Source organism: Ostrea edulis, chromosome 5 (genome assembly GCF_947568905.1).
Source record: "Ostrea edulis chromosome 5, xbOstEdul1.1, whole genome shotgun sequence".
NCBI lineage: Eukaryota > Metazoa > Mollusca > Bivalvia > Ostreida > Ostreidae > Ostrea > Ostrea edulis.
In genome coordinates, this window is record NC_079168.1 from 83,721,526 (window position 1) to 83,843,748 (window position 122,223).

Below are 122,223 nucleotides of genomic sequence, written 5' to 3' on the forward strand. Positions count from 1 at the left end.
CACAAAGGACAAAGTAATTGGGTCCCGTGGGGATCCGGGTAGAATAGGTCCTCAGTATCCCTTGCTTGTCGTAGAAGGCGACTAAATGGGGCGGTCCTTCGGATGAGACGGCAAAAACCGAGGTCCCGTGTCACAGCAGGTGTGGCACGATAAAGATCCCTCCCTGCTCAAAGACCATAAGCGCCGAGCATGGGCCTAAATTTTACAGCCCTTCACCAGCAATGGTGACGTCTCCATATGAGTGAAAAATTCTAGAGAGGGACGTAAAACAACATTCAATCAATCTAATTTAAAGTTTTACTTCTATTTACTTTTAGTATGTTGTACAGCGCTTTAGAGTATTTTTAGATAAGGTGCTATATAAGTGTACTTTTTTATTATTATTATTATTATTATTTAACGGAATTGGTGGATATTTTTACCATGTGCTATTAGCTCTGTTTACATACATACCGAATATTTTGTTAAGATACAGAACATTAACAAGGACCGGTTCTGAAGTCATCTAGGCGTCCGGCAGAGAATTCATCTTATACCAACCCCTTTCGCACTATTTAGTAATGATCTCGCTAACCAAGTTAAGGTTTTAAATAAATGCATGTCTCTTTGGGAATGGAATTTTTATGGGTGATTTGTTATATGTAAAAGATGTCGCACTGAAAGCAATTTCTAACGAAGATATGGAGGCTATTCTAAAGACCGTGTCCAAACACTGTGACATCAAACAATCAACCTCAACAACTCGCCAGCTGTTCATTTGTTTCTAAACCCACGGATATAAATATGAAGTTTAGATCTGAATACAAGTAAATGTATGGGAGTAGTTTTTAATGAAAAGCTTACATTCCAAAAAAAGAAACACTTTTCAATGCAAGATAGGGAGGAAGGCGTTGGGAGCACTGTTTTTAAGATTAGTCCTATAAAGATACTGTGATTTTAACGTAGATAAAGCTTTTTGTGAGTTATGTTGTTCCTGTTTTAGATCACTGTAGCGAGGTGTGGGGATTTAGAAATTTCTGTTGATTGAAGTAGTGCAAAACCGCGCTCTTTTCCATCATTTTGGTCTTCATGAATTTACTCAACTACATACGTCACGTGGTGAAATCGAATGGAAGCGTCAACACCACAGACATAATATTTTTTTAATCAATTGATGTCCATGGGTGATGAACAAAACACTAAATGTGGTTTTTATGGGATAGGTCTCTAGAACAGACGAATAGCTGGTTAGCACAGATCAAACTATCATCTGACCCTGTTTTGTGATGTAAACTGCAGTTGCGTGATATAATGACAACACGGGTTGATAGTTCACTCAACAGTAGAGATTTTATGTGGAAATACAATGGAATGCAATTCACGGGAAAGCAATACAAAACATTAAACGACCTTTGAAATATACACGATACAACAAATGTTTAAATTGCAGTAAACATAATGATATACTTATAATCTTCATAACATGTATCTATACATGCTATACGTATTTTCTCAATATAAAATATCTGAAACACTCATAAATTTAATTCACAAAGTGATCTCTGCTGAACCTTTCGAACTATTAGAATTAAGCTATAAAGTTAAAATTATTTACACTCTATATTTTAGACTAATTATAATAAAAGTATTTAACTTACCAAAATCATGAACTTTAGGCCATTTTGATGTTTTATATCTTTTATATGTGTGTACTGTACTAATCTAAATTGAACATGCAAATTGTTAGCTGTAACCAACTTAGATAAAGATACAAAATGAATCTCCAAGTAAATACCGCCCAATAGAAATGAAAGTCAAACATACCCAAATGCTGAATATGTATAAAAGTTCACCAAACTCCTAGTGGAATAGATTACTCCTACCTTTCTATCAAGTGGCATGGGACAAAGTGTCTACTCCCCAAGAAAACTAGTAAAACCTTTCCACGGTCCAAGTCATGTGTCATGTATTAATCAATCGCTCACCATGATTTTGGCGGGGAAATAGTTAATTAAGAAACATATAGAATAATTCAACACAGACACTTTTAATAGCGTTCTAATTAAAGGTATTTGTAAAACTTTTATTAATTCACTCACTTTGCATAATTACATATGAATGAAATTAAAATCAAAATTGTAAAACTATGTAAACTGTACATGAAATTTCTGCTTTGCTACAGTGACATAAGTGAATTTTTTAAATATATATTTTCTGACTTTCAAAATGAATGATTAAAATGTGTAAAACACTTTGCTAAACTTCGTTTATATTCAGAAATTAAAATAAACTTTCAGATGGAGTAGTACATTTTTATTATTATGGTGAAAGAGAAAGGCCAAACCTGTTGTGGCACAACACATGCCAGGAGTGGTATAAATCAAATGTGGGTTCTAAAAAAATCTAAAGAACTTTTAAGTAAATTTGAAATCCCAGAACTGCTTTCAAATCAACAACATCAAAACGTATGACTTTTCAACGCTTTACACGACAATTCCTCACGATGAATTAAAAACTAGACTTTTTGACATAATAGACAATTGAAAGCTTTTTCAACAAAAATGGAAAAAGGAAATATCCATATCTAGTGATCAGCCTTTCAAAAATTACTTTGTTAAACACCACTCTGATTTTACGCACAAGTACTCTGAAGCTGATATTAAAGGGACTGATTCACGATTTCCTCCAAAATTTTGTTTCTCACTTTTAAGGATCAAAGTCTACTGTCTAATGTGCTTAAAAGATTTCACAAAAAATGAGGTCATACATCATGACAGAAGCTCATTATAGATAGTTTATTGTTTGTTGTGTAAACAAAGATTGAGGTATGATATTGTTTACAAAAATTTGAAAGTATTTTATTATCGATCTAAGTTTATATTATATATCACATTTCAAGTATTCCAGAGATAAAATGTATCATTTAAAAATTAGAATTTATGTCTGTATAAAATTTGAATGCTTTCAATAACAAAATTAACATTTCATTAGTTTGTATACATAAAACAGACTAGATTTGTTTGCATAGCACATAGTTAGGGCTTATCCTTGCACTAAAAAAGTCAAAAATTTGGTTGCCAACTTTATATGAGTTATATTTTCAACATAAAAAAAAATCTTATTTCAAGAAAGTGAACCAGTCCTTTTAAAAATATGCTGGAGTTCCTCATTGACAATATCTTAGTAGTATTTTGGAGATCAGGTCGTCCAACAGCCTGTTGGAATTACCATGGGCACGAATTGTACTCCTTTATTAGCTGACCTGCTTTTATATTTTTACGAGGCAGAATTTATTCAAAAGCTTCTACATGAGGAGAAAAAGTATCTTGCTGTGGTCTTCAACTCGACGTTTAAATATATCCACGACGATTTATATATGAACAATAATCATTTTCATTCATACGTTGATTCGATATATTTCAGTGAACTCGAAATAAAAGACACCATATAGTCTTCCACATCTGCTTCCTACTTAGATATTTTATTAAACACAAATGTTAACGGCAAACTAAGAACTCGACTTTATGACAAATAGGATAACTTCGGCTTTTCCATCGTCAACTTCCCATGTCTATGTAGCAATATTCCATTATCAACTGCATATGGTTTTTATGTCTCTCAACTGATTCGATACGCAGAAGCTTGTTTTACGTATGATCAGTTTTTAAATCGAGACAGGCTACTGACAAACAACCTGATGTTACAGGGGTTTCAACAATCTCGTTTGAAGTCATTATTTTGTAAATTCTATGGTCGTTTGTTAATACAACATGTTATTGGGACAAATGCTGTCTGACGTATGTCATACCAATTGTTAGGCAGTTCTTTATCCACTGATTTTGACTGCGTATTACTCCTTTTACCCGATAGAGATAAGGGGCTCATGGCGGGTGTGATCGGTCGACAGGGGATGCTTACTTCTCCTAGGCACTAATCTCGGCTGATATTCGGCTTGGCTGAATATTTGAACTGACGCCTTCACCGAATCTCGGAGCAGGCCTTCATAATTCATATCTGGAAATTTACTTTCAGCTTCGGCCGGTTCTAGCAATTAATGTGCACTTAGGTGACACTGCTTTTCTGATATGTGCAAAATATATAATAAATAGAAAATATCACATGCATGTAGAATGACAACAGGATGTTTTTCACCCGGAGAGGTAACTTTCATCTATAATATCTTTGGAAAGTCTTGTTTGTTACATTGAAATGTGTTTCAAATCTCAGAACATTATGATTTGGTGTATAGTATTTTGGTATCTGCATATTCTATCATTTAATTTTACATGTTTACACGCCTTTTCATTGCTTGAAAAAGCATTGGAATATCGTATTCCATCGAAAATATAAATAGCCGGAACTACTTTCTATTAGAATGTTGGGGATTCCTCTGGATGCTTCGTATTTATATATCGATTAGGGAATCATGGCAAAGACTATCATGACGTCACAATAGACGTCTCCAAGATAAACAACTCTGTATTCAATATTTGTATTCACCTGAGGCAAGCTCCGGTCAGCTCAGTATATTCCGTTACGCTACAGCTCCAATATATCATTATTTATAGGGGAAGGTAGTCCCGGAGAATTTGACGCTGTACGGAGTTTGCACCTGAGGATGGATGTTAAAATCTAGAAAGCGCTAGTGATTTGAATATATTTTGGAACTGCATATTTTTCCGCTTTTTTATTTAATCATATATACATATACAAAGCACTAAAATGACCAACGACACGAACAACCAGATTGTCAAATTTTTTGGGACGACCCGTCCCTTCTTCAGGACAAACGAAAAGAATTACATAATGTGGCCAATATCAACATAGAATAATAACAAAAACTACATATAAATACATCTAGCACTACAACTACACTAATCTACAAACGTATTTACAACGCAGACTACATGTTTTTTTTGGTCTTTAGGCTTGCCAATCAATGTTAAAAGTGGAGCGAATTAGGACATGCCTTATTCGTCCAAAGAGCTGATCCAAAATGGACGAAGTGATAATTTATCTAAAGTGGAACGAGTTAAACCCATTACGTTGACAAATAGTAAAGCTAACTCGTACCCAGAGAGATTCTATTTTAACTATGCATTAAGAATAAATAATTTATAAAAGATAATAATAAATAAAAAATATCAACACCCCCCCCCAAAGATAAATAAAAATAAACTATGTAAATGAAGTAAGAAACGAACAAAATTTGAGAGAAAGATAATGTAAATAACAAGTTTGAATAAATAAACAAAGTGGACCAACTCCAAACAAAAACAAAGAATAAGCAGCCTAGGAAATTGAATCAACATCAGACATTCCCGTACTGATCATGTCTAGGGTAGACGTGCAAAAAACATAGAACCACGGAAACTGATAAATGAGTTTTACATGCAAGCAATCGGTTATGAAGGTCAAAGTAATTAAAAGGGATGGGCTGATTGTAAACAGAATTGAAAAGAAAAAAATGTGTTCAAAAATGGGCATAGTACCACTGTTAGGGACATGATCAGATGCAAGGTGAAGATAACGAACAGTGATCAATCTCATAACTCCTACAAGCAATACAAAATAGATAGTTGGGCAAACAGATGAACAGATGAAGCTTAAAATCTAGTAAGGGTTTAGCCCGTATTCATCCTGGTGAAATCAGTAGGTTTATTGATACCATGCAGTTCAAATGACTTCAACCTGTGCATCCAGAATTTTTACTTCTGCTTTCTTTCGGTATCTGACCAACTAGGGTCATGGTCAATAACCACTACTGTCATGTCCTCCCATCGGTGGTTATTGCCATTGAAATGTGTTGCTACTGGCAAATCGTTTTTGGTTCTGATGGAGGACCGGTGGTTGTTGACCCGTCTGCGAAGGTCTGTTGTTTCTCCTATGTACTGCTTCTGGCAGACATCGCAACTGATTAGATATATGCAGTTATTGGTTTTGCAGGAAAAGTTTCCCAATATTTTATAACTGCGACCCGTGACAGGATTGCTAAAACCCTCAGTGTCTGAGCTATATTTGCATAATTGACATCTGAGGTCTGAGCATGTTTTGAAACCTTCATTGGGTAAAGGGTTATCCAGTTTGGTCCTTACTACCATGTCCTTCAGGTTTCTGGGACGTCTGAAGGATACCATTGGTGGTTCCTTAAAAACACCAGCCATTCGTTTGTTGGTATGCAGAATGGGCAGGTGTTTCTTCAGAATACTGTTGATGTTCTTGAGGGCGGGATGATACGTAGTGACCAATGGAACCCTGTCATTCTGAGGTTTTTCTTTATACTGGAGGAGGGACTGTCGGTCCTGTCGTGACATCTCGGATTGTACCTTGCAAGGATCATATCCTCTGTTAGTGAGATGATTTTTGAGGATTGTTCCTTGTTCTTGAAAAATAGTAGGAGTAGAACAGATGCAGCGGATTCGCGTAGCTAAACCCTTAGGCAAACCTTTGAAAGTGTGGGGTGGATGACAACTAGATGGCATAAGGTATATATGAGAGTCAGTGGGTTTGGTGTGAAGATTAAACTAAATTTCCCCCTTTCTAAATGTGGCTGTGGTATCCAAAAAAGTGTTATTTGAGGTGGAAATTTCCACAGTAAACTTGATGGAATTATGGAAAGAGTTTGCCATCTCGATAAAATCGTCCAGGCTTTCACGACCGTTAACCCACTTCATCTCAATGTCATCTATAAAACGTAGCCAACTAAGGGGTTTAACTGGTGAATAATGTAGAAGTCTACGTTCCAGTCTCCCCATAAAGATGTTGGCATACGATGGTGCCATTTTTGTTCCCATAGCTGTGTCACCTATTTGCAGGTAGTGTTCACCATTGAACATGAGGACATGTTCAAGAAGCTGAATGAGTGATTCGGTTGAAGGACATTTAACTACCCTATTGTTCCAAACCTCTCTACATGCCTCGATACCCTCGTCACGTGAAATGTTAGTGTAAAGTAACATCCATGGTCACAAGAAGGGTATGGTCTGGCGGGCCCGATGAGGGTGTTTTATTAAGGTAATCAGTGGTGTCCTTCAAGTATGATGGTAAATATTCTACGTGCTGACGGAGATGTAAACCAATGAATTCAGAGATTTTCTCCGTGGGATGTCCGATGGCTACATAAGTCTACATAAATCTGTTTCCTCGGAGTTCCCAATTAACGGACTCCTCGAGAGGATGTCGGGAACCACAATATTTTTCCCTGGCACATGTTCAGCAGTCGGATTAAATCTGCGCAGTCACATCAAAAGTCTCTGACATCTCAGTGGTGTCCTGTCTAGAGCTTGAGTGTTAATGAGCCGGACGAGAGGTTTGTGACCCGTGATTAGTTTGAATGATTCGAGTCCAATGTTGTAGCGCTAGAACTTCTCACAGGCCCATACTGATGCTAAACACTCCTCGATTTGTGAATATTTGGTTTTAGTCGGCGTAAGTGTTCTCGAAGCAAAAGCAATAGGCTTAAGTTGACCATCGAACTGCTGAAATATGGCAGCTCCTAGGTCATAGCTGTTGGCCTCTGCACTGATCACGACTGGCTTTAAAGAATTATAGAATGCCAAGGCAGGTGTTTCTGTTAGCATATTCTTCACTTTTTTGAAGGCTCCTTCCTGGGGGCTGTCCCATATCCAAGCTGAATCACTCTTCAAAAGATCAATAAGAGGGTGCATGACTGTGGAGAGATTTGGTAAAAATCATAAAGATAATTCACCATTCCCAATATTCTCTTCAGTTACATTTGTCGGTGAAGTCAATTCACGAATTGCACGCACACGCTCCGGACATGGACTGATCCCATCTGAACAAATCAAGTGTCCAAAATATTCAATGCTCTGTTTCCGGAACTCACATTTACTTTTGTTTAGTTTGAGACCAACTTCTTTGATACGGTCCACTACAAAGTCCAAACGCTCGTCGTGCTCCTCCACTGTACTTCCGTATACAATGCTATCGTCCATGGTGGAATCTGCTCCATCAATATCTGCTAATATATCTGACATACGACGCTGAAATATTTCAGGTGCTGACGTTATCCCGAAAGGTACCCGCTGAAAACAATATCGTCCAAAGGGAGTTATAAAGGTTGTAAGGTGACAACTCTCTGGTGCTAGGGGTATCTGGTGAAAACCACTACTAGCATCAAGCATTGAGAAGACTGTAGCCTTGCTCAATTTCGGTGCAATGTCATCCAAGTTTGGTAACATGAAATGTTCACGCTTAATTGCGTGATTCAGTTTCTTGAGATTAACACACAAGCGAACATCCGCATTTTTCTTGAATGCAGTCACTATTGGTGCACACCAATCTGTCGGTTCTGTGACTTTCATTCCTGCATTCTCCATTCGCTTCAGTTCTCCCTCTACTTAAGGCATCAATGGAAAAGGGATCCTGCGTGTTGTTGTGACGCAATATGGAAAAGCTCCAGGTTTAAGAGTTATTTTGACAGGTGGGTCCTTAACGCATCCATGTGTACCAAACACATCCCGAATTTCCTCTACCTTCATCACAAGTCCCATGCGGTGTGCCACACTTAGACTGAGTAAATTAGAACCATTATTAGAGTTCTTAAGCACATATACTTTAAAACAAAACTCTCTGTTCTTGTGAGAGGTCTTAGCAACGAACATCCCGTTACACTCTACTGACCCTCCTGAACTGTACAACTGGTTTGTATTTAACAGAACTTTTAACGAAACAGGTACCAATTAAAAAGTTGCGCTCCTCTCAATCTTCTGAGATTTGTTACATTGTTCCTTTTAACAGGCGTAAAACTTTCAGTGATAGAAGTTTCGGAACCATTGGTCCGAGACTGTGGAACAGTTTACCGGCTGAAATAAGACAGTCCAAATCTTTACATACTTTCGAAGCCAAATTGAAAACACATTTGTTTAGACAGTTTTAATGTACATGTTTTTAGTTTAGTATGTATATGTAGAGTGCGTTTGCATGTATATGATGTATTGTTTATTCTTTTAAAGCTTTTTATATTATACATGTACAACACCATTGAATACTTTGTGTAAAATTAGGCGTTAAATCAGATAAAAACAGTTTCCGATTCAGTTTTTGTTGATGTCTGCAGTTTCGGCTTTATTGGTAAAGAATTGTATGTGGCCTCGGTAATCACAGAAGTATCGGCACCAGTGTCGATCTTAAAAGTAATGTACTTACAACACACTTTCATTTCACTGTCCATGCATCCGTATTGTCGGAGTCACTCAGGTCTATTGAGCCCATGTAGAATAAATCAGCTGGTGAGCGCACGTCTTGGATTTTCTCCAGATGTTTCGGCTTGCTACGACAAACAACCTTAAAGTGCCCCTTTTCCTCCACACTTCAAACATTTCCCCCTGATGCAGGACAGTTCCCGGGACTGTGCTTCTGATTACACTTGTCACAGTTACTATGAAAATTTTCCTTAGGATTAGACTGTCTGCTATGACTGTGTCTGGTGTATTGGCCATCGTGCTGTCTAACTCTTACTGCATCTAAGTCCTTAGATTGTAAGTCTTTTATCTGTTGTTTTACTAACTCAGAATTGCGTGCAATCTCGACAGCTTTTGTGAGTGTAAGTTCAGATTCTAACTGTAATTTCTCACTTAGTTCCTTGTCAACTAACCTGTCACGAATTTAGTCGCCCTTGTCCCTGAAATCACAACTCCTCTACCGACTCGCCCTGCCGCTGACTCCGGATGTGGAATTTGGCGCGCTCGTGGATCACGTTTTTCTTTGGAACAAAGTATTTGTCAAAATTTTCAAGAACCATGCCTTCTTGAACTTTTTCTCATCACCATCAGAGAATGTGAAGGACTTGAATATTCCCTCTGCTTCTGGTCCCATGGCGTAAATAAGAGAACTTATCTGAATTTGGTCATTTCGTCGGTCAGCTTTGTTGCGATCTGAAAACGTGTTAATCTCTCCTTCCATTCCAGCCATTCATTCGGCCTGGTGAAGGTAAAATTCTCTGGGGGATTGAACTTCGGCATGTTGACGACTTTTACACTTCTGACACCATGTTTGGATGAGCTTGTAAACTCCTAGGCAATCTTGACCTGTTTAATACCTGGCCCAAACCACTATGAACGTATTATCTACCATACGCAGAGTTCCGTTATATTTCACAATGTATGCCGAGACGGGCGTTTCGAAAAAGTGCAAGAAAGGACAAGGAATGTGGAAGAAAGGGATTGGGAGTACTGTAAGACACAAAGGATAAATTGTGAGAACTGTCCCCTCTCAACAAGCAGGCCGGATATCCCAAATTCAAATTTTCGAAAAGATGCTGCACCCTCTAAGCTTTAACCAGACAATGCTCTTTCTGATAATTGGAATTATTTATTCAGAACTCTTTCTTTTTTGTGTGTTTGGACATATTCTAAAAAGAAAATGAGAGTTCGAATTGTGTTTGAACTTGTTTCAAACCTGAAACGTTACGCGAATGAAAGCACCTTTGTGACCTTGTCTACAAACGAAAGTTTTTTTTTTAAAACAATATTTAATTATGTATGAAACATAAATGGATTAGGCAGCAGGCTTGCAGCCTATATAAGCCTTCTCCAAACGAAAGTTCACTTCATGTTCCCGATCAGAATTTATAGCTTCATTATGAATAGTTGAAGATAACGATATAAAGAATACAAAATTAAGAGTAGGGCAAAACACGGGCCCCGTGGCATACCAGAGGTGGGATCAAGTGTCTAGGAGGAGTAAGCATCCCCTGTTGACCGGTCACATCCGTCGTGAGCCCTATATCTCGATTGAGTTAACGGAGTAATCCGTAGTCAAAACCATACAAACAATCCAATACGATCATTACAGTGTTGTAGCCTCTAACGTTTTGCAGATACCAGTCATGTAATGTCCCCGAGGTACAAAATCCTGCTGTAAACAGACAAGATCATATCGTTGCTCTTGACCGTGTTGATGCTGAATTGCTGACCAAAATCAAGATGATAGTCACAACATGTGGACTCGCACAAGTGTAACAAAATTAGATGGTTGGACACCAAATCATTTTGTCGCTGGTATCTAACACGAGCATAAGGAACCTCTTTCAGAGCGATCGAGATTATTTTGGGAGGGATTCTGACTCTCACTGACATTGTTTAATAAACCAGATGTGATAAAAGAATTAGATAGGTTACATGAGGAATATGTTTTGGTTCCAGCTGACAAAGCTAGTAACAACATTGTCTTTGTGTGTAAGGCTCATTATTACAACTGTATTTTAAACGAACTTGGCATTAATTCCACTTTTGGTAATCATACTTTTACTCCAACTGCCCTTTCAGAAGATGAAATTCAAACAAAGATACGTTGGATTCCTAAACTACATAAAAACCCTTACAAACAAAGATACATTGCTGGATCCAGTAAAGGTTCTACCAAGCCCCTATCTTTGCTCCTCACGAAAATATTAACAGCTGTGAAGAAGAAACTTCAAATTTACTGTGCGACCACATGTGCCAGAAGTGTTGTTAAATCAAATGTGGATTCTAAAAAATTCTAAAGAACTTTTAGTAAACTTGAAATCGCAAAACTTTTCCCAAATCAATAACATCAAAATTGACTTTTCAACACTATACACGACCATTCCTCACGATGAATTAAAGACTAGACTTTCACATCATAGACAGTTGCTTCTCCAACAAAAATGGATGATGAGGTTCTCTTGAATCTCGCGAAATTTTATCACACGCAAATAAAAGTTGGTTTACAGTATTTAGCTTTCTCCAATTTAAAAAAAATATATATAATCAACTTTGTTCTGCTGTATGGAGCGCCAAATTAACATAAACTCAAATAATTGAAGATATCTTTAATTATTTGAAGATATCACCAATTTCTTTTGATGCGCGCAACAAATCCATCAAATATCTCTGCAAATAGTTAATGATCTTCAATTCTGTATTATTGCGCACAATAATTAAATTGTTGATAGCATTAATCACTCCGCTGAATTGATGATCGCTATAATTAATAATAATAATACCATATTTATATAGCACCCTTTTCATACACTATGTACGCTCAAAGGTGCTTTACAATGCATATATACCTTACAAAAGAATGTTATACACATAATACATAGAAAATAAATAAAACATTAAAAGCTGTACCTATACTCATTGTACATATAAAACATGAAAACACAAGATACCATAATTATGCTAGATAAGAATAAACATCAGTTTCAGGGCGTATTAAAATAATAATGAAATACACACACGCACACACACCATATAATGTCTCAGGTATAATACATTAAAACACACAATTCCCCCCCTTTTTTTTTTATTGAATTGTTGCTCTCTTCAAATGATTTCATCCCTGTGGGATCCGGGCTAGAATAGGTGCTCAGTACCCCTTGCTTGTCGTAAGAGGTGACTAAATGGGAGCGGTCCTTCGGATGAGACCGCAAAAACCCAGGTCCCGTCTCACAGCAGGTGTTGTACGATAAAGATCCCTGAGTGAAGTATTCTCGAGGGACGTTAAACAATATACAATGAATCAAATGATATCATTTGAAGAGAGCAACAGTTCAATTATTGAGCGCATTAAATGAATTGATGCGCGCATTAATTGAATTATTGCTCTCTTCAATTGAATTGAAGGGGTTTCCGTGGCCGAGTGGTTAGAGCATCGCGCTCTAAATCACACGGCCTCTCACCTCTGGTCGGCGCGGGTTCCAAACCCGCTCGCGTCGGTAAGTGAGAAGGTTTACGTTCGGAAGGTCGGTGGTCTCTTCCCAGGTACATTGTATCTGGGTTCTCTCTTCCACCAATAAAAACTGGGTGCCACCAGATAACTGAGAAATTGTTGTGTGTGGCGGTAAACAGCAAAACAACCAATCAATTGAATTGTTGCGCACATTTAATTCAGTTATTGATATCATATTAATGCTTGACGTCTCCATATGAGTGAAATATTCTCGAGATGGACGTCAAACGATATACTATCAATCAATCATATTAAGGCGCGCAATAATATTGAATTGATGCTCTCTTCAATCGAATTAATGATATCATTGATTCAGTTGATGCACGCAATAATTCTTTTAGAGTGAGAGAGAGAGCAACTACATGAATATAATTAAAGATATCTTCAATTCAACAAATCCACAATAATATTGAATTGTTGCTCGCATTAGTTCCTTATATAAAAGCGTTATAATTAGTTAATGATATATTCAATTAGAGAGATCATCAAATCATTTATACCGATCTCCAAATGTAAAGTTGCGAGCAATTATTCCACCATGTTGATGCGCGAATCACTTGAATCGATGAGAGCAATAAACTGAATTGATGCACGAATCAAATCAATCAATTTTCTCATCAATTGAAGTAATACATGCATCAATATGGCGGATTTATTGCTTCAACCTACACTATTTGATGCTTGCATATTGATACATGTATGACTAAGCATGGCACTGTCTGTCCTGAGAAAAAAGTTTTTGAAGTTTTCCTTGTATATTCCATTTGTTCCATCCGGAAGGTCGTGAGTTATATATAGCCTCGCTTCTACCATGGCCGCGTCAAACCTAAGACCTAAACATTAGTAGTCATTGCTCCGTCGCCAAACACTCGGCTTTTAGAAGTGGGATCTTTCTGAAATGACCTTTAAACGAAAATGTCGCAACAGGCATTGGTAAATGATACAACTCTCACTGCTGTGGCTCTGGGTGCCAAGCAATTATCTAAATTTGTGGTACGTTGATGTCTCAATATGAGGAAAAAATTCTCGACGGGACGTAAAACAAACCAGTTGTTCGTTAAAGGATTTTTTAAAAAAAAATGTCCAATATATCGACCCTTATTGTGATTCCACCATACCCTCGGGACTATTATTTTTGTATCTACATTTATTAAAGAATCTTTCACATAAGTTTTGTATTTTCTGGTTCAGTTGTTCTTCAGATTGGAGATTATGTCTTCCAACTGTCGGTTGGAATTCCCATGAGCATGAATAGTGCTCCTTTATTAGCTGACCTGTTTTTATATTCCTATGAAGCAGGGTTTATTCAAAAGCTTCTACATGAGAAGAAAAAATCTCTTGCCGCAGCCTTCAATTGGACATTTAGATAAATCGACGACGTTTTATATATTAACAATAATCCTTTGCTTTCATATTTCAATTCGATATATCCTTATGACAAATGGGATGAGCTTTTCCATTGTCAACTTCCCATTTTATGTAGCAACATTCCATTATCACATGCATATGGTGTTTATATCTCTCAACTGATTCGATACGCAAGAACTTGTTCTGCGTATGATCAGTTTTTAAATCGAAGCACGCTACTGGCAAACAAATTGATGTTACAGGGGTTTAAACAGTCTCGTGTAAAGTCAGCATTTCGAAAATTTTATGGTTGTTATGATGATCTAGTTTGCCAATACAACCTATCATTAGGTCAAATGCTGTCTGACGTGTTTCATACTAATTGTTAAGCAGTTCTTGGCACACTGATTTGACTACGGATTACACCGTTTACCTGATCAAGAGATAGAGCTCACTGAGGGTGTGACCGGTCAACAGGGGATGTTCCCTCCTCTTAGGCGATTTGACTACGGATTACACCGTTTACCTGATCAAGAGATAGAGCTCACTGAGGGTGTGACCGGTCAACAGGGGATGTTCCCTCCTCTTAGGCACCTGATTCCACCTCTGGTATATCCAAGGGTCCGTGTTTGCCCAACTCCCAAGCAAAAATATGTGGTCCGTAGAATGTCTACAAGCATTTCTCAACAAGTTTCGAAATTACATTGGGCTTCAACCTTTTGACCCCCAAAGCAATAAACTTGATAACAAAGCTATATATTTAAATCAATTAGTGACAACTGCCAATTGAATTAAGTAGAGGCCACCAGATATTAAGTAGCGGTCGCAAGTTAAGTAGTGACCACCTCATAAATCAATATTAATTATCTAACCTTTCACTTGCCGCCTTTCGTACAAAATAATAGTGTAGTTAGAACTACGCGAAATTTCATAACGGAATCTGTTGCATACCTATCCTATTAAACCATTATCCTTTCTATGAGACACAAAAAAATGTCATAGTTCAGGCGAGGTAAGCAACACTTCCAGATATAACGGACCCTTCGTCTGTCTGGAATGGAGTAATGAATAGGATCCCCTACGGCATTCCAACCAATGGACACATTCGCCCTTAGTAGAGTACAAAAAGGGAATACAATCTATCCCGACCCCGGGGAGCCACCGGGTGGTACCACTACAGCTCCAAACTGAAAGCGGTAAATGATAGCCCTAGGGGTACTCTACCCTGCCTTGGTGTTCCTTCCGCCGTGTCTTCAAAGATTAATGCTCTAAAAACAGTCATAAAACCCTATTATTATCTACGAGACACGGAAAATGTTAAAGCTGTATGACCCGATGTTCGTGTATTATTTTTGGACATTATTACTTTAAAGCAGATTAATTACTTTATAAAGTTATTAACTTTCCCTTAATTACATGCTTGAAAACATCTGCATGTAAAAGAAAACACTGAGAATATTATTTAGAAAGTAAATATAGTGTGGTACATATATAAATCATCCCATAATAGACGTCTATAAATAGACCCACGCGCGTCAGGGGAATCCCAACATGATGTATTAACTCATACGCAACTGTCTAGTTTTAAGGCTGAAAGAGCGTAAAACAACGGAGTACTAAGAGGTATTTGATATTTTTATTTCTATTAAACTTATGGTACGGTACTGTTGTAACAAAATACACAGCTTTACACAAATAAGACCACCGATGATCTGAAAGTTTGAACAGGTCACGTGACTGCCACTTGGAATGGCAGATTGACGCGGTTATTTGTAAACATTGCTTTAAAATCAAATCAAATAATTTTGGCTAAAACAAGTCAAATAATGTATGATATGTCATACAGCCTCATAACTACATACCTGCGATGATTTAATAGCGTTTTTACGAGATGGAAAAAAAATATTGTAATTCGGACCATACAGCTTTAAAGTTCAGGTGAGCCTTAGTATTCTCTACCTCAATCAATGGATACATTGTCCCTGTCTCCTCTCATAGAGTAGAAATAGGGACTTCAAGTCCGTCCTGATCCCCGGGAGCCACTGGGTGGTACCACTACAGCGCCAGATTGAAAGTCGTGAATGATAGCTCTAGGGGTCCTTTACCTTGCCTTGATATTCTTTCTGCATTGTATTCCAAGATTACAGCTCTAAAAGCAGTCATAAAACTCCTTTTATACTGTTTTAGTAGGTCATGCGCAATGTCAAAGTCAGGTGAGCTAATCCACATTTTTGATAACGCTGGTCGGATGGAGGTATTATTCACCAGATAGTACAGAGGAAGTGTTTGTTTCATTATTCCAATCTAGTTAAAATCAGATCCTAGAATACGCTTACAATCGCTACAATATGCAGAGTATACGGCGCGGATCTAAGAAGTCTGATTTTAATTAGATTGTTCATTATTCAATCCTTTTTCCTTACAGCACTTTCTCAACAGGTTTCTTTTGTTTGTTTCTTTTGTTAGAAAGCAATGGTTATCACTCTTCAGGTGAGCTAATTTACAGAAAAGATTTTGAATGCAATATGATTTTAAATGGATTGGCATGTGCACATGAAAATAGGATCAGGCTTGAGATAATAAAGCACCCCACTTCATATAGTTTTCCCTATCATATCAATCTATTCATTGGTACTTAATGACTAAGATCGTAATATTCTGTTGAGCTAAATCATCAATGTGCATTTACTTTCATGCATGTAAGGTGACAAAACTAGTTGTTCAAAATGATCAGAAAATGAAAAGTGTGGTCAATTTTATTTCTTTCCTTCCGTTCATCACAAATTACTGATATGAATTCAATTCACCATAGATGTACAACCTCTCATGTGAGCAAAGTTGCCCATGAGTGTTGCGATTGACATTTATTAATTCAAAACATGAATCAAATTTAAAAAATCCTTTAAAATAGGTTTCAAATTAAATATTTTTCTATGAGTACTCTCAGTCCTTTGATGATTGTCCTTAGTGCCTGCTAGCTTGGAACTACGTGCTTATTGTCTGCTGGTTAGTGACTGATAGATTCAGCCTGGTTTTATGTTATAGCGATAATTTTGGCAGGGTCTTTTCAGTCTCCAAGATGCCTCGGCGAGTGATGATCATATAAATGGCATTAACAACAATTTAGTGCTTGGCAAAATCTTCGATATGAGACAATTTTCACTCAGATTTACGAGGAAGGCGTTGAAAAAGCAAAGGAAATGAACATTGATGGTCCTGTTCCTCCTAGAAAACACAGAACTCGTAAACTCAATGATGGGACAACAATACACACCTTTTCATCGTCTGCAGATCTATATGTCTAAGAAAGATTTCTACAATGCAACAGATCTGCGTTTATCTGGTATGAAATCTTGATTTGACATACCAGGTTACAAAGCATATTATGTTAATCTTGAAAATCTCATACTCAAGGTTTGCACGATGTAATTTAATAACAGTAAACAAAAACGTCAAAATACAGCATGGTGATGTTGGAAATGTCCAAAAATTTAAGCTACACTAATCAAATTGAAATATGATAAAGTGAAGTCGAGATTCGAAAACATAAAGGATTTTAAAAAAAGAAGCCAAACAAGGGGTCCAGTCCGAACCCAAAACGAGGTCCAATCCGGCACGTTTATCGTGGAAACGACCATATTCCAATCATGTACATAAGCAAATGTTCAAGTCAAGATATTTATTCAACCAAGGCGATTTAAGGGACAAATCGCATACACTGGATCAAGTTTCCATCAAAATAAATGTGCAGAGTCTATTTTACAGAAAACATCTTTCTTAAAATGCATTAAAACATGATTAGAAACATTTTCGCCCGCTTCGACTTCTATTGAGACAACATCGTCAACCTCGATCAATGAAATTACAGTTGTACGTGTACATGAGTAAGAATTAAGGTTGAGTTTCTCAGACATGCAAAAGAAAAAAGTATGTTCGGTAAGATCACCAAAACTCTCAAACTAACACTAGGCCTACTTTTCTTGCAACTAACGCCACCAATGAGCGCTCATTCAACGCCTTTAAATTCATGGCCTTGAAAAGATTGAAATTAGATCAACAATGAGCCAAATACGAACAGTTTGCCTTTATTGCATGTTCATAAAAATGAGACAGATGAAATTGCTTCCTACGGACAGTTCTTATATTTATAAATTCTATATAACACATGTTTACACACAGGTAAGTTAGGTGCAATATGAACCATGTACATGTAATACATTCCACCCCCAACCCCTTCTCCCTCGTTTGTAGTAATATGTGTAGAAGACATGCGTGTGTATTAATATATTAAATTGTTTATAAAAGCGAATGAATCAAACGTAGATTTTAAATGCAAAGCAAAAAGGTACACTATTAATATTATATAGGCCAAGCTCGAAGCACTATATGGCCCATCTTGTACATATCATTTTTAAAATAAATATCATCAATGAAGATCTCAGATTTCATCCCATTTAATTCTGGACTAAAACTCCTTTGAAACATGAAAATAATGAAGCATGTTATTTTTCTTTCAACAAGTTGTGCTATATAAAATTTCCAACGATCTGTTATAGCTTAATTCGGATCGAAGAAAGCTGTCGTCGACTCTTTCTGTTAGGACAATGGTCACGTGGTAGACGCCATTTTTCAGCAAAGCGGATCCTAAATAATTATAATATAATTGTTTGCCATTTGTCTAGCATCATTTTAACAATGTCTGATCAGGAGCAGAATAGCATGGGGTAATAATCACCACAGTGTTTTCCTTGCTTTATTTTTGTTTATTGTTCAAAAGCCCAGTATCGTTATACGGCCATGGTGCCTCCACAAAACAAACCAAGCGCAAAGCCTTTTAGTTTTCAATAAGTTTACTGACTTTAACCTGGTACAGTTTATACTATGTGATAGTCGGACGAGGTGTGAGCATATGTAGGTACAACAGTTTTGGTTGACAATGCTTAGCTCGAGATACTTTTGATGGTTATTGGATTCTGAATTTGGCTTGGTCTTAAGGAAGCAACAACCAACATGCAAAAGAACTATCACGTTTACGGTTAACATCACCCTGTTATTTTCATCAGAGACAAATATAACAGAGATAAGCAACCCCTGAGGTGGCATGTTTATCGCTTAAAATAGGTGACGATCCCACCTATAAATTGTTAATTTCTATGTATTGTTTGATAAATATAAGCAGAGTTAAGTTTATTTCACTATCATAAATTGGAATCAAACATAAGCATGATAAGAAGTTTTGATGATCAAGAAATATACTATTTTAAAAAAAGTAGGCAAATTATGGCTATTTGCTAAAATCTTGCCAAGTTAGAGTGGTGTGTCACCTTTTGAAACTGTACTTTCATTTTACTTTGAACAGAAGCGAAACATCTTCCTAAAATATTGTATCTTGAGTGTGATAGGATTTAGACGGTTTGAACTTGATATCTTTCATTATTAAGATGTAATACACAATTTAAATCAGGATATGCATTTTTACCGAAAAACAGGGGACCGCAAGATAATGCAAGACTTGGGTAAAATTGCTAATCTCTGTTATGTATGTCTCTGTTTTCATATCAATCAGTTTATGGGAATTTATAATGTCACAGTCAATCCTTGTTGTTTCACTTTGTAAATACATGCATTAGTAGTAGATGATGGATGACGTAGGCTGTGCACAGGTTTTGCATCAAAACATAAGGAACAGCAAATGTGTTGGAGGTTGTTTAGAATCATAAAATAAATCATTTTTTAACATTAAATACAAGTTGAAAGTCACACCTTGTGTAACTATTTTCTTAGAATTACTTATTGTCTTATTTCATGATAAAAATAATTTGCTAGCATTTGGACTCTTAACTGCCTTATCTTAATAATCAAGTTTACAGAACCTGTGTTTGTGTTTTTCTGATTTGAGTGAAACCCTAAATGTAGATCAGTGTATGCGAAAGTTTTTGGACCACACAGGACACTCGATTTTGTGTAATCAATGAACACACCGCACCGAACCAAATTTTGTCAGACCGAAAAACGTGATGTAAAAAAGTAAAACACGTGAAAATGTAAAACCAAGGAAATCTTATTTATTATACTAGTAATGCTATACCAGGGATCCCTCCCGCATAATACTTTAGACGGTCCATGCAGTTTAATCACATTTGTTTGCGTATTTGAATTTGTGTGATATTTTTAACTTATAACAAACATTTAAATAACTCCGTGTCAAAATAATAAAGCTCAAAACCGGACACTGAGACATCGGACATTCCGGTCCGGTGTAAAAAATGACGCATCGGACCTGAGACGCTGCACATCGGTCAGGTCCGACAGTCTGATGTCTTTCGCATAGACTGGTAGATCATTTCCTGTTAATAGCCTTACTCTATATTTAATAATGGCAGTCAAACTGAAAATGTCAACAAGTCTTGTATCTGGGAACTATAAAATACACAACGTATTTGCTTAAATGGATACCTCCATTGTTTTACATTTTCATCACAAAACCTTTTGCATGTGCAGAGGTTTGGAGAATAAAATTGAAAGTAAAAAAACCAATGTGTTTACTCTTTGTCAGCAACATTATATTCGGTGACTTTTGTTTAAGATATCAACATATCATTTCCTTACATTTGAAATTAGGGGAAAAGAGTTAATTTTTGTGGGGGGAAACAGCTGCATAACAGTGATATTTTGGCCCTCAAAAATTACTGGGTCTTAAAATAATGTCTATATTTGAATATTTTTCTCTTGGAATAAATCTGTCTTTAGAGACACTGAGATATGACTTTATCATGATGCTAAATGATGAGTTGTTATTAATTTCTTTACACATTTTGAAAGTAGTTTATGTATATTAGGGTTGTGGATAATCACTTGCCAATGCAAGTAATATTTGCTGTGGGCATTCATATTGAAAACCTCGTTACATATTTTTTCGGAATATTGTCATGTTTTATTTGTATTTTATAATGCTACATCCCATATTAATAAAACTCTACTGACTGAGGTTTGTATCATTTACATAGAGTAAAACATTGAAGTGATCTACAGACTTCATGAAGGGGTTTCAATGCCCCAGACCCAGAAGAGGTGTGCTTATATCGGGGGTTACAAGAACAAGTGATCAAGGTTCACACAGATATGGTGTTACAATCTGCCTTGTTTTTCAGACACTTCAACTGGAATAATTTGTTAATTTTGACACAAAAGCAGTAAAATATTTTGTTACCTTTAATTTTAATTGATATGAAGTATGAGTCACTAGATCACAATGTGAACCCATAAACTTGAAAAATTGAGGGGCCTTGTAAGATTTCAGTTGTTAACAACAACCCTGTAAATAGATCTATTTCTCATGAGTGCTCTTTGCGAAATGTACACTTGTAACATTTATTAATTCTAGATGGGACAACAATGATATGCAGCAATATGATGATGACTTGGATGGTTTGGAAAAATCAAGGTACTGTACATTTATACACAATCAAATTTCTACATGTTAATTTTTTAACTTTGAAAAGAATGGAAGCAACATGCTCTGAACTTGGGAGCTTTTGTAAATAATGAAGTTTCAACTTTTTGAAGGCATCGTGAATCAACATCTCGATCACGATCCCGGTCCCCAGTTCGACGCTCAAGGTCAAGATCTCGATCACATGAAAGACACAGAGACCGAGCTCGACGAATAAACCTCATCTCAAAGAGAGTTATTATCAGCAATGTTCCATACGAAATGAAGTGGCAGGACATTAAAGACATTTTCAGGAAAGAAGGTACATACACATGCAACAAAGTCAGTCTAAGAATTTTTTTATTATTATTTTCTGATGCGCGAACAAGACATACTCTGTCTTTACCATTTATTATATTGATGGGTTATTATCAGTTGTTTGCAACTTTGTACAATTTTGTTCAATATTACATTTAAGGTAAAAAAAAAATTATGTTTTGAACTTTTTAGTTGGGGAGGTGCAGTATGTAGAAATGTTTGAAACCCCAGATGGAAAATCACGTGGATCAGGGTAAGTTTTACGTAACTTTTAAAAAAATATTTCCTGCTTGCAAGTTACCATAGACCATAGAAAAGTTTCTGGTAACATCAAAAATTATTTGCTGTTCAAGCTGTCAATACAAAATGTATAGTATAGTATTCCTAGGTATGATATACGAGTTTGTTCAAAGATCAGAATACCTTGAAATTGAAAATTTTTGAGAAGAAGTAGATCTATATATATAATTGTTTTATTAGCTTACCCGATTCATTAACCTTTCATATTTTCTATTGCACCAGAACCACTGGGCCAACTTCAACTAATCCTTTTTAAGGGGAGATAAATAAGATATAGTGAAACCAAGTGTTGTGCTTAAAAATCTTCTGTACTGGAGCAGTACTTAAATGCATGGAGGTCAGTTAAGTTTAACTGATAGTTGACTTGCCATTAACTCTTACATAGATATAGCATTAATAGATGTGGACAGTATATTAAAACTTATTTAACTTTTCAGTGACTGGCTCAAAAAATTGCAAAACGTAAATGAAGATTCAATTTTGTCCAAATTATGGCCCCCATGGAATAAAATAAAAGTTTTACATGGGAATATATATAGGAAAAATCTTCTTGTCAAGAAAGCAGGGTCATGATTAGTCATATTAAATATGCAAGCATTACCAAGTAGTACAGATTCAAGTTTGTTTTGTCAAGTCATGGGGGGGGGGGGGGGGGGGGGGGGTAAGGTAGAGTCATAACAGGGGAACATTTAATCGGGGAATATTTAAGGAAAAATGTTTAAAATCTTTTTCTCAAGAACAACAGGGACAAGATTAGACAATATTAATATGCAAATGTATAGTAAAAAGCAAATATTGCATGACCATGACCTTCATTGTCGATATTGGATAACCTGTTAGAAGTATTGAAATGAAGGATAATCTGTTTGCCAATATCAGGGATTTTCTACAGCAGTCTTGAGAACAATACATGATATCGTGATACAGTTGTCATTAATCTGGATAATCATAAGATAAAGTTTCAGACCTTCTCCTTCTAGTAATTTTCATTTATACATTTTAATGAACTACTCTTTACTACAGGTCTTGTGATTAATAAATGTACTACCACTACAAAATAAACAACAGGAATCAAAGAAATCTTAAGTTATTAAAATCATTAAAAGTGTTTCATGATGCATATCATATCATATGTTCGTATCATGATATGTATCATATCATGAGGTAGACTGCAATACTCAGGCCTAGTTCTAGGCCCTTCAAATGGGAAATATTTTATGACATTTGACCAAAACTTTGGTAATTCATAATATCAGTTGAATTACATTTTTTGAGGAATGAAACCCTGATCATAATTAAATGATACCTTTTATTTCACTGATGTCAAAATTCAGCCATTGTGTTCTTTAGTCGTCAGAGTTATGAAATTTAACTGTATATTGTCAGATTTGTCCTTTGCTATTAGATAAAAAGAGAAGTGTATATATTAAGTATAAAGCTATTGATTTTTCACATTGGGCATTCCACACTGCTATTTTCTGATTAACCCTAAGGTAACGTGGCTACACTATCACATGTATTATTGTTTTAATAACTGTCTACAGTGTATGTCACTGTATGAATAGACACAATTCATCTTATTACTTTATACCTTTAAAAAGATTTTTTCAACATCTTTTAGCTTCTCTATGTAATTGTCAAACTTTTGTAATAATATAATAGTGATTTGTTGCCACGACAGATTCCACTCTCTTTTGTGTCATAATTATACTGATTCTGATCTTAACAACAAGTCCAGGGGGATGGGGCCAATTTCAGTCCCACATGGGGCAATGGAAAATCCCTGAATATCAAATTTACTTTTAAGTATATGTGCAGAAAATTTCTTTTCAGTGTTGGAACTTCTGAAAAAAGAAATTCAGATTAATTCAATAATGTCAAAGTGTCCCATATTATTTGTAAACGTAAACTTTTAACATTTTTGACTTCTCCTCAAGAACTGCAGGGCTAATTTTAGCCAAACTTGCCTTAAGGTATGTTTAGGTAAATAGGATATCAAGTTTGTTCAAATGAAGTGCCACATCCTTTTTGAAGCGGAGATAATTAAGAATATGTAAAAAAAAAAAAAAATGTGTAAAGTGCTATGCCTTTGTCTTCTCAAGAACCACTGGGCCAATTTCAAACAAACTTGGCACAAATCATACTTTGGCAAAGAGGATTTATATTTGTCCAAATGAAGGGCCATGCTCTTTCAAAAGGGGAGATAATCAAGAAAATGCAAAAATTGGGTAGGGTCTACTCTAGAACCACGAGGCTAGGAAAAGTGAAATTTATATGAATGCTTCCTGATATAGTGCAGGTTCAATTTTGTTCAAATCATGACCCCGGGGGTAGGGTGGAACCACAATAGTTTTACATGGAAATGATTAGGAAAATCTTAAAAATCTTCTCAAGAACGACAGGGCTTTGAATACTCATATTAATATGCAAGCATTCCTAGGTAGTGCAGATTCAAATTTGTTCAAATTGTTGTCCCCAGGGTTTAGGGCAAGGTAACAATAGGGAATCCCAAGTTTTACATGGGAATACGAGGCTGTTCGATATGTAATATGTATTGTACCACAACGCGATAAAGCTTTGCATGATTTTGTGGATGATGATACTCTTGAATAGCTCTATTTAAAACATTTCCAATGGTATAAACACGAGACTTCAACTCCACATAGTTTTAAACTTATAGTCACTTCAATAGAGCCAGTCGTTGACCACTGTTGTAAAAATGTTTGGGAAACAGGTTGAGAATATTGAAGAAATTAGAGCTTATATAAAAGTTTGCACAAAACTTGGTCATTCGGTAATGCAGATGTTTACTGAATTTGGGGAAGATTATGGGCCTGATAACGTATTTTATGAGACAGTTCGTAGATGAAGAAAGAAATTTCTAACTGGCACAGAGTCCGTCAAAGATGCAGCAAAATCTGGCCGACCTGTGACGGTAACAGGCAAGGCAAAATGAATCAAAAGTCGGGGAAATAATTGAAAGTGATGGCAGATTACACGATTCGTGATATTGCCAAAGCTGTTGGCATATCACTATCGTGGGTTCATTTTGAAGCGTATTTTGAAAGTTCGAAAGATTTCTGCCAGATGGATACCGCATATATTGACAGATGACCAAAAACGGGTACGAGTACAAACCGCTAAGCAATAGCTCAAAATGTTTCCCAAATTCAATCAAAGACAATTTGCAAAGATTGTTACTGGTGACGAAACGTGGGTTCACTATTTCGAATCAGTAAGAAAAATTTGAAACAAAATGTGGCTAACTATACACGGTAGAAGGCCTGTAGTTGCCAAAATAACCATAAGCACAAAGAAGGTTCTTTATTGCATATTCTTCTCATGTGACGGTATAGCCGTACAAATTCTGATGCCAAAAGGGCAAAAGTGTTACAGATCGGTATTACTGAGATGTTATACTAAAAAAAGCTCAAGAATTATTATCATAAAAGACGCCCTGTGTCAGGATTTAGGCATGTTCGTCTACTTCATGATAATGCTCCATCACATACATCTGAGGTTGTGAAGAAATTTTTGAAGTTTGAGAAGGTTACCGTCTTGTCACTCCCACTATACTCTCCAGATCTAGCCCCATGCGACTTATTCTTTTTCCAAAACTTAAAAAGTTCTTATCTGGTCGTCATTACAAGTCCTGACAAGCCCTTGGCTCAGTCACCAGTCAGTGCCTCAGAGGTCTACCTAAATCAGCGTACCGTGACGCATTTCAAAGATGGATTCAGAGATTGAAATTATACTTTGAAGGGATGTAATGTTCATTTCACTATATGAGTCGAATGCTTTTGAGATATTGTACAATACACATTACACATGGAACAGCCCTTGTATATAAGTAAAATCTTTTCAATAACAGCAGGGCCATGATTAGTCATATTGATATGCAAGCATTTCCAGGTAGTGATGATTGAAGTTTGTTCAAATCATGATCCCTGGGGGTAGGATGGGGCCACAATAGGGGATCATAGTTTTACATGGGAATATATAGGGAAACAGCTTTAAAAATCTTCTCGAGAGCAGCAGGGTCATGATTAGTCATATTGATATGCAAGCATCTTCAGGTAGTGCAAAGTTAAGTTTGTTCAATTTAGAGAACCCAGAGGTAAGTAGGGTGGGGCCATAATAGGGGATCAAAGTCTGATATGGGAATATCCAAGAATTGAAAACAAATTCTTTTTCAAGATTTAATAAAATAGAGGGAGCACACTAAATCATGTGTAAGAAAATGCAAATGTTTCCAAGTTGTGTTGATTGTATTTTTTTTTATGCCCCCTTGACTAAAGCCATGTTATAGATTCCTTATAGAATGACCTTACATGTCATTCATACCATGATTTTTTTAGGTCACCTGAATCATTCAGGTGACCTATTGCTATCTGTTTTTGTCCGTCGTCGTGCGTTAACATTTGAACATTTTCAGCTTCTTCTCTGAAACCCCTGAACCAATTTTGGCATATAGCATCTGTGGGTGGAGGGGAACAAAAATTGTGAAATTCGCGGTCCCTGCCCCCCTGGGGCCTGAGGGGTGGGGCAAAAACCATCAAAATGAGTGTAATTTTAAAAAATCTTCTTCTTTACTCCTGGACATCAAGAAGCCAAACTGTGGGCATAATTATAATGAACGTTGAGCCCTCTACCAAAATTGTGAAATTCATGGCCCCTGGGGCAGGGGTTCTTGTGTTAGGATGGGGCTCTATTGGTCATATAGTGAACATGTAGAAATTCTTTGAAAATCTTCTTCTCTGCCTCTGGGTATTAAGTAGACAAACTAATAGCATGGTAATGATGAGCAAGGATGCCTCTTTAAAAATTGTGAAATTCATGGCCCCTGGATCAGGGGTTCTGGTGTGTTAGGGTGGGGCTCTATTGGTCATATAGTGAAAATGTAGAAATTCTTTGAAAATCTTCTTCTCTGTCTCTGGGTATTAAGTAAACAAACTAATAGCATGGTAATGATGAGCAAGGATGTCTCTTTAAAAATTGTGAAATTCATGGCCCCTGGATCAGGGGTTCTGGTGCTAGGGTGGGGCTCTATAAGTCATATAGTGAAAATGCATTATTTCTTTGAAAATCTTCTTCTCTGTCCTTGGGTATTAAGTAGACAAACCAATAGCATGGTTATGATGAGCAGGGATGCCTCTTTCAAAATTGTTAAATTCATGGCCCCTGGGTCAGGGGTTCTGGTATTAGGGTGGGGCCCTATTGATCATATAGTGAAAATGCATTTTATTTCTTTGAAAATTTTCTCTGCTGCTGGGTATTAAGTAGACAAACTAATAGTATGATAATGATGATCAAGGATGCTTCTTTCAAAACTGAAATTTATGGCCCCTGGGTCAAGGGTTCTGGTGCAAAGGCGGGGCTGATTGATTATATAGTGAAATGCAATATTTCTTTGAAAATCTTCTGTTTTTGTCCGTCGTCGTGCGTTAACATTTGAACATTTTCAGCTTCTTCTCTGAAACCCCTGAACCAATTTCAACCAATTTTGGCATATAGCATATGTGGGTGGAGGGGAACAAAAATTGTGAAATTCGCGGTCCCTGCCCCCCTGGGGCCTGAGGGGTGGGGCAAAAACCATCAAAATGAGTGTAATTTTAAAAAATATTCTTCTTTACTCCTGGACATCAAGAAGCCAAACTGTGGGCATAATTATAATGAGCGTTGAGCCCTCTACCAAAATTGTGAAATTCTTGGCCCCTGGGTGGGGCTCTATTGGTCATATAGTGAAAATGTAGAAATTCTTTGAAAATCTTCTTATATTGGTTTTATCTAAGGAGTAAATAACCCTTTTCTTTATGATGTCTCAGACCTAGGTTTTTTAAAAAGGATTATTGATTGAACATAAAAATGACACATGTACTTCATGACCACATAGCTATTCAATGTTTCTTCCATCCAAAAGTAAAATTCTTATATTTAAACACAAACCTAATTCAAACATTGGAAGGTTGTTACATGATACTCAGGTGACCTATAAGGCCCCTGGGCCTCTTGTTTAATCTTGTGACATTGTGTCATGCTTATATTGTGACTCGGAGGCTAGGTTGGGGCCACAATATGGGGTCAAAAATTTTCATGGGATTAAAGATGTCAAAGATATTTTTTAAAAATCACAATAGCTGAACAACAGCAGAGCCAAGGTGACTTGTGTGAGCGATGTGGCCCATGGGCCTCTTATGACCTCAGATGACATATAGCATTTGGAGTTTTAATCTCCCTTCAATAAATCACAGCACCTTACAACTCCTTTTTTTCTGTCTTTTTTTTTTGGTAAGCATCCCAAAACCAAGAATTCTTTAAATAAAGATTTGCAATTGAAATTTGTAAATGTTTATTATTTTCCTTTTACAAGCTTTTATATATATATATATAGATATACTATATGCTTTTCCCCCCTGTGTTATTCAGAATCATTGAATTCAAAGATAAGGACACAGCCAGAAAGGCTATAGAAACTATGCACAGATACAAGATGAAGGACAGGAACATCGTTGTCAGAGAGGTAAAAGTTTCTTTTTATTGTAACAAGAAAAATTTTGCTTACTTTTTGTGTCACCTGCAAAGCGTAGAAACAATCATGGATCACTTTGCCATCTATTTTGTCCATTTTTCACACCCCAGGAACTTGTAATGTATGAGACAGGGCTTTAATATTCAGCAAGTGTGAGGGTCATATGATGAATGTATATAACGTGATTAATGTCTCTGACTGTACAAATTGTGTCCAGGCCATAACTTTGTAACAAATAGTATTCACACTTCACAGATAGATTGCTTATGACATGAGGTTGTGTCATAAGGTCAATTTTTAAGTTCAAGGTCATGCGGAGAATAATTTAAATTTGGTATACAAGCTATATATCTATGTAACAAACAAAAAAACGTGTGTATGGTTTTACAGTAAAGAACATGGATTCATTTACCAACATTATGAAATTCTAGACCCGGGACCAGGGGTCAGGTTTTAGGGTAGGGCCCAATGGGTATATTGCAGTGAAAATGCATTAATATTTAAATATTACTTTTGTGCATTCTGTAGAAATACTGAATGCATGGTTATGATAAGGATGGGGCTTTTATCCTATTTGTGAAATCCCATACCCCTGGGTATGAAGTGGAAATTCATCTTGTGTATTTATGAGTAAATATGGTATACATGGTTATGAGAAGATTGTTGCCCTCTACTAAAATTGTAAAATTCCCTACTCCTTTGTTAGGGGGTCAGATTTTGATTTAGAACAGGGTCCAATTATTCAGTTCAGTTAAGGCTTCCCGAGAATAATTGCAGTGCTGTATATGAATGTACCTCAGTGCACTTCGCATCATATGACGTCACAATAAAAACGACGTCACGACGTACAAGTTCTTACAGTTGCATCGCGGGGAAAGTGTCATAATAGTATGTCGTTATTTACTACCGTTATCAAGTGATAAGCAGTGTATATGGAAAATTTTCTTGTCAAATGCTTATCATATAATCATATATTATATCTTTCTCATATCAAATCACTCAGCATTTATCATATCTATTTTCGAGATGTGATGTTCATTTTATATTGTTAACTTGAAATCTCCCCTATATATTCTCCTGATTACGATTAGCACTGCTTTTAATTTACATAATTATTGCGACCAGCTGCAGTAAATGTAGAAGTGCAACGATGTACAGTGTATGGTGGTGCTTAATGTTTATATATTTATATTCTTAATACATTGCTATATTAGAAAACTTCTGACACAAAAAGAAACCCCTTTCCGCATCTGATAATGTCTTGCATACTCTCGAAAATTAAGAAAGATGCATTTTAAACTTACTTCCTTCTATCGGAGAACTTGCTCCCAAGACTTTTCAGTTAATGTAAAGTAGGCTCTGTTTTTCAATATTAAAAGAGTCTGCCTGCATGTAATCGATATCGTTGCACTTTTGCAATTATCACAATAATTTTTGTTGGATCTAGATATATAATGTCACGTGATAGTCTCGTGATGATAAATGCCTTGAAGAAAATATATGGAAGCTTACTGGGTATCGGTTTAAACGTCGTTTCGTTCTCGGATATTTTTCATTAAATATTATCCATATAAAACACTAAAGATCATTTTATGCATCTATTTTACTTTATTTTTGTTTGGGACGCCTTAATTCAATTGAGTGGGTATTTAGTGAAAATGCTTTTTTATTGCTAAAAATCATCTTTCTTTTTTTATCTTTTTTTTTTTTAACTTCTTTGTATTGTAAATGAATACATGGTTATGAGGAGCATGTAATACTCTACTAATATTGTGAAATTCACTGCCCTTGCATCAGGGTTTAAGATCTAGGGCAGAGCTAAATATGTAAAGAGTGATCTGGGGTTTTCCTGGCTTATTTTTAAGTCCCAATCTCAATCCAAAATCACGGATATTTCCCAAATTTTCAATCGTTTTTCCCAATCAAGTGTCTGTAAAATTCCATATAGAGTGTCAGAAATAATTGATTTTAATTTCTTTTCCTGTAAAATTCTAGAAGTGCAGAATTGTAAAAAGCGATCGGCATTCCACGGAAAACTACGCTACGTTATACAAAGCACCTCGAGTGGCAATTGTGAACTGCCTAATGTTCCGATAATGTTTGATCGTAAAAACATTTATGAAGCTTTACTTATGATAGGAATACTATATTTGTGTTCAACTTTATTAATCCATGCTATTTCATATAAAATGCTTGTATTCTAAATTCGATTTTCATTGATTAACATGGATAGTTCACCGAGCAGTTCAGAGCATGTAACATAGATTGTTTACATGGTTAGTAAGTGTAATTGTAATCATGTGACACAATGATAACTACCATACGGGAAATTATTGAAAAAAGACAGTTCAAAACACCATAAATGGTGAGGAATTTTGTTTCAAGAAGCAGTTCTTATGCAAGGATGAAACCATTCGAATTTCCACCACGAGTGAAAAAGTGGTATCGGTAGAACAGACTGCAGATCAAGAGAAATCATCCCCAGGAATTTTAGTCTCTCGATAATCATGTTTGTTTAAATCGAAAGTAACATAGGCAAGTACATTTGAATATATTTAATAAATTTTGAAATGGGCGTGTTTTAACTAATTAAATTTTAAAAATCAAATACTAACATCAAATAAGTAAAATGTCAATATGAATAAAATACCTGATAGAAATTATCTTATAAAAGGGGTTCTGTGTTCAACATGTGTAGAATTGGAATAATAATAAATTTTAGATGGAAAGGAATGAGATCTCTGAATATATACCATATTTTGCCGAGTGATCATTAGAATGCAACAAAGCATTTTTTCCCCACTTTTATTATCAAGCACAAAGTAATACTGTTCAAATTTAACAAAAAACACTATATGTACTATGGTGGTGAAGGGCATGTAACCCTCTACAAAAATTGTGGAGTCCCCAGCTCCTGTGTAGTTAGTAGATTTGTACACGAGTGATGATACATCTACTAAATAATCCTCTTTGGTTCATTGTGACATACTAAAAACTTTAAAATGCTCTTTTACTGTTTGTACATTTGGAGAAAAAAAAACCTGAGTCTGGAAAGGTAAGGTCAGTTTATTTCTATTTTAAAATAGAATTACTGCCTTGTTTGATTGAACGGTTGAACTGTACATTAAAGAGTTGTTGCATGTTAATCAGGTGACCCTTAAGGCTCATGGACCTCTTGTTAAGTTCTATATCCGGGTCAATGAATCTGGCATTTAAATTCATGATGTTATAAATTTATCTGCCTTCAGTTTGGAAGAGCACCAAGGTGTTAGTCCATTTAGGACAGACTGAGTGAACATGTATTCCTTTGAGGGTCATTTAATGTATACAATTATCATGATTAATGATGCCACCATCGCAGATGACACCTTTTTTTTTTTTTAGAGGAAGATCTTCTATTTTTACCCAATTTTTATTAGTATTGCAAAAATATGTGAAATATTGCATTTGATTTAAGTTCCCATTGGGTAATTTTTATATATTTAAGGAATGAATATTTCATTTGATTCAAGTTCTCATTGGACAATTTTTATATATTTAAGGACTGAATATTTCATTTGATTTAAGTTCTTATTGGGCAATTTTTATATATTTAAGGAGTGAATATTTCATTTGATTTAACCTTTCATTGGGCAATTTTTATATATTTAAGGAACGTGAGAGTGATCAAAACCAGAACATGGGAGGTGGTCGCGGAGGTGGATCAGGAATGATGGGTGGTGGAGGCCTTGGAGGAGGAATGGGAATGATGGGAAATATGGGAGGAGGTGGAGGCATGCTGGGTAATATGGGAGGAGGCGGTCCTGGCGTTACTCCTCAGCTTCTGCAACAGCTTGGGGTTGATGGGCCAGTCACCAACACCGTGTTTGTATCAAATGTAAGTATTACAGTCCAGCGCAGCCCTACACCATCTCAATGTAACAAGAATTTCATGAAGTGCAGAATCGAGTTGAAAGAGAATTTCGTTTTGTCAATCAAATTTACAATGATTAATGCTTTATGTATATTTTCATTGTTCATAAGGTTATGGAAAATATCTGAATTCTTTTTGGTCTTTGAATTGAAAAGTGCTTGAATTTCAGTATTTTATGACCATTCTTTTTGAAATTGTGCTTAAGAAACAATTCTATTTTGCATTTTTGAATTTTGATCCATCTGAGGAATTTAAGTTGAGATGTCTGTATGAACCATGAATTGTTGTACAGAACTGTTTTCAAACAGAAGATTGTAATTTTTTCAAGAAACAATTTGAAGATCAAGTTTTAGAAATTGCTTTAGTTTATTTATTGCAGAGAACCATGAGAGTCAAAAACATATTTTTCAGATTGATTACAAAGTCACATGGAAGAAATTGAAAGATGTATTTAAATTGGCTGGAAATGTACAGAGAGTGGAAGTGATGCAGTCGAAAGATGGCAAAAGTCGAGGCATGGCCACTGTGAGCTTCGACACTCAACTGGAGGCCCTCCAAGCTATCTGTATCCTTTCTGGCATCTTTTGTTTAAGTGTGGCACAGGAAAATGATAGAAGATTAATGTATTTTTATTTATTTCCAGTAGATTCTGTATTATTTCATTTCATCATTAGGTGTTAGTGTGTATTCCAAATGTAGAAGGATTAATAGGATCAAAGTATGATATGAAGAATTCATTTCATGGCACTAGTGTAGAAATTTCTGTTGAAATGAACATTGCTTTTCATGTGAAAACCTTGACAGGAACAATAGCTATGTTCAACAACCAGACCTTATATGATCGTCCAATGAGGGTAAAAATGGACAGCACTGCCGCCAAAAAACCAGATATACCATTACCAGGTATCTTGTGTTAATATCTAAAAGATTCAACAACACACACCATCACTATGTTATGTATGACTGGTAAAAATGTTGACGTCATATCTTTAATTAATGACTGATGCAAGATATGTAAGATCTAATATCATTTTGTGTTAAAGAAAATATGATCAATCATTTCAATGTTTTTATTTGTAGCTGGTTTGAAATCAATTGGCATGGGGCTTGGTTTAGGAGGTATTCCATTACAGAATAATCAAGGTAATATTCAGTATTAAGGCTTGCATTTGTGACGAAATTGCAGGAGCTTTAAAAATCTGTAGAAACGATTATTTGTATTGAGGTCTAATGTTCATTGTACGAGTAAAATTAGCTTGTTTGTGTGGACTTGATTTCATGGTGGAAGACTTTATTGTAATTTTGTTTCAAAATCTGTTAATTTGTGGGTATGTCCATACCATAAATACAACAAAAAATTAACTTCCACAAAAGTTATTGACTGTACTGTAGTCGGGAATGTGAAGAAATCTGTTGATCTTGTAACATAATTTAATGTAGAATATCAGTTTTACAGAAACAAACATGCTCTAAACTCTTTATATTTTTGTAGGATCAGGAATGGGCATGGGCAACCTCGGAGGAGGAGGGGGAGGGGGAGGAGGTGGTGGAGGAGGAGGAGGAATGGGCTCGGGCATGTCCTCTATTGGCATTGGCAACATGGATGGTGGGATGGGCATGGGGTCTTCCCTAGGTGGTGGAACAGTGGGTTCAATGGGTGGAAATTTGTCAGGCCTTGGGCTGGGAGGGGGAAACATGGGAGGTGGATCCAATGTTGGTTTGGGTGGAATGGGCAATACAAGTCTGTCAGGAATGGGGCTGTCAGGAGGGCTTAATGACTACAACTCTGGAATGGGCACTACAGGGCTAGGCAACAATTTTGGGAACGCCTTGGGCGGAATGGGTGACAATCGCATGGGCCTGAGTGGCCTCAGCAGTAACAGCTTGAGTGGGAACAGCTTCAGCAGCAACATGATGGACAATCTGGGCAGTGGGCTAGGTCTGGGCAGTAGCAATTCTAACTATGGAGGGAGTGGACTATCATCCTCTTACTCTGACCGTGGAGGCAGCAGCAGAGGCAGGGACAGTCGGGATAATGACCGCTCCACCCGCCCAGACAACTGCACTGTCTGTGTCAGAAATGTAAGACAAAAATTTATAGAGCATATTCAGTATTTTGTAGATGGATATCAAAGATCGTTTTTGAGTGAGACAGGTTTTGAGTTCTATTTTCAAAAGTGCAAAGCATTCACCGAAAGATGCCTCTTTAGAATCCCCCAAATATTGTTTTGGTGTTAAAAAAAAAAAGGTACTGAAAATATTTCCATTATTATTTATCATATTTCAGTGGATCCTGTAGTTTTAGTAGGGATTACTCATCAAGAGTGCTGTGGAATCATCATTGGGGGGTGGGGGGGGGGGGGGGGGGGGGGGGGGGGGGGGGGGGTCAGTGTTCATGGGTAACCTAAATTTTGAAGGTTTTTGAGGACACGATTTTTAGGTTAACTTCACCCCCAAAACCAATCCACTCTCAGTGGTTAATTGACATGTATCACTGCTTGTATGTACATACAATGGAAAGAAAGTAAATATTGTATATAAATGTTCTTGGGAATGTAAATTCGTGGGTAAGGTGACACAGTAAATCCCCATACATTGGGTCCTTCATGAACAATGAATATTCCACAGTAAAACCCCAAACATTGGGTCCTTCATGAACAATGAATATTCCACAGTAAATCCCCAAACATTGAGTCCTTCATGAACAATGAATATTCCACAGTAAAACCCCAAACATTGAGTCCTTCATGAACAATGAATATTCCACAGTAAAACCCCAAATGTTGAGTCCTTCATGAACAATGAATATTCCACAGTAAAACCCCAAACATTGAGTCCTTCATGAACAATGAATATTCCACAGTAAAACCCCAAACATTGAGTCCTTCATGAACAATGAATATTCCACAGTAAAACTCCAAACATTGAGTCCTTCATGAGCAATGAATATTCCACAGTAAATCCCCAAACATTGAGTCCTTCATGAACAATGAATATTCCACAGTAAAACCCCAAACATTGAGTCCTTCATGAACAATGAATATTCCACAGTAAAACCCCAAATGTTGAGTCCTTCATGAACAATGAATATTCCACAGTAAAACCCCAAACATTGAGTCCTTCATGAACAATGAATATTCCACAGTAAAACCCCAAACATTGAGTCCTTCATGAACAATGAATATTCCACAGTAAATCCCCAAACATTGGGTCCTTCATGAACAATGAATATTCCACAGTAAAACCCCAAACATTGGATCCTTCATGAACAGTGAATATTCCACAGTAAATCCACTTGCCAGTTGTGTTTCTTTGTTGTTTGATTATTTTTCAGTGTTTTTTTTTTTTCATTTGTGTTTTTGTTGTTTTTGCAAATGAAATGACGTATGTATATTTCTTTTCAGCTTCCATACTCTTTGAAATGGCAGGATCTGAAAGAAAAGTTCAAGTCCGTCGGTGAGTTGTATCCTCTACACAAGTCTTTCCATGGCTGGGTTGCGAAAAAGCTGCGTGTTTTACTGTTGTAAATGGATAATTTCTAATTTTTGCACATTTCTAATGGTATGAACTGTTCTATGTTGTAGCTGATGTCAGGTTCGCAGAAATCAAAACAGAGAATGGAAGATCTGCAGGATGGGGCTTGGTCAGATTTGGAAATCCGGATGATGCCCAGAGAGCAATTTGTATCCTATAACATGTTTAACATGTGAAGAATATATTCAGCATGAAATAGTTTAAAGCTTTAAATTGAAGAGAAAACCAGCCAGCTCTTTTGAATTTTACTATGACCTTTAAGATATAATTCAGGACATCATGTTAGTATCTGCAACATTATTCTTGACTTGACATGCTGATAAATGATTACATGTTTCATGCAACATTATTCTTGACATGCTGATAAATGATTACGAATGTTGCATGCAACATTATTCTTGACATGCTGATAAATGATTACAAATGTTGCATGCAACATTCTTGACATGCTGATAAATGATTACAAATGTTGCATGCAACATTCTTGACATGCTGATAAATGATTACAAATGTTGCATGCAACATTCTTGACATGCTGATAAATGATTACATATTGCAAGCAACATTTTATTCTTGACATGCTGGTAAATGATTACATGTTGCATGCAACATTATTCTTGACTTGCTGATAAATGATTACATGTTGCATGCAAAACCTGATAAAAATCTTCACTGTACACACAGATACTGCTAAGATAAACAATAAAATAATTGTGTGATGAAAACAAATTTTCTGCAAGTTTTACACATTTGACTTACATAATCTATGTTGAAAGCATTTATTTATTTCATTTATTGGTGACATTAGGCACTGTAAAGACAAATAAAACTGCTGTTTTCCCTCTTGACTGATGGTAAAATCCAGAAACATCTGCATGTGCAATATAAACAAAAACACTAATACACCAAACATGCATGATACCACAGTATACAAGCAGAATGTTCATCAATTATTTAATGGATACTGGATCTGTAATGAAAATATCAAATATGTGTGTGGTTTATGTCCTGGAATATAGAATGTGAGTGATATTTGGGCAGAGGGAAGGAAGCATTTTGATTGAGCACAAACATCATCTTTATTTTGAAAGAATTATTGAGTATTTTGATTTTTAACATCATTTTAATTCAGGTACTGAAATTGCTTGTTTTACTTCAAAGAAATAACACAGAAGCCTGACCTCTATAGTTATGTCTCTGGTGTCATAATGTTTTGAGAGAAAAAAAAATGATCACTTCACAGTAAACTAGAATGCACACATAAATACTTTGGTTTATTGAATGACCTGTATTGGATCAGTGAAGAGGGTAGTTGCGGGATAGATACTGTGTCGTGATATTAAAGATAGACATGGTGTTTATGTTTAGAGTTATCTTTTTCTGAAATTTATAAAATTGAATGTGTGTTGTTGAAATTGATATGCTGAGCGCTTTTCTTTAATGTTTTGCTAGCTCTGATGAACAGGTCCCGTATTGATGGCCGAGAAGTGGATGTCAAAATGTACCGTTGATCACAAATGGTATTGTTCTTGACTTTTGATCCAGTTGTACTATATGGAGTTGTGGTTTGGATCAATTTGTCCTAGTTTTTGTCATTGAAGGGTGTGGCCTAGTTTTTGTGTTGACCCGTCACAAGAACTCGTGAACACTACAGATTTTAGTCTGGATCTGTGTTGTCCTTTTGTTTTATCATCAGCCATTGAAACATTTGTTCATCGTAACCTTTATGAAACATTACCAGAGGTGACAATTTTTATACTGCATCTTTTATGGGCGGACTTATCTGATTGCCATTTGAAATATATATGTTTTGTCGTCTTTTATAATTTAGAATCAGTGGACCATGTAATAAAGTCGTCACACCATGAGACTGGAGTTATTTTATTCAGAAAAGTTTCGTTTGTGTGTTTAATTCTTTGTTGACATTTTTCTGTGAAGAATTGTATGATTCCTCAGTAAATTTTCTGTGTACTTACCCGAGGTTAATTGAAGATTTGTTTACAGATTTTATTTGCAGGAGTAACTGGAATTTGAAAACATCTCGGCATCTCGGGTTGAATTTTACAGTCTGTTTAAAATGGTGGAAATTATACATAAGAATATGTATGCATGAATTTGAAAATTGGCGCAATATGATTGTTCTTGCTAATTTCTTGGCATTTTGTTGGGGGTGCATTTTCTTCCATTTATTCTTATATGGTACTTTAAATTGGATGTAATTTCCTGTGGTAAGATTAAACAGAAGCAGCAATATTGAATAAAAGATATCTTTTTTAAATTTAAATTTGGCTTATAATGTAAACCGGTTGATTTGCTGATTAGATTCAGTATTTGATAGTGTTTTGAACTGCATGATTCCTTACGAACAAAAGTTTTCACTGTTCGATGTAAAAGTTGAAAGTGTTTTCTACTTGTATGTGTAAATAACGACATACTTAGGAGGGTGAAAGTAAACTCAGTGTAGTAATAGTCTAGCATTTAAACCCATTAGTTTGTAGATAATTTTTCCGGAGAGATGAGTTAACGACTTGGGAGCTGTGTTTCTGAGAGCTTGATTTAGACTTGTAGTGCTAAAACCGCAGATGTCTTGAGTCAGAAGCCGTTGTAAGGCACCTGGTTGTCTTTCGTTGTGAGGTCCCAGGTGTACCAATGTTTCATCTTTGGAGAACTGCTGACCCAGTTTGAGGCTTGAAGATCTCTAAATGGAGTTGGTTTGAGTAATATTTTTGTACAGGTAAATGTATTGTTTTATTGGTTGGATATTACATTAACTTAATATTGGGCTGTGGGATTTTCCCTGTGTATCATTGAATATTAGATGCATTCATGTGCTGATAGTATTTCAGCGTATTTTTGTATTTCAATTATTTGTATTGCTGTCTCAAATCGTGGGCCATGTGATAAAATGATGGGATTAAAAGCTCTGGGCATGGACGGCAATTGCTTTGTGTTAAAGTACTTTGTTTTTGTTTATTCTTGATATTTTCAGTAAAGATATTATTTTGGCAGATGTCCGAGAATCCAGAGTTATTGCCCTTTTCCAGGGCAACATGAAGGGTTGTTCCATTGTTCAGCTTTGGGATTTCTGAGACATGATTTTGTTGTAATGTGTCGAGATAATGGTGGTACATTTTCTTTCTGTGTGATATCGTTGATGGAATTGGTTTCCTTTATTAAGTATGCCATAAACTTTTTTACTAAGTTGAAAAATTTTCTTTCAAAGTATTGGCATTGTCATAAAAAGTTGGAATACATTTAGTTTGTAATATTTATATGTGTTAATAAATTTTTTTACAAGGCTTTCAACATGCTGTACAAATTTTTTCAGATTCAGCCTGTGGATGTTACTTTTAAAGTAGGACTGTTGAGCAAACATACCTTCTGATGCGGAGAAGAGCAGGTAATGTTCTTATTTTCATTAAATGTGATTCCTTTAGACGGCTCGGTGGAATAAAAAAATATATCTCTGCTATCAGTAAAATTGAAAGGAAAATCCAACATCTGTTACACTCATTTATATAAATTTGTGCTTTGCTCAAGATTTTCCTTTTATAGCCCAAAGCACCCTTGAATCTTGTTTGATAAATAACAAAACATGCATGTTATCTTCATTCAGCTTTATTTGATGTGTTAGAATAATAGAATCCTTAACATGAGTGCTGGATTGGGAAATTCCACTTAGGGAGGGACAGCGAATCTTGAACAGTGTAAATGAGGCCTTACCGAGTCTTAGAGAGCAGATCTTGTCCCAGAGGTGGAATTTCCCTATCTCACATGAGTAAATAATGAAAGTTAATTTTTCTCACATTTTACCTACAGTTAGGTGCATGAATTCATAGGCTTTAGAAAATTCAAAATTATTAAAATCCTCTTATGAACTTAATGCAAAATCTAATAAAACAGGTTAAAAAAACATATCCCAAAATGGATTACACTGTAAGTGTAAACTGAATAAAAACCTCAAGAAGATCTCCTGAAAACTACATTAAATCGAAATACAGGTACAAACAAAACGATACAAAATAATTTGCTTCACCATGTATTATAATAGAAAATATATGACATCATAATCAGTTACGTCACAGCAATTTAAGATAGAGATCTTATCTTACGTCACAGCAATTTAAGACAGAGATCTTGCCTAATACGTCACAGCAATTTAAGACGGAGATCTTGCCTAATACGTCACAGCAATTTAAGATAGAGATCTTGCCTAATACGTACCACAGCAATTTAAGATAGAGATCTTGCCTAATACGTCACAGCAATTTAAGATAGAGATCTTACCTGGTTGTCTTACACCAAAAACCACGGTCTTACACTGGTAGTTATGTGAGAAAGCTCGGGATCTAATGGCCCACTAATTGAGAAATAAGTTAAGACTGATAAGGCAGATGCCATTGATGTAAAGCTACATGTAATATTTGAAAAATGGGCAAGCACAAAAATGATTGTCTTCAAATATAGCATGCAATTTATACTTTAACTAGTCTTCTGTAAGGATGTGCTGACCAGCCTTGACAGAAGTGCTGATATTTCTCTCTGGGCAGATCTGAACAGTCAGCATTTGCAAAACTACTCTAACCAAAACCTTATCTGTTTTCGGTAAACACAAATTGTTCTGTATTTTCATTTTATGTAGTATTTAAAGTAGATTTTATATTTGGCAAACTGTTCCAGTATTAAGAAGAGGATTCAAATTCATACCACTAAACTGTCAAAATAAATGTTTCAGCCTCCAAAGGATCGTAGCAAAGGGGAGCCTCCAAAGGATCGTAGCAAAGGGGAGCCTCCAAAGGATCGTAGCAAAGGGGAGCCTCCAAAGGATCCTAGCAAAGAGGGTTTTATAGGTAATCCATTAAACATGTACAGTAGGTCTGAAAAGTGCACTTTCTACAGAAAAATACTGCATGTGTACAGTGAAACCTATCTAATCTGACACAGAGATAATTTTTTGGTCAGAATACACAGTGTGTCGGAATAAACAGTGTAAAAAATGATGAAAATATCAAATTGAGAATGAAAATATAGGGTCGGCAGTTTACATTGTATTTTGTGATAAGAGTCATGAGACCCGGTATGGTAAACCTCTTTTTGAACAGAAATGGAGTATTGTATAGAATTTTATTATTTTGCAGGTCCTTTTAATGAGGAATGGTGATGCAGTGATAATACACTGGATTTTTGTGGAATGTGGACACTTGAATAAAATGATTTTAATGCAGTTTACTCTTGAATTTTATTTGAAAAATACATGTACAATCTATATGTACTTTGCTTATGTATGTACACCAACTTACACAGTGTATTCATGTACGAGAAATTTCTCAGTTTTGCAAGCACTGTTTTATTGGGAAAATTCCACACCACAAACCAAGTATTGGGCGTACATGTCGATTCAATTGTGAATGTTGCTCATCATGAATTTGGGAGTTTTTCATTAGCAGCTGGGTATAAAGGCTGGTTTACAGTAGCTACTGAGATAGACTTCTAAAGACCCCAGTGTATAAAATCAGGCCATGTAGCCAATGATCACATTGAACTACATGTATTTAAAACATCCTCTTCTGATTTTACATGCCAATGTAATGGTTCTGGCCGTGGATATCGGCCTGGGTAGCTCAGTCGGTAGAGCACCTGACTAGTGATGCAGGGGTCCCGGGTTCGATTCCCGGTCCTGCCATACATTTTCTCATTTCCTGTTACAGATTTGGTGCCGTTGACCACCCCTGGACTTGGAGGTGAAAGTCCTCCCAGGGGCAAATAAGAACTTGGGTTGCGTCTTCGAGGGCGAAGACAATTTAAGGAGGGAGGAATGTAATGGTTCTGGCCGTGGATATCGGCCTGGGTAGCTCAGTCGGTAGAGCACCTGACTAGTGATGCAGGGGTCCCGGGTTCAATTCCCGGTCCTGCCATACATTTTCTCATTTCCTGTTACACCTGTATAAACAATTTAAAGGGACTGGTTCACGATTTTTGATAAAAATATTTTTCATTTTTGATGTTAAACATTAGAAATACAACTCATTTAATGTTGACAGCCAAAATTTTGACCTTCTGAATGCAAGAATGAAAGCAATATTTTAGCCTTAAGTATGTGTATATGTAAACAGACTCGAATCTTTTTATGTAAACAAATAAGTGAAATTTTGATTTTGTAATATAATGCATCTTAATTTTGCATAGTCACAAATTTTAACTTTTAGATGACACATTTCACCTCAAAAATGCTTGAAATACGAAAGATATAATAATACTTTGATCGATATCCATTTCTTTTGAAAATTTCGTAAACAATAGCATACTGCAATCTTTGTTTACAAAACAAATAATAAAATCTCTAAATTGAGCTTCTGTGATGATGTATAACCTTAATTTTCATGTCAAATCTTTCAAACACATTAGACAGTATATTTTGATCATTAAAAGTGAAAAACAAAATTTTGGGTAAAATCGTGAATCAGTCCCTTTAAAATGGAGTTTGGAGGTCAAATGTTACAGAAATCTACATGCTGATTTGAGACAAGAACACATTGATTAAATGTAAACATATACAGGGTGTTAATGATTACATTTTGCAGAAACAGATTCACATGACCATGATTAAATATGCCCAGATCTGAAACAAGTCTGCATCCCATGGGAAATTCCTGAAATAGCTTGATTTTCAGAATTGGATTTGAGCTCTCCATTACTGGGTCCTTTCTGACCATATAGATACAAAGATAGAAATGGCAGAAATTCAGTCATAAAATCCTTACCTTGGCTGCATATTAATCAGTTTATAATCTACACAACATCGAGGAACCCCGTTTGGCCGTTTCGAGGTTGATTCAGTATCTGATGATCATCAGATGGTTTTTGTCGTCTTGCAAAGTGGCCTCTACATCTCAAATACATAGATAGACATACATGTACTTGGTAATAAATAAAGTTGACTGGGATATAAAGGAGTTTGGTAGTTGATCAAATGAACTGGGAATAAGCCCTGTGGAGGGTATATGCATGTGGATTGCGAATTTAAAACCTCTTGGTTTTTACATCTCTGGGTGCATTATTGTATTGGTATTGAAGAAGCGTAGATTTAATATCAAGGATCTTGATTATGCATCGTAAGACCGATCCACATTACTTCACAGAGGTAATTATGTCTCCCCTCTTTCAGGGGGAGACCTTGTTTTTTAACTCAAGTGAGCTTTTCTGATAGCCTGTTGTCCGTTGTCTGTAAACTTTTTACATTCAAGACTTCTTTCTCTAGAACCATTGAGCCAATTATAACCAAACTTGGCCAAAAGCATCCTTGGGTGAAGGGCTTTCAAGTTTGTTCAAATGAATGACCATGCCCCTTTCAAAGGGGAAATAATCACAAAAATAGGGTGGGGTCATTTAAAAATCTCAAGAACCACTGGGCCAGTAGAGCTGAAATTTACATGAAAGCTTCCTGACATAGTGCAGATTCAAGTTTGTTAAAATCATGACCCCCGGGAGTAAGATGATGCAACAATAGGGGATCAAAGTTTTACATACAGATATATAGGGAAAATCTTAACAACCACAGACCCAGAAAAGCTGAGATTTTACATGAAAGGTTCCTGACATATTGCAAATTCAAGTTTGTTAAACTCATGGCCCCTGGGGTTAGATTGGGGCCACAATGGGGGATCAAAGTTATACATAACTAATAAAAGAAAATCTATAAAAAATTTCTCCCTAAGAACCATTGGGCTAAAGAAGTTTACATTTGCACAAAAGCTTCCTGACATAGTGCAGATTGAAGTTTGTAAAAATCATGGTCCCTGGGGGTAAGGTGGGGCCACAGTAGGGGATCAAAATTTTACATACAAATATATAGGGAAAATCTGATGAAAAATCTCTGGCCAGGAAAGTTTCCATTTACATGAAAGCATCATAACATATTGTAAAAATCATGGCCCCTGGGAGTGGGTTGGGGCCACAATAGGGATCAAAGTTTTACACTGGTGAATATGTAGGAAAAATCTTTAAATATAAGCCAAGGTGACTTGTGAGCGATGTTGCCCATGGGCCTCGTTTACTTTCTGTCCGTCCGTCTTGTGAATGCCTCTTTTTGTGTATGGCTTATCTGATAAGTTTGAAACTTTGTACAATACTTCATTGCCATTTGTAGATGTGCATATTGTCGGGACAGGAGGATCCACTTATTGTTAGATGTGGATATTGTAGAGACAGGAGGATCCAATTGTTATCCTTAAAGTTATAGTGGATCTGAGGGGTGAATAGTGTAAAATAGTTTGTGAACACTTCTCCTATGTGGCTTGTCGGAGTTTATAAAGTCTATTTTCCTGCTCATGCTTTCTCCTCCATACCATGCAAGTACATCAAGGGGAGGAGGTTTCATTTGGAGCACTTCCAATTTGGGGAGACATTTGTTTTCCACAAAACCAATCTCTAGTTTTACTTATAGGGGGCTCAATGGAAGAAGCAGTTTAAGATGAAATTCCTGGACACAATTTAAATTACATCAGATGCTTCCACTCTGTATAACAAGCCTCGTGGCCACATTGCTCACCTGAGCTGCTGTATTTAGACAATATCCCAGATAGGCATTTAAAGTTCCAATCCCTGTTATAGACCCCAGAGCATATTCAACAAATCCTAACCATAAATTTGAATCTACACTGATGATGCTCGCACACTATTGATAATTTAAAAAAAAATAAATGACTATTTCCCATATATATTAAATTTTACGCCACTATTAAGCCCCTGTCCTGGTCCTAGGAGTATATGTTATGTCCAATCTTGTATCTTTCATTATATAAGGAAATATTCCTACAAGTTTGAACCTTTCTGGTTCACCATTCTTTGGTAAGATTATTTAGTGACCCCATGGGTTAATTGCCTCCCATTAAAATTGAAGTCCCTTTCTCCACACATGCTTTGTACCAAGTTTGTTCAAAACTGGTGCAGTCAGTTTTGGAAAGAAGTCAAAAATATAATAAATTTACAGACAGATGTTGGATACCATTACGATCGGAAAAGTCATTTGAGCTCTCATCAGCTCTACAGGGAGTGGACAGAACCTGTGAAAGCTATACTCAAAGCTCATGGATTAATTGTAATTCATGTTAAATATGACAAGATGTTTTCAGCTTCAAGACCCAGACATTTCTAGCACTATCATCAGTTTACTGGATTATCGAAGTCCGACTCTGGCAGTGTTACCAGCTCAAATTCTCACCACTGCCTGTTTCAGTTAAGTCTATTATACTAATACACAGAAAACGTGAAGTTTTGTCACAAACATGAAAAATTACTTTATTTAGAATTTAACATGGTACCATGCCTATACATGTAATAAATAAATAAATAGAAACATAAAGACTGATATTCAGACAATCCACAAAATGCAAGCAACATGTAATTAAACACTTATAAAACTTAGATTCAGGAGATTGTGTACATATTTTAACAAAAGCAATCATTGCTCAACATTGATAATATGCTTTTGGAAACGTGCAAATAGTACATCATAAAACAAAAATGTGGAAAGACAATTATGACAAGGGGTTGACTAAAAAATGATGGATTGCACAAGTGGTTTTTTTTTTTTTATTAGATAATCATGCATACTATAGGCTATATACATGTACTTCAGTCAGCAATAACAAAATTGAATGACTGTGTATGTTTAATTGAAAGAGATTGTATTTCAATGTACTAAAGAAAGTATTGATTCATTGCATCTGTAAATCTCTTCAGGCTGTCCAGTGGCCCTAAATGTTTTTTTTTCAGTTTTGCTAAAAATTTCAACCTGATTTTTCATGTCAATTCCTTTTTTCCCCAAATATATTGTTACTTTAGCTATTTTGAATCTTATTAAGACAAATGCAGTGAAAGGCAGTTGACCAATGGATCCATGTTTCAAGCTTGTTTGGTTGTGATTAACAAAGATGTTAATAATAAGGTTACAGCCAATACATGCAATAACTGTCAGCCTGGGCTGGGAAAATGGGAATCCTGGAAGATGTGCCCTTCCTCTATATACTTACAGTATTCTTGTGAGTTTCAGTATCGTCAAATTTCCAAAGATAACACCATTTTAAAAAATTTTAACTGCCAAAAGTTAGTTATAAAATTCCTAATTCTAACCTGAATATTTCTGAATTTTAGCCCAAAATTTTTAGACCTACATGTAACTGTTTGGTCAAAAAATGCTGGACAACCTGTCACTTGATGAAGAAGAGGTCCACAGGCCTTCTCAGTCACCCGAGTTCATTAAACATATCACTATATAGTCCCAAGAGCTACAAAATCTAGGAAACAAAAATTCCTGCTCTGAACATCTAAGATAATCAAATTCTAATATTCAGCAAAAGTATATATATAGCAAGATGTGCTCAAAAGTGCCTATACTGATGAAATTAGGCTTTACATAATATGCAACATTAACAGGATATGACTAATTTGGACCCGTCCTAAAGGCAATACCCTGGGGTTGCAAAATTCACAATTTTGGTACATCCTATTCTGCTCCTCCTAAATATTCATTTAGTTTTTATACTGTTTCAGCAAACTTAAATTAAAGAATTTTTTCAAATCATAGTCACAATAATCACTATAATAATTTTGGTTCCACCCTGGAAACCTTACCCCTAGGATCATGAAATTTACAATTTTAGTAAAGAACTTAAATTAACCTGCTCTTACTAAATATCCATTTAGTTTCAATTTACCTGGTAGTATCAATAGCACTAAAGAAGATGTTAATTAAATGTTTTACATATAAACATTATATATATACCAAGTTTGGCCCCCACTCTGGAGTCTGAACCTCTACCCTGGGGATTATGAAATTTACAATTTTGGTAGACGCTTTCCTACTCTACATCACTATACATATTCATTTAGTTTTTCTTACAGATGTGCGGTTGTAGAGAAAAAGATCCATATTTTAAAAGAATTGGAATGGTTAGTAATGAAGAAAAAGCTGAAAATGTTAGCATGCATGATAGACGACGACTTAAAAATTACTTTAAAGTGAAATTCTTAGTGAAACAAATTTAGCAATTTCCTCATAAAAATGTATTTAGCGAGAGCTAAAGCGACTATAATTCCAAGAAAGATAAATATAACCTCCAATGTGGAATAAATTGTTAGTGGTATTCAATTTTAGTGATATCAACACTCAAAATTAAATACTTGCTGAAAAATCTGCTTATACGGTATGTCTCGCTGGTCAATTCTGTGATTTTCATGAAGACCTGAGTCTCGTGAAATTGAAGCGAGTTACAGTGTTTCAAAATAGATTTGAAATTCTAATGTAGATACACCACATATATATATCTGTCTTGAAGATATAAACACTGTACAAAAATCTTGAATACAAGCAATGGGGGAGGGGGGAATAAATCTTGCGCACTTTTCTCGAGTTCATTGCACTGATCAACATGTATTATACATAATCTAACAACCCAACATAAAAAACAAACAACACTCATGCATTCGTTATCAAATGTTGAAAATTCATTCGTGTGTCATGGATCCACATTTCTAAGTCTGTCTCAGTCAATCTAAGGGGTTAATTATCAATTAACTTGAAGACACATCCACATTTACAAAACATCAGACAGCCTGCAATTGATCTTTAAGTTACACTGAGTGCTCTTTTATAATTACACCTGTAGAGTACACAGGATAGAATTTGTGGCAATTTTCATGATTTTTTTTTCTTCTATAAAGCCTGTTTTAACTAGTTTCATATGGTTTACAATATAAGGTGTTATTTTCGATGCAGTTTAATTTCACAATCATACCTCTGCGAAATGCAGTTTACAATGCAATTACATCACTTGAGTTCGAATTAACATTGAATTAACAAGAGGCCCAAGGGCCACATTGCTCACCTGAGTCACTGTGGCCTATATTTAAAGATCTTCCCTATACACATGTAAAACTTTAATCCCTATTGTGGCCCCAACCTACCCCTGGGGGCCATGATTTTAACAAACTCAAATCTGCACTATGTCAGGAAGCTTTCATGTAAATGTAAACTTGTCTGGCTCAGTGGTTCTTGAGAAGAGAATTTTTAAAGATTTCCCAATTATATATTTGTATGTAAAACTTTGATCCCCTATGTGGCCCCAACCTATTCCCAGGGCCATGATTTTTAAAACTTGAATCTGCACTATGTCGGAAAGCTTTCATGTAAATGTAAACTTTTCTGGTCCAGTAGTTCTTGAGAAGATTTGCCCTATATAATATTTGTATGTAAAACTTTGATCCCCCATTGTGGCCCCACCTTATCCCCACCCAGGGGCCAGGATTTGAACAAATTAATCTTGAATCTGCACTATGTCAGGAAGCTTTCATGTAAATTTCAGCTTTTCTGGCCCAGTGGTTCTTGAGAAGATTTTCTCTATATTTTTGTATGTAAAACTTTGATCCCCTATTGGGCCCCATCCTACCCCCAATGGGGTCATGATTTTAACAAACTTGATTCTCCACTATAATAGGAAGCTTTCATGTAAATTTTAGCTCTTCTGGCCCAGTGGTTCTCGAGTAGATTTTTAAATGACCCCACCCTATTTTTGTGATTATCTCCCCTTTGAAGAGGGCATGGACCTTCATTTGAACAAACTTGAAAGCCCTTCACCCAAGAATGCTTTGTACCAAGTTTGGTTGAAATTGGCCTAGTGGTTCTGGAGAAGAAGTCAAAAATGTGAAAAGTTTACAGACGACGATGGACAACAGGCGATCAGAAAAGCTCACTTAGGTGAACTAAAAATGGAATGCATGACCACACTATACATGTCTAATATGCACCAGGGCCCTTTTTTATGAACATTGTGCTGGTTCATGTACAATGTTTTGAGAATTTAAACAAATTTTCATGATTTGAGAGTTGATTAAAGCCATACATGCCTGTGATTTACTTGTAAGAAAAAGTGCATAAACATATTGAAAATTATACCTTCAAACTACTCTTCTATTACTAATGATTGACTGAAATGATTAGCAAACAGACAAGAGTGACTTTTACATCGAAGCTTAAAAGACACTCGATACAAACAAAATGGATGCATGGGTTGTTCATTATCATTTTTGAATAAAAGTTTGTAGCAAGTGTCATTAAATCTTAATTCAACTGATACCTGCAATCTGTATACTTTTCAATGGTCTTTTATGTACATGTATATTGGCTGGTACAATATAATCAATAAAATTTTATGTTGCTGGATGGCTGGATTTAAATGAACGGACACTTGGTAAAAGTGAACTACTGGCTGACAATGGACTCTGGTAAATCGCATTCAAATATAGGGACAGTCTAGGAATGCGACGAATTAGCAAAAACAATATACAACTCATCTGGTTAATTCTATAAATAAGTTACACTGTCTACGACTTTGTAATTTTGAATTATCAATGTTTGTACGATACAGGTTTGTAATAAACACTGAAATACAGTCAAACACATTCATATATAACACACGTATCATGAATTCACACTTATTGCCAAGTAATATTTATTTTTTTGGAGAGAGAAAAACAACAAAAATTTTATTGAAAGTTTGGCAACGCCAAACCGTTTTTTGCTGACCCCCAGATGTTTTCTATAACTGTTTTACTGTATAATGAAGTTTGGTTATAATGAACTGTTTTCTGCTGGCCCTGAAGTTTTGCTATAATCATGTTTTACTGTATAATGAAGTTTAGTTATAATGAACTGTTTTTTTTGCTGAACCTGAAGGTTTTCAATAACCGTGTTTTACTGTATAATGAAGTTTCGTTATAACAAACTGTTCTTTGCTGACCCTGAAGGTTTTTTATAACCATGCTTTACTGTGCTATGTAAAAATGAAAAAATACAGTATTGTACTTCTCCTTAGATTGTCTATCAAGTCAACCATAAAAATAATGCTGGCAACAAACATTTTATCTGGTGCTGTACAACTCATTGAATTCAAAGACACCGAGATTTACTGACTTAATACCAGATCAATTTCACTGAAATGTTGCAGGTAAGTTTGCCAGTGAAAAATTTGTCATCATTAGTCGAGTTATCTGTTATGAGTTGTCATAGATCCCTTTTTATCAGCGACTTGACATACATATTCAATGTGTACATGTATGATGAACAAAGAAAATGCCCATTCTCACTGTTCCTTTAATTTCACACATTCCACAGATATGTCAAGTTCCTCTGTAGCGAAACATTGTAAATCATGTTTTCATTCTTCCTAGCTTTAGAAGGCTCGAGGGATTCTTTACGAAAGAAGTGGAATAAAAATTCCCTTCTCATTATAGTGTATATAAAACACAAAATATTTGTAAAAGATGAAAAACCATCATTCGATACATATCATAGGTGATAAAAACTGCAATTTAATCAGGCAAATGAGTCTTCATCTTCACTGTCTTCTTCAGACTCGGGTGAGCTCTCGCGAGTGAACTTGCTAATGCGGCTCAGACTCTCTTGCAGCAATCTCATGTGGCTGTCGCTGGGGGTCTCCAAAATATCCTGATCTTGTGCCGATTTCTTCTCATCTTTGGCGGGTCTCAGCTTCACTCCCTGTTTGATCATGCTTAAGATATTGTCCATGGGGTTCACTGTAAAATGTTAATCCAGTAAAACATGCTTTTAATAGTGAACTGCTGGGGACAAAAACAATTCATTCATTGTAAACGTAATTCGTTATATCCAATAATTTCATAACATATTAAAGCTACAGGGAATGAAATTCACTTTTCTGTAAAACGTTAATTCAATGTAAGTGTTTTCTCAGTAACCACGATTTACTTTTAGATATTGATTCACACAAAGCACAGAGATTTGTAGTGATTCAGAATATGCTTTTCTACTTCCATAATATACATTTTTCTTTGCATACACAAATCCTTTGAATCTTCAGTATGATATGAGATGAGATCAGCAAACACTTGAAGCAAGAAATGAATACAGGGGAGGTCGACAGGGGATGCTTACTCCTCCTAGGCACCTGATCCCACCTCTGATGTGTCCAGGGGTCCGTGTTTGCCCAACTATCTATTTGTATTGCTTATAGGAGTTATGAGATTGATCACCGTTTGTTATCTTCACCTTTCATACACATGTTGGCATAAAAAAAGTATCATAGTTCTGTGAATTTCTTTTTGATTAGCAAGACATGATTTAACACAGACAGGATTGAAGCATTGAATTCGATATATAGAGTTGCTTTCTCGATTTATAATGTTGTGTGATTTTATATTTTGTTATATATTCTTTGAGTTGAAATGGTGTACATATATATATAAAGCACTATAATCCAATAACACCCAACATCCAAAGTGTCGCATCTAATAGTAGATACGAGGTCAAATAAATAAGGCTATAAAAAGCACTAAAAATGACCAATGACACGATGTTTTATATATATATACATGTATATACACAATGAGATAAATGAGAATTAGATGTAGTAAGACCTACTTACTAGGAACCAATGAGATCAATAAGAATTAGATGATGTAAGACCTATACTTACCCGGAACCAATTTTTGTTTCTGTCGGCTCTCGCTAACCGGTTTCAGCATATTTTTTCCAGCCAAAATTGAACCAAGATCTGGTGGACCTGTTCCATTTTCCTTGGGTTTATCCTCCTTTTTCTCTTTCTTCACAATCACCAGTTTTGGTGGAGGGCTATTTGCTGCTGTGGGTGGTGGAGGAGGAGGAGGAGGAGGAGGAGGTGGTGGTGGTGGTGGTGGTGGTGGGATGAGAGAAGGAGGAGGTGGTGGAACACTAGCAGAGGGTGGTGCTGAGGGTGGGGGAGATGATATCGGTGGATCCCCCGTATCCTTTGAATGGCTCGGTTTCCCTCCACCTGACATGTAAATGGTGACTGGCATAGAATCAACAGCATCCTGGGACTTTTTAGGTTTTGGTGTAGGCTTCCGTCCCCCTGTACTACTTGAATTCTTAACAAGTGACTTTTTTGCAGAGTTTGTAATTCTGATAGTTTTTTCAGAGTTTGTCAAAGGCCTGCTCGGGCGTTTGACATATGTTTTATCACAGACAGGCATAGATTGAGGGGATTCCTCTGGGAGTGTCCTCTTTTGACTAGGTGGCTGATATCGAGGAGGTTTAATTGTCTCAGGTGCAGGGTATTTCTGAAAAGAAAAACAGTAGTTCCTGTATTTCCAATTCTAACTCTTCCAGCATCAAGTTCTAATTTTGAAAATGAGAAAAGGGAGAAATGATACTTTTTAATATAATTTATTTGTGTCTCCTTGTATGAGGATTCCTATCAGATTAACGGACAGCATGTCCCAATCAGGAACCAGAATCTCAAGAGTCACAACATGGTAATCTATCACATGGTAATCTATCACATGGTAATCTATCACATGGTAATCTATCACATGGTAATCTATCACATGGTAATCTATCACATGGTAATCTATCACATGGTAATCTATCACATCAAATTGTGTCCCAATTTTGATTTAAAAGTAAAAGTTTAACCCGCATGTTATGCACCACAAACATCCATAAAATTCTGTTTGTTCTTTAAACAATATTCTGGAAACAGTAAAACTATATTGTAATTTCAGGTTATCTTACTATTTTGTAGTCTTTGATGCGATTAATCGCTCGCATTCGTTGATCTGATATAAAATCACTCTTCTTCTCCTCCTCTTCTCGTTTTAATTCTCTTTTCTTGGAAATAGAATAAGCTATTAAATACGTAACTCCATCACAATACGAAACATAAAGGTTTTACAATTATACATAACCAATTGTCTATAACATGTTCCTTTTACAGTGCAAAGTTGTCTACATCTGACTGCTAAAATGTTGTACAGCCTTTAAAATATGATGCATAAAGCCATTTTATACACACTCACAGTCACACACACACACAGAGTAAAACAGGTTTATAGTGAGAAGTGCTGGGTACGAACACATTTGATTCGTTATAAACGTAATTCGTTACAAATCTAATAAGTTCATAATAAGTTTTAAAACTACAGGGAATGAAAATGACTTCACTGTAAGTGTGAATTTATTATAAGCATGTTCGCTGTAACCATGTTTTACTGTAAGTGTGAATTCATTATAAGTGTGTTTGATATAACCGTGTTTTACTGTAAGTGTAAATTCATTATAAGCGTGTTCTCTGTAACCATGTTTTACTGTAAGTGTAAATTCATTATAAGCGTGTTCTCTGTAACCATGTTTTACTGTAAGTGTGAATTCATTATAAGTGTGTTCTCTGTGACCATGTTTTACTGTAAGTGTGAATTCATTATAAGTGTGTTTGATGTAACCGTGTTTTACTGTAAGTGTGAATTCATTATAAGTATGTTCACTGTAACCGTGTTTTACTGTAAGTGTGAATTCATTATAAGTATGTTCACTGTAACCGTGTTTTACTGTAAGTGTGAATTCATTATAAGTGTGTTCTCTGTGACCATGTTTTACTGTAAGTGTGAATTCATTATAAGTGTGTTTGATGTAACCGTGTTTTACTGTAAGTGTGAATTCATTATAAGTATGTTCACTGTAACCGTGTTTTACTGTAAGTGTGAATTCATTATAAGTGTGTTCTCTGTAACCATGTTTTACTGTAAGTGTAAATTCATTATAAGCATGTTCACTGTAACCATGTTTTACTGTACTAAATGGAAAAAAACTAAAAGAATCATTATGAACTAAATTTTTGGGGCCGAGCACATTCATTTTAAAGAAATAGCACAGTGTGAAGTCTATTCAGTGTACACAACATCCAGAATTCTGGATAGACTTAAAACAGAATTCAAAGTTTGCTGTCAATATTTCTGTACCAATGCAAAGTTTAGTTTGTACAACATCCAGTTTGGCAAGTCACACACACCCACGCAAATGACAAGCTGTTTGCTGCAACATTCCAAAATGTTAATCCTCTCCTTTATAGCGATATGATATAATCATTTAGTGATATGTGATGATTTTCAATAACATAACAATTATTTTTGTGTGTTTAGGATGATCTACCTACTATGTGAACAGCATGATGCTGTAGGATGATCTACCTACCATGTGAACAGCATGATGCTGTGTTTAGGATGATCTACCTACCATGTGAACAGCATGATGCTGTGTTTAGGATGATATACCTACCATGTGAACAGCATGATGCTGTAGGATGATCTACCTACCATGTGAACAGCATGATGCTGTGTTTAGGATGATATACCTACCATGTGAACAGCATGATGCTGTGTTTAGGATGATCTACCTACCATGTGAACAGCATGATGCTGTGTTTAGGATGATCTACCTACCATGTGAACAGCATGATGCTGTGTTTAGGATGATCTACCTACTATGTGAACAGCATGATGCTGTGTTTAGGATGATATACCTACCATGTGAACAGCATGATGCTGTGTTTAGGATGATCTACCTACCATGTGAACAGCATGATGCTGTGTTTAGGATGATCTACCTACCATGTGAACAGCATGATGCTGTGTTTAGGATGATCTACCTACCATGTGAACAGCATGATGCTGTGTTTAGGATGATCTACCTACCATGTGAACAGCATGATGCTGTGTTTAGGATGATCTACCTACCATGTGAACAGCATGATGCTGTGTTTAGGATGATCTACCTACCATGTGAACAGCATGATGCTGTTTGAATTGTATCACCTCCTCTTTCTTCTTCTGAATTTTGGATTTGAACTTTCTCTCAAAAGATACCTAATGAAACAAAACAGTTTTCAATAATAGTCACAAAACACAACAAAGCTATAATATTGCAGATGTATTGTACGTATTCATCTCTTATGAAATCTTCAAAACTGATAGGTATAAAGGCCTCTATGAAATCTAACTGAATGTTGAATTAAAATAGGTTATGATATTGGGCCTGACTTTGTACTGAACAAACAAACAACAGCAAAAATCAAAGTATCCCTCTGAAATTCTGTTGCTAGGGGATAAAAAGCTGCAGGTAATTATAATTAATTAATATACTAATTATATAAATCTTTGAAATTCGGATATTGTCCCATCATTGTGTTTTTATCCTTTACTCACCTTAACATTTCTGATCTTAGCCCTTCGTCGTGTGATGGATGTGAGTTTACTACTTAGTGCTATAATACGGGGATCTGCACGGGATTTGAGGGGGATCTCCTCATCAGAACTAAGTTCTGCAACATCTTCCACAGCATCATAGAATACTGGTATATCTTCATTAGCTGAAAAATGTATAATGTAACAGTCAAATCATAAAATACTGGTATATCTTCATCCGCTGAAAAATGTATAGTCAAATCATAAAATACTGGTATTTCTTCATCTGCTGAAAAATGTATAATGTAAGTCAAATCATAAAATACTGGTGTATCTTCATCTGCTGAAAAATGTATAATGTAACAGTCAAATCATAAAATACTGGTATATCTTCATCCGCTGAAAAATGTATAGTCAAATCATAAAATACTGGTATATCTTCATCTGCTGAAAAATGTATAGTCAAATCATAAAATACTGGTGTATCTTCATCCGCTGAAAAATGTATAGTCAAATCATAAAATACTGGTATATCTTCATCTGCTGAAAAATGTATAGTCAAATCATAAAATACTGGTATATCTTCATCTGCTGAAAAATGTATAGTCAAATCATAAAATACTGGTATATCTTCATCCGCTGAAAAATGTATAGTCAAATCATAAAACACTGGTATTTCTTCATCTGCTGAAATATGTATACAGTCAAATCATAAAATACTGGTATATTTTCATCTGCTGAAATATGTATGCGATTTTCAACTATCATTACTAAATTAAATTTTTCAACTATCATGCCTCGTTCACACGAAGAATTTAATTTGCATTAAAAGTAAGTTAATGCGAATTAAATCTGAACTGCGTTCACACGGTGATTTTAATGCGCATTAATTTACTTCGAATTAAAATTTACGTCGAGATTTAATGCGAATTAAATTTACTTCGCATTAGCTCCGTGTGAACACAAAGTGAAGCTAATGCGCATTAAATGTATACGCATGCGTAATGGCAAATTTGGGTCACATGCATCATAACCGTGGTCAGCTATACATGTTAGTGTAAGTTTTGTGTGAAAAACTAATCAAAATGATAATAATAACTAAAAACATGTACAAACGCATGTCATTGGATAATGTCAGACGTAAATCTGTGCTCTGCATAGGCATACTGAGTAATACATATGGAAGGAATTGCATTTAGATATGACAAAAATATTCTAGAATAGTGATAGATTCTAATATGATTTTCTTTTTTTTATATTTTAACAAATATGCCGCTCATTGTTAATCTTTTTTATACCATATGACATCATAGTAGACTTATAATACGTATTAGTAATTAAAAACTACGTCACAACAGTAGTCAGCAATATAGACCTTGTGTTTTGAACAATAAATTCTTTTTCTACACAATATTCATTAAAATATCTATAAAATAATTTTCAATAATAAAGTCTATCCTTTAATTTAGAGATGCATACGAATTTAATGCGCATTATTTTACTTCGCATTAAATATTACCGCCGTGTGAACGCTATTTAATTCGAATTAATTTAATGCGAATTATTTTACTTTGCATCAAATTTAATGCGAAGTAAAATTTAACCACACTTGATATTCTTAATAATGAATTAAAAATACATGTATTTATTTTCTACATTGCACAAACTATTTCTGTATCTTATTTGCTAAATGCCTTTACTGCGGAAAACAAGATGTACTGTGAGCAATGCTCACTAAGAATACCCCCCGCTTACCCCAATCTCCCAAAGGGTGTTGTTAATAGGTATAAATTACCTCTTTCCTGAGTGTAAAAATATGGTATGCATTTGTAGAAGAAAATGGAAGATATAGTCCAAACACAAATCCATGGCATAAACCTATAATTTTGACCTTGAGATCAAAGGTCAAGGTCATAAAGAGGTCATGAATGTACATGACACATAGTCTCATGGTGATACACCCATGTCTTATGGTATGACTATGTCAAAACCCTATAATCAATTTTGACCTTGAGGTCAAAGTTCAAGGTCATATACAGGTCATGAAGGTACTCGACACATCATCTCATGGTGATACACTCATGTGTCAAATATGATATGCCTATGTCAAAGAACAAAGAGGTCATGGCCCGGACATGAATCCACTGTAAAAACCTTTAATTTTGACCTTGAGGTCAAGGTCATATGGAGGTCATGAAGGTACATGACACATTGTCTCCTGGTGATACACTCATGTGTCAAATATGGTATGCCTATGTCAAAGAACAAAGAAGTTATGGCCCGGACACGAATCCATTGTAAAAAACCTTTAATTTTGACCTTGAGGTCAAGGGTCAAGGTCATATAGAGGTCATGAAGGTACATGACACATCGTCTCATGGTGATCTACCTGTGTGCCAAATATGGTATGTCTAAGTCAAAGAACAAAGAAGTTATGGCCCGGACACGAATCTGCACAGACAGACAGACGGACGGACGGACAGACAGACAGAGTGATTCCTATATACCCCCCAGAACTTCGTTCAGGGGGTATAATAAGCAACCTGTATGAGGAGACCTCCTGTCATAAATATGTGACCTTTTTTCATTCTCCGTTGGACAGCCTCGTAAGGAGGGACTCTACATCGTCATAATGGCCGACTTCCTCTTACAACATGGATGAAAATATGAATATCAGCAATATTAATTTTGTCTATTCATTTAAAAAATGCTCGCTTAGCTGAGTAGCTCAGTAGGTTAGCATGTCGACTGCTGAACTATAGATCACGTGTTCGAGTCCAGCAGGGGTTTTAAATTTTTCTCACATTGCTTTCAACTAAAACTGTATTTGTTGACTAAATAAGGTACATTTGAAAGTTTTCAATTTCAAAATATAGATGTACATATCCTCCACTTTTCATCCATATGAAATTTCTCTGGTGTAGCATACCTCCTTAATAGAGGTTTGACCGTATCATGAACTTATTGGATATAACGAATTATTTTTATAATGAATCAAAATTGTTCGTCCCCAGCACTTCGCTATAAGCATGTTTCACTGGAAAGGCTTTTTAAGCAATAAATAGTAATTACAGCAATTCATTAATATACAAACTGACAAGGACAGGAAGATAATATTTTGATTTTTTTTTATTTGATATGAAGTAAGCATACCTTTTATCTGGTAAGTAATGGCTTCCATTTGAGTGCGAATCAATTTTTCTTCCTCATCAAGGATTGCCAGCTGTTGCTGCTGTACCCTGATTTGCCAATCAAATACGATTCCTTCCAATCTCTCCAGTTCCTTAACAACCCCAGGTTTGTCTTCCACACTGGCAATCTGTCAAATACCAAGCTATCAATAATCATTGTAGTAATTATGTTCCCCAAACAAAGTTTGGGAACATATTGTTTTTACTCTGTTTCTTATTATTATTATTATTCTTTTTCTCCGGTACTTTTTTGTCCGGTAGTGTTCTCAGAAACTACAAAAGGGATCGATATGAAACTTTCCAGGATGATAGTATAGCGTTTGTAGATGTGCATAGTGATAGTCATTTTGTCTGCACGTGCATGCACGCGCGCGCACGTGCATTGCAATTTTGGTACAAAAAATGGAAAATCAGAATATTGAAGGAAGCGATATAAAACCTAAATAGGATGATAGTATATCATTTGTACATATGAAAAATAATATTTATTTTGTCAGCACGTGCACGCATGCGCGTGCACGCGCATTACAAAATTTGTACGCTAACTTTGGAATCAGTCTAACTTTTTTGTTGTTCATTGAAATGGCTTGAAATTCATATCATAGGTAGATATTGAGACTCTTAACTGATTTGCATGGTCAAAATTACCAATTTGCACGCGCATGCACGTGCGCTTCATTTTGATTGGATAATACTAAAACGTTTGTAACTATCTTGTTTATGAAGTGAATGAGATGATATTCACAGCATATGTAGACAATATGTGTATCTATATATTGGTGTAAGAAAAAAATGCCAACGCACATGCACGTTCAACGTTTTTAAATTTTCAATTTTTAAAGGACGATAACGTTTTTGTTTTTCATCAAATTCTATTGATATTAATGGTTTAGATGTGTCTTGTTACTCCTTACAAATTGTTGTGGTTAGAATTACTGCTCAGCACGTGCATGCACGTGTGCTGAATTCTGATTGGACGATTTTAAAATCGCTATAACTTCCTTGTATTTGGTGGAAACGTTATGAACTTCACACTGTGGGTATATGATACACATGCCTGTTGAACGACATCAACAAAAATTCGGAATCATACACGCGTGCGCGTGTATGCGCGTGCAACGCTTTCTTTCATTTTTTTGGTACTGAAATGACCATATTGAACGTACTACATGTAATTAAAGGCTAAAATAAAATGATTTTTTGCTATAGATTCACAAGGACATCACTTTTTAATTGGGGGAGGTTTGGGGAACATATGTAACGGTCCCCGTTACAATTAGAACTAGTTATCATTAAAATGACTGAAACAGACATTGAAAATTAACTTTACAAGATTCCAAAAAAAAAAGGTTCAATAGCAATTTCTGGCCCTTGAATTAAAGGCCGAGGTTTTCAACCGGTCGGGTTTTCCTCAGATAAGTTAAGTGTGGGGCAGAGCTAATTCTAGGCAGGTGTGATGCCCCGAGTCTGAGGGAACCCTATTCGCTTGTGTATACCATCCCAAATACACAGGATGTTATCTGTGTTACCTGCATTACCTGTACGTTTTTGTAAGATTGAAAAATTCATGGTAGTCATTTTTCTTGTGCAGGTTAATCAAAATGTTGATAATTAAATCTAATGAATCAAACATGTTAAAGCTCGATAAATTTATTTTGTATGAATGAGGACATTAGCTATTGAAAAATTAGACAGAATATTCTTTATTTTAAGTTTTCTTGTATCCATTTGACTGCCTTCGTCAGATACCTGGTATCTGATGAAGTGCGACTGCCAAGCATACAGTTTCTGACGAGAGTTCCTGCATACTGTGGCAGATTTTCTGGCTATGTACCGATCATCGTCCCACATCCCACGATGGCTAAACATATTCCAAAACTGCTTTCAAAGTTTTCTTCTGTTTCAATTAGTTTTTCAGGACGGCACGCAAGAATTTTCTGGCTACCGGAGTTGTCTGTGTGACTCGTCTATAACGCATATTGGCTTACAAAAACAGTCAGGACATTCGGATCTTCCGACAGTTCCTTCAATAACTAGTCCAAACGAAGAATTCGTTCTTCCTCTGGATCCCAGTTCCAACCATTATGCTCTTGAGAGAGGTCTTATAGCACCTAATTTCTTTTATGATAAGTTGACAGTTCCATGTCCTTTTGTCGCCATGTTTCGAGGGAAAATTACGCTTATAAATTTTCAATTGAGTGTAAACGAGATTTCAATGACGTATTTCCTCATAATTAATTTTTCTTCATAACCATTAATAATGCATAATTACTCGACGTTTCCAATGAGAGTCAGGATTTTTTGGTTAACATAAAATCAATGTCTTTGTTAATTATATTCTAACAATCCATAATCATCAATCATAACTATCCCTAAGCATATAACCTACAATATCTATCTATCATAATACGCAACTTCCGAGTTGCTCAATAGGTCTTTCCCTTTGTGGAACTCTTACCCACAGTGAGACGCAAAACATACTATCGTCCAAACGCGGTGGGTACAAATGCTTATCACTGCCTTCATATATTGCGTAAAGGCCGAATATCGGACATCATGCAACCACCCAAACTGCAGGGACACACAATATTAGTAAGTTTATTAATATTTGATAATAAAATAGCTCAAACAAAAATCGATAATCACAATTTTTCTTTGATTAAAATATCACTCGTGCAGAGGAGCAAATAAAAAATAATTTCATATTTAATTTAATGGCCTAATTCAAACAAATATTGTTCTTGATATGGTCAGTTAAATGTATACCAACGGCTGACATAAACAAAATTTACACTTTCATGACTTTTATCCGTATTTACATAGCTATAGCCTATAGTATATGTATTCATCTTGTACCCATGCAAGCATTCAACAGAACACTGAACGTACCTCCATCACAGAAGAGCTGATATCTCGGAAGTTGCGTATTGCTTTGATGTAATATTGAATGCCAAATGTAGTTCTATTATTGTGTGACTATCTCTATATGAAAAGGCCAAACTTTTCCTATCAAACCTGGGTTGGTTTTTTTTTGAGCTGGTTTACGTGGTAAGCATCAAAAGGTTGCATGGGCGCCCCGATCACCAGAAAAGGTAGATAAAGTATACACAAGGACTATAAACTAAATGTCAATCAATTTCTAACATCCAATCTGAAGTTTAATTTCACCTGCTTGACAAGGGTTCACAGTCCAGGTAAATTTGAAGGTGGTGCTGATTTTCTTGTCTTTAAAACATTCTTTAAATTCAGTTGTTTTTATATTAAAATAGCCTTGTCATGCAACATACATTCATCATTCATGATTCACTGTTCTAGAATCATAAATCAATTTTGTACATCTTATTTATATAACATATCTATTAAAATAATTTCATTATTATGTTCCCCAAACAAAGTTTGGGAACATATTGTTTTTACTCTGTTTCTTATTATTAAGGTCTTCCGTCTCCTGCGGAAGACCTTACTATTATTGTTCGCGTTCTTCTTCTTCATTATTATTATTATTTTTATTATTATTATTATTATTATTATTTTCCTTGGTAGTACACGCGTTTTTCTCAGCCATTTCTCGATCGATTTTCACGAAATTTTCAGGAAAGATGTCTTTTGGTGACGAGACTTTGCTTGCAAAATTTCGTGCTTGACGTCACTTCCGGTCAGGAGTTATCTCTCTTTTAGTGACTTTTTGAAGGGCCTTGTTGTCCACACATCTCCTCCGTTAGTTTTGAAGCTAGAGTCTTGAAATTTCTACACAAGATAGAGTAAACATTTTAGAAGATTTGTGGGGGATTCGATTTTACCGGAGGCGATTTGCCTAAACGCTCGCCTGGACCTGAAAAAATGGATGCCAAAATTGTTCGCCGATTTCGGCGATTTTTGACCTTTGATCTCCAATATCTTTTTTCTTGCAAATATTTTGTTAAGACATGTAGAACAAAAGTTGTGCACATTTACGAGATCTTTTCGAAAATATCAAGATTTAGGGGCTAGCCCCTTCAATTAGGGATCTAGAAGGGCTCAAAGTCTAGATCAAATATCTCAAAAATCGTTAATATTTTGGTATAAGTCAAAGAACAAAAAATGTTCATCTCAACAATCCAAATCTATTCATATAAAAATTTAGGTCATATGTTACGTAATAAGGGATTTTAAGGGCCAAAACCATAAATTTTTTACCCCTTGTATCTCGAAAACGACAAATATTTTGAAAAGCAATAGAGAACAAAAGTTGTTCAGAATGATGATCTGAACAATATGCATATTTCGTTTTTACCCTATGTGGCCCCGTTAGGGAGCTACAGTTTGGCCCCTAAAAATTACTTCTAGAAATAACTCGAGAACAGTAAAGAATTTCTAAATACTTGTTGAACAAAAAATGTTTGAAATGTCATGACCTTTCTTACTATATCAAGCAAAAGGGGCTGACCCTTTAAATTAGGGGCCCAGAAGGGTCCAAAGGTTTATGAGAATATCTCAGAAACTATTAATATTTTGTAATAAGTCATTGAAGCGGAAATGTTCATCTAAACGAGCTTATTCTTATCAAATCAAAAAGTAGGTCATATGTTACGTAATAAGGGATTTTAAGGGCCAAAATCATAAATAATTGACGCCTCATATCTGGAAAACGACAAATATTTTGAAAAGCATTATTGAACAAAAGTTGTTCAGAATGATAATCTAAACAATATGTACATTTCGTTTTTTCCCTATGTGGCCCCGTTAGGGAGCTACAGTTTGGCCCCTAAATATTTCTTGTAGAGATAACTCGAGAACGGTAAAGAATTTCTAAATACTTGTTGAGCAAAAAATGTTTAAAATGACAAGGCCTTTCTTACGATATCAAGCAAAACGGGCTGGCCCTTTAAATTAGGGGTTCAGAAGGGTCCAAATGTTTTTGAGAATATCTCAGAAACTATTAATATTTTATAATAAGTTGTAGAAGCGGAAATGTTCATCTCAACGAGCTTGATCTTATCAAATCAAAAAGTAGGTCATATGTTACGTAATTAGAGATTTTAAGGGCCAAAATCGTAAATATTTGACGCCTCATATCTTTAAAACGACATATTTTTTGAAAAGCATTATTGAACAAAAGTTGTTCAATGTGTCATAACCTATCGATCAATATCAAAAAATGGGTCTGTGGGCCTCATGGCTCGCCTGTAGAGTCGATTTTTTGTCGATATCAGTCGATTTCAAAAACTTGTAACTGGTAAATATTTTGTAAGGACATATTGAACAAAAGTTGTTCAGTTTATCGAGATCTATCGATTGATATCAAGAAATAGGCCTATGGTCCTAATGGCTCGCCTGTAGAGTCGATTTCTTGTCGATATCGGTCGATCTCAATAACTTTTTACAGGTAAATATTTTGTAAAGACATATAGAACTAAAGTTGTTGAGTCTATAGAGGGCTAACAAATGACATCAAGAAATAGGCCCGAGGGCCTTATGGCTCGCCTGGAGAGTCGAATTTCAAACGAATTTCACCGCAACTTTGCTTCAGAAGCTTATGATATGAAAAATTGATTATATCTAAAGTGTCTTAAAGTCGGAAACTAAATTGGGACTCATTTGTCTTCTTTTTTTTTTTTTTTTTAAACTCCGAATGCATCAACAAATCGGACGGAAGACCTACTCGTTGCTCGCAACGAGATCGTGTCTAGTTATTATTATTCTTTTTCTCCGGTACTTTTTTGTCCGGTAGTGTTCTCAGAAACTACAAAAGGGATCGATATGAAACTTTCCATGATGATAGTATAGTGTTTGTAGATGTGCATAGTGATAGTCATTTTGTCTGCACGTGCATGTATGCGCGCGCACGTGCATTGCAATTTTGGTACAAAAAATGGAAAATCAGAATATTGAAGGAAGCGATATAAAACCTAAATAGGATGATAGTATATCATTTGTACATATGAAAAATAATAGTTATTTTGTCAGCACGCGCACGCATGCGCGTGCACGCGCATTACAAAATTTGTACACTAACTTTGGAATCAGTCTAACTTTTTTGTTGTTCATTGAAATGGCTTGAAATTCATATCATAAGTAGATATTGAGACCTTTAACTGATTTGCATAGTCAAAATTACCAATTTGCACGCGCATGCACGTGCGCTTCATTTTGATTGGATAATGCTAAAACGTTTGTAACTATCTTTTTTATGAAGCGAATGAGATGATATTCGCAGCATACGTAGACAATATGTGTATCTATATATTGGTGTAACAAAAAAATGCCAACGCACACGCGCATGCGCGTGCAACGTTTTTAAATGTTCAATTTTTAAAGGACGATAACGTTTTTGTTTTTCATCAAATTCTATTGATATTAATGGTTTAGATGTGTCTTGGTACTCCTTACAAATTGCTGTGGTTAGAATTACTGCTCAGCACGTGCATGTACGTGTGCTGAATTCTGATTGGACGATTTTAAAATCGCTATAACTTCCTTATATTTGGTGGAAACGTTATGAAATTCACACTGTGGGTATATGATACAAATGCCTGTTGAACGACATCAACAAAAATTCGGAATCATACACGCGTGCGCGTGTATGCGCGTGCAACGCTTTCTTTCATTTTTTGGTACTGAAATGACCATATTGAACGTACTACATGTAATTAAAGGCTAAAATAAAATGATTTTTTGCTATAGAATCACAAGGACATGACTTTTTAATTGGGGGAGGTTTGGGGAACATATGTAACGGTCCCCGTTACAATTAGAACTAGTTTACAATTGAAATAGTTTTACCTTTGATATATTTACAAATTGTGGATAACCATTTCCTTACGAGTGTGCTGCAGTTGTAAACAATGCACAATGTATGAATCCTGATAGATAAAGTATATCTAGATATTTTAACAGCCTGGAATTCTGATAGAAGGGAAATTAAATTGGAAAGTAAATATAAAATGTTAATTTCATAAGGGTATGAACTGCAACACTTCAAGTCAGCATATATCTTTCAGGAAGTGCTCACATGCTTCCCGATGTATACCAGCATGAAGCATCGCAGTTCAGACCCTCATGTATTTTCAAAAATGAAATTTATTTCTAATTAAATCACAGACTCAAATACTCATACTCAATTAAGTGATATATAGATAAGTATATTTCTATTTTTTCCCCAGTGATATCGTGTGTATATTTTATGTTTATATTTTTTTATTATATACCCATCAATGTATCGTTCTTTGATACTGTGGATTTCACAGCATGTGATCCGGTTTTCCGGATCACCACACTGTGGTTTTCTGATTCCGTATCAGTATCCTCTGAAACTGATAACGTCACAATGCAACAACGCAACGTTATTTGTGGAAAATATTGACCGCGTCACAAACGAAACTGCGTACACAAAACATAATTTCATGGTATGTCTGTGTTTTTGATAATTTGGATTACATTTATTATCTTATAAATGTGGATTTAAAATGCATAAGGGGGTATATAATAAATTTATCATTACTACAGTAACTTGATCAGAAGAGTTGGATCACGTCTCGTTGACAGGCGCGGATCATCAGATCAAACTCAACGCTTCGCGTCTTGTGTGATCTGATGATCCGCGCCTGTCAACTCGACGTGATCTGACTCTTCGGATCAAGTTACTGTAGTAATAATATATATATATTATGTTATTCATTTTTCTAATTCTCTCATTTATCTGTCTGTAAATATGTTTTATACAGGACCACAATGTAAACTAGTAATTTGTATTAATTGAGCTATCCTGTCTAAATAAAGAATTTATTATTATTATTACAGTCATAATTTGGACCCGATTAGATTATTTGTAAATTCTTTTGAGATTTGACTCCCACCTCTTCCTTTACTTTGTCTCGCTCCTGTATATAAAGCTTCTTCTCATTATTTAACAACTGGAGGCATTCTAAACAAAGGTCCTCTTTTATTCTGAAATAAAAATAAGAGGCTCAAGGACCACAATGCTCACCTGAGTCATCTCATGCATAAATATTTATAATCTTGGATAATGATAGTTTAATTAAAACACTAAACACCTATTAAGGGACTGAGACAAATTAAAATTCATGATTCCCCTACAAGACAAGAGCTTTTTCTGTGTCAGGACTGATGGATAATTCACAAATACTTGCCTGTGGACCAAAGGATACATTTTGGTAAGTTTAGTTGAATAAAAAGTCAAAATTGTACAAACTAATGATAACAACGACAGTGACAGATGATGGAATTTTTATCAGAAAAGCTAACTTGAGTATATGGCTCTTGAAAGCAATGTAATAACTTAAAAGGTGTGGTCACATTCATATTTATTATTGTACCGTGACTTTTCTGAATCAATTAGCTATTCAAATAGTATGAAGTCTCTATAATCTTAAGTTCAAAAGTAATATGAACTAGATGATGTTACAGGCAAAAGATAAAAATAAACGAAGAGACAAACAGACACAATATGGGTCACATCACCCACCTGTTCAATTGCACTTTCCTATCCCTATCCTAATCCCGGCCCCAATAGTCAGGGTGTGTACCAACTTGAATATTTAAGCAGAATTTTTATTGAGGATTTAATTTTGGCATTATCAGCGAGGGTGTTGAGATCTCTCAAATTAAATATCGCTAATAATTAATATATTCCACATCGTAGGTAAAGTTATCTTGTTTGGAATAGAAAAGTCACTAAAATTAACTCTCGCTAAATATATATACAGTGTTCCCTCAATATATTGCCCCCCATCTCAAGAACAGATTTTTCCCCATGTTAACACCCCCGTTATAATGCCAACCCTGCATAATGCCATATGCCACTGATATTCACAAACAATTGGTCAAATTTTATAGGTCTTACCCTTGATAATAATGCCAATTACCTAACACCCATCAGAAATCACACCTGTACTTTGAAAGCAGTGTGGTGAAGTGTGACAGTCTGGAGAAGGTATTCAGGTGGTCAGGTTAATTACAGATTATTTCTGAAATAAACTCAAAATTATTTAAATGTTAATTCTACTGAATGGAGCCCAAGGAAATTTACAGTATTGAATTTCTTTTGCTTCCTCAATGAATTGTCAGTAATGGTGAATTCATTATTATATTGCCCACATTGGTCATGAACAAAAGTTGGCAATACATCGAGGGAGCACATACTGTACCCATTTTTATGGAAAAATCGCTAAATTCGTGTCTTGCTAAAAATTCCACTTATACAGTGTATTACATCAATATTAGCAAGTTTGTATATCATTTGACATATTGTACCCTTTTGGTTTTTGAGAGTTTAGAAGATTTAGGTTTTTTTTTACATTTTCCTATACAAAAATTTAATCCCCAAATCTGGCACCACCCTGGTTCCAAGAACATCAGTCTGATAGGGGGAACTTCGAAGCTTTCATGCAAATTTCAGCATTTCTGGTTAAATGTTTCTTTAGATCTGAGGAATATTTTTTAAACCCCTAAGATTACTTTCAATATTTTCTTTCATTTATCTTCCCCTGGAAAGTGCAGAGTCCAACATTTGAACAAACAGGAATCTTGCTTTACTTTGTGCCTAGCTAGAGAAGAAGTCAACAATGTGAAATATTAACCAACAGGCAAATGGGCAATGGACAAATTTTAATCAGAACAGATTACCTTAGCTAAAAACAATGTCCCTATAATTTTCAATTCCAAGGACATAAAAACAAATACCCAGATGTTAATGCATCCTAGAATTCTTAATGAAATAGTGCAATCATACTATAATTAGATATGTTGCATTCATTATCTAGAATGGGGCTAAAAGTTAATACTTGACATTGTATTGTAACCAAGATGCTAAAATGATAAAATCTAAGATTTACCGAAAAAATCTCTCAGCTCCAATCAATTCAAATGCAGTCTTCCCAAATTTTGATTGATCTTCTTTCATTCTTTTTAACATATCTAAATAAATAAAAACTATGTATTCAATATTTGTAGCAATCAAAGACTTTTTCTCTGATTGCATCTTCAAATACAATTACTTCTTTCATACCATTACATATTCTTTAGAAATACCAAAATATACATTATTGAGTTCTATCAGCTCTAAAATATTATCTTCCAATTTCTACCTTCATAGATGTCTGATGTTCTTCTGTAATACTCGATATAATATTTCTGAATGTTGTCCAAAGCTTCTTCATAATGTGACTGCCATTCTGAAAACATCTCCCCATACTCCCGCTTCACACGAGCCCCAACATTAGGATTCTCCAATTGTTCTGTGGCCTCTGTAACACGGCTATAGGCAAGCTCCCGGACATCAAGAAAAGGCTGCAGAAGATAATTATACAGAGACGCCAGGGCAATGTTCAACTTAAACACAGCGTTGTCCTCCGATTTGTACACGTCCTTCATCTCAGTCATGTGACTAGCATTGGTGCGTAAAAAAGTAACATTTTTCAACTCCTCTTCTGCTTTGTTGATTTCATCCTCGTATCCCTGACGACGAAGTTCACTGATATTTTCGAAGTATTCCTCTGCTGTGTGCTCTTCGTACTCGAACAGAGTTGACATCAGAAGTTTTTCTTTGCAGATTTCCAAGGCATAGCATAAATACTCTTCTAACTGTTTACACACTAACGAGTAATCTGCATTGCACTCTTCATAACCAAAATACGTCCATAATGACCTCGGTTCTTCAGGAAGAGAGGGTAAGTGGGGCCCCAGGGCAGGGTGCACGTGGCACAGTAACTGGTGAATGGCTTCCAATTCACAGAAGGAAAAAATCCCTGTCCTTGTGTCCACATTGTCTTTATCACTTACGACACGACTGTGGGGGCGGCAAGTGATGGCTACTTTTTTCTTCTCATCATTCCAACAGACCATAAAGTTGAACTTTGGGGGGTTCATATGGTCAGCAAATGGGCCCTCTTTGACTACCATCCATCCCTCCAAGCTGTCCACCTGGTCCTCACAGTCCATAGCTACCTCTACAATTACAAGAAACACAGCATTCTCAGAAAAACTTGTCTTGGCCATACCTTTGTTATTAAAAACATTAGTATTTAGCATATAATATACAATGACATAATGTGTTGCATACCATTTTACCCTGCCTGTGACCTTTAACCTTGACCTCAGGGTCAAATTATTGATTTTTTTTTGCCACCACATGGTTTTCCTCTGTTTAAAAAAAATGGGTTTATGATGTTTTGCATGTGGGTGGACCACCAGATTAGGATGATACTATGAAGAACCTGCCTTTAACCTTACGTTTGACCTTAGGGTCAAATTATTGATATTCTACAATATATTCCTGTCCATACCATAACTCATTTATCTTTTGACTAAAGCTTATAAAATTTATCTCATCATCAAACTATGTGTTGCAGACCTCAAGGAGAAATTTTGGTTATCACAACTTACTTAATCTTTTGACTAGGACTTACAGGTTTTGGTACTTGGACACATTCACCATATGATCATAACTTTGAGGTCACATTTTTCATTTTGATGAATAGATACAGTTATTATAACTGGCATTTGAATAAATAAAAAGACAAAATTTTGCAGATCATGACATTTCATACCTCAAAGTCAAATTATTTTGATACATTTTTGATATCATTTAGACACAGGCTTATGGTATTTGGTATGTACTGTGTAACACTGCTAGGCTGTGTCACATACCTTTTATACATACTTAGGACAAGCATTATAAAACTATAACCTGTAAGTATATCAAAAAGCATTAGTATATAAGTAAATATATGATGTTTCTAATATTGTTGGATTAGATTTGGTAAAATATGTTCATTAGTACACATTGCAAAGTTGAAAAAGATGTGTTTATTAAACACAAATGCCCTCAAAAATGGCTAATTCAAAAGATGGCCAAGGTCACAAAGTCAAACATCTTGGTACCAGTAGAAAGATCTTGTCACAAGAAATGTTCATGTGCAGTATGAAAGCTCTAATATTTACCAGTTAGAAGTTATGACCAATTTCAAATTTTTTTGAAAGTAGGTCAAATGCCAAGGTCAAAAGGTTTAGTACCCAGGGCAAGGTCTTGACACAAGGAATACTCATGTGAAATATCAAAGCTCTAGCACTTACTCTTCAAAACTTATTAACAAGGTTAGTTTACAAAAAGTAGGTCAAACTCCAAGGTCAAGGTCACAGGGTAAAAAATGTTGGTACCCACAGAAAGGTCTTGTCATAAGGAATACTCATAAACTATCAAAGCTCTAGCACTTACTGTTCAAAAGTTAATGTTAAAGACAGAATGACAGATAGGACAAAAACAATCTTCGGGCATAAAAATATTTGACACAATTGCACATGCCCTTGAAATAAAAATTGTCTCATGGATGTGTATAAAAGGAAAGGAGAAAATATAACGGACCTGAGCAATTATTTAAGAGTTGAAGCAAATTTGCAGAACAAATGAGTAAAGTTGGTAAAGTTTCTAATCGTCTAGAGCAACTTGACTGACACGACTGTCATTTCACTCAATTGACAACGCAGTTTTCATATAAAAACGCCTGTCACTTCGTAATTTAACAATTATTTTCATCATTTCTAAACATTACTCGGAACTGCTTATACGAGTACAGCACTAATGACTCAAGACATTGTGCTGAACTTGATAATAAACAATGCGTAGCTAAAAGTGTAGTGGGAGTCTTCACGACTTCTGTATAGTAATATTTTTAAGAGGTACATACAATTTACATGATGGTTTTGGGAAAAAATATCCTAACAAGATAATTCGTCGTCACTAAATTCGACTTAAATTGGAATATTTCACCCACTTGTTTGTTTCAACAAACATATATAAGTTGTTTATATACCTTTGTTTCCACTGAAGAAGACATTTTGTGCTAAAAATGGTTCATGACACGATCACCTGCCAGTATGCCTACTTTTGATTGTCGCAAATGTAAACAAAGACAAACGAGAAAAAATATTCACATTTTCAATTGTTATTCACCAAATATATCATAAAATACAGTTCACTGGGTCATCATCAACGTGATACTACTATAAATACATAGAATATAAAGAACAGATCATGTTTATATATTTTACGATATCTGTAGTTACTGATAGATTGAGTCAAAACTAGAAACATTTTTGCATAATCATTATTTAACATTTAAGATACCATTTCGATTGGAGTGTATTTGAATAAAGGACAATGTGAATATATTTTTAGTTAGTGTTTAGATGCTAAGATAGCATTCTTAAACATGTCACACGTGAAAGAAAAGAACAGAAGAAAAAGAAATCTCAATATAACCCCTTGAATCTACAAGTGTACAACTGATCCAGATTTTATTTTCCACGTTGGCCACGCATGCGTTGCATGAGATTCGTTGAAGATGGCTACCGAGAAAGATGTTGATGAACTCTTTGAGATCAAAACAGCATTATACACCGGAAATTATCAACATTGCATAAACGAATGTCAGAAATTGAGGGTAATTGTATTGTGACGTTATTGGTGTAATTTTTTAAAGAGAGGTTTTCCATGCAGAACACAACCGGCTTGTTGTCTGACAGCTCTAGCATGTTGATGTTCATCATGTTGATTATCAGGGTTTGATAACCGTTGTAACCTGACTTCTCTCTCCCTTCCCTAATTCTTTACTTAGACAGTTCATCTTGTATCCATTTTATACAGAGTTGTTACCATCTGTTACCAAGTGTGCCCTGTGTAACCCAGGCTGGGCTGCGTTCAAGATCGTAGAGGCTAGGTATACCATTTTATAATGTGTTGTCTTTTCGTTATTTTGAGGCGATAAGTAGTAACTGATATTATCATTTTGTCGTCTTTTCGTTATTTCGGGACGAAAAGTCGCTAAATATCGTTTTGTTGTCTTTTCGCCTTGAAATAACAAAAAGACGATAAATTGTAAAATGACACAATTCAGCTGCCATATCTAGCCCCTAGGCTAGCCGCTACGATCTTGAATGCGGCCCTGACCCCTCTCCCTTCCCTAATGCTATACTTAGACTTTTGGGATGTGCCGGAATGACCGATTAGAATTGATATTTATACACCAAGGTTACGTGATAAGTACCCAGTTGTAGGGCAATGTTGACATCGATACAAATGTTTTGCTAGCAGACGGTCAGTAAAGAGCTATGCGCAGTCCTACGATAACAATTGGTGCTTAGTACTTGGGTGTAAAGTAGATGGAAAGGAAGATGCACATTTGGATACGTATCCTTGGATATAATGCATTAAGTTTTACTGTTATCCTCAAGATATTCCCTAGATTTATTTCCTTCGCTAACTCACATAATTTAATTCAAATGCATTTTCCTATAATTGGTTGTAGGAATTCCTTTCTTTGAAAGACATCATTTTAATGCAGGAAATTGATCGCAGTTGAAGTGTTTACTTAGGTGTTATTGTAATCCGGAAATGACATAACCTACAAATTATGTTCAACGCGCGATAAAATTCAGAGTGGATCCGTATCACCATCTCGAAAGTCCCGTATTCAGCCTGTGTCTATTTGATATAGAGTTGTGACCATCTGCAAGTGTAACCATTTTATTCTGACCTCACTCTCCCTTCCCTTATTCTTTACTTAAGCAATTCAGCTTGTATTTATTTGATACAGAGTCTGAGTTGTGACAATCTGTACCCAGGTGTAACCATTGACACTTGACATCTCTACAGATCTTGCAATACAGGAAATAACTAGGAAAGAGTCGGTGAATGTATTTTATTGATTTTTCTTCACTAACTGAACTTTTGTCATCATAATGTGTTTTTCATACTCATATGAGAACATTATAAAACAAATATTTGACCTCGGACTATGGTTGATTTCGTCATATGTATGCTTAGAAATATTTGTCAGATAAGCAGATTTTAGGATAACCAGTCAGAAAGCCCATTAACTTGCAAACAGACGTCAATTCAACAGAATCGGCAACTTCCTGAAATCTTGTATAGCTCTTTGATATACAAGATTGTATTGAAAATGTAATCAACATTTCATGATTGAAATATTTAAAAAGTTTAAAGTAAAACATGTCAAAATCTGATAGAAATTCTATATTGATGGAAAAATTAGTATGAATTAAAAAAAACACTGTGCTTGATGTGATCTTATGATTGAAAAATTTATATGCCGATTTCCAAGGTTTTTAACTAGAAATAAGTAAGTCAGGTGAATTTAGAATTTGAAGCAGGTGAATTATAGAATTTGAGGTGGGTCAAGTTGAGGTGCAATTATGCTAGGGAGGAAATTTTTTGAAAAGAATCATTCAAAATGGTGCATTCTTGGGCAATCTGGAGGACTATATTTATATCTTCTGCAGGATTGTAAATGTACAAGATCACATTAACCTAGATTGGCAAGAAATAAGGACTCCATTTTTAGGTGACACTATTGGATCCAAGGTTGCATGCTCTATATTTCTTTAGTACAAATGTTACAGAACGGGTACAATACAAATGTTACAGAAAGGGTACAATACAAATTGTATGGAAAATGAATTTATTGATTGTATCTTGTTTAACGTCTCGAGAGAGAATTTTTCACTGATATGGAGATGTCACCAAGACCGATGAAGGGCTTCAAATTTAGCCCTTTGCTCGGCGCTTACAGCCGTTGAGCAGTGAGGGTTCTTTAGCGTGCCACACCAACTGTGACACGTGACATCAGTTTTTAAGGTAATCTCTGAGGACCCGTGACATTCACACCTGATGCCAAGCATTTGGCGATGGAACTGTCACTTCCTGTTTTAACGGCTTAGGTCTGTCACGACCAGGATTCAAACCCCGGCCTTCTGCATGCGGGGCGAACACTCTAACCTCGAAACCACCGCAGCGGTTTATGGAAAATGAAAGCAAGAAATATTTGTAACTCATAACTATAACTGCATAGATATTGTTGACTTAGAGGCCAGGTTACAGTAATTACACTTGGGTACAGATGGTCACAACTAATGTATCGAATGGATACAGACTGAATTGTCTATTAAAGTAAAGAATTAAGGGAGAGAGATTGTTTTTGTGATGAGGATAAGATTTTGAAGTGTCTGAAAAATGCTATTTGAATTATATGAAAGATAAATTCTTGCATGTGCTTGCCAGTGTTCTAACTATCACTATTATTACAGTGTCACCAGAATAGCTGCAAGGTCAAAATAAGTAATATAGACAGTACTAAGTGGTCATTTCTACCCAGTAAATTGAACTCATATGATGACAAAAATTCAGTTCACATGTCTTTTTATTTCAGATATCTAACCCAGATCTGAAAACCGCCAAAGATGTAATAATGTACAGAGCGTACCTGGCTCAGAGGAAATTTGGAGTTGTATTGGATGAAATTAACTCTTCACACCCCCCAGAGCTGCAGGCAGTGAAGATGTTTGCTGACTATTTATCCAGTGAAAGCAAAAGGTACTCGGCTATTAAAAGTTGCAAATTCATATAATCCAAAGGTCAATTCTTTCCCTCTTACTAAAAGCATAACAGTATCAAAATAATTTCAATTTTTGAACTGTGTATCTTTGATAGAGCATCTATAGTGAGGGATTTGGACCAGAAGATGAGTGCCAGTGTGGATGTTTCCAATAGCACATTCCTGGTGATGGCAGCCTCCATATACAACCATGAACAAGTGAGTGTAAACCTACCTGTGTAAACCTACCCGTGTAAACCTACCGTTATACACTGTGGAATTTAAAAGGAGCTGTACAAAACTTCCTTAAAATAGTGGCTTGTAATGCTGGACATTTACGTGAGTCATATTAGATTTGCTGAAGGTCAGTCTCCAGCTGAATCGTTATTGTGTTATTTACATTATAAAATTCCACCGAAAGTGCTGAAGCACTCTGATGAAGTACCAAATTCAAAGCCTCCTAAATTCATTGTGGTTTCAGCATGTAAGAAATGGAATCAAAAGATTAGATAACTTTAAACAAGATATTTGTTTTCCTTTATTTTTTAGAATAGCGATGCTGCATTACGGGCCCTTCACCAGTCAGATGCCTTGGAATGGTAAGTCTTCACTGTTACCTGCAGTGCATGGCTGTGTTAGTGCAGTCATTTATTATCTTGGCTGTGTTGGTGCAGTCATTTATGATCTTGGCTGTGTTGGTGCAGTCATTTATGATCTTGGCTGTGTTGGTGCAGTCATTTATGATCTTGGCTGTGTTGGTGCAGTCATTTATGATCTTGGCTGTGTTGGTGCAGTCATTTATGATCATGGCTGTGTTGGTGCAGTCATTTATGATCATGGCTGTGTTGGTGCAGTCATTTATGATCATGGCTGTGTTGGTGCAGTCATTTATGATCATGGCTGTGTTGGTGCAGTCATTTATTATCTTGGCTGTGTTAGTGCAGTCATTTATTATCTTGGCTGGAGTTAATGCAGTCATTTATGATCTTGGCAGTGTTGGTGCAGTCATTTATGATCTTGGCTGTGTTGGTGCAGTCATTTATGATCTTGGCTGTGTTGATGCAGTCATTTATGATCATGGCTGTGTTGGTGCAGTCATTTATGATCATGGCTGAGTTAGTACAGTCATTTATGATATTGGCTGTGTTGGTGCAGTCATTTTATGACCTTGGCTGTGTTAGTGCAGTCATTTATGATCTTGGCTGTGTTAGTGCAGTCATTTATGACCTTGGCTGTGTTAGTGCAGTCATTTATGACCTTGGCTGTGTTAGTGCAGTCATTTATGACCTTGGCTGTGTTAGTGCAGTCATTTATGACCTTGGCTGTGTTAGTGCAGTCATTTATGATCTTGGCTGGAGTTAATGCAGTCATTTATGATCTTGGCAGTGTTGGTGCAGTCATTTATGATCTTGGCTGTGTTAGTGCAGTCATTTATTATCTTGGCTGTGTTGGTGCAGTCATTTATGATCTTGGCTGTGTTGGTGCAGTCATTTATGATCTTGGCCGTGTTGGTTCAGTCATTTATGATCTTGGCCATGTTGGTGCAGTCATTTATGATCTTGGCTGTGTTGGTGCAGTCATTTATGATCTTGGCCGTGTTGGTTCAGTCATTTATGATCTTGGCCGTGTTGGTGCAGTCATTTATGATCTTGCAGCTGTTGTTATGTCTGGATGGAGGCAGTTGGTGATATTTTGATGCATTTATCACTTCTTCTTGAAACTTCCCATGAGATGTGACACAATTTATCAAGATGACAGCCATCATGTTTAAAGTTATCAGTGGGTGAAATAGTCTTCAAAAGTTAATATGTACAGAAAGGGTTGGTGGGGGGGGGGGGGGGGGGGTCACATTTCAAATTCATCACCTGTATCTTTAACATCTTAAACTATGCTCAGCAACTCCCTGCCTTATGTGACATTTTTGCAGGAGTCCCCTTGAAGGGTCACATATGACTTTCTTGTCATTTGTATTAAATTAAGTCATGCTTTACATAAATGTGATGATTTACTCTCTGAATGGTGAATTTTAGTAATTAAACGTTTTTTGGTGAGTTTAGATAAAATCTATCGTTACATATGTTTAAATTTTTTCAGCCTTGGTCTTACAATCCAAATTTTACTCAAGTTAGATCGAGTTGACCTAGCAAGGTAAGCATTGTTTATCTTACAATTCATTTTACCTCTTTTGTTTTATTGAATTAGTCTTTTGCATATTTCATGGTGTACATATGCTAAATATCTACCAGTTTGTGTGATAATTCAAGAGGTTTTTTTCCCCAAGAAGACTCTAATTGGCTTGATTTACAGTATAGAAATTTCATAAAGTTTAATATATGGAAAGAAAAAAACTGAAAAACCCAAAGTCTTTAATTTTTTTTTTATAAACATGTTATAAGGATCGGGAAAATTAAAAGGATCGGGCAACAAGCATAGCCTATGTAGGCCCCCTCCCAAAGTCTGAAAAAGAAACAATAAAAAACCATCAAATCATTTTTTTGTTCATATGTAGTAAAACACACTTATAGTGAAGTTTTATGAAGGAACAATTTTGATTCATTATAAACGGAAATTGTTATATCCAATAAGTTTATGATGTTTTAAAACTACCGGGAATGAAAATCACTTCACTGTAAGTGTGAATTCATTATAAGTGTGTTTGCTGTAACTGTGCTCTACTGTATTTCTTTGTGTGAATATGTTGTCAATTTGGCATAGTGCAACTTGCCAGGACCATGATTTGCAATTGTAGAAAGGAACTAAAGAGAATGCAGGAGATCGATGAAGACAGCATCCTGACACAGCTGGCTCAAGCCTGGTTTAACCTAACTGTGGTACGTTAATCACATTCTAAGTATGGTAATGAATGTTTAAATCCAGATGGATGCTAGTGATATTTTGATTTGCTATGGTGTAAGCTTAGTAAAATGTAAATATTTTAGTGATATTTTGATTTGCTATAGTATATGCATAGTAAATTGTAAATATTTTAGGGAGGGGAGAAATACCAGGATGCCTATTACATTTTTCAAGAGATGGCAGACAAACACAACTCAACGCCCCTCCTACTAAACGGTCAGGCTGCATGTTACATTGCACAGGGGAAATTTGACGATGCAGAATCTGTGTTACAGGAGGCCATGGATAAGGTAATATCAGCAACAGAGCTAATGGGATGTTTTGTAAAGTAGAGAGGGTTAAAGTGTAAAAAACTGGGTGCATAGATATATTGAAAAAAGAGGCTTTAACTAAAATTGTATTTGTTGTCCTTGTGTCAGAAGTTCAGGCTCCAGGGCAGGCTATTTGGATTATATTGTGATAATACATCACATCTATCAAGAATTTTTATTGTTCTGAATATTAAGCACAAAAACGGGTACATAAGTTATAATCTACCAAAAATTGGGGAAACTCGTGAACCCTGGGTTAGAGGATTATGTATAGAGAATTGATGCATTCAATCTTTGAAAATCTTGTTTCTTTACACCTGAACATCTAGCATATTAATTGGGTGCATAGATATTAAATAATTGAAGGCCTGGTAGTGGTCACTGATTCCTGAACAATGTGTTTTTGAAAGGTCAAGGTCACTAGATAAAAATATTGTACTATTAAAACTTTTTAACCTGTGTTCTTCAGTTTTCATCATAAACTCATGAAGTAGTCGTAAGTTCCAATCTTAAAAACTTTCTTTTAAAAGAGGTTGATTGATTGTATATTGTTTAACATCCCACTTGAGAATTTTTCACTCATATGGAGACATCACCACTGCCGGTGAAGGGCTGCAAAATTTAGGCCTATGTTCAGCGCTTATTACGTTTTAGTAGGGAGGGATCTTTATCGTGCCACATCTGCTGTGGCATGGGACATCTGTTTTTACAGTCTTGTCCAAAGGACCGCCCTATTTAGTCGCCTCTTACGACAAGCAAGGGGTACTAAGAACCTATTCTAATCCAGATTTACCAAGCGCTTAACGTTTTTACATTCATGGCAAATGTCTTGTCGTCTGTGACAATATTACAATACGTGTAACCGTTAGGGTAAGCACAGCTACATATACATGTGTGGATCCCAAAATCTTCCCTAGAAGAGTGGCTCCCACCTCATGCAATATTTTCTGGGAGCCAACCTACAAAAAGGACTGCAATTTAGTATTATTGGAAGTGCATTAAAAACAGGCAAATATATTTATTTTCTACCGAGATCAGGGGGAGGGTTTTCACTGTTCAAACCCGCGTCTCTTCCCTGTTTAGTAGAAAAAACAATCTCCTCGTTTACTGTATAAGCAGAATTTTTAATGAGGATTTAATTTTGACATTATTAGCGAGAGTGATGAGATAGCTAAAATTGAATATCGCTAACAATTTGTTCCATATCGGAGGTAATAGTTACCTTTCCTGGAATTATGAAGTTGATAAAATTAGCATTCACTTCTGCCTCTAAAAGATTTACAACAAAATGGAGGGTTTTGTGTGCTTAAAATGTCCCAGAACATAGAACAGCATGAGGGCAGTCATTTCTATTTAGATGAAAGAAAACAAGTTGAGAAAATATCATTTAGGATGGTCCCATAGGCTGTCGTACAGTTAATATGAAAATATCATAATTTAGGATGGTCCCATAGGCTGTTGTACAGTTAATACGAAAATATCATCATTTAGGATGGTCCCATAGGCTGTCGTACAGGTAATACGAAAATATAATCATTTAGGATGGTCCTATAGGCTGTCGTACAGTTAATACGAAAATATCATCATTTAGGATGGTCCCATAGGCTGTCGTACAGTTAATACGAATTTAGATCTGTAGTGTATTAAGACAGATATTTATCATAACTTAAGTTTACAATGAAAGCTTAAGTTTGAGAAGGTTAGAAAAAATGGGTATGACCAGACAAGGTGTTTTGAGTATAATCAAGTTCCTTTGGCCAAAGTAAAGATTATACCCACTCCTTAACACCCACCCACCCCCCAAAGAAAATTCATATATAATTAATATTTGCAAAACCTATACATACATGTAATTTACCATTGATATTTAAGTAATAAACCTTTTGATGTTTCATGGTATTTTGAGGGAATTAGAAAATGAAATCATGGGATAGTTTCTGTGTATTATCTCCAAGTACTCAGACATCCATTGTTTTTGTATTTTCCATAATACAAGCAAACTTGACATTTTGTGTTAGTTTATTATTCATTGTGTTGTATAAATTTTCATTTTGTTGTTGTAGGATTCCAACAATCCAGAAACGCTAATCAATATGATTGTTTTAACGCAGCATATTGGAAAACCTCCTGAGGTTAGTTATTTCATTCATGACATGGTCTGGTCACCTCCCATCTCATTATTTCATTTATTACTTGGTCTGGTCACCTCCCACCTCATTATTTCATTCATGACATGGTCTGGTCACCTCCCACCTCATTATTTCATTCATGACTTGGTCTGGTCACCTCCCACCTCATTATTTCATTCATGACATGGTCTGGTCACCTCCCACCTCATTATTTCATTCATGACTTGGTCTGGTCACCTCCCACCTCATTATTTTATTTATTACTTGGTCTGGTCACCTCCCACCTCATTATTTCATTCATGACATGGTCTGGTCACCTCCCACCTCATTTTCATGCAGTGATACATGTATATTGACATTTTCATTGAATATTAGAATTTGCCTGAGATCATATTATAAGTTTAAAAGTTTGCTTATAATGTCTTTAAGAAAATTTTTCAGTTGTTAACATTTCAAAGTATTGATGTTTTGAATATCACCAACAATCCATAGTCTGTCGTTAAAACCCCTTCATTTCCAATCATCAATTGTGATTTTGATAATTCATCATGTTGAATTCTGTGTAACATTTACAAATCATAACCTATTCACTGACTTTTTTTTTACAATGAAGAATGCTTTATCACTTTATAGAAAGGGTTATTTAAATATCAATTGTGTAATTGATTACAGTCTGATTATTTCAGATAAGTGATTATGAAAATTGTCAGATTTCCTATCATCTTTTTAAAGATATCGGATTGATTGATTTGCTTCAATAAGAAGAATCAGATTCATAAAAAACTATATATGTTGAGATATTCTTGTAATCATCGGGTACTTGTGGGCTAGCGAGCAGCTACCATAAGTAGTTGTATATATTTCAAAGCATATCTGGACATGTTTGATGAATTGATAGAGTAGGTGCCCTAGCTTTGTGTTTATCCTCGTGTACACTTGTTGACGTGCCCTAACCTCTGACATTTTGTACATTAACAGGTCAGTAACCGATATGTATCACAGTTGAAGGATTCCCATCGGAACCATCCATTTGTCAGGGACTATTTACAAAAGGTGGGGTTTTAAGAATGTCTTTGATCTACGAAATAATAGAATATTAAAAAATTTAACTTCATATTGAAATAATCCAACTGAGAACAAGTTTTTAGCTCACCTGAGCTGAAGGCCCATGCCCCCCCCCCCTTTTTTTTTTACACTTAAACCTATTCAAATCAAATATCTTCTGTCTACTTTTCATTCTCACTTATCCTGACCTTCATTTTGATTGTCTCTATTTTACAGGAGAGTGATTTTGACAGGATATCTCGCAACTACTCGCCGTCTGTGACAGCCTAACAAACAGTTCACATTTTATCATTGTCTCTGTTACATACAATTTGCTGTTGTGGTCATTGTGGGGAAAAGATGAACAGCTGTTTTCGTTTATGGAAGGTGTATCATTGCATAGATATTTATAAATAAATAAATTTATATCACATTTTACTTCAGTCTTGAATGGAAAGCATTGGTGTTGATATTCATGTGCATGTTGAACTGAATATGAGATTTCCCAAAATAAAGAAAGGCTAATGCCGTATATCGGATAATTTTGGCATGCTACAAATGTTGGCTTTTTTGACAATGAGGAAAATTCGCCAAAAAAAGGCGCCAAACTTTCTTTTGACATAAGTGATACAGCTGTTAAATGAAAATCCACCAAAAAAATAAAATAAAGCTCAAAAATTTCAAATTACCTGTACGTTTTAAAGAAAAATCTGCTAAATATCCCTGATGCTGAAATTACTCAATAAAGGGTATTTGAATACCTTGATTAAGGTCCATCCAACTTAGACTTTCACAAAGAAGTGATGTGCGCACCCTACAGTCGCACAACAATGCAGAGAACCTGGAAGTCGCCAAAACAGATATGATTAAATTCACATGATGTTGCTCTAAATGCTATATACATATATTTACATTCACTGAATTTTTTCTCTTATATTGAAATTGACATTGCTTTCATCTGGGACATTGAATGCTTGTTTGTTGCAAACTAGTTCGATCCGGTTTTTAGTACCACCTGTGGGTGTAATCATTACCAAATATGGATGGGTCAACCATATGATATTTTAGTACTTGAGGAGGTATGCTACACCAGAGAAATTTGATATGGATGAAAAGTGGAGGATATGTTCAATTTTTTTTTATTTAGTCAAAAAATGCAGATTTAGTAGAAATATTCTGAAAAAAATTAAAAACCTCTGCTGGACTCGAACTCGCGATCTACAGTTCAGTACTTGATGTGCTAACATACTGAACTACTCGGCTAGGCATGGGTTTTGAAATGAATAGGCAAATATTGCTGATATTTATATTTTCAATGTTTTAAAAGGAAGTCAGCCATTCTGACAATGTAGAGTACCTCCTTTAAATCTAGTTTATATTTTAAAACGATACATAAAAATATAAATTTATAAACAATAAAATGTCTTTCTTTGTTGTTTCATCGGGTGATGAAGGTAGCAATCATTGCAGATACAATTAATTCATCACCTGATGAAACAAAGACAGCATTTTATTGTTTAATTGATTTTATTTTCAAGAGCAGTTGTGTCAACTTGCCTAACTTTGAATTATTCAATCAGTTGCCTAAAACTTGTCAGCATTTAAAATGAAAGACCTCAAAAAATTTATTCTACTTTTCTTGTTTAATTATTTTTTAGTTTTATATAGCATGTATTGCTGTAGAAACTTCGGAATAAATAGCTCTTCATTGAAAATTTTGGTGAAGTTATTTTTAAAGAGGTTTGCACCTGAGATTTGGAGTAATGTCAATTTTTTTAGGAAGTGTATTTTTGATTTCTACTTTGAAGGAGAAATAGGAAATTTAAAAAAACAAACAAAACACGGGCCAATCTAAACATGACCTTTTTGCACTTGAAATTTATTCAATTAAGTGATTTGTCTTTTGGTGTCAACACAACATAAGCAACACAAATCAATGATTACATAAAATAGATACATAATCATGTCTTCTAACATTACAGATAAAAAAAATACTAGAAATGGAAAGTGTGAACTTTTTGCACTTTATATACGAAAAACTTCATATCAACATATGAAGAATAATGTCAATTTCTAATTCAAGGTCTGGCCTTACAATTTTGAATGTAACTTAAAAGTGGGGTTGGCGATCAAATTTTTGAATTATTGGCGAAAATACTGAATTTTTATACAAAATTTCGAATAAATTAATTTAAACTTTTTGAAGAATTGGTGTTCTGTTTGGAAAAATATATCAACCAAGTTAATAAATTACAATATTTGAACTAGTTCCAAGTCTCAACTACCCGTATCATAAATAATAAAACTGAAATACACGTATAGGAGTATAAAAATAGACGATGAAACAGAAACTGTCGATTTAGAACTTTTTGATTAATGAATCCTTCCGCCACAAAATATAGTCCCTGCCAAACCTTTTCAAAAATTTGAATTGACACTAAATTTTTCAACTGGACAGAGTTCAGTAATAGATATACTTAGTTGTAGCATCCTGCACAGTTGTGCTCAAAAGCTCAGAAACCAACTTCCTTAAACATATTTACTAAACATAGCTGCAAATGTACCTCAGATTTTGTCAAATGTAAGTATATTGAGTGGAAAAAAATAACTGTCGGAGGCCAGTAAATATGCATAAATTCCCCAAGCAATATGGAAGTAAAAGAATAACTTGCATGTAGAAGGTGTAATTTTAATCACCAAAAGAACAACACGAAAACAATGAAAAAAAATGTAAATGATATAAAATTATATGCTATGGCTTGTTTTTGGGGTTGAAAAGATGACAGAACGATAATTAAGGTGAAAAGACTACAAATACAATTGTATTTCATCATCGGACGATACAAAAGTCTACATGGTAATCAGACTAGAGGAAAACTTGTTAAACTACGTATCTCGCAGGGAATCCTGCATCGCAGACATGGGATCTTGGATGACACGGAACCTTCTTAAATCAAATCACAGACTGAACTAATTCTGTTTTCAACGAATTATGATTTTTTTATGTTGTCAAAAAGTGTTTTCCATGCATACATGCCAGGTATTTTCAAATTTTTGTATTTCTAAATTCTGATACGCAATACATTTTTCAACCTTGTATTTGTTGTATAGAGTAGAACAATAATTCCAAGAATCTTGGAAATTTGTTTTGGGTTTTTTTTTTCAAACAAGAAAAAATATATTGTTTTGTATATAGGATAAGGAAATTTACAATTATGTTACCTTTCGACAATGAGAGTTCACCTAATAAAATATTAAGTACATTAAAACCTATTCTTTTGGAAGTTGTTTTATAAATGTGCATGCTCAGATTGCTCCATAATATAGATACTTTTTCACAGTCAATGAAAATGTGTTGAATTGTCTCAACTTCATCATTACAAAAGGTACAACAATCAAAAGACACAACATTGATTTTTTAAAGATAATAATTGACAGGCAGAATTCTATGAAGTATTCCATATTGTAACCATTGGATAGTAGAGTCCTTGGTAGTCTTAAAACATACAGTAAAGGCATCCTTAACACATATTTCTATTCCATAAGCTACCAGCTCTAAGTTCCACTTTGAAACAGAAGTAGGTATATCATGATTTACATTTAACTGTTTGTAAACAGATTTAGTACATTTAGTTTGCAAAATCAAAGGTTTATAATACAATGGAATATAAGGTGTAAACGATCTATTGATTAAACCTTTGTTTTCAAACAATTTCAGATGAGTTGATATTGCACTCAATACACTGTTATATTATAACATACAAACTTGGATATCAAATTTATGTTGAAAAAGGTTATGTGGTAAAAGATTCCCTTTGTCATCTAGGAAATCGTCAATGAGTTTTACACCTTTTTTATACCAGTTTTTGATAAACAGTGTTTTCTTACCCACTCTAATATTTGAATTACACCACACAGGAATGCTGGGATAGGTTTCCATGTAGAAATTTTTGTCAAAGGATTCTATTACATGGAGTATAGAATTAAAAACATATTGTTTTCTGGAATAACACATTCATCTCCAAAATCAAGTAATTTGTGAACAAAATCATGACCATTAATTGCTTAAAAAATATCTACCCAGGATATTTTTCCCATCAATAACCTTTTCAACCATGAACATTTTAAAGACAAGATAAAATTGTTGATGTCCACCATTTTTAGACCTCCATATTGGTGGTCTTGAGTTACAATAGAACATTTTACTTTGTCACATTTTCCATTCCAAATAAATTCAAAAATATCTTTACTCAATGAATTAATTATCTCCTTTTTCGGTGTTGGTAGTGATAGAAATAAATGGTTTATTTTCGGAATAATTAATGTTTTAACCACTGTAACCCGACCAATTGGTGTTAGAACTCGCCTTTTCCAATGTTGTAGCATGCTCTTTATTTTAGGAATCTGTATGTTGTAGTTTAAATCTGTAATTTCTTGTAAGTCTACTGAAAAGTTAATACCTAATAAATTAAAAGTTGTTAAAACCCAGTCAAGTTTCCATCTAGTATGATGAAAGACCTGATTTGAAAAACTAATTCTGTTTTCAACGAAACTACACTTAATAGACTGCGCACCTACGCTGCATCTCAAGATGGGGGACCATGTTGTCAAGAGTAAAGCATGCGAGAAAAAGTTAGACGTATTTTTCGATTAACATCTTTACATGTACAATGGAAAAAACAAGTATCATCAGTCGTCAAATTATGTCACTGTCAGATTTTTAACATCGGGCGAATAAGACGCTACCTAACAAATGAAACTTGCAAAACCCTAGCTGCAATAATATCCGATTTTTTTTTATTCTGACGTTTTCTCCCCAAAAACAAACAATTAAAAAAAACCCAACAAAACAACAACAAAATCGGAGAGGGCTACATTATTGCAGGTAGCAAAACCCTCATACGTTTTGTCTTACGATGATTATTTATCGTAAGATTTTTTTTGTGAAAAGGGCTACTGGTAAACGCCTTTGTAACACCTAAACTTGATTATGGAAACTGTCTATATTTTGGAGTTGAGTGGAATAAACAACATTGGACATGCTGCAACGGGCGCAGAATACTTCTGCTCGTCTAGTTACGAGGTCGCCGAAACGGGAACACATATTGCCCATTCTGACGGAACTCCATTGGTTTCCCGTCCATTACCAACCCCAATTCAAGATTTTGACCTATACAAATACAAATATTTATTGGCACAAACACAATTACAATAATCGGCAAAGATTAAAAATGTTTACAAAATTTTTATGTACTCTTAAGTAATTGAATTGACTTCTGTATTCAAAACAACGCGGAAGGGGACATAGAAATACCGGTGCCCGTCCGTCCGTCACGCTTCACTCTGTGGAAGCAACTCCTCAGAAACCGTGAGACGGATTTTGTTCATAATTTGTACCATAGTTAGTCACCATGTGTAGTTGATCATATTACGCCGCCATTTTGATTCGACAATTTTTACAGGAGTTATGGAACTTTGTTGAATTTGTACGTGCTACACTATAAGAACACTTTGTGGACGCAACTCCCCAGAAACTGCCCAATGGATTTTGTTCATATTTTGTAGTATTGTTAATTACCATGTGTAGTTGATCATATTGTGCCATCATTTTGATTCTACATATTTTACAGGAGTTATGGAACTTTGTTGAATTTATACATGCTACTACACTATAGAAACACTTTGTGGACGCAACTCCTCCGAAACCGCTCAACAGATTTTGTTCAAATTTTGTAGGAATGTTAATCACCATATGTAGCCCACCATATGTAGTTGATCCTATTGCGCCGTTATTTTGATTTGACAAATTTTACAGGAGTTATGGGACTTTTGTGTTTCAACTTTTTTTTTTTTTGCTACGTGTAGCAATCTTGTTATGTGTTGTATTTCTCCAAATCACCTTTCACATGATTGAGGTTTTTTTTCGCTGAATATTGATTAAATACATTTACTGTTCCATGTCAACCCTATCATGGGTGTGCAATGGCCTATTTATACATGTACATACATGAAAGGTGAAGATAATGAACAGTGATTAATCTCATAACTCCCATAAGCAATACAAAAGTTGGGCAAATACGGACCCCTGGATATACCAGAGTGCCTAGGAGGAGTAAGTATCCCCTGTCGACCGGTCACACCCGTCGTGAGCCCTATATTTTGATCAGGTAAACGGAGTTATCTGTAGTCAAAATTAGTGTGTCAAGAACAGCCTAACAATCGGCATGAAACAAATCAGACAGCATTTGACCCAATAATAGGTTGTATTTGCAAACTAGATTATTATAACAACCATAGAATTGCGAAATCCTGACTTTAAACAAGACTTTTTAAACTCCTGCACCATCAACTTGTTTGTCTGTAGCTTGCCTCGATTTAAAAACTGACCATACGCATAACAAGTTCTTTCTTGCGTATCGAATCAGTTGAGATGTATAAACACCATATGCAGGTGATAATGGAATATTGCTACATAAATATGGGAAGTTGACAATGTAGAAACTTAAATCATCCCGTTTATCATAAAGTTGAACTGTTAGTTTGCCGTTAATATCTATTTTTAATCAAATATCTAAATATGGAGCAGAGGTGGATGATTCACATGGTGTTTTTATTTCGAGTTCACGGGTATATACATGTATCGAATCGACATATCAATGAAAATTAGTATTATTAATAGATAAACAGATGTATCTAAATGTCGCATTGTAGTCCACAGCAAGAGATTTCTTCTTCCCATGTAGAAGTTTTTGAATAAATTCTGCTTCAATTGATTACGACTACTGTTAATTTTGCATTTAATTTGTTTAGTTTGACTGAATGTTAATTTATCACTCTGTAAATAATTCTATTGTAGTTTTGTTTAGGGTAGAGGGGCAAATTTAAAAAAAAAAATTATCTACGGAAAACTTGTCCAAACTTCCATATTCTCAGGTAAAACTGTGAATCCCCAGTGACGTCTAATCCTAGTCGAATATGATCTGCACTACATCATGGCAAATGGTTTTTGATAAGAACATTTTTAAAGATCACATGTATTGTAATGCCAAATTTTGATCCCTTATCCTGACAACCCCACTTATACCCTCTCTCCCTGGCCACTGCGATAATCTCGCTGTTTATATGCGTAAATCTTGATTTATATTCGATAATCTTTTTATGCATACTCGAGATTTAACGAATATGAATCTTTATTGAATTTGAAAATGTTCACTGTCTTTCTCAATAAGTTAGTAGCTCCATTTGATGTCCCGGTCTATATCAATGTTATAAAAGACGACACAGGAACCGCTACATTATTAGTATAGATAGCACGATGTTGGTAGACATTGAGAAATATATACTTCGGTATTATCCAATACTAAATAAAAGGAGAAAATACTAATACGATGTGTCAAACTCAAACGTTCGTTACCATCACCGTAGCATCGTCTTCCACGTATCTAGTGTAATATAATACCAAGTATCTAGTGTAATATAATACCAAGTATCTAGTGTAATATAATACCAAGTATCTAATGTAATATAATACCCATTTTCAGTCAAAAATTTGGGAAAAAAATTGTTAAACTTAAGAATCATTGTTTCATTTAATCAGACAGAAAGTATATCAACGTTTAGGTAAGATACAATTAGCATATCAATGTACCTACAGGAAACGAACAGACGACATGGGAGAAGACATGAAAGTTGGATGGTGTGTATATATCATTTTATTGATTTATAGCACTGAACAAATATGATGTTATGATAACAATGCATTTCATAATACTCATATATGATATATTTCAATTACGATGAAAATACATCATTTATAACTATCTTTTTCCCCATTAGCACCACCCCTGTTCCAGACAGCATGGAAGACTTTCCGGACGACAGGGAGGAAGAGATGGATTTGCATTAATCTTTTAACGTGTCTGCGTCAAGAGTAAGAATAAGAATATATACTTATCTACACTGCCTGTATACCAGTACATACATACTTCTATATAATTATATTGATGTTGCGAAAAAAGTTTTTCTTTGTCAATATATACTTTGATATACTTGTAACATGTATGGGATAAGATGATCAGGATATAGGGTTCACGGCGGGTGTGACCGGTCAACAGGGGATGTTTACTCCTCCTACGTACCTGATCCCACCTCTGGTGTGTCCAGGGGTCCGTGTTTGCCCGACTATCTATTTTGTATTGCTTATAGGAGTCATGAGAGTCACTGTTCGTTATCTTCACCTTGCATGTCTCATGCAACATAAAAAGATTATAGTAAGAAGTATTACATGTAAATCTGAAGGTAAATTTCATCTTATATTCCATTCCATTCATAATTTTCAGATCAGTCGTAGAACCACCTGTTAACGATACGGTCATCGCAGTCACAAATGGTGGGACTACATACAACGTGGAACATGGGGGTTCCCAACGAGGAGGTGACCTTCTTCTGGAGAGCAGCGGACTTTCTTACAATGTGAAGGCATTTCGACACAACTTTGTCTTCTCATAAGATATTTACCGATCAATGACTGGGTGTAAAACTATAATACGTATATCAATTTCTTTGTTATATATTTTTTATTCTTATTTCAGAAAAAAAAAACCATCAAGTAAGACGTACATGTACTGGTGGTAGTCTTAACAGATGCCCCGCAACAGTAGTACAGATTGGAACCGCCTTCTAGCCTGACAACAAGGACCACAACCACCAAGGAAAACCCGGAGCCATCATTGCAGCCAAAATCAAGCAACAGGTTTGGGAAGTTAAGTATTTGCATTAGAATTTAAGGAAATGAAGAGAAATTTTATTTGTTAATTTTCGAAATTCATAAAAAAAAGTTTTAAGAAAAAAAATATAAACATGATATCATATGCTGATATGACGTTGCAATTCAGATAAGGTCTGTTGCCCAGGACAATGTTTTCACATCGGCTCCGTCCATTGTGTGTTCGGTGATGCAGGAAAATGTAGATATTCGATGCCCGATACTAGTCGACCGAAGACCTCCAACCTGGTGAGGATGGACAACTATTCGAGGCAAAAGATGCGCCCGGAGGAAACGAGGTCACTCGATTTTTTGAGGTACGTGACATTACATTGCAATATAAAAGTATGCTCCTCGTATCAAGAAAAAAGTTGTAATTAATTAAAATAGTAGTAAATATAATTAATTAGAAAATATATGATTATATATAATTACACTACAAGGATTGTCATGACATGATATTCATTATAGCTCATGCAAACGTAACAATATTTTGTCTCTTTCAGTTTGCCGCCGACTTCATTAGGCCTGGATTCTACAGGGACGACATCAGAGTAGACGATCGTGGACATCTCCTCTTCGCCACTGACGAACAGCTGGGCACCCTTTCCAGAGCTAAGAGCTGGTTTATCGACGGGACATTCAAGCTGGTTAAGAAGCCTTTTGTCCAGCACGTATCTATCCATGCCTTCATCTGTGCCGACGATACGAGAAAACAACGGGACGTTGGGATTTGCCATGATGTCCGGCAAACGAGATGGTATGATATGCAGATCTTATTATAACATACATTGTAAATACAGATTAGGACAATTCTTTTTAAAAATCTATCAATAAAAAATATATATTCTCAACAGAATTGAAAGTGTTTTGATTTGAAACGACCTACACTCTTTCTCTATCTCTCTTTTAATTCATGATTTTTACCTCTAAGGTTTTGCGGACCCCCATACAGCACCTTCCACAGGAACCTGTCGTGCGTTCGTTTATGGTAGACTTCGAAGCGCGTCAACTTGTACTTGTTGATAGAGCTTCTTAGGAAGGAAGCCGACCTGCTCCCTCTGCAGAAAAAGCTCGTAAGTGAGGGGAAACTGTCAAGGTATCAACGGAAGTCCGCCAAGAAGGTAATCTTAATGTGTACACACATTTCATATCTTCTTTATCACTGAATATTGTTATATTAACTCGCGGAGAAACAAATAAAAACTATTTAGTTAATAGCTAATTATTATTGTAGAGCGAGGTTAATATAAGCCTTTTGGGTTGTTTCTCAATCTATTACATGTATAAGACATTGTTTGTAATTATTATTGGTTTTGTTGTGTTCGTTATTGTCATATATTGCTTCAATTTTACAGATTCACGCCAAGATCGCCATAGTATGGGAGAAGTATGAAGAAGGCCGCTTGTCCACGGAATCCCTTCTGAAAAAGCTTGGCCGTGTGTATTCCCCAAGTTAAGACTGCTGTTATTACTCTGTTAGTCTGTAAGCTTAGTTTGTATGTGTATATATTTGTTTTGTTGACTATGTGTAGATCTGTATAGTTTGTCTGACATTTCTGTATTGATTTGTTTCTTTTACATGTTTTTTTTTTTTAGATTAAATATATCATATTGTAATATTGTGTTACCTGCTTCGTACTAAAGAAATCTAGGAACAAGTTCCCCAGGTTCATATTTTTTATAAACATTTCATTCTAAGAAAATATCGAAAAGTCTACCTTTTTTCTCCAGGAGAAGTCGTACCCAGAATTTTAAATGATAAAATGACAAAGTTTTTCGCCAGGAGAACTCGTACCCACATTTTTATTTGGTAAAATGACAAAGTATTTCTCCAGGAGAACTCGTACCCACACTTTTATTTGGTAAATTGACAAAGTTTTTGTCCAAGAGAACTCGTACCCACATTTTTATTTGGTAAAATGATAAAGTTTATCTCCAGGAGAACTCGTACCCAAAATTGTGGGTACGAGTTCTCCAGAAGTCGCTGTAACTACAAAGAGAAGCGTGCATTATCTGCGATCAAACGTGACAAAATTGGCGCTAATTGGTGGACCCGAAAGCAAAGCCTTTAAAAAATAATTAAGAGGCAGTGTTTGGCGTGGAGACGATAATGATGAGATCAATGTATACACATCCACATACATATGAAAATCATCCAAACAACCTTCGTTACACCCAAAGAGTTTTAGTTTTTGTCCTATTTTTGACTGTAAACCTACACCTCAGTTACACGGTATGCATAATATATTGCGTTATATAGAGATAGTATATGGATTTCATTTGTATAATTTAAATCGATTTGGATTAAAATATTATTTCAATTTTTTAAGAGTGAATATTTTATCCCCAGCTTTCTCGATGGAATTACTGGGAACGTAGATTACATATTTCTTGGCGACATATCTTAATCACTGATCGCAGATACCACAATGTTAAAACAATTCTGTATCTAAGTTGGTTATTTCCTCGAAATATTAATATCAATAATTGCATATTCAAAGGAATTTAAGTGGATATATTCGGACAGCCTTATATGGTACCCTCAAATGCGAAATCAAGTGAATCTCACCGTTTCCGAGGTTCTCTTTAACAAATTGATAAAACTATGGGGACCTCAGTTACAATTTTCAATACAGCATGTAAACGTTCGTTTGATTGATTGAACATTTTTTTAACGTCCCTTTCGAGAATATTTCTGCCGGTGAAGGGCTGCAAAATTTAGGCCTATGCTCGGTGGTTATGGCCTTTGAGCAGGGAGGAATCTTTATCGTGCTACACCTGCATGCTGTGACACGGGACCTCGGTTTTGCGGTCTCATCCGAAGGACCGCCTCATTTAGTCGCCTCTTACGACAAGCAAGGGGTACTGAGGACCTATTCTAACCCGGATCCCCATGGGATCGTTTGATAAATAAAGCAATTTCGTATAAATGAAAAGCACGATACCACGAGTAAATTTTTTTTCTATTTGTTCTTTAATGGTATTTTCTTTGAAAATTGGCAAAAATCGTCCATTGACGTACTCCTTTAAGGAATCCATGTCGATGACGTATATATTTTTTCTTATAATTTGTAAGTTTATTGTAGTCTTAAAGCCATATTTTAATTTGGATTAAAACTCTTGTAGAATGTTTTAAATCTAAACTTTTCTATTCCCCGTTTTACCTTTGTAATTACGAATTTTCATAGCTTACTTAACTTTTGACCCCCCCCCTCCCCCCCCCCCCCCCCGATGGAAAATCAAAGACCATGCCCAGATGTTTTTTCATTCAAATTATCACACTAATGTCAACTTTACCTTGTGTAACGCTCACAAGAGGCCTTGGTATGTGATACGTGCAATAGATGGCAGCACATGACCTGCAAATATGGTAAAGATTTATTATCCTAACATCCTAAAACCCACATTAGTCCACGAATTCCCACGACTTAAAGGTAAAATCGTATATCCATCACTAACTACAACTATTACAATTTCAATTACTTCTTTTAATCTGTGTTTATTTTACTAATATCTGTCTGTATGTATGTTATATGCAGGACCATATTGAAAACTAGCGTTATCGCTAAATATGTAATCCTGGATAAATAAAGGCTTTATTATTATTATTATTATATTGTTAATAATTTTCTTTACAGGTCTATATAACAAAATTTCGGACGTCTTCACACTTTTTGAACATTGAGAAGGGTAGGCATAAAAATATTTCAAGAAATAATAGGATTTGTACATTTTGTAACCTAAATGAGTTAGAAGACGAATTTCATTTTATTTTAAAATGTCCTTTTTATAACGGTTTAAGAATTAAATATATCAAAAAAAATTATTACAAGAAACCTAGTGTCTTTAAATTAGTAAAACTTCTTAGTGTAAATAATACAAAAGAACTAAATAATTTAGGAAAGTTCCTACAACAGGCTACAAAGTTTCGATCTTCATGTAAGTTATGAATCCTGTACTTGCTACGACATATTATTCACGTGTGTTGTTATATGTATACTGAAATGCATTGATTTTATATCCTCAAAATTGTATCTATATGTCTACTCACCCTCTACTGTCTTATATGTATATATATATTAGTAAATATTTTGTATTTATAACCGATGAGCTGATAAAGAATCTGAATCTTGAAGGTCTGACAGTGTGGTACTTATGATACATCAATTGTATAATAGTTCAGCTCCGTAAACAATTAACATTTGTAAAAGACTGAAAAAAAGGATTAATATCAGAAAATAATTTTAGCCCATGGGTGTGACGAGGGAGGTGCTGCAGTCCACAACAGTAGAGGAGACAGTCACACCACCCAGACTCGTTATTCCACAACAGTAGAGGAGACAGCCACAATACCCAGACTCGTTATTCCACAACAGTAGAGGAGACAGCCACACCACCCAGACTCGTTATTCCACAACAGTAGAGGAGACAGTCACACCACCCAGACTCGTTATTGCAAAAGTAGTAGAGGAGACAGTCACACCACCCAGACTCGTTATTCCAGAAGCAGTAGAGGAGAGAGCCACACCACCCAGACTTGTGATTCCACAACAGTAAAGGAGACAGCCACACCACCCAGACTCGTTATTCCACAGCAGTAGAGGAGACAACCACACCACCCAGACTTGTGATTCCACAACAGTAAAGGAGACAGCCACACCACCCAGACTCGTGATTGCACAGCAGTACCACCAGTTCAGGATCATTCTGAAGTTTCGTTTGGCTAAAATATTTCTTGAAATGTTTTCAAAACTTTATTGATTTGAAGTTGTTTTTTATTTGTGTCGTAAGTTGATAATTTTTTTAGTGGAATGTAAATGAATATTTCATTTCATTATATAGAGTGGAGATGAAGTGAGTGCACAGTCCATGGCAGTACAGGAGACAGCCACGCCCCCAAGACTCGTGATTCCAGCATTTTTTATTATATCAAACAATTTTATATTTTGAGCTTGATTTTTGATTTTCTTGAATGTTTTGTTAAAAAATATTTTCATAGAATGGAGAGGACGTGTTTCGTCCTGCCGAGGTCTGCGAGTCCTTCGACATCTCTCACAGACAGGGAATTAAATATGTCGAGCCTGTTGAGGGCTATGATTTAATAATAAATCTGATGTACTGAATGTAAATATAATGTTCACTACTTCAAGCTACTATTCATTAAATTCTGGATGTGTCAAGACACAGCATTTGTTAGCACTGTCTATAATTTAACTTTTTGTTGCAAAGAAATTACTACTATATAACATTTGCATACATTAAAATGAATAAACTACCGATTTGATTATTTGTAATAAAATATTATTTCAGGAATCTGGCAGGCTGCTAGGGACGTCTTCCCGAACGTGACCTTAAAGGGGTGTGTCTTTCATTGGACGAAGGCCATATGGACCCGCATCCTGCACCTCGGGTTTGTGACCACCTTCAGGGGAAGGGAAGCGTCCCACACGTTCATGAAGCAGTTGATAGCCTTGCCTTTCTTGCCTTGGACTCGTCTTGTGGACGTGTTCCGGGTGTTGAGGGAGAAGTGCCCACCCCACCTTCAGGAACTGGTGCAGTACATCAACCGGCAATGGATGGAAAACGCCACCTTCCCCATCCGTTCGTGGAGTGTATTTGATTTCATGATAAGAACGAACAACGACATTGAAGATTCCCGTGTATCAAACTGAATTGCTATAATAACGTTGTTAGAACCAGGATCGTAACAGGGGACCTGGAACGCAACGCAAGGCGATCTTCCGTGAAGATGCAACAAAAAGTACAACGGGCCACCACCCGCTATACGGATGAAGAGATCTAGAGTAGATTTCAAATGTGACTCATCCATGCATGATAACTCATGAACTTAGATTTCAAATGTGAATAAAATGGAATAAAATGACTTACATTTAGTTTATATACTCAACACTTTCTCGAAATATATATTAGACGTTATTAGAGGTCTAAGTAGAAATTTTTCTAGTAATATTACATGCGCCGAAGAAAGGGCTATGAAAAAACTACTGACAGACCAGAACACATAAAGATTATCTATGTCTAGGCCAGAAATGGGAAGCAGACTGGCTAATGCACTTCAGCCTAGATAGGTGTCACCATCAAACGGAAACAACACATCACCCCACACTGCATCCATGGGAAGGAGCTGACTTTTACCACCAAGGCCAAGTACCTAAGGGTCACCATAGAAGACCCCCGGGATTTAAATCTTCTCTTTTCAACTGGCATCCAAAACCATCAGGTCGGTGGTCTCTTCCCAGGTACATTGTATCTGGGTTCTCTCTTCCACCAATAAAAACTGGGCGCCACCAGATAATTGAAAAATTGTTGAATGTGGCGGAAAACATCAATCAATCAATCGTAATTACGCGAGAAAAGATCAATATATTGCTATGATCGGATTTCGTAATTTTGAAACTGTTTTATGAAATTTCAACTTTACTAACACCTCTTAACTACACTTGCCACAAACAAACATTTCTAAAAAAAAAAAAAAACAAAAAAAAAAAAAAAACCTGATGCAAATGAGAACTAAATTCATGTATTTATAAGTAAAATGAATACAATTTACCTTAAGGAATGTGATTATTTCCATGATTTCTCAATGAAGTCCAAAACACTGGGGAAATTTATATAGAGGGGAGTAATATATTTAAACTTTTAAACATCATAGACCCCCCTTATCATTTTTATAATTTTTTATATCTGTACCTATTACAACCAAACTATATATATATATATATCTATATCTATATATATCTCGGCCCATGCATCGATGTTTTGTTTGTTTGTACCAAGTCTCCTTACCATGCATCGATGTTTTGTTTGTTTGTACCAAGTCTCCTTACCATGCATCGATGTTTTGTTTGTTTGTACCGAGTCTCCTTAAAGTACACTATACTACATTATGTCCAAGATAAATGTACAATGCACTGCAGAATTTTCCCGTATCTAACAAAACAGCACCTGTCCCGCAGAGACGAATCAAATGTTTTTCTTTTTAATGTATAACGTACTGAAAAACCGTAATTTTTAATACAATGTTACAAACACAATTGAAAACAATCGGTGATAAGTATACACTACATACGTTTTAAATATATACAACATCTGTTCTGCAGAAATGCATCGTTTATCATACAACTTCCTCGACTTTTATGAGATGAGTGATCGCCTTGAGCTTGTTGAAAATTATAACACTTATAAACGGGGTTGCACTTTGCTAGATTAAGGGTTAAAACTATTTTCAATGCGAGACATAAATAGTATTGATGAAATAAAGCTGATGCAGCTGCTTTGAACGAATCAACCGAGTCGTTTATTATATTCTCCCTCACTTCGTTCGTCCTAATATAAAACAATTATAATTTAATGATGATATGAAACGTATATAGGAATTAATGCTGCTCGCTAGATCCCAGATAACGAAGAGCTTTAGTGTGTATATATTGTAACACACAAATATTTTATTACAATGAATTCAAACGTTTTGTGACTTTTGATTTATTATCCATCGAGTCTTTTATATAATTGTCCTTGGAAATTCAGATTTCCATCTCCCATGCACCTTAATGAAACGATCGGAAGCGTTGCTCATCACGGCCGCTGAACATAGCGCCGCCACTTCTGAGACAACTAGTATAATCGAGGCCTATTTTTCCCACTAAAATCTCCCGAGCTCGAGTATAAGAAAGCAGTTTATTTTGCTCACACAACTTGTACTTTTCAAGAATTTAAAATATCCGACAGCTCTGAACATATATTCCCCCGTATTGGATAGCTCTGCTAATTCGGTATAATGCTTCATCCTGTCAACGTGACACAAAGTGCCTCCAGTTCTCGCTATAGTGACAACACTTCCTCTTACGTATACAATGTACATTAGTTTTGCTTGACGAAATACACGATTCCATAAACAAACAACCCGTAAAAACCCGGAATAACCAACGAAATAATCCCACGGAACACAAATTACTTCTGTTCTTTTATTGTTAAAATATTTTTAATATATCAATCAAATAGGCGATTGGTCCCTTCTACTAGACAGACTTTGTAAGGTTTCATTTTCCTCCCTGAATCTTTGTGAATTAACTTTTCGTCACACGCATTATTACTGCAATAGATATCCCGGAACCACTTAGTATTGCATAAAAAAATGACATTAACACGGCGTCAGACTCACCACTTTGAATTTTCATACATAGAAAAATTGCGACCACGCATGCTATTGGAGGTAGGCTTGGGACTTCGTTGTTGGAACAAAACTTTTGAAAATCGTATTTCTTGTTATTAGAACTGAGGATTTTCTGTAACCACGTCACCATTGAACACACTGAATCGCTTTTCCTCTGTCATGTTGTTAATTTCTGACCAGGTTTTACTAAAATTCTAATAGGATATCAAAAAAATTAAATGAGGCATCAAATGTAGTATGATTTATCAAAACTTTGAATTTTTATTTTCACTGTCTGTAAACAAATCATATATAAAACTGATCGGAAGCAGTCCAATCGTCAAATATTTTACGATATTTATCTGCACCGCTACCAAGATTAAATGTGAAGATAACGAAAAGCGAGGAGTAAGCATCCCCTGTTGACCGGACACACCCGCCGCGAGTCTTACACCGCTACGAAGATCTGTTTGGTTCCACTGTAATTCTAACTGAATGGTATTTCGTACATGAAAGGTGAATATAACGAACAGTGACCAATCTCATAATTCCTTTACGCAATACAAAATAGAGAGTTGAACAAACACGGACCTCTGGACATACCAGATGTGGGATCAGGTGCCTAGGAGGAGTAAGCATCCCCATGTCGACCGGTCACATAAGCTGTGAGCCCTATATCTTGATCATCGTCATAATCGGTGTGCCAAGAACGGGCCAACAATCGGTGTAAAACATGTCAGACATATTTCTCTCTCTCTGGTAATTGCTTTTGAGGATGGAATATAGATAGAAGCCATCGACCTCACTAATGAGATTCCTTTTAATCCAATACTGAAATCTGGTGACAGATAATGACCTGTTCAATATGTTGTCATCAGTCAAAAAAGAACTTCAGCTGCGATCAGCAAATCTGCTGACAAAAAAAAAAAAATAAAAAAAAATGAAGTCAACTTCATTATCTTGGATTATTTTCTCAGTTTCCTTGGAAACTACAAATAACTTCCTTTGTGTAAAATATAAGGACTTGGTGATAAAAGAAACCATTCCTTCTAATGGTATATTATGTTGATTGCATCTAGTACTCCGTAGTGTAATTATTTGTCCTCTACGATTTCTTTGACACTAACAGAAGATTTCTTAAATTCAATAACATATGCTTGCTGTTCCTAGGCACCTGATAACAACGCTGGTGTGTCAAGGATCCGTTTTAGCTCCACTCGTATTTACAGGATTTATGAGATTGATTCTATTGTCGTTATTATTATTATTTACTTTTTCCAATCACCTCCGTGGCCGAGTAGTTAGAGCATCGCGCGCAAAATCCCACGGCCTCTCATCTCTGTCGGCGCGGGTTCGAATCCCACTCGCGCCTGTAAGTGAGAAAGTTTCCCAATTTACTTTCGGACGGTCGGTGGTCTCTTCCCAGGTACATTGTATCTGGGTTCTCTCTTCCACCAATAAAAACTGGGCGCCACCAGGTATCTGAAAAAATGTTGAGTGTGGCAGAAAACATCAATCAATCAATCCAATACAACCTATCATTGGGTCAAATTATGTCTGATATGGAACGCCATAGCTGCCTTAAGGTATTGTACATCATATTACATGGAGTGTTCCATATAATAAAGGGTCGGTTCACTCTGTTATATGGTCATCACCCCTTGTTTTAAGGTGAAAGGTACATAATACATGGTGTGTTCCATATAATAAAGGATCGGTTCACTATGTTAAATGGTCATCACTCCTTGTTATAAGGTGAAAGGTACATAATAAATGGTATGTTCCATATAATAAAGGGTCGGTTCACTATGTTAAATACCCACCACTCCTTGTTATATAGTAAAAGGCACAATAAATGGTCATCACTCCTTGGTTTAAGGTGAAAGGTACATAACAAGAGTTACGAATACTAGTGAAAGAGTATCACTACTTCCATGGGCTATGGAATCTAGAAAAAAATCCTGTTCTGAATATCTAAGCTAAATTCTATTGTTTAGCAACAGTATAAAACAAGATGTGTTCTTAAAACTTCACTGCCTTCAAAAGTGCATACACTGATGAAAGGCTTTGAATAATAGGTGTATTAACATTAAAACATCAAAAGATATGACTAATTTGGACTCATTCTAAAGTCATAACCCTGGGTTTTGATTGAAATTCACCATTTTTTGTACATCCTTTTCTACTATTCCCAAGTATGCATTTAGATACAGTATCAGCAAACTTACACATAAATACTATATACTAAGTGTGGCCCCACCATGGGGTCAAAACCCTTACTCTGGGGAAAATCAAATTTACAATTTTGGTAAAAGACTACCTGCTCTATCCATTTAGTTTCAATTTAGTATCAATAACACTAAAGAAGATGTTATTTAAGTGTTTTACACATAAACACTATATAACAACTTTGGCGTTACCCTGGGGTCAGAACCCCTACCCCGGGGATCATGAAATATACAATTTTGGTAGAGGCCTTCCTGCTCTCCATCACCATACATTTAGTTTTTCTTACATGTGTGCGGTTCTTGAGAAGATTGTTGGAAATTGGTCAATTTTTTCCCCGCCCCTAAGGCCCCGGGGTGCAGGAATCCTGAAATTTACAATTTCTGTCCCCTTTGTTCCAAAGATTCTTCACACCAAATATGAAAAGAATTGGAATGATAGTTATCAAGAAGAAGTTAAAAATGTTTATTGTTCACACACTTAATAACTGGCCATTTTGGCCCCACCCTGATACCAAAACCCCTACCCCTGGGACCATCAAATTTACAACTTTGGTAAAGGACTACCTGCTCTTTCTAAATATTTATTTAGTTTCAATATAGTATCAACAGCACTAAAGAAGATGTTATTTAAGTGTTTTACACATAAACACTATATACAAAGTTTGGTCCCGCCCTACCCCGGAGATCATGAAATTTACATTTTGGCAGAGGCCTTCCTGCTCTCCATCACCATACATTTAGTTTTCCTTACATGTGTGCAGTTCTTGAGAAGAAGATTTTTGATAACTGGTCAATTTTGGGCAGTTTTTGCCCCGCCCCAGAGGCCCCAGGGGTGCTGGAGACTTAAAATTTACAATTTGTGTCTCCCTTGTCCCAACGATGTTTCATACCCAATTTGAAAAGAATTGGACCAGTAGTTATCAAGAAGTTAAAAATGTTCAATTGTTAACGCTCGACGGACGACAACCGATTGCAATAGGTCACCTGAGTTTACTCAGGTGACCTAATAAAAGGTATGTCCCATATCATAAATGGTCGGTTCACTAAGTTAAATGGCCACCACTCCTTGTTATATAGTAAAATGCACATAATAAATGGTAAGTAACATATTGCAACAAATACGTCAAGTACATTAATTGGTGTGCAGATTATTTCACATGGTTGAAAAAAAAAACATTACATGGTGGCATTGATGGTTTAATTGGTGTCATATTTCAATTAAACGGATAACAAAATATAGCAATGGGTCAATACATGAAACGGTCTGGTCACCGTTACAAAAAACTTCAAAAAGTAGGTCAAACTCCAACGTCACAGGATCAACAATTTACCCACGGAAAGGTCTTGTGACAAGGAATACTCATGTGAAATATCAAAGCTCTAGCTCTTGGAGTGATGACCATTTAACATAGTGAACCAACCGTTTATTATATGGAACACAGCATTTATTATGGGCCTTTTACTATGCAAGGTGAAGATAACGAACAGTGATCAATCTCATAAATCCTACAAGCAATACAAAATAGATAGTTGGGCAAACACGGACCCCTGGACACACCAGAGGTGGGATCAGGTGCCTAGGAGGAGTAAGCATCCCCTGTTGACCGGTCACACCCGCCGTGAGCCCCATATCCTGATCAGGTAACATAATAATCCGACCTTCTATCATATGGAACACTTCATTTATTATGTACCTTTCACCTTATACTAGTAACAAGGAATGGTGACCATTTAATACAGTGAACCAACCCTTTATTATATGGAACACACCATGTAATATGATGTACATACAATCATACCGATTGTTAGACCGTTCTTGGCACACTGATTTTGACTACAGATTACTTCATTTACCTGATCCAAGATATAGGTGTGATCGATCAACAGGGGATGCTTACTCCTCTTAGGCACCTATGGTATATTCAGGGGTTCGTATTTGTCCATCTCTATTTTATATTGTTTATAGGAGTTGTGGGATTGATCACTGTATGTTCGTTAGCTCCACCTTACATTGATCATTGTTCATTATCTGAAGAAATGCCATTAAGTCGACCAAGTATTTTCTTTCCCCTTAGTTCATCTTTTGAATGTCCATCGTATACACTTGAAATAACTGGCTGAATTGTTGAATAATTCAACACTTCAGTTTTGCTGATTATTTTAAGTGAATTTCCCTCATTGTATAGGTCAATAAATACTTCCTTGTTTCTTTATTTTTACCCATGAATAGAAGCTCTAAAATTCACAAAGAAATGCACTGCTGTGTAGATGTGGACTAGTTAAGTAAAAATGAAGATAACTAACAGTGATTAATCTCACAAATCATATAAGCAATTCAAAATAGAGAATTGTCCAGTCACGGACCCCTGGATACACCAGAGGTGATATCAGGTGCCTAAGAGGAGTAAGAATCCCCTGTCGATCGGTCACATCCGCCATGAGCCCTATATCTTGATCAGGTAAACGGAGTTATCCGTAGTCAAAATCAGTGTACCACGAACGGCTTAACAAGCCAGACAGCATTTGACACAATGATAAGTCTAAAAACTACAAGTAAAACAAACATTCTGAAAGTATTGCATGGCAATACATAGTCCCCTACCGGTCGCTAAGATTACTGTACCGCAACTATGTTCGACATTCATTATGTAGGTATGGTAAAAGGGGAAATAGAATTGGAATGGTTGGAAATCAACTACTATCGGGTACAAAGACTAGACCAGGAAAAAAGGACAAATTTATAATTATGTTTAGGGCTTTTACCAAGTTAATGAACTGTGAAATGACGGTGATAATGAATAAATTGACTACATTGTTGATTTACTATGCTAAAAGTTTTAATGAGTGTAGTACTATTATCTACAGAAAAAAGAAACTTGGATCTAAACGTTAAGCTGGTGTGGATGTGACTCCACGAGTTATCAAATTTGTAGAGGCGAACTACAAATGTACCAATCTGCAAGCACAAAAAAGGTCCGAAAAATTGAAGCCCAAGGGTCATAACCTAGTGAAAAATGACAAAATTCGGTCAAATCCCGGCCGCGACAAACCTAAGTCGTTAAGACAGATAGTGACAGTTCCATCGCCAAACGCTCGGCATTAGGTGTGAATGTCACGGGTCCTCGGAGATGACCTTAAAAACGGATGTCCTGTGTCACAATAGGTGTGGCACGCGAAAGAACCCTCACTGCTCAATGGCCGTAAGTGCCGAGCAAATTTGAAGCCCTTCCCCGGTCTTGGTGACGTTTCCATATGAGTGAAAAATTCTCTCGAGAGACGTTAAACAAAATAAATCAATTTATATCACTGTGTGAATAACTTGCTTTTGCTTCTTATGTGTTATTTTGTAAAAGTTTCTTCTGAATAAATTCTTTTTTGTAGAAAGTTATGAGCAGATTTCCAGACTACAAGAGAACCTGGGATTCATCGAGCTTCGAGCAGGCCTGGATTTCTCGATAATTCTCACACTTAAGTTTGAGTTTTTTCTATTTGAGCAGTCAAATTTTAAATAAAATCTCAGACTTAACTCAAAGTTTCGACTAATACGTTCTTCTCTTCAAATCCAGGCTAGAAGTTCAGCGGGAGTTGACAGCCAAGTTAACCACTGCTGTGTCAACAACGAAGAACCTCGTCTGTAACCAGGCTGTACAAGAAGAGATAGGGGTGTCAGAAGAAAATGATAGGTCCATCGACATCCTAACAGATGCAAGGCATGCATATGGTGGCAGGCGGAATGCTAAAAACACCAACGTTGTGTGCATTGGAAATGCTACCCACACGGTATTTCGTGAGGAGCACGTCATGAAAGAGGACAACATAGGTATACAGCGACATGAACTGTCAAGTACCAGGAGGCTCTACGACTATTTTTCTATCGGCGGCCCAGTATTTGTTCACATCCATGCTCACGACAGGAACGTCAGCATTAACAAATTCATCAGAGATGAATGTCCCGACACCATAAATCAGAACGATACTTGGCACGCCGCAAAGTCCGTGGAGAAAGAGGTCGACAAGATTTCCAAGCGGTCCAGAAAACCCCCACAGAGTGACATGGCATGTGGAACTGTCTGATAAGGTCCATACCACCAAAACTCACATACAGTATGCCATCCGTAACTGCGACTAGGACGCTGATATTCTCCGAGGGAAAATCGACAATGTGGTCTCATTCTACAAAAACATACACGAATAGTGTTCAGCGGAGAGCAGATTCCTAGTAGACAGGAACTACGAGCCCAGGAAGGTGATCCTGACAGCTCCAGTAGCAGAGAAATTACTTGTGAATGCTCTACACCAGACATTCATGCCATGGACACATTCTATGTGGAGTCGTACAACAACACCTTGAATATGCTTCATGACAAGCGAATCTTCTTCGGAGATGGCTCCTACAGAATGAGGACAGCGTTAGCAATATGTCATTTGAATGAGAACGTAGACAGGTGTTCTACCGAAGTCTACTAGTATCCGGTAACGGTAAAACAAAACGGATTCTCACCAAGCAGACCTTCAATTACCGGGATGAGATCTGGTGTCAGTTTCAGGGGAACCTAGATCAATGATCACTTGCCGAAAACTTGGTGATGACTTGTCAAAAATGTTAGTAAATACATGTATGACATTGTTAAAAAACAACATATGGTTCTACACAGAGGAGGTCTCCATTTGGCTAGAGATGGAAACATTAGGAAATATAAAATTCGCAATTCCCTGATTGCTAACGTCCTCAAAAATAACCATCATGCGTAAGAAAGGCGAAGATAACGAACAGTGATCAATCTCATAAATCCCATAAGTAATACAAAATAGATAGTTGGGCAAACACGGACCCCTGGACATACCAGAGGTGGGATCAAGTGCCTAAGAGAAGTAAGCATCCCCTGTCGACTGGTCATACCCGCCGTAAGCCCTATATCTTGATCAGGTAAACGGAGTTATCCGAAGTAAAAATCTGTGTGTCACGAACGGTCTAACAATCGGTATGAAACACGTCAGACATCATTTGACTCAATGATAGGTTGTATTGGCAAACTCCATCGTTACAACGACAACAGGATTTACGAAATGCTGACTTTAAACGAGACTGTTGAAACCCCTGTACTATCAACTTGTTTGTCTGTAGCTTGCCTCGATTTAAAAACTGACCATACGCAGAACAAGCTCTTGCGTATCGAATTAATTTAGAGATATAAACTCCATATGCAAGTGATAATGGAATATTGCGTCATAAATATGGGAAGTTGACGATGGAGAAGCTGAAATCATCCCGTTTGTCATAAAGTGGAGCTGTTAGTTTGCTGATAATATGTATTTTCAATAAAATATCTAAGTATGAATCAGAAGTGGACGACTCTATGGTGTCTTTTATTTCGAGCTCGCAGGGATATATCGAATCGAGATATGAATGAAAGTTATTATTTGTTAATAGATAAAAGTCGTCGATATTTTATATTGTAACATCGTTGTTTATAATTTAAAAATAAACCTTTTTAATCAATATTAGTCGATAATGAGTCGATAATGATAGTGTTCCTTTAAGAGATATTTTTCATAATTCCTTTTCAGACCCCATGTACTCAATCTCAAAATGTTCTGCAAAAAATTGCAAAACTTGTGATGTACTGATCACTAGAAATTCATTTAATAGTAACCTCACTGGACGTAGTTTCTGTACCAATTTGACTTGTAAATCTTCTAATGTTGTCTACGCCATTGAGTATAACCTGTGTGGCTTAATTTATGTTGGAGAAGAATATCGGGGCACAGATTTCAAATAAATAATGGTGGTAACCAACTTCTTTACAAGTATTTTAATGCACCGGACCACTCCATCTTGTCCATGAGGGTAAGGGTTTTGGAAAAAATTTACCATCACACAAACAATCCAACATTAAGCACCCCATTTCGTAGACAACGTAAAGATCACTGGATCAGGACCCTAGGTACTGCATTTCAATATGGATGCAATGATAATGTATATGATGTGGGAAATTTGACTAGTCCACAAAGAAATAACGTTAATGTGATGGGATCCAATAACCAAAGACGGAAGCGTAGTCATGGACATCGTTCATATAAAAGACCAAGTATAAATGATGTCACGTTTGATTAACTTTTGTCTTACGTCAACAGACAATTAGGTCCACATCATATTCGTACAAAACTTTAATCTGGTCCATCGAGAGTTTTACACGCGGTATTTGAAGACGCTACAGCTAGTCTATACTTGGATTTTTCAACACCTGAATATAGATTGAACTCTATGATTATGGATGTTGCCTATCACAGGCTCTTTAAACCAACACGGGTCATGGATGATATTCTTTATGAACAGTGCCGCCTAGAAAAATCACTCAGGTGTGACAATCACATTTTGGGTATATACGGGTAGAGTAAATTAGGCTACCTGAGAGAAATATTGCGGATAAGATGAGAAAGGTGTACGTATTTATTAATTCATGTCAGCTTTAAGCTCAAATTTACAAACAAAGGAATAGATGCCGCCGTCAACATTCTTTGTCATAAAAGGGTTCAGTCGGGTATTCCAACTTGTTTGAAGCTCAAGTCTACACCCTGTATTTCCTACAGCTATACTTCTACTATTGCATCCAAACTTTTTAATTATAAACAAACTTTGCAGTGCCCAGATATAGACCATCTTATACGTAATCCACCAACGTGTTCTTGTTCTTCTTTCAAAGCCATATGAGCTATAACTGACGGCACCAAAAAATAAAATGAGAAAATACAGTTAGTAACATGCATTCATTATATTTTCTGTTGTATCCAATTTTCTTCGTAACATTTGGCCTCCAAAACCATTAAATCAGTAATAAAATATAAGATCTGAATTGCCTGGCTGCCAGCCACTAATTCCTAGCTGTTATCTCGATATTCAGTGACCCCAGGGGTCACTACTTCGGAATGCTCTAATTGCGCATGTGTCAATGTTGCAAACCATAACAATGTCGGGAAAGCTACAAGATTCTGACCGGTTCTTATGTGCACAGATTGTTTATTGTTAAAGTCTCATTTTAATTTACAATATTACACTGTTTAAACTTTATTTTTATTCATCAAATGCAAAAATAATTCACAGACAAAGAAAAAGCAATGGTGTTTGCCTCTGATTCCATCTTCGTTTGACCTCGTTATCAGCATATCCCTTTCACTCGGGAATAATCGTTTCTTGTGCCGAGAGATAATGAAGGCAATGGCCAGTTCGAAAAAGTGCACAGTAGGAATGCAATTAACAGCATTTTCTTATCAGAACCTTGGTATTATCTTAGATTTACAAGTAGGTAAAAGTTTATGGACAGATCAGATGCAAAATTTTACCGTGTGTTATAGCTCATGCAAGGTGAAGATAACGAACAGTGATCAATCTCATAACTCCTACAAGCAATACAAAATAGATAGTTGGGCAAACACGGACCCCTCATATGGCTTTCAACTATAGTCCAGCTGGACATTACTGGTGATGTTGATATAGTTGAAATGAGGACCTCAAATCACTTATTCTAAAAGGTCCTAAATACAGAGAACCTCGGTCTTTTAATTGGCGACAGAACTTCATCTCTATTATGAATTTTGTCGAAGATTATGCCAGACGATGGGCTAAATATGAAAAAGAACAACTTGATACATTGTCAGAATGGGTTAAAAGCATAAGAGGAATATTAAAACCCCGCATTAGACCTATTAAAACAAAAGTACGTACCATCTATCCTTCTGTGTTTAGTAAACCAGAAGTGATAAAAAATTAGATAGTTTACACGAGGAATATGTTTTGGTTCCAGCTGACAAAGCTAGTAACAACATTGTCTTTGTTTGTAAGGCTCATTATTAGAACTGTATTTTAAACGAACTTGGCATTAATTCCACTATTGGTAATCGTACTTATACTCTAACTGCCCTTTCAAAAGATGAAATTCTTCAAACCCAGGCTTCAGTTTTAGACATATTTAATATCTCAGTCAATGGGTCAAATGAATATGAGTTACTGTACCTATACTGGATTCCTAAACTACATAAAAACCCTTACAAACAAATATACATTGCTGGATCCAGTAAGTGCTCTACTAAGCCCCTATCTTTGCTCCTCACGAAAATATTATCAGTTGTGAAGGAGAAACTTCAAACTTACTGTGCGACTACATATGCCAGAAGTGGTGTTAATCAAATGTGGATTCTAAAACATTCTAAAGAACTTTTAGTAAACTTGAAATCACAGAATTTTCCCCAAATCAATAGCATTAAAACCTATTACTTTTCAACACTATACACGACCATTCCTCACGATAAATTAAAGACTAGACGTTTTGACATCATAGACAGTTGTTTCTTCAACAAAAATGGAAAACGGAAATATTCATATCTAGTGATCAGTCATCCAAAAACTCACTTTGTTAAACACCACTCTGATTCCACGTACAAGTACTCTGAAGTTGAAATTAAAAAAAAATATGCTAGAGTTCCTCATTGACAATAACTTCGTGTTCTTTGGTGATCAGGTCTTCCAACAGTCTTGAATTCTCATGGGCACGAATTGTGCTCCTTTGTTAGCTGACCTGTTTCTATATTCACGTGAAGCAGAATTTATCCAGAAACTTCTATATGAGAAGACAAAATATCTTGCCGTGGCCTTCAAATCGACATTTAGATATATCGACGACGTTTTGTCTATTAACAATAATACCTTTCATTCATATGTCGATTCGATATATCCCTGTGAGCTCGAAATAAAAGACACCACAGAGTCGTGCAATTCTGCTTCATACTTAGATATTGAGTGATTACATGATGAGTGCCCAAATTATATCAAACGATTACTAGAGGTATATAAGACTACCCGAAATCTAGGTCTATAAAACAATCGGTCACTCTAGTTGTTCCAAAAAGTCGAACCGTTACGTACGGTGATCGGTACTTCAGAACAATAGCTCCAAAACTGTGGAATGCCCTTCCAGAACATGTATAAGGGACTGTAGAACACTGTGCGTTCAGGAAGTGACTGAAAACACATTTTTTCTATCAAGATTTCCAGGACTAGTTTCTATCATTTCAGTCATTATCGTGTTTGCTGTTTCAGTGCATTAAGATTACCTTATCTGTTTTGACTGTGTGTCTTAGTTTTCAAGTACCATTGTGATGTTTTAGTTTATATAAAAAAAGAATTCTGTTTTAATGTATTATAACTGAGACATTATATGCCGTGTGTATTTCATTATTATTATCATTTTAACACGCCCTAAAACTGATATTTATTCTTATCTAGCATATTGTGTTTTCATGTTTTATATGTACAATCAGGATAGGTACAGCTACGGACTGTTTACATGTGATAACGCCTTTTATATCACTGCTCTTTAATGTTTCATTTATTTTCTATGTATTATGTGTATAACATTCTGTTGTAAGGTATATATGCATTGTAAAGGACCTTTGAGCGTACATAGTGTATGAAAGGGGTGCTATATAAATATGGTATTATTATCATTGTATTGAAAGCATACATTAACGGCAAACGGACAACTCAACTGTATGACAAACTGGATCATTTCAGCTTCTCCACTGTCAACTTCCCATATTTATGTCGCAATATTCCATCATCACCTGCATATGGTGTTCATATCTCTCACCTGATTCGATATGCAAGACCTTGTTCTGCGTATAGTCAGTTTTTAAATCGATGCAAGCTACTGACAAACAAGTTGATGGTTTCAACAGTCTCGATTGAAGTCAGCATTTCGCAAATTCTACGGTCGTTATAACGATCTAGTTCGTCAATACAACCTATCATTGGGTCATATGCTGTCTGACGTGTTTAATACCGATGGTTTGGCCGTTCTTGGCACACTGATTTTGACTACGGATAACTCCGTTTACCTGATCAGGATATAGGGCCCACGGCGGGTGTGACCAGTCGACAGGGGATGCTTACTCCTCCTAGGCGCCTAATCCCACCTCTGGTGTGTCCAGGGGTCCGTGTTTGCCAAACTATCTATTTTGTATTGCTTATAGGAGTTATGAGATTGATCACCTTTCATGTGATATAAACACATTCTAAATCGATATTATTTGGATAAAATATTTCAATAGCAATGGATCTAAGTAAAGTCATGTAAAGAGCAACAACATAATTTATGCAAACAAAATTTCACTTGCTCAATACCGTAGTGAGAATCGCTCAAATTCTATTTTGTCATATTTGGGACCGATGGCGGTAGCTCAGTGGTAGAGCGTTCGCTTCGCAACCAGGAGGTCATGAGTTCGAGCTCCGTCCGTTCAAACCTAAGACGTTAAAATAAGAAGTGATTGCTCCTTCGCCAAACGCTGGACATTTAGAAGTGAGATTCATGGGTGTTTTGGATAGGATCTTAAAAAAACCGAGGTCCCGTGTCACGATAGGCGTTGCCACGATAAAGAATCCTCGTTGCTACGGCCCTGAGCGTTAATAATAGGTCTGTCTTACTTCACCCGACCTCTAAATATGAGTGAAAAATTCTCGACGGGACGTAACCAAAAAAAAAAAAACCCAAACAAATATATTTGGGCCAACTAATTGCAATGCATGTTCATAATGATTTATAATTGCAGAAAAGCAATCGTCCTCAAAATCTGTACAAATAAATGTTAGTTTGGACAGGAATTATAAATGTGATTAATATGCTAAATTCTACAATCATGCAGTGACACATCGTGATTGTTAAGACTAGGTTAGCTCAGGTTATACAATATGCAAAGTATAGAGTCCAAAGTACAGTCATTATCTTTAAAAGTAAAGCATGTTGCAGCAAGCCAGAAAATAGTCTAAACAATCAACACAACATTCCGCAAATGTCACTGGCCAAATTTGAAAATTAGTAATTTTTCTATGGGGATTCTTAAAAGCGTATATAGCCCAAAACCACAGACACTGGACGAACTCAAACGGAACATTAAGTTTCATATAAGGAATGTCTCAGTAAAAATGTGTGACAATATTGTGAAAAATGTTTAAAAACGGCTTTCACTTGTTGGAAGAGACAGTGGTCATTTAGAACATTTAATGTAAAATTTGACGTTATGAGATTGAACATAATTAAAAATGACGTAATTCAAAAAATTGATAAATTTCAGTTGATGATTCAAATGTCCTCTTAAATTTCAAAGTTAGGTTCAGCATTATTCACAATGAATCTAATGGATACATGTAGTTACATGTATATGATATAAAAAAATTTATTTATCTATTTCCTGTGTTTCTTCAATTATAGATTCAAAACGTAACATATATTATGAAACACCCTGTACAAATGTGTCAGACAAATATACATAATTCAGAAAGTTAATTACATATTTGTATTGCATTGTAATCGACCCCAGGATATTTAATTTACAAATAACAAGAATTTAAAATGGAAACGCTATAATTGGAATTAATAAAATTACCTCCGATAAATCCGCCTGATCATTTACTAGATTTGTGCCTCAACCACTGGTGCAAGATAATGACGTGGTCTGATAAAACGCATGACTTTTGTATGTGAAACTCGTATGATTGACTCATGGCTTTTGTATGTGAAACTCGTATGATTGACGCATGGCTTTTGTATGTGAAACTTGTATGATTGACGCATGGCTTTTGTATGTGAAACTTGTATGATTGACGCATGGCTTTTGTATGTGAAACTTGTATGATTGACGCATGGCTTTTGTATGTGAAACTCGTATGATTGACTCATGGCTTTTGTATGTGAAACTCGTATGATTGACGCATGGCTTTTGTATGTGAAACTCGTATGATTGACTCATGGCTTTTGTATGTGAAACTCGTATGATTGACGCATGGCTTTTGTATGTGAAACTTGTATGATTGACGCATGGCTTTTGTATGTGAAACTTGTATGATTGACTCATGGCTTTTGTATGTGAAACTCGTATGATTGACGCATGGCTTTTGTATGTGAAACTCGTATGATTGCATCACTTGGTGATTACCAGACTGCGATTAATTTTTGAAGTTTATGAGGTTTCTTTAACTTACTCCCTGATTGATATGCTTGCGTTCTGGCGCAAACCATGTCTGTCTGTGTAATGAATAGTATTTGATACCTTTGCAACACACCAAGAATGTTAAACAGAAAGTGCAGAAACACAATCACTGACAGTTGGGAGAGACCCTGTACAGCGACCTTCACCTTACCACTGTTACCAGAACTGTTTGCAACCTACAATGGAATACAAAAAGACTGAAATTACAGGACAAAGCATGAAAATCATTGCTTACATTAACCTATCATTTTATTTTAATAAGTAATCTATATACATGCATTGTTACTGGAAAACGTCTGAAGCATATAAACATTAGTAACTATACATTAGACAAGTCTGATTCTAGAGCAGGACACCTTTGTACAACCTTTTCAAAACTGATCTACGTGTGCTCCAGCCAACGTGTCTCTCCGAGTGAGATAAACATCTTAACTTCAAATCACCACGTACAGCATTCAAATTGCTTTCTGCGGTATACTATATATAAGCCAATCAGAAGCTTGACAGCTTTATCACATAGTTTGCAGGACTTACAACTCTGTAAGCAAGTTCCAACCTATAAATTAGACAATGTACACTAATTATAAATCTCCTCCCCTAATTTTTGCGACAACACCATTGCTCTTTCCTGTATTCACACTAGCACTATCACCGCCGTAATCTACAACTTTCTCCTCAACTTCAGATCTTTCAGTATCCACGAATGTTAAGTTAATTGCTTCACGAATGATATGGAATATTCCTATCGCACCTGCTTTTGTAAACATAAATAATGTCTAGAGATCTACCTTGGATTATTTCTCTGATACAGTATCATGTATAGATAATCTCCTTCTCCTTCACAGATATATCTGTTGAACCATTCAATATGAGTGAAATAAATTTTGTACTTTTAAATTCTTCAATTATAACCTTTCTTTCAACACTCTCAAAATGTCTACATGCTTTCTCATTTAAGCATGTATTTCCTACATCTACTCCTTTGGCACAACCAAGGTCTGCTAAAATATTAAAATATGTATAGGACCTTCCACGCCTTCTCTCCTACTGCCTGGGCATTACGGAACAGTTTCTCCAGTTTTGAATAAGGCATCCAATGAATAACAATCATATTTCATATATAATAATTGGATGATAAAAAGTGACGATAGAAGAGCAAACAAAGACCCCTGGACTCATTAGAGGTGGGGTCAAACCGTGTACAAATGCCACATACGGGGACCGTGATTGGTGTAGCGCGGAATTCCAGGCGAAGTGAGTAGATTAAGTATTCAAAGACTGATTGAGTCTAATTAAGATGAATCAATGTAGCCAAACGTATTGCACAGAATACAATGGTTATTGACAAGCTAGCACTAGCAATTGGGGAGTCTAGAACTCTTTGGATTGATTAATTGATTGAATATTGTTTAACGTCCCTCTCGAGAATATTTCACTCATATGGAGACGTCACCACTGCTGGTGAAGGGATGCAAAATTTAGGTCTATGCTCGGCGCTTATGGCCATCGAGCAGGGAAGGATCTTTATCGTAACACACCTGCTGTGACACGGGACCTCGGTTTTGCGGTCTCATCCGAAGGACCGCCCCATTTAGTCGCCTCTTACGACAAACAAGGGGATACCGAGGACCTATTCTAACCCGGATCCCAATGGGATTGAACTCGTTGGAAATGCTGAGCTCAGACAATATACAAAAAGGGTAGACGACTAAAGAAACCAGCACAAAATCATGATATGCTGAGTATTTGACTGAAACCCCGTGTGACGTTACGTAGGGCGTGTGTGAAAATATTGTGGCTCCTTTTAACTTAAGCAAAGTTTCTTAATAAATCACACACCTTGAACACAGTGAATATATATTAAATTCATACTTGTTCAAGGTTACTCTGATATTCGTACGATAAACCGATAATGATGTGTGACTTTTCATACCAGTGAATTATTTAAAAACCGTACACCGAAAAATATATCCGGCGCCTACCTTGTATATTGTCGATTGATTATTGTTTAACGTCCGTCTCGAGAATATTTCACGCATATGGAGAAGTCACCAATACCCGTCAAGGGCTGCAAAATTTAGGCTTATATGTTCGGCGCTTATGGCCTTTGAGCAGGGTGCTGTTACATGAGACCTCAGTTTTTGCGGTCTCATCCAAAGGACCGCCCCATTTAGTCGCCTCTTAAGACAAGCAAGGGGTAATGAGGACCTATTCTAACCCGGATCCCCACAGGATGTATATTGTCAAAGTGTCTGAGTATATTGTCGAAGTTTGAGCATTTCCAAAGAATTCTAGACTCCCCAATTGCTAGTTTGCGAATAACCATTGTCCTCCGTGCAATACGTTTGGCTATCTAAATTTATCTTAATTAAACAATCTTTGAATATTTATTGACCTAACTTTTTTCACTTGGAATCCACATACCCCGCCCTACACCAATCACGGTCGCCGCATGTGGCATTATGCACGTGGATCAAATGCCTAGGAGGAGTAAGCATTCTCTGTCGACTGATCACACCTGCCATGAACTTTATATCTCGATCAGGTATCCAGAGTAATCCTTAGTCAAATCAGTGTGTAAAGAACAGCCTAACAAGTGATATGAAAATTCGACCTATTGTCATGTATTTGTAAATTAGATTGTTGTAAAGACCATAAAATGTGCGAAATCCTGACTTGAAAGGAAACTGTAGAAATCCCTGTATCATCAACTAATTTGTCAATAGTCTGCCTCGATTTAAACACTGATCATATGCAGAACATGCTCTTGCATATGAAATCAATTAAAATACATAAACACCATATACAGGTGATAATGGTTTAATTTATGGTTGACATCGATACAAAATGACGTTCCATTTGTAACAGACAGTCTTTTAAGATATGCGTAGCCCTATAAAGAGAACAAGTATATAATACGACCGTGAAATGCTTACATAGGGTGTTTTTCTTGTGCTATAATTTGTATAACTTTGCTTCAGGTAGTATCAGCCATCATGAGGCTGTGACAATCTTTCATATCAACAAAGGGTCTTAGCTTAAAAATTGAGATCTCCTCACAATGGACCAAGTTCAACAACCTGCAATTTTTTCAAAAATGGAAGAAAATCAAAATCCTTCACCAGATGCACATCTTCAGTACCTATACAAACACTTCACAAAATAAGAATGTCCTCACTTGAAAACTGTGGACAAATTATGTACCCTTCATAGAATATTAATTTCTAAATAGACTAAGTTCAACAATCTGTAATTTTCTCAAAAATTGCAGAAAATCAAAATCCATCCCACATGCACATCTTCAATACCCATACAAACACTCCACATAATAAGAAGGCTCTCACTTGAAAACTGTGGGAGGAGTAGGGTGGACAAATTATGTACCCTCCATATAATAATTATTTCCAAATAAAGGGGCAAAATTCCTGGAGAAAAGGTCGAAATGGATCAAAATTGCAGTATGATCCAGAGTGACCCACAAAGAAGCTACACAGCAAGTGTCAGTATGATATGTAAAGGCAAATGAAATTATAAAGAGAAAACCCCGAACGGACGGACGGACGTACAGAATTCAATGTACCATAATACGTCCCGTCTAAAGATGGGCGTATAAAAAGCGCTGACCACCTGGTGCTCAGTACCTGGTTGCAGATCTGATGGAAGAAAGAAAATGCAACTAGACGACCATCCTTGGATGCAAAGCGTTAAGTTTTACCCGTATTCTGGCCCGAAGCGAAAACCGAAATGACGGAGACAGTGGGTCCAGCAGGTTTTTCGTGACGAAAACTACTTGCCAGGACGTTGCCATGCTGTTTGTTCCCTACACTTTATAGATGGATGTCCAACTGATGAGAATCCCATTCCTACGCCATTTCCTCGAAACAACTATAAGATGCCTAAACAGACAGACCAGAGACACCTCTATTGATAAACGATATCGTGCATCAACTGCGACAAAAACTTAAGCCACAACACTTACTGCTCCAGACAAACAATACACTCAACGAATACCGGTAAATAATTATCCAACACATACATCTTTTCATATTTGATTGGTATTAATAAATTAGCCATATTACCCTTAATATATATTTATAACTCTAAACACTTTGTAGAAATTTAATCCCTTAATGGGAATGTAAATTTCAGCTCAAATTATACAAGTGTTTAGAGTTAAAAAAAAAAAAAAAAAAAAAAAAAAAAATATATATATATATATATATATATATATATATATATATATATACCTTATCTAAGGAATAATTTTTTATATACTGCATATTGTGACATGACTTTTAATTTAATTTTTAAATAAACTACATACCATAGAAAATAAGTTATAAGTAGAGGAAAGGCTACAGTGCACGTACCTCTCCCAGTCGCACAGGAGTGTGTTGTAGATGCTGAACCATTTCTCAGTGATAACTATTCAGAAGAGCCTTGCTCCAAGTCAAACCAAGAGAAAGAAATATGTGGAAACCATATGAAGTGCGATACATAAGTTATTGTATAGCATGTTTTTAATTATTTGCTGTGTGTGTGTGTTAATTATAGTTCAAACACTAATTAAACACACTTTGATGATTTATGCATATTCTTTAAGAGTTTTAAATTTATTTCATTACTCCCTTTCTTTTCATAGATCATGACCACATCTATAGTAAGCAGTCAAGAGACCATGTAGATTTTGTGGATTCTGGCATGCAGACTGGCCTTACTTACTATGGAAGATATACACAATATGGAGACCATAATCAAAGAGATAGACAATATTTAAAAAATTGTCGACAAATCACCCAGTCTGATTCTTCAGTTAGAAAATTTCTAGTGTATTTCCATGGTCTTTGGAATTTTTGGTGAGAATCTTTTTATCATGTTTACAATAAAAACTGGTACATGAACACATTGTTTATGTATGAAATTGTAAACACATAATTTATTATACTGAAGTGAAGTATTTTACCAACATGAAATCTATTTCAATTCCTTGCAGCCCTTCTTGATAGTGCATGTACCAAGCTCAAGTACTGGTCTGGACAAAACTGCACAAACAACATGAATTATGAAACTTCAGGTCCAAAGAGGAAGTTAACAATATTTCTCCGATTGTGACTTTCTGTTCTCCTTTACTCATGATTAGTGATTTGTTTGGTGTATCAGAGTCTCGAGTGTCACAAATTGTATGTGCATGGATAAATTATATATATCAAGTGTTCATCCCTCAACTGAAGTGGTCATCATTGCAGAAAAATCAAAAAACATATGCCAAGGTCTTTCAAACGAACATTTCCCCACACCAGAGTTATCATAGACTGCTCTGAAATTTTCATTCAGAAGCCAAGAACACCTACTGCTCAGAGCCAGACTTACAAAGGACATTCAAAAGTCTTGTGGGAATAACAACCCCTGGTGCATTTTCTTTTGTGTCTGAATTGTGGGATTGCAATGTGTCAGACAGGTACATTACTGCCAACAGTGGTTTCTTAGATTTGATATCTGCTGGAGATGAAGTAATGGCTGATCGTGGGTTCGTTATTAGGGACTACCTTTTGGAAAGAAGGGCCAAGTTGATAATACCTCCATTCACACATAAATGCCGATGAAGAAAAGGAAAACGTTTGAATGCCAGCGAGATCAAACGAACACGACATATTGCTAAGCAACGCATCCATGTTGAGCGTATGTAGTCATTCAAACTCTTATAGGGAATTCTACCTATCAGTTAAAAACCGATTGCTAATCAAAGTGTTGTTGCTTTTCTATGCAATTTGATGAAACCACTTGTAAGTAGAATCTGTTTTTAAACACCTTTCCATTTCATCAAATATATCATGTTTAATGTTTCATTAATTACTATTATGTACAGGTATTCATCATCATCAGTACCTGTTTCCAATTTCAAACCTTTCATCATAAATTTAGAATATATGTAACATTCTACACAAAATATCAGAGTTTGCGTTCTTTAATGTCATTATTCATATCTTTTGCATTGCTTAGTTATCTTCACCTTCCATAAAAATTAGACCTGTGTATGTTAGTTTGTCTCCCTGGGCCTCATCAGTCAGAGAAGAGATCAAACTCAGACACCAAAATTGTCAATGGCATCTCTATATATATTCTAACTATGTTTTTACAAGATTTTCGTTTTCATTTTTTCAAAATTTACAAGTTTAATTATTAAAATTTAAAGTTTTATTCAAGATACATAGCTGGATCCAGTAAGTGCTCTACCAAGCCCCTCTCTTTGTTCCTCACAAAAATATTAACAGCTGTGAAGGAGATAACGAACAGTGATCAATCTGATAACTCCTAGAAGCAATACAAAATTGATATTTGGGCAAACACGGACCCCCTGGACACACCAGAGGTGGGAGCAGGTGTCTAAGAGGAGTAAGCATCCCCTGTCGATCAGCTAAACGGAGTTATCCGTAGTCAAAATCAGTGTGCCAAAAATGACCTAACAATCAGTATGTAATATGTCAGACAGCCTTTGACCCAATGATAGGTTATATTGACGAACTAGATCGTTATAACGGCCATAGAGTTTGCGAAATGCTGACTTTTCTAGATTTCGTAGCCCTTGGAAGTAGTGATACTTTTTCACTAGTATTCAGGTGACCGATAAGGCTTGTGGGCCTCTTGTTTATTTCAACTTCAGAGTACTTGTGCGCGGAGTTCAGAGGGACTGATTCACGATTTTACCCAAAATTTTGTTTTTCACTTTTAATGATCAAAATCTACTGTCTAATGTGTTTGAAAGATTTCACATGAAAATTAAGGTTATACATCCTCACAGAAGCTCATTTTAGAGAGTTTATTATTTGTTTTGTAAACAAAGATTGCGGTATGCTATTGTTTACGAAATTTTCAAAAGAAATGGATATCGATCAAAGTATTATTATATCCTTCATATTTCAAGCATTTTAAAGGTGAAATATGTCATCTAAAAGTTAAAATTTTTGACTATGCAAAATTAAGATGCATTATATTACAAAATCAATATTTCACTTGTTTGTTTGTTTACATAAAAAGACTCGAGTCTTTGTTTACATAACACATATTTAAGGCTAAAATACTGCTTTCATTCTTGCATTCAGAAGGTCAAAATTTTGGCAGTCAACATTAAATGAGTTATATTTCTTATGTTTTACATCAAAAATGAAAAATACTTTTATCAAAAATCGTGAATCAGTCCCTTTAACAAAACAATTGTTTGGATGACTGATCACTAGATACGAATATTTCCGTTTTCAATTTTTGTTGAAGAATCAACTGTCTATGATGTCAAAAAGTCTAGTCTTTAATTTATTGTGAGGAATGGTCGTGTAAAGTGTTGAAAAGTCATAGGGTTTTATGTTATTGATTTGGGAAAAGTTTTGCCATTTCAAGTTAACTAAAAGTTCTTTTTGAATTTTTTAGAATTCACATTTGATTTACACCACTTCTGGCATATGTAGTCGCACAGTACGTTTGAAGGTTCTCCTTCACAGCTCTTAATATTTTCGTGAGGAGGAAAGATAGGGGCTTGGTAGAACATTTACTGCATCCAGCAATGCATCTTTGTAAGGGTTTTTATGAAGTTTAGGAACCCAGTATAGGTACGGTAACTCATATTCATTTGACCCATTGACTGGGATATTAAATGTGTCTAAACCTGAAGCATGGTTTTGAAGAATTTCATCTTTTGAAAGGGCAGTTGGGGTATGATTACTAAAAGTGGAATTAATGCCAAGTTCGTTTAAAATACAGCTGTAATAATGGGCCTTACAAAGACTCAAACCATACAACTTTAAAAATAAGAACCCCGATCTTTCCTTTGGCGACAGAACCTTGTCTCTATTTTGAATTATGTTGAAATTATCTCAGGCATTAGGCTGAATATAAAGAAGACCTTGACAATTTGTCAATGTAGATAGAGTATGAGGGGAATATTAAAACACGTTAAAACAAAATGCCTATCATATATTCTTCTGTGTGTAATAAACCAGAAGTGATGAAAGAATTAGATAGGTTACATGAGAAATATGTAATGGTTCAAGCTGACAACGCTTGTAACTTTATTACTATTTATTTAGAAAAATTTCCTTTAATTCCACACCTGGGAATTCAAATTACACTCAAATTTCCCTTATACAAGACATAATTCTTCAAAACTACGTTTCAAGAATGAATTTTAGCTACTGAATTCCAAAATTTCACAAATAGCCTTACAAAGAAAGCTGCATTGCAGGCTCCAGTAAATGTTCTACCAAGCCCAATCTTTGCATGAACAAATGAAGATCACGAACATTGATCAATCAAATAAAACCTATAAAGAATACAAAATTAAGAGGACTAACACTGCTCCCTGTGCATACTAGAAGTGGGATTATGTGCCTAGAAGGAGTAAGCATCCTCTGTTGACAGGATTTACTCGTCGCGAGTCCTATATCTTAATTATGTAAACGGAGTAATTCGCAGTAAAATCAGTATGTAAAGAACGGCCTAACAATTGGTATATGAAACACGTCACACAGCATTCGACCCAGTGATAGCTATTTGCAAATTAGATCATTATAACGACCATTTGGAGAACATGCTTTCGCGTATCGAATCAGTTGAGAGACGTAAACACCATATGGAATCTTGCTACACAAATACTTATTTTGACTTCGGATTACTCCGTTTAACTGATTAAGGTTTAGGGCTAACGATGGGTGTGGCCGATCAACAGGGGATTTTTTTTTACTCTTTCTGGGTACCTTATCCCACCTCTGGTATGTTATGGGGTCCATGTTTCATAGCTTTTATGAGTTCAACCACTGTTTGTGGTCTTCATTTGTTCATTTAAGGTGGGTTGATCCTCATGTGACTTATCAATATCAATGGTTAAAAGTGGAAAAACTGTTTTGATTTCCACTCAATATAGTTTAATCTAATCAATAACCAAAGAAAATGTGTATGTTGCCACCCTTTTAAAGATGTCAGACACAAAAATGAAGTATATATCAACATAAAAAAAATCACACATTTTTGTTAAACAGAATGGTGAAAATCAATAAAAACTTTTTGTAATGACAAATTCTAAATGTCAACAGTTTAAGAAATCTGATAATTCATAGATATATAAAAATTAATTGTGGATATTAGGGAAATCATTGTGTCATAGACATGCAGTAGAGGAAATTCCAGCGTAGGAGTTATTGCCCTTGACAAGATTTTCAAAATTATAAATAATTATAAATAATCTATGGAAAATAAAAACTTTTTCAGTATCAAAAGTTTACCAAAATCTTAATTTTATTCAGTGAATAAAATTCCTCTGAAAGATATATTTCAATCATGTGCAAAATTTAATTGAATAAAGAGTTTGCAAAAACCTATGACATCACATAAGGATCGATCAACCTTAATAAACTGGTTTGTAAACTGTTCCCAAAACGAAAGTTGGTTGTTTGATTTACGTCCCGTCGAGAATTTTTTAGTCATATTGAGATGTCACCAGTTGTAATTGAAGTACACACAAATATATACCTATGGGATCCGGATTAGAATAGGTCCTCGGTACCCCTTGCTTGTCGTAGAAGGTGACTAAATGGGGCGGTCCTTCGGATGAGACCGCAAAAACCGAGGTTCCGTGTCACAGCAGGTGTGACACAATATAGATCCCTCCCTGCTCAAAGGCCATAGGCGCCGAGTATAGGCCTAATTTTGCAGCCCTTCGCCGGCTGTGGTGACGTCTCCATATGAGTGAAATATTCTCGAGAGAGACATAAAACAATATTCATTAATCAATCAATTATCCAACGTACAATTAACGAATGACAATTCCAGAATAACAAGATATTATTACACTCCATGTTTGGGGGTGGTAATTTTGCACGTGCGTTTCCTAATTAGGCCTAGCTTACCTGGAAAAGAGACATTGAGTTAATCTCTCTTTCTCTTTTTTGATTGACTTTACTGATTGATAGATAAACTAGGAATCATGTTCGGGTTTATTTATAATAATTGGAA

The 122,223-nt window shown here is 35.7% G+C and overlaps 3 protein-coding genes across 7 annotated transcripts; 2 read left to right on the forward strand and 1 right to left on the reverse strand.

Moving 5' to 3' along the window:
* The first annotated feature begins 18,631 nt into the window (after nucleotides 1-18,631).
* On the forward strand, nucleotides 18,632-41,293 carry LOC125652548 (myelin expression factor 2-like). Of its 5 annotated transcripts, none has more exons than XR_008803338.1 (17): nucleotides 18,634-18,767; nucleotides 21,428-21,487; nucleotides 21,610-21,797; nucleotides 21,986-22,046; nucleotides 28,520-28,613; nucleotides 32,275-32,499; nucleotides 32,947-33,100; nucleotides 33,349-33,438; nucleotides 33,616-33,678; nucleotides 34,028-34,617; nucleotides 35,940-35,991; nucleotides 36,120-36,218; nucleotides 37,522-37,589; nucleotides 39,398-39,469; nucleotides 40,560-40,674; nucleotides 40,805-40,919; nucleotides 41,208-41,293. XR_008803338.1 is itself a non-coding variant. In XM_048881857.2 (13 exons), the coding sequence occupies exons 1-13, from the start codon at nucleotides 18,739-18,741 to the stop codon at nucleotides 37,578-37,580; spliced, it is 1,764 nt and encodes a 587-aa protein (XP_048737814.2). In that variant the 5' UTR covers nucleotides 18,632-18,738; the 3' UTR covers nucleotides 37,581-37,937. The 5 variants fall into 5 exon arrangements, 1 of the variants encoding a protein (XP_048737814.2); XR_008803336.1 differs by having other exon boundaries at nucleotides 40,832-40,919; XR_008803339.1 differs by lacking the exon at nucleotides 40,560-40,674.
* Nucleotides 41,294-45,350: 4,057 nt separating this feature from the next.
* On the reverse strand, nucleotides 45,351-71,223 carry LOC125652546 (junction-mediating and -regulatory protein-like). Its single transcript, XM_048881850.2, has 10 exons — nucleotides 71,099-71,223; nucleotides 68,375-69,235; nucleotides 68,123-68,204; nucleotides 66,125-66,215; nucleotides 58,252-58,417; nucleotides 55,120-55,283; nucleotides 54,694-54,780; nucleotides 52,655-52,750; nucleotides 51,579-52,200; nucleotides 45,351-50,661 (listed from the first exon to the last, which is right to left on the reverse strand). Exons 2-10 carry the CDS (start codon nucleotides 69,225-69,227, stop codon nucleotides 50,441-50,443), a joined length of 2,382 nt encoding a protein of 793 aa, XP_048737807.2. The 5' UTR covers nucleotides 69,228-69,235; nucleotides 71,099-71,223; the 3' UTR covers nucleotides 45,351-50,440.
* Nucleotides 71,224-71,395: 172 nt separating this feature from the next.
* Nucleotides 71,396-81,453, forward strand: LOC125652549 (coatomer subunit epsilon-like). The gene is made up of 10 exons (XM_048881858.2): nucleotides 71,396-71,728; nucleotides 74,513-74,676; nucleotides 74,794-74,896; nucleotides 75,227-75,276; nucleotides 76,772-76,825; nucleotides 77,427-77,508; nucleotides 77,668-77,823; nucleotides 79,908-79,976; nucleotides 80,952-81,026; nucleotides 81,255-81,453. The coding sequence occupies exons 1-10, from the start codon at nucleotides 71,630-71,632 to the stop codon at nucleotides 81,306-81,308; spliced, it is 906 nt and encodes a 301-aa protein (XP_048737815.1). The 5' UTR covers nucleotides 71,396-71,629; the 3' UTR covers nucleotides 81,309-81,453.
* Nucleotides 81,454-122,223: the final 40,770 nt, after the last annotated feature.

What these genes read in the sequence shown, in the direction of transcription:
- LOC125652548 (XM_048881857.2), top strand. Translation starts at nt 18,739, where the DNA reads ATGTCTGATCAGGAGCAGAATAGCATGGG. An exon ending in GATGGTTTGGAAAAATCAAG is followed by an intron (nt 21,488 to 21,609) that starts GTACTGTACATT and finishes AACTTTTTGAAG; the next exon opens with GCATCGTGAATCAACATCTC. An exon ending in AGACATTTTCAGGAAAGAAG is followed by an intron (nt 21,798 to 21,985) that starts GTACATACACAT and finishes TGAACTTTTTAG; the next exon opens with TTGGGGAGGTGCAGTATGTA.
- LOC125652549 (XM_048881858.2), top strand. Translation starts at nt 71,630, where the DNA reads ATGGCTACCGAGAAAGATGTTGATGAACTCTTTGAGATCAAAACAGCA. An exon ending in TTATCCAGTGAAAGCAAAAG is followed by an intron (nt 74,677 to 74,793) that starts GTACTCGGCTAT and finishes TATCTTTGATAG; the next exon opens with AGCATCTATAGTGAGGGATT. An exon ending in GATCGAGTTGACCTAGCAAG is followed by an intron (nt 76,826 to 77,426) that starts GTAAGCATTGTT and finishes TTGCAATTGTAG; the next exon opens with AAAGGAACTAAAGAGAATGC.
- LOC125652546 (XM_048881850.2), bottom strand. Translation starts at nt 69,227, where the DNA reads ATGGACTGTGAGGACCAGGTGGACAGCTTGGAGGGATGGATGGTAGTC. An exon ending in AACATCAGACATCTATGAAG is followed by an intron (nt 68,205 to 68,374) that starts GTAGAAATTGGA and finishes TTATTTATTTAG; the next exon opens with ATATGTTAAAAAGAATGAAA. An exon ending in AGCATCATGCTGTTCACATG is followed by an intron (nt 52,751 to 54,693) that starts GTAGGTAGATCA and finishes TCTATTTCCAAG; the next exon opens with AAAAGAGAATTAAAACGAGA.